This window comes from Lethenteron reissneri, chromosome 52, assembly GCF_015708825.2.
Source record: "Lethenteron reissneri isolate LAM-NWPU_2019-01 chromosome 52, ASM1570882v1, whole genome shotgun sequence".
Taxonomy (NCBI): domain Eukaryota; kingdom Metazoa; phylum Chordata; class Hyperoartia; order Petromyzontiformes; family Petromyzontidae; genus Lethenteron; species Lethenteron reissneri.
The window spans coordinates 2,013,823-2,158,001 of record NC_083830.1 but is presented as its reverse complement, the minus strand read 5'-3'; the positions used below and the strand labels follow the sequence as shown (position 1 = coordinate 2,158,001).

The following is a 144,179-nucleotide window of genomic DNA, read 5'->3' as shown; positions in this document are numbered from 1 at the left end:
GCAATGTCCTTGAAGTTGATTGGTCCTCACCAAAGACAGCTTTCCTTGGAGCCTAGTCATCTGGTCCAACCCATGTGAGACTAGGCTCTAAGGAAAGCTGTCTCGGGTGTGGACCAATCAACTTCAAGGACAGTGCATACATTATCAAAGTTGTGTTTTTTGTTTGCATTATGACTGCAGATATTGTAGTCTATGCAAACATGACTCCTTGTAAAAAAAGGTGTCAGTTTTGTTGTCAGATAGAAGGGTAAAAACAATTATCAGTCGCAAGGAGTTTGCACTCGAGATGATTTCAAAGCATCACAGCTGCCAGTGACTGGGATTCAAAGTCATTGCACTGCGCCACCATTCATCGACACCTGTGCCATGTACGGTAATGTTGAACTTCTTCCGCACCGTACGTAGGCAGCCGACCGTGCGAATCGTAGGTGCGGGGGCGGGGGGGACAACGATCTGACAGAGAAGATCCATGAAGTTCGCTCCCCCCCCCCCCCCCCACAACTCGGTCATGGATAAGGGGCCGTGCATAAATGACGTCACGCGATTTTGGACGATTCTTTACCCCCCCCCCCCCCCCATCGTCACACGGCGTCACAAAAAGTCAGACCCCCTGAAATATGACGTCACAAAGCTCTGGCCCCCCCTCCAAAAAAATAAAACATGCTTCAAATGGCTTTAAACTATTGTCATTGTAGTGTGTATTTAATGTGGCGCTGCACTCTGATGTTGTAGGAGAAAACATTTATTATAAAGCCTATTTAATTAAGTAGAACGTGTTGTCTATATTTTTTTAAAGTTGCGCATTTTGATGTGACGTCACATTTCTCAAACCCCCCCTCCCCCTCGTCACAAATGTCTGACCCCCCCCCCCCCCCCGCCAGGTGCGTGACGTCATTTATGGACGGCACCCTAAGAGGAGGTCCACCGCACTGTGAATCATATTGCAGCTCCGCAGCGAGCCGGCCCTGGCTGGCTGGCCGGCGACCGCGGTGCGGCAGGAACTCCTGAGCTCGCTCCTTCCCTCGTCAGCAGAATCAGCATTGGCGTGGTCCTTGTTAAAGCCAGGGACGACGTTCAGACTGAACAAAAAACGCAGCAGGATGCGTGCCCCTAATTGTTGCGGGGCGTCTCTTGGTCAGCCCTTGAACGTGTAGAGGGATTGCCCGGACCACAACATTGGCTCTGTGTGCCTGCTGCTGCATGTTCACTAACACGAGTGCAGTGCTAATCTCCCGCTTTGGAAATGCCACGTTCCTGTGATAGGCGAGTCGCGCCGTCAAACAACCACTGTCGTGGATTTATATACATAACAACTTAGAGCCATTTTCTTATCAGTCATTGCTTAACCATACTTCCCCGCGCTGGTCAGTGTGCACTGGTGAAGAGGGAGGTAGGGGATTGAGGGGAGGGGCAGGCAGCCCTGGACCGGTTCAGAGACGGCTTGCCACTGATGTTAGCCGCTGTTGTGAATCAAATTCAGGTCTCCAGGTTCGTAGTGCAGTGCGCTATGCCAGGCACAAACTGCAATCGAAAACTCAACGACTAAACAGTTTTTATTTTACCAGGCAAGGCTCGCTGAGCTGCTATGTAACTCTTTTCCAGAAGCCACCTGTCGATCACGAATGATAGCTCGTACGAAGTGGCCTTATCATCATCATCATGTGGACATTTCTAGCAGCAGAAGCAGCTAAATACTCTAAAGGCGTGGTGATGTTCATTCTAAATGTGGAGGGGGAAAAAGCCGGAGGACACGTAAAAAACCCACGTGACCACGGGGAGAGAGACGCCACAAACTCCAAACACAGTATAAAGGTGAGGCTTGATTTGAAGCTCTCGTGACGGCAGGAATCCATAATCTTTGGTTCTTTCGGTAAAGTCACGTAGGTATAAAATAAAATAAATCACGACGTTTCGGGCGCAACACAAGAGTGTTTCGCCCAAAACGTGATTTATTTTATTTTGCGCCCGAAACGTCGTGATTTATTTTATTTATACCTACGTGACTTTACCGAAAGAACCAAAGAGTAAAGGCGAGGCTCACTGAGCTATGCAGCACTTTTCTCTGAAGCGAACTGGCTATCAAAAATCACAGCTCAACGAAGCGGCTTTTCGCGTGGAAATTTATAGCAGCGAACTCCTCTAGACGCCACCGAACTCCTCTAGACGCCACCGTTGCGCACAGAGCCCCACACTCGACCACCCCCCACCCAAAAAAAATTCGAGATCTTAATTAATGAATTAAAAACCTCAATGTTAACACTTAATTGTTCAAAGTCGTTTGCATAAAGCGTCTCTCTCTCCGCCGCATCATTAGTATGCGCCGCAGTGATTCCGCGAGAAAGTAGAAATCGTTCGGGTTCTTTAACGACAGCGCGCGTGCGACATTAGCGGCAGTCTCGAGAGGGGAAGGAACGGGGCGTTCTTGCTGTAGAAATTGCGGAGTGGGGGGGGGCAGTGTGGGGGGGGCAGTGTGGGGGGGGCAAGTGTGGGGGGGGGCAGTGTGGGGGGGGGGCAGTGTGGGGGGGGGGCAGTGCGGGCGGGGCAGTGGGAGGGCAGTGTGTGGGGGGGGCGGTGATAGGGGGCAGTGTGGGGGGCAGATGGTTAAGGAGATGTGCTGGCTGGGATTGGGCTGGGGGTGCGATAGGCGCTCGCGAGCTTCAACAAAAAAAATCGAGTTCTGTTCCGTTCGTCTAGATCCCCTACAGGGCAGGAGACGAAGGATTAATGAAGTTGTCAAATTGGCAGACGGGGAATCGGGCAAGGTCTTAGTCGCGTCTGCACATCTGTGTCTATTGGAGCCGAGCTGTATTGGCAGGTCAATGTGTAGTGCTTGCAAGGTGTGTGCCTGCACGCGTGTGTGTGTGTCTGTGTGTCTGTCTGTGTCTGTGCGGTAGTGTAGCGGTGAGCGATACGCTGCGCTACGAACCTTGCGACCCGAGTTCGATTCCCGCTCACGGCCAACACCAGTGACGATTATATGAACCGGTACTGGGCATCCCCTAGGTCGACTCAGCCTCAAATTAGTACCTGGTGCGGTGTGTAACATCGCCACTGGGGAGACAAAGGCGGTCGGGCGTGGTGCTGGCCCACCCACCCCCTCGTGTACCGTTCTGGCCTTCATAGGTGCTCGCTAACAGCACTTGCCCCTACGGTCTGTTAAGGCTACACGGGGGATCTTTGCCTTTGTCTCTCTACCAAGGTCTCCCACCCATACCTCTCCACCCTTCCACTCACCCTTGAGCTACACCCATTTCAAACCTTCTAAAACAGTCTGCCTCAGCAGCAGACCATGCTTTACCACCTGATGCTGAACGCTTGTGTTGCGCCCGAAACGTCGTGATTTATTTGTCTACCTATGTGACTTTACGGAAAGAACCAAAGAGCATGGATTCCTGCAGTCACGAAAGTTTCACATCAATATTGTATTATTAGTATTGTCTGTCAATCACTTCAGTCAGTTGATCCATAACACCTGGGCCTGTCCCGTGCCCACCTGTCAGCGAGCCTTCGGCACGCCACATGGCCTCAAAGTGCACCTGGCCTGGCACAAGCGATCGTCTGGCCAGAGTGGACGGGTAAGCCGTCGTCACTGCTCTCTCTCTCTCGCGCGCCTTCTCGATCCACGTCCCACTGGCAGCCGTGGGCGCGAGGAAGCCACTGCATACACGTATACAACTCCTGTGGGAGATAGAGAGAGAAACAGAGAGAGACTGAGAGATAGATAGAGACTGAGAGAGACAGAGATACAGAGAGATAGATAGAGAGAAAGACAAAGACAGAGATACAGAGAGAGACAGAATGAGAGAGACACAGAAAGACAGAGAGAGACACAGAGAGACAGAATGAGAGAGACAGAGAAAGACACAGAGAGACAGAATGAGAGAGACACAGAGATACAGAATGAGAGAGACAGAGAAAGACAGAGAGAGACACAGAGATACAGAATGAGAGAGACAGAGAAAGACAGAGAGAGACACAGAGAGATATAGAATGAGAGAGAGACAGAATGAGAGAAACAGAGAAAGACAGAGAGAGACACAGAAAGAGACATAAACAGAAACAAAGAAATAGACGGAGAGAAATACAGAGATACACAGAGAGAGAGACAGAGACAGAGGGAGACAGACAGAGAGAGACAGAGACAGAAAGAGACAGAGAGAGATACAGAGAGAGACAGAATGAGAGAGACAGAAAGACACAGACAGACACAGAGAGACAGACAGAGAGAGACAGAGAGGCGTTGCCACTCGCGCATCGGTCCGCACGGCCACGCTTGAGCGTGCAGGACACGAGGCCGTCAGCAGGAGTCCTCCTCGGACACGAAGGTCAGCGGCAAAAGAACATTCATCAGCACGTCAGCGGCGACGCGTCTGTCGCAGCCACAGCAATGACGTGCAGGCCGCGTGGTGTCACAACTTGCGTGGCATCATGTCCGACAGCTGTTGTTGTTGTCATTGTTGCTTACGGTTTAAGAATTGTTTTCTTTCGTGTGTGCGTGTTGCACGAAAATCCTGGCGAATTTAATTCGATTGTTACCATTAATCATAAATAAATAATGCTTTGCCCAGCTCGTGTTGGTGTTTTTTAGATCTCAGCCGATGCCCAGGATCATCGTCGACGGCTGCCTGTCAATCAACTGCCGCACGAAAGCCCCCCCCCCACCTCCACGCTCTTTCAGTCATGCGGATCGTGTGACCATACTTCACCACGCCGGTCAGTGTTGGTTGATGAAGGCAGGGACTAGTTCAGAAATCACTCAACGCTGGCGTTAGTGACAGTCGGCCATCACACTCAGGACGATTCCATCCAACGCCCCACACCCCGTAGAGCAATAATAATGATACTATTATTCCTGTAACAAACAAATTCTGTAACAGCAATAACAATAAAATAGGTCACACTCCATAATTAATGACACTTCAAGCAGACAAAAGTGAGTGTGCCAAGGAAATGAATGAATGAACACACAAAACAGGAGAAATCGTCAATTAGGGTCTAAATAAATTTTCGTCCTCATTTGGACCGTGGAGCCCAGAAAGCCCTCCTCGTTGCGAGCCTCGTGCGAGACATTTCAGCGCACCGAACACGGCCACGCGCGTGCAGAGGACCTCCAAACCGCACCACGTGGCGAATTTTTGGGGGGGAGAAATCGGTGAGCCGCATATACTGTCCATGCAGCGCGAAATCGCACAAAGCGAACCCGCATAGAGCGGGGCCAAAGCTGTAATCAAGACTTCATTGACTTCAAAAACAAAGTTTTTAAATCCTTTATTCACAGATGTCCAGTGGCTGCCCTGCCACGCGCGGACAATGAAGTCTTGATTACAGCTTTGGCCCCGCTCTATGCGGGTTCGCTTTGTCCTTTATATGAGTGGCATCGGTTTTATTTTATTATTCATTTCTGTTTTTCTTGAGTAAGAGTTTCATTTTTATCACATTGGTATTTTAAATTAAATATGAAAAAAAATCCCTAAAAAGTGTAAAATTTTGGAAAACAATTTTCACGAAAATAAATTGTCACGCACATCGAGTCTGTGTGCAAGATGTCAGCTCGATTGGATCACGGGAAGTGGGTTAAAAAACGACCGAAAGATTTGCACGGTCGTAAGCAAGCAAGCAAGTGAACTTAATATAAAGGATTTAAAAAGAGCTGTATAGCTCATCGGGTTCCTCCAGTATGAATAAATAAACGTTCTGATTATGGACGTCCTCCAAGCGAATGGATTCCCGGCGATGCGATGGCAGATGTGTGGCCCGCATGTTGAACTTCTTTCACAAAGTACCGAGCCAATCGTGCTACGTAGAGGCGCGCGTGCGGGGGGTGCGGTGAAGGCCAACAAACTAAACAAAGACAAAGATCCCCCGTATAGCCTTAACAGACTGTAGGGGCAAGTGCTGTTAGCGAGCACCTATGAAGGCCGGAACGGTACACGAACGAGGGGGTGGGTGGCCAGCACCACGCCCGACCGCCTTAGTTTCCCCAGCGGCGATGTTTACACACCGCACCAGGTACTCATTTAAGGCTGAGTCGACCTAGTGGAGGCCCAGGACGAGTTCAGATAATCGTCACTGGTGTTAGCCGTGAGCGGGAATCGAATCGCCAGGTTTATAGCGCAGCGCGCTAACCGCTACACTACCGCTCCCCTAAACACACAAACAATCAAGCGGTCGCAAAGCGATGACTTTTCAATCGAGAAGTACCGCAGCTCGCAGTGGCTGGGATTCAAAAGTCGTCGCATGGCCCACAAGTCGCCGGCCGACCACCATCGCAGCGCTCTGCTCGATCGGCCGCTCTCAATAATCGGTGACATTTTAATCCACGCGGCGCCCTCCGAGCAAAACCCTCCAGAGTGTCCCTTCCCGTAGAAATGGCACGATAAATAATTAAGACGCGCGCGTGCGTGCGCGTGCGTACGCGCGTGCGTGCGTGCGCACAAAATCGAAAATACGCGAAGGGGCCAGAACTCGCGACACGCACAACAATAAACCCCTGCAACAAATATCTTTACGACTCGCTATCATATTGCAAGCTGTGCGTCGCATCAGCAGTTTTTTTTTATGGAATGTTTATTCAGGATGGCTCGTTTGAGCCATTAATTTACTAAGAGGTGGAGGGGGGTGGAAGGTGGTGGTGGTGTTCTGCGTTGAAGAGATGCGGGTCCCCCAAGGCAGATGGTTGACTTGGCCACAAGGAGTGTGTAAGGAGTGTGTGAGTGAGGAGTGAGTAAGGAGTGTGTGAGTGAGGAGTGAGTAAGGAGTGTGCTGCTCCTCGCCGCGTGGCTTTACACGCGAGAATTTAAATACAATAGAATGTCTCACTCCTCTCGACTCCTCGGGAGCGCTGTTGTGCCCGCTTGTTTGTGTTGCTGTGTTTTTTGTTTCGTACTTGTTCGCGTCTCGCTCAGTGCGCTATTGGTAGTGGTTGTCGTAGTGGTTGTAGAAGTGGTTGTAGTAGTTGTTGTGGTAGTGGTTGTCGTAGTGGTAGTTGTTGTGGTAGTGGTTGTCGTAGTGGTAGTTGTTGTGGTAGTGGTTGTCGTAGTGGTAGTTGTTGTGGTAGTGGTTGTCGTAGTGGTTGTCGTAGTGGTAGTTGTTGTGGTAGTCGTTGTAGAAGTGGTTGTAGTAGTTGTTGTGGTAGTGATTGTCGTAGTGGTTGTCGTAGTAGATGCGTTCCAACAATGGGGAGGGGGAGGCACACAAAGCGAAACGGCACGAGGAGACACCTGCCTGCCGAGTAGCACACACAGTACACACACACAGTACACACACAGTACACACACAGTACATACACAGTACACACACACAGTACATACACAGTACATACACAGTACACACACACAGTACACACACAGTACACACACAGTACATACACAGTACACACACAGTACACACACACAGTACACACACAGTACACACACACAGTACATACACAGTACATACACAGTACACACACACAGTACACACAGTACACACACAGTACATAGTACACACACACAGTACACACACAGTACACATACAGTACACACACACAGTACACACACACAGTACATACACACAGTACACACACAGTACACACACAAAGTACATACACAGTACATACACACAGTACACACAGCACACACACAGTACACACACAGTACACACACACAGTACACACACAGTACACACACAGTACATACACAGTACATACACACAGTACACACACAGTACACACACACAGTACACACACAGTACACACACACAGTACACAGTACACACACAGTACACACACAGTACACACAGTACACACACACAGTATACACAGTACATACACAGTACACACACAGTACACACACACAGTACACACACAGTACACACAGTACATACACAGTACACACACAGTATACACAGTACACACACAGTACACACACAGTGCACACACACAGTACACACAGTACACACACACAGTACACACACAGTGCACACACAGTACACACACACAGTACACACACACAGTACACACACAGTACACACACAGTATACACAGTACACACACACAGTACACACAGTACACACACAGTACACACACACAGTACACACACACAGTACACACACAGTACACACACACACAGTATACACAGTACACACACACAGTACACACAGTACACACACAGTACACACACAGTACACACACACAGTACACACACAGTACATACACAGTACACACACAGTACACACACAGTACACACACAGTACACACACAGTACATATACAGTACACACACAGTACACATACACACAGTACACATACAGTACACACACAGTACATACACAGTACACACACAGTACACATACAGTACACACACAGTACACACACAGTACATACACAGTACACATACAGTACACACAGTACACACACAGTACACACACAGTACACACACACAGTACATACACAGTACACACACACAGTACACACACACACAGTACACACACAGTACATACACACAGTACACACACACAGTACACACACACAGTACACACACACACAGCACACACACAGTACACACACACAGGACACACACAGTACACACACACACACACAGTACACACACAGTACATACACAGTACACACCACACAGTACACACACAGTACACACACACAGTACACACACAGTACACACACAGTACACACACAGTGCACACACACAGTACACACAGTACACACACACAGTACACACACAGTGCACACACAGTACACACACACAGTACACACACACAGTACACACACAGTACACACACAGTATACACAGTACACACACACAGTACACACAGTACACACACAGTACACACACACAGTACACACACACAGTACACACACAGTAACACACACACACAGTATACACAGTACACACACAGTACACACAGTACACACACAGTACACACACAGTACACACACACAGTACACACACAGTACCAGTACACAGTACACACACAGTACACACACAGTACACACACACAGTACATACACAGTACATACACAGTACACACACACAGTACACACAGTACACACACAGTACATAGTACACACACACAATACACACACAGTACACATACAGTACACACAACAGTACACACACACAGTACATACACACAGTACACACACAGTACACACACACAGTACATACACAGTACATACACACAGTACACACAGTACACACACAGTAACACACACAGTACATACACACAGTACACACCACAGTACACACACACAGTACACACACACACACACAGCACACACACAGTACACACACACAGGACACACACAGTACACACACACACACCAGTACACACACAGTACATACACAGTACACACACACACAGTACACACACAGTACACACACACACACAGTACCACACAGTACACCACACAGTACACACACACACAGTACACACACAGTACATACACAGTACACACAGTACACACACAGTACACACACACACACAGTACACACACAGTACACACACAGTACACACACACCACAGTACACACACAGTACACACACAGTACACACACACACAGTACACACACAGTACATACAAGATCACACGTACACACACAGTACACACACACACAGTATACACACAGTACACACACAGTACACACACCACAGTACACACACAGTACATCACAGTACACACACAGTACACACACAGTACATCACCACACAGTACCACACAGTACACACACAGTACACACACACACACAGTACACACACAGTACACACACAGTACACACACAGTACACACACACAGTCACACACAGTACACACACACAGTACACACACACAGGACACACACAGTACACACACACAGTACACACACCAGTACAACACACAGTACACACCACAGTACACACACACAGTACACACACACAGTACACACACAGTACACACACACACAGTACACACACACAGTACACACCACACAGTACACCCACAGTACACACACACACACAGTACACACACACAGTACACACACACAGTACACACACACAGTACACACACACAGTACACACACAGTACACACACACACACAGTACACACACACAGTACACACACACAGTACACACACAGTACACCACACACACAGTACACACACACAGTACACACACAGTACACACACACAGTACACACACACAGTACACACCAGTACACCACACACCAGTACACACACACAGTACACACACACAGTACACACACAGTACACACACACACAGTACAGTACACACACAGTACACTACACACAGTACACACACACAGTACACACACACAGTACACACACACAGTACACCACACACACAGTACACACACACAGTACACTACACACACAGTACACACACACACACAGTACACACACACAGTACACACACACAGTACACACACCACACAGTACACACCACAGTACACACACACAGTACACACACAGTACACACACACACAGTACACACACACAGTACACACACACAGTACCACACACAGTACACACACAGTACACACACACACAGTACACCACAGTACCACACACAGTACACACACAGTACCACACCACAACAGTACACACACACAGTACACACCACAGTACACACACAGTACACACACAGTACACACACAGTACACACACAGTACACACACACACAGTACACACACACAGTACACACACAGTACACACACAGTACACACACACACACAGTACACACACACAGTACACACACAGTACACACACACAGTACACACACAGTACACACACCACACAGTACACACACACAGTACACACACACAGTACACAGTACACACACACAGTACACACACAGTACACACACACACACAGTACACACACACAGTACACACACACAGTACACACACCACAGTACACACACGTACACACACACAGTACACACACCAGTACACACACAGTACACACACACACACATACACACACAGTACACACACACAGTACACACACAGTACACACACACAGTACACACACAGTACACACACACACACAGTACATACACAGTACACACACACACACAGTACACACACACAGTACACACACACAGTACACACACACAGTACACACACACACACAGTACACACACCACAGTACACACACACAGTACAACACAGTACACACACAGTACACACACACAGTACACCACCAGTACACACACAGTACACACACAGTACACACACAGTACACACACACACAGTACACACCAGTAACACACAGTACACACACACACAGTACACACACAGTACACACAGAGTACACACACAGTACACACACACACAGTATACACACAGTACACACACACACACAGTACACACACACCACAGTACCACACACACAGTACACACACAGTATACACATAGTACACACACAGTACATACACAGTGCACACACAGTAGACACACAGTGCACACAGTACACACACAGTACCACACACACAGTACACACAGTACACACACAGTACACACACACAGTATACACACAGTACACACACACACAGTAACACACTACACACAACACAGTACACACACAGTACACACACACAATACACACACAGTACACATACAGTACACACACACAGTACACACACACAGTACACACACACACACAGTACACACACAGTACACACACACACAGTACACACACACAGTACACACACACACATACACACAGTACACACACAGTACACACACACAGTACACACCAGTACACACACACACAGTACACACACAGTACACACACACAGTACACACACACAGTACACCACACACACAGTACATACACAGTACACACACAGTACCACACACACAGTACACACACAGTACACACACACAATACACACACAGTACACATACAGTACACACACACAGTACCACACAGTACACACACACACACAGTACACACACAGTACACACACACACAGTACCACACACAGTACACACACACACACAGTACACCACAGTACACACACACACAGTACACACACACAGTACCACACACAGTACACACACAGTACACACACACACAGTACACCACACACAGTACACACAGTACACACACAGTACACACACGTACACACAGTACACACACAGTACACACAGTACACACACACAGTACCACACACAGTACACACACAGTACACACACACACAGTACACACACAGCACACACAGTACACACACACAGTACACAACAGCAACACACAGTACACACACAGTACACACACAGTACACACACAGTACACACAGAGTACACACACACAGTACACACACACACAGTACACACACAGCACAGTACACACACAGTACACACACACACAGTACACACACACACAGTACACACACAGTACACACACAGCACACACACAGTACACACACACAGTACACACACACACGTACACACACAGTACACACACACAGTACCAACAGTACACACACACAGTACACACACGTACACACACAGTACACCCACAGTACACACACACAGTACACACACAGTACACACACACAGTACACACACACAGTACACACACAGTACACACACAGTACCACACAGTACACACACACACAGTACACACCACAGTACACCACACACACACAGTACACACACAGTACATACACAGTACACACAGTACACACACAGTACACACACACACAGTACACACACAGTACACACACACACAGTAACACACAGTACACACACAGTACACACAGTACACACACAGTACACACACACACAGTACACACAGTACACACACACACACAGTACACACACACCAGTACACACACACCCAGTACACACACACACACAGTACACACACACACAGTACACACACACACAGTACACACACACAGTACACACACACACACAGTACACACACACAGTACACACACACACACAGTACACACACACAGTACACCACACACACATTACATACACACACAGTACACACACACAGTACACACAGTACACACACAGTACACACACACACAGTACACACACAGTACACACACCACAGTACACACACAGTACACACACACACGTACACACAGTACACACACACAGTACACACACAGTACACACACAGTACACACACACACAGTACACACACAGTACACACACACACCACAGTACACACACACAGTACACACACACACACAGTATACACACAGTACACACACAACACACAGTACACACAGTACACACACACACAGTACACACAGTACACACACAGTACACACACACACAGTACACACAGTACACACACAGTACACACACACACAGTACACACAGTACACACACAGTACACACACACACAGTACACACAGTACACACACAGTACACACACACACAGTACACACCCGGCAAAGTTCTCCAGCGCTGCCTCGAGCGAGCCCCCCCCCCCCCCCCCCGCTGCCGAGACACCGAGGATGTCACCGCGGCTGCCGCGTGTGCTGCTTTGTGTGCTGAAGCGATGCCGCCGAAGGCTGCAGCAGAGGTCGCAAACGGGTTTTGATTCCTTACCCGTACCCGTACCCGGCCGCACCAGGGTCGCAAATGGGTACCCGTACCCGGCTGGGTACGGGTAGCCGTTCCCTACCCGTACCCTACCCGAAATGAGTGACAAACGGTTACTCACCAGTGACTCACGGCCTACCCGTACCCGTACCCGGCCGCACCAGGGTCGCAAACGGCTACCCGTACCCGGCCGGGTACGGGTAGCCGGGTATCGGGTACCCGGTTGCGACCTCTGGGCTGCAGGCACCACGCGCAGGGGCCGTACTCGCTGAAGACGCACAACGCACAACGCGCACACCGCGATCTCGTTCAGTGCGCAAGGAGGGAGGATCAAAGGGAACGGGGTGCAGTTGTTAGCCGCTCGATTATTCCGTGACGCGCCCTCGTTGTGAGTGATGTGCAAAGCTTCAAATCTAGAATTAATACCCTCTACGGGGAGGAATTTCACCTATCTGTGAAAGTTTTTAACAGACAACGAGACAAGAAGTCACAGCTTCTCGAGACGCTGGCCTTCCTCAAGAGATGCTTGTATTTAAGAACTTGTATCTTGAAATGTTTTGCCTCACTTGATACAGTAAATCTAGCTGTGACGGTCCCACCTGATGACGGAGACTTGTGTTGCCTCCGAAACGTCGTGATTTTATTATTATTTTATTTTTATTATTACTTTTATCATTTTAATTTTATTATTTTTTTACCTACGTGACTTTACCGAAAAAACCTAAGAGAACGATGTGCCCGTGTCACGCCAGTTGTGGGCGGGAGCCAGACTTGCAAACAATACGATCGTTCCATTCTAGAACACCCAATGAGAATCACCCCGCGCCCGTGCCAAAAAAAACTAACGACTGCCCACACGACAAATCTTGACACTTGTCAGACATCTACGCGAGTGTGTCTGTGTCATCGTTCAATGTAGCCCCCCTTAAATTTAGATTTAAAGCTTTCGTGATTGCAGGAATCCATGCTCTTTGGTTCTTTCCGTAAAGTCACGTAGGTAGACAAATAAATCATGACGTTTCGGGCGCAACACAAGCGTCCAGCATCAGGTGGTAAAGCACGGTCTGCTGCTGAGGCAGACTGTTTTAGAAGGTTTGAAATGGGTGTAGCTCAAGGGTGAGTGGAAGGGTGGAGAGGTATGGGTGGGAGACCTTGGTAGAGAGACAAAGGCAAAGATCCCCCGTGTAGCCTTAACAGACCGTAGGGGCAAGTGCTGTTAGCGAGCACCTTTGAAGGCCGGAACGGTACACGTAGAAGGGAAATAATAAAATTATATAAATATAAAACAATAAAAAATTCTCATCATCACGTGTGAAATCCACAACAAGAAAATGTTCTTGCTGTTGATTTCACACCTGATGATGATTGCTTGTGTTGCAGTCGAAACGTCGTGAGAATTTAAGTTTTATATTTATATTATTTTATTATTTCCCTTCTACGTGACTACTGAAAGAACCAAAAACATAGCCCCCCCTTGTCGGTCGCACAAAGAACCCCCGTTTAGCCTACACAGGCAAGTGCTGTTAGTAAACACCTATGAAGGCTGGCCCTGCACACGAGGGGATGGGTGGGTGGCCAACACCACGCCCGGCCGCCTTTGTCTCCCAGCGCTGATGTTTATACGCCACACCGAGGCGTTCATGTGAGGCCGAGTCGCGACCTGGGGCTGAGCCAGTGGCTACAGGATGTCCCATCGTGTCAGTCAACTTACTTAGCCGTGTGACGCTTCGCTCTACAACCCACACGGCGGTTTGATGAATCGTCTTGATTTGATTCACGTAAAACCGTTTCCTGCGTAAGCGGCCGCGATGATGCTCGGGGGGGTTGTTGGGAGGCATTAATCATCCAGCAGTGGATTGATCACGGCTGTCATCGACGAGAGCAGTAAACTGAACCAAAAAAAGACCGATTTCGGATGACGCCCTCCACGACCTACCGGGACATCAACAACAAAAACTCAACTTTTGCCCGGGTCCTCGGTGCGGCAAAAAAACAACAACTCAAAAGCGCGAACCGCAGAGCGCGAAGAAGAAAAAGAAACACAAAAAAATATATAAAAAATAGTGGCTCGTCGGCTGTCGCGGAACACGGCGGCCGGGTAAGGTGGCGACGAGCGATTGGAATTGACGAGAGAGCGCGCGGCGAATCTAGGAGCAGATGAGCGCACGCGCGCGCATCGCCACTTGGGAATGAATACACAGAGCACCACACACAACATTGTCTGCCAAAAAAAGCCGCCCACAATTAAGCCGGCTAAAAGGCATCAGCGGCGGCTTCAAAAAAAAAAAAATAACTCGATGGTGTAAAATACAAAATGCAGCTTGACTTCAACCGGAACTGACTATTGAAAGCTATCAATTAAAGTAAACGTGTTTTAATGCGTAAATGTGTATTGAATGGAATTGCACGTCGTTAAATCAGACGTACAAACTCGGGTGGAGAGCGCGTGTTTATCTTGGGGTTATTCACAGTCGCGTCGCATGCCGGCAATCGTTCAATGTCTTGCGAACAGTCCCGCCAGCCACCGCGGTGTGTAGGGGTCAACAGCACGCTAGACTTACGATCCAGAGGGGTAAAGTGTGGGTACTTCCACCTCTTCCAAGGTGTCTGGTCACCTTGAAGGAGTCGTGGAAAAAAAACACTCTTTAGAGGGACTCTGCAGAGCGCGGTCGTAAATATGATTTTGGCCGCGGACATTAGTGGTACCACCACAAGCCTGGGATGACAGAGAATTGTTGCGTAAGCAATTGGATGCGACTGGGAGGAGAACGCATTGCCAAGTTGTTGAGCGAATATCACGGAGAGAGCCAGAGGGAGGGGAAGCCATGTTCGCCGAGATCGTTTAAACAGGACACGACACGTAGAGAGAGAATCCCCAAACGTAGTTGTTGTTGTTGTGTATTGTATCGTGACATCGTCAGATATGGCAGGGGCTCGGGGAGGCCTTCCCCTAGCAGTGGATCGATCGTGGCTGACAAACGGCACGTTCACTTAAATCAACCACGGAATTCGAATTCTCTCGGTTAAAAACCCCAAACCCAAAAAACGAAATGGCAGAAAAGATTTGGCAGCAGCGACAGAGAGGAAAAAAATTGGAATTAATTTAAGAAGCCTTTTTTTCTTTTTGGTAATCACCAATTGATTTGCCCAGGCAGCATGTTTTACATAATCGGAACACTTGGCGAGATTAATAATACTCAACGTCGCCGTTAAACGCACTTCCAATTTGCTGCCGGAATTACCCGCAACGAGCTGGACTCAACGTAGCTCACAAAGTACAAAGTGGAACATTTTAGCATCGAGATTATTTTTGGCTTATCATTTTGTACGATTCACTTAGATTGTTGATGCAAATTAGCTTAACATCTGCGCTGGCGCGAATCGACGCAAACTTTGCCAATGAGCGGCTCATCTGCGAACAAGCCGTATACAGCCCCATAAAAAACACGGCTCATGATTTCGGGATTATCGCGTAAAACTGCCACATTACGGATGAGCGACAGCATTGAGTTTTCGCGATATATGGCCATCGTCGCGAGATCAGTTTCCCGTAACTCTGCAGTGCAAATGGCATCACTTTTGTCACCTGCTACACTTTTAGTTCAAATGCAGACGAACCCACCCAAACTTGGACATTTGTGAAAGAGCTTCATGGGCTCATCGGATTTCTCCAGAATATAAAAAGATTCTGATGACGTTGAACGGTTTTCAACTGCACTTTATTTCCACACAAGCCAGCCAACAGTCTTTCTAATCGCCGCGATCTCGAACACTTATGAAGGCAAACGACGCCAGTGACGCTGCGACCAAGACACCGGGGGGAGGTCCGTCTGCGCATCCGCCGTCGCCACCAGCCGCGCCGACTGCCGTCACGGCATCTTCGGTCCGTGCGTTCGTCCCCCTCCAGTCAGCCGCCCTTGCTGCCGCCGCCGCCACACACTCGCCGCGTCAGCGCAACGCAGGAACGATCGCATCGTTGCAGTGGCTCCACGAGCCCCACCGGTCGCCAGTACCGCAAGACGATCGATCGCGAGTCGCGAGCTCTCATCGACGAGCGTTTACATCAATCCGCACCGTCCTGCCCGGCCGATGCGTGTGTGTGTGTACGCGGTACCAGTTACCATGCCTACGGCAGTTTCCATCGACTGTGGTCGGCAGTACAAGGTAAACAAAGCATCAACACGAGATATCAAGATACGGCGCGCCCCGGCCTATCTACTCACTCACTCACCCGCTCACTCGCTCGCCCGCCCACCCGCCCAATTATCGGTGTTCGGCTTGTAGGGGGTTTCCCACCTGCGGGAAGCAATGACCAGGCGGCTTCCATTGGCTCCACAAGTGACGTAAAGAAGAGAAGCTGATTTGACACAACGTTGAGTCGATTAAATCGTCGTGATAATCATCTCGGATCTAGGGCTGATCGGTCTACGAACCAGCTGGCTGCTTAAAAAAAAAAAAGTCGTTAACAATTTTGTAGGATGTACCATTAAAAGCAGTACAGTAATACAGTGCAAGCATATCAGTAGTGGTTCAAAGTGCAAACTTCTCATGGTCATATTGTCAGAAATATTCTGACTTGGCTCCGGGAAAAGCTGCTAAATCTTATATAGAGCCTTCAGCAAATCGGACTGTAGGTCTGAATGTGGCGAGGACATCTGTCGCATGAAGTTCTCCACGGAGTTGCGTCGTCTCCCCTGAATAAATACACGACACGGAAACCCGCACACACGCGCACACCTGTCAGTAAATTACAATCGCTCATATATTTATAGTTCACAAACAAAAGGGGGGGGGAGGGCAGTGTTGCAGCAGATGATGATGTTGCACCAGATGATGATGATGTTGCACCAGATGTCACACCTGAAGAGTTAATGACCACCCCAACAGTTACGCAGGGTGCACACCTGGGGGAGAAGTTGCGCAACAACAATGCGCAACTTTCAGCCACCTTTTGTTGCAGAGACGACCGCATAGAAACCATTCAGTTGCATGCAACCAAAGTGTGCAAAAACGGATGCTCAGGTCTGGACATGCGTTTAGAAAGAAGTAAAATCTGTTGCACCGGAGGGAATACCTGTGGGCACTGTCAAAGAAGTGGGAAACGGCCGTTGAAACCAAATCACCTTGCCAAAGTTAGTCCATGGGCCAGAGCAGAATTTCCTATAACACGATGTAGCAAAATAACAAATACAATAATTTCAAGTTGCAAAGCACCGCAAAGTGTTGGCTCGCTCTCCAAGAGGGAGAACGGCTCATAGAGGCGCAGCAGGGAACCACAGTGAGCTTGTGAGAGCAATTGCCTAAGCTCTACGTTCCTCTATATATATGAAGATGTTTACAGCCAATTAGTGAGTTTTTTACATGTGGGAGGAAACTGCAGCACCTGGAGAAGACCAACACGTGCAAAGGGGGAAACACTAATACCATGCAGATGGAACAGATGGGACTCCACAATTGCTGTGCCGCCCTCTTCTGGCAAGCCAGGGATTGGCACCTCCTCGACACCCAAGGGATAGGGAGTCGCAACATTGGTGCGGGAAGCCACCAACGCCTCGCTGCCTCGACAGTGCTGTATTAAAGGCGTGGTGCCACCACCGGCTTGCAAAACTTCAGTGGTTCCAATTGATTTAAATGCCTAATAGGCGTGAATTGTATGCTACTTGATAACCCCGCTAATTTAAAATGGTTCTCACATAATACACCATTATTGGCCACGTAAAGAATACGGAACCGCTAAAGTGATGTCACGCCAAGTGGTAGCCACAAGCGAAATATCTGCCCTGGGCCCATAGAATAAATTTCACCTGTTTGCAAGGGGGAAAAAATGTATATACCTCGATTGTGGACCGATTCCTCATTAATTCTGTTAAAAAAAGAAAGACAAAACTGACTTGAAGAATTACAGACTCCTGTCACAAAACAGTTAATGATAAAAATTAATTGTGTAATTTTTTTATATTGAATGTTTAACGCACCTTGACACGAATTACTTTGGGAACCAAAAAAAATCCTGTTTGTAAATGAATCATCGACTCATTCTATCAATAAAATGGTAAAAAAAATTACATAATCATACAATTAGCAACCAATATTTCCCACAGGATTTAGGCTTTTCTGTTGTTGCACTTTCAAAGTAATGCGCAATAAAACTCGACTTAATAAAAAAATATTACCTCTAAGTAGTTGCTTCCTCGACCGCTCAAAGGCAGACTGAGTTTATTGCCACACGGAGTAAACTCTCCCTCTCTCTCGCACGGAAAGGAATAATGCCTTCACCAGCGGCACAAAGCGCGCACACAGCGGTGAGCACGCAGCGAGACTACATCTTAACGCAAGTGGCCGCGCAGTTTGGAAGTCGGCAAGCTGACCACTTAAGCCACTGTTGAGTGTCAACAGTTAGGATTCCAGTTCAACACGTCGGCTTAACACGTAAGTTAGATTCCACTTAAAAAGTAGGTTGTTTTTGCCACAGCCAGTACAATGTTCCGTATTTGTGCGTAGGCCCTCATCCAGCAGTGGATTGTCAGAAGGGCCGATGCATGTGCAAAGAGAAATATTCCCTTGTATAGTCTTAACAAGACTGTTAGGGCAAGTGCTGTTAGTGAGCACCTCACACACATGCACATGACACACGTGTGCACATGACGCACGTGCACGTGTTTCATGTGCACGTGTGTACAGGCACACGCAGCTACACGACGACATTTAACAACGGGTGCTCGATTTTACGATCTCTCAGCCCAAGAATATATTTACCGCGTCCGGTATATAGTTCTCGGAACGGCCCGCGAGCCCTGTTACAAGTGTGTACAAATACGTCACAAACAAATTAAGCGTGCAACGTTAAAAGGTTTCTCCCCCCCCCGCCCTGCCATAAACAACCAACCCATAAACCAGACGGCGTAGAGGAGCCAGCGACCGCTGGCGTGAGATCCGTGCGAGGCGCCGATTCCTGGCCGCCCTCTCTCCACCTGCTGGGGCTAGCAAACACGCGAAGGCCGCGTGCAGCGGTGCGTCCAGACCAACCAGCTCAAAAGAACGGAAACGTGGTTGTCCGACTTGTCCCACGGGTTTTGAAACCACTCCCTCACCTGCTCGGGAGCATCGTGCTGTCGAGGGGTGTCGCACACGCAGCAGCGGGCGGCTCTGGGCTGGTTGAGCAGCGTGCAGGCCGAACACGACCACTCGGCCGTCGTGTCCTGAACGCACGTTCACGGCGAGAGCAACGCGCGCGCTCAAACCCCGCTGGATTTTGCACCCCTCCCCCCCCCCCCCCCCCGTTGTGCTCCCGTTTGCAAGGTCCCAAAAAGGGGTTCACCAAATGGAACGCGATAGCGAGAAAAAACGGCCGTAGAATTGCTCTCGCAGTCAGATTCCATCAGAATATTTATTTAGACTGGAACCCGATGAGCTATGAAGCTCTTTTTCGCAGATGTTCCAGTTCGGGTTGGGGGGTCAGCAAGTTACCAAAAACAGTGTCAAATAGAGAAAAGGTAAACAAGTCACAAAAATTACCATGTGCAGGCCGGCCAAATGGCGCACGAGCAAGTGTTCGGATCAGTTGGGTTCTTTCGTTATCAAGAATGATCTTTGCGTCGTTATTTAATTATTTAAAGTTACCCTCTGGCTTACCCCGAATTCTGGCTTCTTAAAGTCTGGCTCGGAGGGGTTTTTAATGGACAACCAAACACACCCGTCCACTGACCAACGTGCCGCTTTAGTTCGTTGGGGATCTACAAAAGGAAGTTGACAAATGAACGAACAGTTCAAATGACACTCACGGCGGCTATTGCTGGCGGATTGGATAGGAGAGGAGCCGGGTCCATTGAGCCCAGCTGGTCGGTTATCACGTGAAGGATGTCCTGTAGACTCATCTTGTTGGCTCGTGCCCTTTCACCGCCACCCAACCGTTCTCCTGTCACAGCAACAACAAAACAAGAGACAACCAGAGCCAACAGAGAGTTTTCGATGTCATTTTGTTATTAAAAAATATACGGTCTAAACTAAACTGTAATGCACCCGCTTTTCTATCGTTTGACTCCCACGTTCTACTCTTCTCGCAAAACTTCGGGCAAGCTGAAGGCTCCCGTCTGCCGGCGTGACCTCTCTTCCGGCGTTGTGGGGGGATCGCGCTCCCGTACCTGCGTTGTGTCTCTCTGCGACATCGCTGCTGGAAGACGGCACCTTCAGGAGGTAGAGGAAGACGTAGTCTCCATCTGTCCTGATGCCGTAGAAGTGAAGCGAGTGACAGTCCATGGCCAGTCGGCCCCCAAACACCCACCGCTGCAGCAATGGGTGGAAGCCGTACTTGTGGAAAACCTAACACAGCAGGGGGGAGGGAAAAATATGTAATGGGACAGGGACAATTAGGGATGCAGGGGTGGTGCGATGGTCGACACATGGATAATTAAACATTGTATCTTTTTTTTTTTATATATATAAAGCGTCCTTAAACAATAATTCTAAGGGCGCTGATATTGCAATGCAGAGGTCGCGGTTCGATCTCCAGGCGAGGCGGTGAAAACAACGCGGCAAGCTTTCTAAACAGCCACCACCTCTGTACACCCAGCGGTGAAAGCGGGCGCCCCACAGTTGGCCCATCGGTAAGGTCGCGCGTGGTGGGGTAAAGCGTGGGTTTTCTTCCGCCGTTCAAGATTTACAATGATAATAATAACGCGGCTTTGTATGGCCAGCGTGGACAAATATCCACTATAAAGCTTTCTCTACTGGAGGCACTTGTGCCGGCAGTGGCATGAGAGAGCAATCGAAGGGCTGCGCAATCACCATTTAATTTTTCTTAGTCAGACTGCAAAGTGGATGAAGTTTTTGTTGGAACTCACGACACGCCAGCGGCAGGTCGCGAGTCCACGTCCCCGTCGGGTCTCCACTTAGCCAGTCGTCATCCAGACTGGGTTGATAAAACAATGTAAAGTTATTATTCTGAGACTTGGGCCAGCACATGCCTACCTCACTCTTCAGGTGTGCCACTGTCCAATGTGAATGAACGGTCAGAGCGATGGGCCCCACTGTGGTCTGGGCATCTTCAAAGCGCACCTGAATCCTGCACACGGCGACACGTCACGCACAGCCACCGTGGTTGATGTTTTGACAGGGTGCACTTTTCCTCCCAAATGCTAATTGCTCTGTCAAAGAGCAGCGATGACCTCCTTCCCACTAACACATGGATTAGGCCCACGATCTTCTTGTGTCCGGTTGCTGACCGGATACATTATAGGGTCTCACCCATTACACACAAAGGTGCTTGCCACAAATGAACTACAATAGCTTGCCGATCTCGTCAAGAGCATAAACCATCACGCGAACTCCGGTCACCCTCACAGCAGCGGCTCTTGGCTGGCCATCGAACAAAGACGGTCAATGCATCGCGCGCTTTCAGATGCGCTTTTTGCGGCCGTCTGGAATGCTCTGTCTTCCGATGTTAGGAAGCCACTGGAGCTACGCACTTTTAAATTTAGATTGAAAATAATTTCTCTAAAAATGCTTTTTGTGTTTAGTTTGTCCTCCCCCCACAACTCCAATTAGCACGCTTGGCTACATACGGTATGAAAGTTCAAAATACATACATATAACATATATACAACATACAAACGTACATTGCGAGAATGCTCACAGTCGTGCGATGTTCTACGAGTACACCTACAGCCCATGTTTGTCAACACGCTGCTGGATGAGGGCCTCTCCAAACATTGCTGGGCCATACTTCCCCACCACCACCACCACGCTGGTAACTGAACTTCACCAACCCACAATGACCAGTGTGATGATGTGTGTGGTCCAATACAACGCCCATGACATGGCCTGGAGAAGCCTTCATCCAGCAGTGGATTGACAGTGGACTGTCAAGTATTATTTATTCAGATTATTATTTACAATACACAGTCGGGGTGGAGTGGTAGTGCAATGGTTAACATTGTGCACTATAAAACTGGCCGTGGCTAACATCAGTGGCGAGCTAAACCATTTTTTTTACTGTTTTCTATTTCACCAGTTAAGGCCCACTGAACTATGTCGCTCTTTTTACAGAAGCGACCTGGCCACAAATGAAAGGTCAACGAAGTGGCTTATCATCATGTGGAAATTTACAGGAGCTAAATACTGTAAACGCACGTTGATTCTAAATGTGGGTGGCGAAACCAGAGAGAAGTCCACACGACCACGGGGAGACAGAGAGAACATGCAAACTTGAAAAATACAGCAGCAGGCGTCAGGGTCGGGATCGAACCCACGACCTCCTGCATACCTGGCAAGGTAGCTGATAACTGAACCGGTCCTGTCCCCCCCCCCACCCCCTCACAACACTCTGACCAGCGTGGTGAAGCAAGGCCAAACAACTCTCACGAGCGACAGGGCGCAGTGAAGGCCTTCGACCCCGCAGTCGAATGATGAACAAAGGCCTACACATTTATTGTCATTGTTAGTTGTGTCGTAACCGACAGGCTGATTCAAAGACGGACAAATAAAGTTCCTTCTAAATCAGATCCTCAAACAACTACTACTGTAAACACATCCAAGACTTAAAATCGGGAAGTATCTAAAAAAGGTATGGCCAATGAATAATACATTATGACCTACGATTCAAAATCATCGCTGCAGTTTTTAAACAAAAAAAAACACGCCCACGATTTGGATTGGAAGGAACCAATTTAATTTAAGTTTTTTTTGATCTGATTAACCAATTTTTTTTTCAATGTCCTCCAAACTTCCCATGAACGTATTCCATTGTTGCGTAATGGCTTTTAGATTTCAGAGCCTCTCTCACACTTGGACAATCACACGGACTTAACTTTTAATTTATATTCTTTGTTGCAGAGTCAGCCGCAGGCAGGACTTTCCTGATGATCACGGTGATGTAGCCGCCAAGACCCAATGGCCGTTTCATTAATTTTTCTCCCTCCACATTCAGCCAATTTATTAATATTCCGGTGTAAAAAATATATATTATCATCGAATGACACAAAGGCTCAAAGTTCACCTATAGCTTAATGAAACCCTCAAACTGGTGAAATCTATGCGTCTATTCTCAGCCGAGGATGACAGAAATTATGGCTTTTGAGGAATTCAGATAAGAGGTCTGACGCTGTTCATTATCGTACAAGCACACGGATTCCTGCTGCCACTGCACGAGTCCAGACGATCTGCGCTACGAGTTGTTTCTTCCTGCCCCCCCCCCCGCCACTCGCTTGGGTAATTCAGTGGGGATTTTCTATCAGTTCAATTTATCTCATTCGGTTTGTCACATTCATTTTGTCGTAAATAAGCTCAAGGCACACTCACTTTGTTCCACCGATATGTAACCCCACCCCAACGTAACGCGCAAGCGTGACCCCTACCCCCCCCGCCCGCTTTGCCTTAACCCACGTGGTGGTGGGGGGCGTCTGGATTAAACCGGAGCGTTCGCCACTGAACCCGTCCACTGGGCAATGACAGTTCGATTCCTGCCACTGATTGGACTTGTTGGAGGATATCGCTAAAGCACACTGTCTGCAGAAAAGTACGGCACTTTACTTTTAAAGACAATCTTTTTTTTTTGCGCACAAGCAGCCCATTGTGTGCTCAAGTCAGAGACCCAGATTTCAAAATATTTAATGGGGATAAAACTATATTGTAAAGAAGACAAGATGTACAATAAATGTGAAACTTTTGCTATTACATGTATCCAGTCGAGCTATAATAATTCACAGATTAAAAATCTAACATGGCACGCAATAATCAATTATTTTAAATTCACAAGTGTCTATACCACGGTACATTGTAGACATTAATACCACTGTGGATCCTACACACTGCGGCTGAGAGAAGGACCGCTATTGAGATTGAGCGGAGGCGAGGTCAGTTAATTCGCGGAACTAAGATGGACTGTGGCATCGCAGGAGGCAGCGGGGAATAGGTACGGCGTGGGAAAGCCTTCAACCAGCAGTGAATAGACAACGACGATGATGATGAAAATGATTGATTCTACATCTTTCGCAACAGAAACAATCGAATAACCAATTAAATATTGACCCAGAATCGTGATGAATCATGGATGGCTACATCCATATTATTATTATCCAGATCTTGATAATTTGGGGGATTCGTGTGTTGAACGTCGCCACTGATTTTCAAAACATTTACAACAATAACGATGCCATTTTATATCCATAAGAGACTCGCTGAGCCTCCGGAATTTAGACTCTCTGAGGACTCCTGCATTGGATGAATCATTATCAGCAGTAGCAGCCGTGATCAATACATGGTTAGAAACACAGCACATGGCACGGGTTCAAAATCTTCCTCGACCCGCGGACTTCACCACGCTGGTCAGTGTGCGTTGGTGAAGGTGGGGAGCATGGAAGTATGATACAACAACAGCCTTTGCTGCACCGCCCTATGCTAACCATCCCCTAGCAAAGCTCAGCTGCTGCCTGTGACGATTTGGTGTGCGTGGTGGTCACTCATACACCGTCAAATATTTTCCATGGACCACCTTGCAGTAAAAAAATATGGTGTTTTGTGGAATAAAAAAAAACTATCTGCACCAGTTTCCTCATGGCCTTGCACAACACCAGTAGCCCACAGACCGCAGCTTGGACAACCACCGGCATACAGAAATGCGTCGCCAAGGCTTGCTATAACTGCAGCCTTGCAGCGACGCTCACACAGTGGACAATGGGCAACAAGCGGACAAAGGCTGATCCGGCGTTCACCTGATCTCCTGTGCCGGGTAGACGCTGTCTTGCGGGCGAATCTCCAGCGGGGTGTTGGAACGTGCCAGGAGAGCTGCCAGCGTCATGGCCTCCACCTTGTTTCCGGCACTCACAGCTTTGGCCAGCTCCACAATTTGAGGGCCTGAATCAAGCGGTGCCGTGGACAGACAATGCGGGCATGAAGGGGGCGTGGGGGACCTCTGTGTTGACGAGACGCACACAGCTCTGCGGTCTGTGTTTTTTCTGGCTGTGTGTGCCGTGCGTCATTTAGCACGCGCTGGGGGCGGCTGCAGGGAAGTGAATTGTTAAGAGAAAGTAAATTCAGTTACTGGAGATGCTCCCGGCACGTGGAGTGATGACCACTATTGACCTCCGTATTGCAAGTTCAGTGTGGTACCCCTTACACCACTGCAGTGTGCCAATAAACAAGGAGAAATCTTCAAGTCTTGAGATGAAGGCTTTCCGGGGGAAAAGGATGAAAATTGTCATGATTATATAATTATTACTTGCAAGTTTAAGAGAAGACTGGTGACCTGGCGTTGGCGTACACTTACGGAGTCTTTCAAAATCCGCATCCATCCCTGCGGCCGATCTGCATTCACAGAGAAAGAAACGGCCATCAGTCATCGTCAAGTGTAATGAAACTGGCACAGTAACAATATTCCATTAACCCCTGTGGGTGGCACCAAAAAACGCTGTCATGTGCGTGACGGCTTCTTGTTTAAAGCAGGTGCCTCTTGTGGCACTGCCAAAATGTTTCAGATCACAATTTGGATCCGTCATCTTCATCGCCACTAGCAGTCACCATCAATTCACTACCGGGTGAAAGCCCCACCATGCCGTCATCACCACCTCTCACAATCCCGCCGTGTGACAATCCACCGAACATCAGCGGCCGTGTTTCTCTGTGCGATTGATAAAATTGTTAAGGGTCTTTGCCAGAAAAAAATCATGCGGGAGTCCCTATCTCTGTTGACAGCACTGATCCCCGGTGGTGGACATTCCACATTTCTATGATGGGGACAAGTCTCTCCGTTGAACAACCACTCTTACCCCAAAGGGATAATGGGAAAGGCTGACCCCTGGCTGGGATATTGAGCACCAATAAACACTTTCTCTTCGTATGGGGACACACTTTGGCCGTTTAGTAAATACATGCCATGCATATATAAGCAAGATGTGGACAAGAAACTCTTACCAATGTGTCGGACATAACACTTAAAAAAAACTTGGGAAAATGTATTTGAAATAGAAATCACAAATACTTTACATAATGTATTTAAAATAGAAAATATGTACTTAAAATTATTTTTTACACAAACTACCAAATTAACAGTGTAGAGAGTGGTGCCGCAGTGGTTTGCGAACCGCGCTCTGTATCAATCGACCTGAATTACATTTCCAAACATATTCAACAACCTCCAGATTTGGTTAATTTCAAATAATAAAAGTACATTATAATCAAGTACATCCCTTTGCCAACCACTGCTGAACAAAGGCCCCCCCCACCCCCGATGCCCCGTCGGCCATGGCATACATTTTGACCATACTTCACCAGGCTGGTCAGTGTGGGTTTGCACAGGGGAGGGTACCCAGGAACGGTTTGGGATGTCAATCGCCGTTAGCCGTGGCAAACTCAGGTCGTCGTGTTCATATCGCAGCCTGCTACCCGTTGCGCCACCACTTCACAACCCCCCCCGCCCCATCAAACTACCACATACGAGCGTTTGCACGCATCTGAAATACTGCTCACTTCAGTGGATAATAATCTCGTGCAACGTAAAAAAACAACACAAGTTAAAAAGCGAGTACGAGCGCGTAAATTTTAAATAAAATATACTCTAATTAGACAAGACGAATTCACCTTATCAACAAAACAGCCTTTTTACATTCCTAATGCGTCCAAGGACTTAAATCATGGTGCACGTATTTGAATGCGGTAATCCCAAACGGTCCGCTCGTTGGGAGCTGTTTTTAAATTAGAATTTCCGCCCTGGCACGGGCGCCCCAAGATTTATTTGTGGGGTTTGGCGCACAAGGGCGGTGGGATTTGTCGCCGTTATGCCTCTTGGCGCCGGGCCGGCGAGCGTCCTTGCGCTAGCGCGCTGCCGCTGGCCAAGAGTTGACGCGCGTGGGGACGCACATTAATGCACCTTGCCGCACGCGGCAAGTCCGCGCGCCCCGCGGCATGACCTACGCCGGATTCGCACCGATGGCCAAATCTCGCCGAATGCGCCGCGACCTCCCCTGCCTCCCGAAGGTGGGAAACCGCCCCCCTCCCCCCGCCATAAGCCGCGCCCATTGCGGTGACATCACCAAGGCTCGCCCGTCACCTCCCGTCCAGCGGCACGCGTGAAAGGAGAGGCGAGATTTTTTTTTTCCCCCCAACAATTTCTGTGTTGTCCGATGAGTTGAGTAATCGAACCCATCATAGGTTGCTTTAATGATCGGGAAGGCCCGCCTCTTGTCGTTTCATTGACTCTGTGGTGAGGCTGATGGACTGAACAATCCCAAATGCAGCAGCAAAAAAACCCCTTCATGGAAACGGACCGAGCGGTGAATGAGCTGTCTGCCCGTCTACCCCAGTGGTTAACTTCACTTACCTGTTGAGTAACTGGACCGATAACGGTGAGGGTAATTGATTACTTAAGTGATTGGACAGCCCAGCTCTACATGCCCTGACAATAAAGAATTACGTACGATACCAAGTGCTATAAATTTAGGAAGCGCCTAAGTTCAAAGTGTGTCTCAATACACTGTACAAAGCAAGCATGTAAACTAACTAGTGCGCAGACAAAACGGTGGGTTAAAGGGACAAAATGTAAACAAAGCCGCGTTGGGCAGAGAGCAGTGACGAGGAACGTGCTGCAACGTGAATTAATGAAATAAAAATTTATCAACACATTCGTCAAGAGCAATGCTCTGTTGGGAACATATAAAAAATAGGAAATGGCCCTATGTGATGCCGCCGCCGCGAAGCCGTTCGGCAGGCACCAAATCCCCGACCTCGCCACCACCAAGCAACGGAGCCGACCCCGCGTCCCCCTCACCTCACCTCACATGAACACACCCGCACTCATTTCCCCCCCCCCCCCCATAGAGCTCCGAGGGGAGGTCGCCTGGCCGACCGGTTTTTATCCGAGAGACCCTTATCGGGATTAATTCTCACGGTTTCCGGCGATCAGGGAATTGGATGACCTCCCCCGTGCTACGTGGCACCGCGGTGCTGCGGCCGGCCTTAATATGGTGTGGTCGCGGCGTGGGGCATTCGGCCACCGCGGTTGAGGCGCATTTCCCCCCACACACACCCCCACGAGTCGACGGGGCAAGCAGGGGAGGCACGGGACAGCATGAATAGCGGGATCACAGGGGCTGTTGCGCATAGTCATGGAGGGTTGGGATAATTGCGCTTGAGCGCGCAGGCCCCATTGTTAGGGAGGGTAAGGGATTAATTAGGATTTACGCCTTGCACGCAGCACACTGATTAGCATATCAACAGCGCCCAGAACCGCCGTGCGCGTGCCAGAGGATCGCGAGCCCATTGTTTAGCGCAGCATCCCCTTTGAGGTAGGGAGGATAAATAGAGGGGCGCAGAGGGGAAATAGCTCTCTTCTCTCCAGGCCAGCAGACCAACAGCAGCTCCAGCCAGCGACCCGGACGTCCGTGAGACGCATCGAGGTACGTTGTTAGCGCAGGGAGCAGCGAACCTCCGTGGGCGCCAAACAGTGAGTGGGGAGGTGAAGTAGGATAATAGTCGATAAATAGGGAATAGGTGCCGGTTTAGTGGAATAGGCCAGCCTCGTCGACTCACTGATTGAACATTAGTCACCAGGTAATAAATCATTAATAGCGAAGCGTGGTCTCGCGTGATCTTGTCGTGCAGTGTGAGCGTGTGGGAACGCGTGTGGTACTGTGTGTGCGTAAGCTCGCGGCGTGCGTAATCGGCGTACCCCAGGTGCGCGATCATAACGTAAGCGGCCAGCAGACGGCGAGCGCTGCGCAGAGCGGCGCAAGAGTGGGTATCGCGTGTGGAGCTGTATGCGCGTGTGCGCGCACGTTCACTACGTGTATAATACAGGTGCGCGATCCTAACGTGAGTGGTCTGTATTGAGTGAGTGCCGCGCAGAGCTGTGTGTGGGTGTGCGCGTACGTAATTAACCATGCCTATTACGCGGACCCGCGGGGGAGGGGAATCCTCGAGCGACGGCTCTCACCCCATGGGCGAAGAACCCAACAGCGGTTCGCCTAGTAGCGAGGGGGCGAGTAATGAGGTTAATAATGAGGTTAACCCGGCCGTTAGCGGTACAGAGTGAGGGATCTCGGGGGCCAGCGACCCCCACACCTTCTTCACAGCACACAGATAAAGTATGTGTATTTATTATAATGGGTGACGTTTCAGGCAATGGGCCTTCATCATAGTACTGTACAGATGAAGGATATTGGCCCAAATGTTACCTCTTGTATATTTTTCCTGTTTATTTAACTAACTTTGAGATTTTGTTTTTCTCCCTGTCAATTGGTTATTGAAAACGGTTCCGGGTTTTTACTCTCCAAGCACACGGGGCGTGGTGTACTGAACTAGTCACCGATTGGCACGTTTCGTTTACGTGACAACCCTTACTCATTTGGCTGTGTCGGCTGGTAGCGGGGTTTAACGACACATTCATATTTACGTGATATCACCCAACAAAAACAAAACCCCTCTCTTATGGATATGAGCGATACACATCCGTCGTTTGTTGACGATGCCACTCTCTGTTCTTTGGCCATGAGAAGTGCAGGGAGGGAGGGGCCGTGATTGCTATCGATGACCAGGCCTGGGGCAATCTTTGTCGTGATATTCGGCCGTCGATTTGTTGACGTCAGTTGTTGTTGTGCTTTCAATGCGGTACTATATATTACACATTTATTCAGTGATGTATGTATGTATGCTGAACTTCTTTTGCGGCAGCGTACGTAGCCACAGCCCTGCTGATACGGAGATGCGGGGAACGGAAGGATACGTGGTGTCTTCACATCTATCCCTCTCAGGAACGAAACAGGAGGATATCTCCACAAATCTGGCTGTCGCCTGATGAAGCTGGTTGTAATTACTGGCGAAACGTCGAACTCAGATTGTAAATATTGCGGCTTTGCTCTCCAACACACCGGTGTGCTGTACTAGTGTACTACACTATACACTACACTATACACTACACACTAGTGCTGTACTAGTGACGAATTGGCATGTTCTGTTTACGTGACAAACCTTACTAGTTGGCTGTGTCGGGGGGGTGGCTGGTTTAACGACACATTTATATTTACGCAATCTAACAAACAAAAAACATATAGATATTGGTTGCGAAAGCTAACGTGTTAAACACGCAAAAAGCAGTTCTCAATAAATAAGTTTTCAATCTAAACTCGCAACTTTGATTATCACCTAAGTGATGCTAGCCCAGGTGAGAGTAACCCGGGTGGTGGTAACCCATGTGATGGTAACCCAGGTGATGGTAACCCAGGTAATGGTAACCCAAGTGATGGTAACCCATGTGATGGCAACCCAGGTGATGGCAACCCAGGTGATGGTAACCCAGGTGATGGTAGCCCAGGTGATGCTAGCCCAGGTGATGCTAGCCCAGGTGATGCTAGCCCAGGTGATGGTAACCCAGGTGATGGTAACCGAGGTGATGGTAATCCAGGTGATGGTAACCCAGGTGATGGTAACCCAGGTGATGGTAACCCATGTGATGCTAGCCCAGGTGATGGTAACCCAGGTGATGGTAACCCAGGCGATGACCTGCGAGCCTCACATGCACCGTCAAAGCCAACATTGTGGGCGACTTTATCGTTCGGCACTGTGCGTACAGTACAGCCATGAGGAAGTTCCCCTTCATGAAACTAACTTTAGACGCCAGTCCCACGACAAAGGCCAATGGTATAAGTCTCACAACAACAACAATGCAGACCTCTGTCAAATACACTACTAGAAGAATGCCTACACTCCGCCTTGTCATCAAAAGCGGGGGGCTGTTTTGACCATACTTCACCATCGCTGATCAATACGAGTTGAGTGAAGGGTGGTTGGTGGTGGTGAAGGGATATGGAGGCGTTTAAAGGCCTATTCGAGACATCGCTGCTCACCACCACCACCACCACCCCCACCACCACCCCCAGGCTGTTAGCCGCGTGACCGGGAGTCGAACTGGGGCTGTCCGCAGTGTCCCGCACCGGTTGCTCCAACCCAAGTCCCCGTATCGAAGGCCCTCGATTTGTGAACGTGGCACGCGGTACAATTACACCAACAACAAATATAGGTTGTTGTTTTTTAGGGTTAGATCGCGTGCATATAAATGTGTCGTTAAACCCGCCATAGCCAATTAGTAAGGTTTGTCACGTAAACAGAAAATGCCAATTCGTTACTAGTGCAGCATATCGGTTTGTTGGAGAGCAAATCCACAACATTTACAATGAGTACTCCAACACACCGGTGTGCTGTACTAGTAACGAAATGTCACGTTCTGTTGACTTGGCACACCTTACTAACTTAGCTGTGTCGGCGGGTTCAAGTTCAAGTTCATTTATTAGGTTTAGCCCCGTGAGCCATTCGGCTCTTGAATCGGGTGCAACCGCAACAAACAAAAACATGAACAAGAAAACATCTTAAAGTGACTAAGTGGTGGCGGGTTTAACGACGCATTTATAATCACGCGATCTAACCTCAACAACAACACAACCCCTATGTTATAAACAACAAAGAACCCGACACTTACCACACAGCTCAACCCCGTAGTAGCTGGCGTTAGTCAACTTGCGCTTTGCCTATATATACAAGGACTGTTTTCTTGGAATTTCTCTCACTTGATACAGCTATCGTGCTGTGACGGTTCCACCAAAGACGGAAGCTTGTGTTGCCTCCGAAACGTCGTGATTTTATTTTATTAATTTTATTTTTTACCTACGTGACTTTAGCGATAAAACAACTAAGAATATGAATCCTTGGCAGTCACGAAAGCTTCAAATCTAGAATTGCGCTTTGCGGCCTACTCGACTCGGCTGCACAACAAACTGCACTCGCAAGTGGCTCGTGTGCCGCGTGTGTGTCCGACGGCGCTTTAGTCACCTTGAGCCGCGTGCTCTCTCACACTGTCTCTCTCTCTCTCTCGTCGCCACTTGGGGTTCAACCCGGGGCCTCCTCTCTCAACAAAACAGCGCGATGCGACTCGTGCGAGACACGGGCACACGAAGACCGCCGCCAGCTTTGGCCGCTCTCAGCTGTTCAAGGACCCCACGTGGGTGGGGGCCACGTGGGTGGGGGGGGCCGCTTAGGTGGCCAAGTCACCGCCCCTGCCTGTGCAAGCCGCCACAAGAGACTCGTCACCCCAACGCTTGAAATAAAACAGTGAAATGTTTGAGCACTTCTGAGAATTTGCAACAAAACCACGAGGAGACATGTGCCACCCGGGCTCTGTAGACCACCTGGGAGATGCGCTGACAACGATGGCGAACAAGTGAAGACTCTTTGACTTTTTGAAGCTGTTAACGTTACATTTGTTATAATGTTACAGTGTAGTATTATCCGTTCTTTTTTCCACTAAAAACGATAGTCCCGTAAAAGTATCACAGGGTGCTTCAAAACAAATCTACCGAATCTACGTTCTCATAGCGCCCTCTCTCGCCTCTTGCTTGAACCGATGTGGTCAAGGTCGAGGATTCAATTCGCCGGCGGTGTTCCTCATTGCAAGGCCCGTGGGTCACTGGTTTCCTCTGGGGGCCTTTAGTGCGGCCCCTGGGGGCCTGACGATACACAAACAGCGAAAGCAAACACTCCCATCATCATCATCAACACCATCATGATGGTCGTGGTGGTGGTGGCGCTGCTGTCAAACCCAATGTTGGTTCCAAATGTGTGGCAGTCCTCACGCTGATGATGTCTTCTCGGCCAAAGTGACCCCCACCTCTGAACATTAGTGAAGAACGCTGCAATCCAGCAAGAGTATGCGGCTCTCTGTCAGTCCGCCGCTGCTGGCTGGGGGGAGCAGGGGGGGGGGGTTGTTTCGCCATACTTCACCACGCTGGGCAGTGGGGGTTTGGTGACGTTGGGGTGGGTGGGGTGGGGTCCCCAGGACCGGTGCAAATGTCACTCGGCAGAGATGCTGGCCGTGGCCTGGAATCGAACTCAGGTCGGGCCGGTTCACAGTTTCAAGTAGAATTTTAGTGAACCAGGTGACAAGGGGGGAGAGACCAGGGTGGGTCTCAAATGCAAGAGTGACCTGGGGACTTGGCCTGGCAGTGGTGGGTGTTTAATGCCGCCGGATATAAACCCAATTGGATACATACTCTTAGTTCTTTCGGTAAAGTCCCGTAGGTAAAAAATGAAATTAAAATTAATAAAAATAAAATAAAAATCACGACGTTTCGGAGGCAACACAAGTCTCCATTATCAGGCGGGCCCGTCACAGCCAGATTTGCTGCATCAAGTGAGACAGGGATTCAAGATGCAAGCCCTTAAATACAAGTTAAGGGGGGAGGAGAGGGGGGGGGGCTTATCAGAATGTGGTAGCCAATGAATGGAACGTATTCCCCTTCTTTCGGTAAAGTCACGCAGAAGGGAACATACTATTTATATTATATATTTATATTATTTTCCCTTCTACGTGACTTTACCGAAAGAACTAAGAGTATGAATCCTTGCAGTCACGAAAGCTTCAAATCTAGACCCAATTGGATAGTCTGCGGTGTCATTTTCGAATTGTGGCAAATTTGGACTCGGATGCCGGCACACAGTGGCACTACTCTTGCGAACGACGCCAGGGGGTCTTTAACGTCCACTGTGAGCGAAGCAGGTGGCGCGTAGCATCGTCACGGTTGTTACCGCAGCAATAAGTAGGGTGCCACAGCAGCGATACGTTAACTCCCTCGTCTGGCATGCAGGAGGTCGTGGGTTCGATCGTGACCCCTGACGCCTGCTGCTGTATATTTGGAGTTTGCGTGTCTCTCTCTCTCCCCGTGGTCGCGTGGATTTTTCTCCAGGTCCTCCGGTTTTTTTCCCCTCTACGTTTACAAACATGCGTTTAGGGTATTCGGCTGCTAGAAATTTCCACAAAAGCCACTTCGTTGTGCTATCATTTGCATAGCCGTCAACCCACACGGTTTACCCATATTATTGTACAGAGAAATTGAGTTTTCAGGTCCATACGGCGTAGAGCCGTTTCAATACGAGCAAAAAATATATATTTGTTTGCGTTTCTCCCTTGTGATGGAACTATGTAGGATGAACGTTTGAGATGTATAAGGGCACGGGGGTGACCAATAAGGTCTGAATTGGTCTGTAATAAGGCAGGCACTGAGTGGTTGACAGGTATGAATGTCGCCAGGTCGCGTCTGTAAAAAAAATATCTATATAGCTCTGTGGGACTTAGCTGGTAAAACAAAGTTTAATCGTTTTGGTTTAGGGCGGCCGCTGAATTCGAACCGGGAACCTCTGACACGAGAGGGGAGCGAGTTACAGTCAGGGGCCGTCACCGGTCCACTGCGCCACCCTTCCCTTTGTGGTGTTCACAGCACTTTTGAAAAGCGAACATTTCATCGAGACAAACAAAGCAGTACCATTTTCCCCAAATACCGCTATTTTTTATTAACTTTGACGTTTGCCAGTATAAATGTGCATATAGTAACGATACGCAGCAGTGTAACGGATATTACACTGCAGACGCGGTGTCGTGTACGATATGTTAAAAGTTAGATTGTCTTCACCCCGTGCCCTTATAAATCTCAAATACATAACTGTTAAACACACACTCTGCGTATATTTACTTGGAAGCAGTCATCCGAATAAAACTCATTGAATTCTGTCAATCCATCGCTGGATAATGGAGGTCTCAGCCACGCAATTCTGATCACCGTATTTCACCGCACTGGTCAATTTGGTTGACAACAAGGCACGGTCAGAATGTGCTTCAGTCATCGCTGGCCACCGACGATGGCCATAGCCTGGAATTCAAGTCACATCTCCTATTACCCCCCCCCCCTATAATCGCACGCCATTATTCCAGCGACATCATGTAGTTCAATTATAGTGGCAGTCACTTTCCCTCGTTAATCATTCAGATCATTCTAAATTGGGAGAAAGAAAAAATAAAACTTTGACTCTAAATCACTGTGCAGCACCCTGCTGCATTAATGAATGCTAATGCATCGTTAGACATCAAAGTTTACACTGTCAACAAAGCATTTCCAGGTCGTTGTCATTAGAGCACATTTTTAATGGTGACATTGACATCTCTGTAACTCGGTAATTATGCCTTCGCTGCGTTACTTATTCATTAAAATCAGGGATGCTGTCAATCACTGGTGCTCAACCCTTGCAAGCAGCCGTCGTATTTTCTCACTTTTTATTAATGCTTCGCAACTATGACCGAAAGTGTTTGTGCATTATATCTGATCGTCCATCTGCCTGCCTGCCTGCCAGTCCGTCCGTCCATAACGTGGGATCACGGCAAACTCACGTCAACATGTCTAATTTGAAATTAACTCTCCACGTAAATTTATGCTGCCCTTCAGCAACTTACTCGATTGAGGCCGACCATATTGATCAAAGGTGCTGCCCATAAACTTGGAGACACAAACCAACGCGTAAGTTGCCCTTCGTGGCAGCGCCGCTGCCTCACCGCAGCCAACACACGGTGCTGCCTCCTTGTTTTGCCTGGCGTCAAGGTTGCCGTTATCGTCGCTAATTAATTACTCGCAAGGACAAACCACGAGTTTGACACCGTTTCCAGAATCCACGCACTCGCGTGGTTTTCTTTCTTCCTTGCTTTACTTGGATTCCATCGTGAATTACACAGGGCGATCCATTTGCAGACACCCCATTCGTCAACAATAAAATATAATGGGAAGAAATTATACGACGATCGTGATTTGAGGGCTGCGATGGCACGGCATCCCATATCAGCGCAAACACATTCTCCCCAAATTCTCGCTTGTTGGTCCGTCTCCCTCCGATATCTTGAATCGAACCCACGTCACGGAATTGGCGACACGATCTGCGAATGGTCCTCCTGCGGCGTTGGCGCGTGCCCGCCCCACGTTCCTCGCGAGGGAGCCGCCGTGCCCACCCGTGCCCACCCGTGCCCACGCGGCCCTTGGTGAATCTCCATCCGTGCCGCCACCCTCCGGCTCCGCGCCCCCCCACCACCCTGTCCGACGTGAAGCGGTCGCTTTCACGATACTCAATCACCTGCTGAGAAGAAAGAAGGCAATTTTAATAAATATAGTGGGGGTATGTGAATTGATCGATTATTGTACACAAATTATTGGATAACGCAGCTGTACCCTAAATTGAACCCAGGGTTTCATCTTTATTGGCTCGGCCACTTCGACACCGGCATTAGCCCCCCCCCCCACCACCACCCACGAGGCCAACCCAACCACATCTTTGTGGTATCCGTTACTTCCTGAGCTGTGAATGTGAACCATTGCATCAGCCTCCCAGAGGAACCTCGCCTCCCGTCAATCATCACCTCCCAGCCACGGTTCATCGACCTTCTGTGTGGCACTGTTACGCCGCCGTTGCCAAGCGGGGCCTATCGATGCACGCAAAGCCAGGATTTGGCTGCCCTAGAGGACGGCCCCTACTCTTTAAAGGGCCAGAGATATTGACGTGAATCTCACTGTCGGCCAAGAATAAAACACTGGTGGAGACCGGCGGACAGCTCATTCACCGCTCGGTCAGTTTCCGTGAATTTTTCAGGAGGGATCGTTCAGCCCATCGGCATCTCCGGGGTCAATAAAAACGGCAAGCGCTGGGCTCTCCCGATTATTTAAGCAATCGGTTACTCAACCAATCGGACAGCACAACAATAGTTGGGAAAACAGTCTCGCCACGTGTGCCACTGGACGGGAGGTGATGGGCAGGGCTCGGTGACATGATCAGCATCGTCAGCCGTGGCGTCACGCTGGTCGTGGCTCTTAGAGGCTTCTCTGCCCTCAGGGGGGGGGGGGCAGAATGTAGTGGGTGGCCACCATTTTAAAAGTGTCCCTTAGTAATCAGCCACAAAGAAAGTCGGTTACAATGTTTATTCAACGATTCACCTTCATCTGACTCACTGTCCAAATCTAAAGATGAGCGCCACTTTGTGAGATGGCTACAGCAGTCATCCTACCCCCTGACATACGAGTGTAGAATGTCCATCATTGACTCAAGGCCACCGATGAAGATGAGCACCACCTCGGCTGTGCTGACATTTGACCTTAAACCACAAACCTAGCCAGCTGATGGTGATGTGAAACAAACACTGCAGAGTGTGCAAAAACGAGTGGAGAGTCACAGCGAGACAGAGAGAACCACGTGGATTCGAGAACATGCGCATGGGTAAACACAAAACCCAAACGGGAAAAAAAATATATCAAGTGGGCTCAGGCACGACACGACTCTTGAAGGGGTGATGGCTGATGGTCAAGAACATTATAGTGGCAGCTAAGATATACAAACTATAAACAGCTTTTTATTATACCAGGTAAAGCCCACTGAGCTATTTAGCTCTTTTCAGAAGCGACCTAGCCACACGTAATTATAGCTCAACGAAGTGGCTTATTATCATGTAGAAATGTATAGCAGCCAAATACTCTAAAACGCACGATTCTAAATGTGGAGGGGAAAACCGGAGGACCCAGAGAAAATACAAACTCAAAATATACAGCAGCAGCAGCAGGCGCCAGGGTCGGGATCGAACCCACGACCTCCTGCAGACCACGGCGAGGTCGTTAACATCTCGCCACGGAGAGAGAGACACAAACTCAAAATACACAGCAGCAGGCGCCAGGGTCGGGATCGAACCCACGACCTCCTGTATACCACGGTGAGGTCGTTAACATCTCCTAGCCACCGCAGCCAAGAGATGGAACGTATCCGGAGCAATGACACTGGCTCGTGTGGTGGGTGCTAGGTGCATCGTTGCGTCGCGGGATCATGAAAGATCCTGCGACAACTTGGGGAAGCTTTAATCCAGCAGTGGATTGATCATGGCTGACGATGACAACGATGATGATTCCTGCGATGTGGATGCACAAAGCCTGTATCGTTACTCGCGAGCCTAGGCCACTGTGTACTCATGTCGCAGGGAACACATCCCAAGCATGAGATTTACCCACAAATTGGTTACCCAGAGGACCTCTTGGCACAGAGATAATGAACCTCAAAGGGCCTCAGTGCTATTAAAATGAAGCCCTCCGAGTCAGCACAGCCATATTCACACAGAACTTCCTTGGTTTTAAGATTTCACTGGTTTTCCTTACCTGTTGTTGTTATTGTTGTTATTGCTATCAGCACACCATGTCCTCTAATTGCCCCACTCAAGTAAATTAAGTTCGCATCGATGGCGCATTACGCTAAAGTGCAACCTATTCATTTCTTTATTCATTCATCATCTGCATGCCAATTACTGCCTCACAATAATCGGTGAATTTTCTCTGCTCGCAATAGATGCTTATTATCGCAACATGCGAGGCATATACAAATGAAGGCCCGTTGTTTTGTATTTTACGTTGCAATATACAATTCGGGAATTGCAGAACTGAAGCATTGCTCAACAGCGATGTTAATTATTCACCGACAGCATGAACAAGACGATGGAACGAAAAAGCTATAAAGCGCACAAAGAAGCGCGGAGAGGTGCACGCTTGGGATTGCATCGAGAGACATGAGAGATCGCACACAGGATAAAGTCATTGACCAAGGGTGGAGGGTTGTCCGTGAGTCCAGAGGAATTTGTTTTTTGTGCGTGCCTAGTTTGTCGTCCTTCCCCCGCGCACCTCCGATTAGCACGGTTGGCTACGTATGGTGTGAAAGAAGTTCAACATACACACGCGTAGATACAGCCCATGGTGGTGGACGCTGGTAACATTGACCACCCCGAGTGCTACCGACCAACTCGCGTGGCTTATGGGTTACAAGACAGCAAACGAGACGGTCGCTGCATCGCGCGCTTGCAGATGCGCTGCTTCTGCGGCCGTGTGGAATGCTCTTCCTTCCGATATTAGAAAGGTACTGGAGGTTCCGCACTTTTCAATAATTTAGATTAACAAACACATTTCTTTAGAACTGCTTTTTGTGCTTTGTTTCTTGTCCTTCCCTCGCACCTCCGGTGAGCACGTTTGGCTACGTACGGTGTGAAAGGAATTCAACATCCACATACACACATACCTACGCTGCATCTGATCCGGCCAGAGTAGCAACAACTACAACTACGGCCGCCATTCGCCACGAAGCAACGGACACATCACCAAAGCGCTTGGTGCCAGGCTAGGTGCACTTTGAGGCCGCGTCAAACGTCAACGGCTCTCTGGCAAACGCACGTGCAAAGCAACAAAACGAAACCGAACGAACGAATCCAGTGAACGACACTCTTAGCACGGGGTCTTCTTCAACGTCCGCTGGAGGGCACGCGGGGAGCTCTGTGCAGGTTTTACGCTGAGACGAGGTGGATGAGGGGGGTGCGAGGAGACAGTCCCTTGCAAGCTGCCGCTTCGCCAGCAGTAGAACAATTTGGGCTCGAGGCTCTTAAAAATGCAGCGTTTCCTTCTGATGTATATTTGATATTAATTGGACATCGCACAATTAATGCTTAATAATTCAAGAGCATTAATTTTTTTTTTGTGTTTGCCGTGTCTGGAGAATTCATTAATGATGCGTCAGCAGCCCACAGTAACAAGTTACTACTGTGCCTCGATGCAAACAGCAACTCCCCACGTGACCACTACAGTTATGGATTAAAAAATACACGTGATAGATTTTGTATCCAAAGGAAAAAAGTGCCAGACTCTTAGAGAGCAAAAGTGAATGCGCCACGAGGTGCACATTCACTCTGAGTTTTACTTCAGATCTGAGTCCCAAGTCGCCTAAAAGTCGACCAAAAACCGGGGAGTGCGGAGGGGGAGGAAAAGAGAGATGCACGCTTGGAATTGCATTAAGAGGAACACACGGATTGGAGAACAAACGCAGGTACATGACAACATTCAAACGCTTAACAAAATAAAGTAGGCTTGGAACAGAACACGCCGTGGCTGGCATTGCACTGAGAGACGGAGAGAAGAAGGTGCGGCTTACAGAACGTGAAACTAAACTAACACTATAAACTATTTTTATTTTACCTGGTAAGACCCACTGAAATATATAGCTCTTTTTTTAGAAGCGACCTGGCCACAAATGATAGTTCAATGAAGTGGCTTATCACGTGGAAATTCATAGCAGCCAAATACTCTAAATGCACGTTTCGAAATGTGGAGAGAAAAAACGGAGGACCCGGAGAAAATTTAATGCGACTGTGGGGAGAGAGAGAGAGACACGCAAACTTCAAATATACAGCAGCAGGCGTCAGGGCCGGGATCGAACCCACGACCTCCTGTACACCAGGCGAGGTAGTTAACATCTGCTAGCCACCGTGGCTCTCTTTCTTAGGTTCATCACCGAATTTAAACTGTAAAGAAAAACAAGCGGGTTCAGGCAGGGACGCGTCATAGCCTCAGGGGGAAGATGGTCCGACAGTCCTGAATAACGACGGAGTGACCCCCAGCTCATGAAACGCGTCCCAAGGGACATTCGCGCGGGTAGATGGAGCGACGGAAATCAGCCCGTGTGCAGGCGCTGCGCTGACGAGATGTTAACTACACCGCCTGGTATACAAGGAGGTCGTGGGTTTGATCCCCACTCTGACGCCTGCTGCTGTATATTTGGAGTTTGCGTGTCTCTCTCCCTGTGGCGCGTGGATTTTTCTCAGGGTCCTCGGTTTTTTCCCCCGACGTGCATTTAGAGTATTTGGCTGCTATAAATTTCCGCGCGATAAGCCACTTCGTTGAGCGATCATTTATGATAGCCAGGTGACTTTAGAAAAGAAAAGAAAAAGCTACACATCTCAGTCGGCCTCACCCGGTAAAATAAAAAATAGTCAAGTAGTATAGAATTGTTGTACTGCAAAACCGTGGAGGATGGAAATGACACTGTGGGGCCTTCATCCAGCAGCGGATAGGTCACGGTGGCGGATGGTTCATCGTAAAGTTCAAATAAGTGTCCGGCACTGCTCGACTCCGCTAACCTTGAGCCGGAAATGGAAACTCCACCGTTCTATGGCAGGGACAAGTCTATCCACAGCACAACTACTGTTGACGTCTCGCAGAGCGGTGCCCCGTGTTGCCAACCCCAGAGGAATGAAGGGCCAAGTTTGCTGCCTGGCGCTGTTAAGACTGTGGCAGAGACGGGCAAAATCCATTCAAAATTATAAATTGCTCTCGTAATGTCATGTAGATTTTTAAAAAACAAGCAATTAACAGTGTCTCATGTGATTTCGATGAAAATTACCAATTACGTTTGCAAGTGTGTAATTTAATTATCAATTACCAATTATAAATGCGGTGAAATTACAGATTTAATTTGCATGTAATTTAAGAGCCTGGAGACGATTTATATACTTAAAAGGTAAAGCTGCAGCCCTTGCAATTGCTTCTTCACGCCACCACTGGCAGAAAGGCCAGCACTAGAGGGAGCCCTGAAGCAGCCTCTTAGATTCTGGTGAGAAGAGCTCGGTGGAAGTACACCCACACTTTGCCGCACCGCACATAACCTGCCAATGGGCCGTGGTGAACCCATTTTATACGACTGCGTGGATAGGGCAGCTGGGGGGGGGTGGTTTATGAAAACGTGCGCCGTTGTGCCGATTCTCACTGCAGCCTCGCTCGGACGGCGATCGCGGCATCTGCTCAGCACGGTAAGCGCTGACCGTCAGCAGCAGCGGCGGCAGCAGCAGCGGCAGCAGCAGCAGCGGCAGTAGCGGCAGCAGTAGCAGCAGCAGCGGCAGCAGCAGCAGCAGCAGTAGCGACAGCAGCAGCGGCAGCAGCAGCGGCAGCAGCGGCAGCAGCGGCAGCGGCGGTTTGCGGCTAACCATCGAACAAAGACGGTCACCGGCATCGCTGCGCATTTGGATGCGGCCGTCTGGAGCGCTCTCTTCCTTCCGATATTCGGAAGCCACTGAAGCCCGGTGCAGATCACAAACCATGATGTGGGTGGCTGGGGGGGGGGTGGGTACAGAAACTCCACGGACAGAAGTCCAAAACGCAGTGCTCCTGAGTTTAGAGGAGGGGGCAGATTGGGCTCGCTGCTGCCCCACCAAGTGGGGACCGCGAGAGCAGATAGCGCGTGTACTTTAATATCGGAAAGAAAGTGGAGGGAGCAGGGGGAGAGGCGGGGAGGGGGGAGAGAGGAAGAGGGGGAAGGAGCTATGCACTTTTAAATCTAAATTGATAACCTCATTTCTTTAGAACTGCTTTTTGCGTTGGGTTTGGCGTCCTCCCCCCATCCACCCGCACCTCGGATCAGCACGGTCGCTACGTTCGGTGTGAACGAGGTTCAACGTACATTACCATGGCCTGAAAAGATACCAGCAGTAGTGCGTGGCGAAAGCCAGGAAGAAGAAATGCTCAAAAAACGTGGCCTATCCGGAACACATGTGCGTACGTACGTATGTTGAACTTCTTTCGCACCGTACGTAGCCAAATGCGCTAATCGGAGGTGCGGGACAACGCCACTCGGAGAGTGCGAGGCAGGGGGGTGGGGGGGGCTGTGGTTGCGTACCCGGAGGTCAGGGGGGTCGCCGAGCCGCGACCGGGAAAGCACGGACGCTCCTCAGAGCCGCGACGGGCACCCGCCCGCCACCACCAGCGTCTCGCCCGTCATGTAGGCCGAGTCCTCGGAGCAGAGGAAGGCCACGGTGCCCGCGCACTCCTCTGGCTCGCCGATACTGCGGGCAGAGGGGAGGACAAGCGCCGTCAACGCGCCAGCTCGCCGGAGGGGAGGAGGGGGGAGTGGGGGGCAGCGTCAACGCCGTCGACGAAATTCACGCTACTCTACTCTGGCATACGATGGCGGTGTGGCTCAGGAGCGTTGCGGTTCAGGATTGTTTAGCTCCTGAACAACATCGCCATCGCATGCGAGGTCTGCTGCCCACGATGAGAGGGCTTCAAGAGAGAGAGTGTAGTTTTACTGGTAGGAACACAGGGGATTATGTCCGTCCGTCCGTCGTGCAGGGAGGGGCTGGGTGGAGAGGGAGGGGCTGGGTGGAGAGGGAGGGGCTGGGTGGGGAGGGTGGGGCTGGGTGGGGAGGGGCTGGGTGGGGGGTAGGAGGGGTGGGGTTGGGTGGGGAGGGGCTGGTCACCCCGTGGTGCCCTTATAAAACTCAACGTTTAACCTACTCACGCCGGCTTGTGCCCGCCCTCACAGTCGGGCATATGTGCGGAATACACCACGCCGCCGTTGACCCTGGCCATTGACCAAGCAACCCAACGTTCCTACCAGCTCCCTCCGCAGGAATGTGTTTCTGTTCCTCCTACTCCTCCGTTGAAGAATCGCAGACCACAGTGGCTTTATTACATTTGAAGTATTGGAAATGACGGCAGGAACTTCTTGACGGGTAACACACTTTTATTAAATCTTGACGTGTCACAATACAACGTGTGGTCTCTATTCTTCTGACTATACACTCCACTTAACTCGTGTAGACGCTATGCCTCTGGCTACACACAATGCACTTGACTCGTGTAGACCCTATGCCTCTGGCTACACACAATGCACTTGACTCGTGTAGACCCTATGCCTCTGGCTACACACAATGCACTTGACTCGTGTAGACCCTATGCCTCTGGCTACACACCATGCATTCGACTCGTGTAGACCCTATGCCTATGGCTACACACAATGCATTCGCCTCTGGGTTACACAGAGTCCCGGTCCCGTTAGGACAGCGGGACTAGGTACCGCAGGGCCCTATCTCTTCATCCCCGTCTTCATTCTTCGCTGGTTACATACTGCCCTTACGCCTGTGTGCATCCCCTTTTATAGCCCCTGCTCACGGGAGACGGAGCTGATGCGGACGTCGACGTGAGCATCGCTCCTTAGTTAACCAATGACGACGCGCTATCTCTACGATCCGTTTTCCCCAGCGCGTGTTAACACTACTCAACCAATCACACCGCGCTGCCACCCGATCACTCCCTCTCAGCGCGTCACCGGCACACAGCCAATCAGCACCACGTAACCCACGACCCCGCGCTGACCCCTGATCCTCCACCGTCAGCGCGCGTCACCACATACACAGCCAATCACTACGCGCTGGCACACGATCCCTACCCCAGCGCGTATCACCACTACACATTGGTCTAATAGTTTGCATTGCATGGCCAGTCGCACTAATGGGGCTTGCGTCAGTAACCTTCCATGCATATATTACGTTGAACTTCTTTCACACCGTACATAGCCAACCGTACTAATCGGAGGTGTGGGGGGGGGGGGGAAGGACCACAAACTCAACACGAAAAAAATGAGATTCGCACATCAGCCTGTTAATGGTCCGATGCAGTCGCTGGTTACAGCAGTGTTGTTGAGGGGGGATTTGTCACAGAGCCATTTGTGCTAATCACAGCCGCACACAGACACATTAAAGCTCGAAGAACCCCGAGCCGGGAAGCTTTCGTTCACAGGTGTCCAAGCCCAAGCTGGGGGTGGCAACGGTGGAAAATTACAGAGGGGAAGTTGCATCGCAGTGAATGTCATTGGTGTTGCTGCAGCTCACTATCGCTCTCTACAGCCGTTGCGCAGGCAGTAACGAGACTTCAGTGGGCTGAACATTCGGACAATAGCAAAAATGTGGCACCGTCAGGCACAAGACGTAGACTAACGGCATTTGAAGACGTGGTTCAATGCACGTGGCCAAAACCCCACAATTGAACCGCGGACCTCAGCGGAGATTTACGAAATTTGTGATATAAAAAGAATTCGTAAAACGTTTGCATTTTTTTGTTGCGCTATGCCGATCTAGCTGCCGAAGCACGGCATCATGGCTGGAACACAGAAGTCCGACCAGTGGAGGTCGGCTGCAGAGGTTTTGTGGCAACATCTACAACCAGACTGCTTAGAGACCTGGGAATTAAGGGCCAGAGCCAGCGTTCGGCAATCAAAGCTGTATCGGAGGCGGCAGAAGGCAGCAGTCAGTGGCTCTGGATGAAGAGGAAAGACCCCAGCTGGGCCCCAAAGTGAGAGGGCCAGGAGGTATGCAGTCAACAATGCTTGACTCAGGGAGGAGGACGCCCCTGCCATGCATAGTCCCATGGGATGTTGGCTACCAACAACAAGGCAACTCCTATGACCAATTGGGAATGGGACGCAAGCGTAGGATTGATCACCCTGTCGCTGGCCGCCTTTGGGGAGGGTGTATAGTATGAAAGGCCGAAACACCCTAGGAACCAAAGGGTCACTACTGACGATGCGCTCCCCAAATTTCACCAGGCTCACTGTTCATGAACTCTTGGAAGTGCTTGCACAAAGGATAGTAACATCTCATCCTGTGTTCTTTGGAATCTTAGTCAGCAGTTGCAGTGAGTGGATGAAGATCATCATCCAATGTGGAGCAAACGCCATGACGACACCAAACGGATTCACGCCGTTCGAAACAGCGGTGCACCGAGGAAGACCAAACATGGTCATTTTTTGTTAGATATTTTTATTATTTTATTATTTCCCTTCTACGTGACTTTACCGAAAGAACCAAGAATATGGTCATTGCTCTTGAGGTACAGTACGTGGACACGGAGAGATTTGAGCAAGTTCACCGATTGGCGCTGCCCATCCAGCGGCAAAATCTGGCAAAGCACACTTTGCCGGTCGGCAGGTCATGTGTTGGTGGTGAGGGTCACGTGTGGGTACTCCGACCTCTTTCGAGACAACTTGCCGGCATGGAAGAGAAGGCCAAAATACCCTCGTAGGCAAACTCTCGAGGCACTTCGGCCAGTAATTGCAGCGATGCCCGTTCACATTTCATATTATGAAGGCGATTCCCCCTGGAGGCCAGCTCATTATAGAGTCAAAAGTCATCATATTCCGAATGAGAATCTGTATTTACCCTTGGAGAAATCTGATGAGCTATGAAGCTAATTTTCACAGATGTGCAGTAGGGGTGGGTCAGAAGGTTTACAACAACAAACAGTACAAAAACACGATAAGAGTGCAAAGCATAGCAAAGGTAAAAAAAATCACAAAAAACAAACATGTAAAACAGATAAAGTGAATAAGTTAAAGTTGCATAAGTCCCCCCACTGCTCAAATGAGCAATGCAGTGGCGGTAAATAATGTGAAAGGCGTCCGGCCAGTTAAGATAAAAAAACACCCTCCAGAGAGGCTCTCCAGAGCTCCCTCTAGTGGAGGGGCACCTTCCACCGGCAGTAATGTGAGCGAGCAATTGCAGGGCTGCGCCCTTACCCCTTTACCCCAACGGCCAACACAGCACAACACTTGGCTCGGGTCTTACCGTCCCATGGGGATGTGTTTCACAAACTCGCCGAGCATGTCCTTGTTCTCCCAGAGCTACGGAAACCACACGGTGCGTGCGACGGGGAGGGGGGTGGGGAGAAAAATGTCAAAAACTCAGCAAATTCTGGAGTGGAGCGAGCAAAGCGCCTGGTGTCATTGAAGCGTCACGTTACAACGGTGGCCGTGTGTGCGTGCGTGTTTGTGTTTTTCCCCGTTACGCTGCTTTACACAAAACACTTGAGCTGCTTGCGTTCGCAACTCAGCCGATGCGCTGGCAGGGCCGGCGTAAAACTAATTACGTCGCGCGCACGGTGCTGCAGCGTCTGCTGGAAAAAAAAAAATGTGCCAGCCTGCATAAAATGAAAAAGGGAATGTATGCGGTGACTCGGCAAACATTTAAATGTTGTATTTTTTACAAAAGTTAACGAATAAGACTTTCAAACACCTTTGGCAGGCTACATTTTTCCTCACAACTCGAGCAGTGACACAAGCGACCGAGCACGCTAAGATTTGAAACACGACGCCGCCAGCCCAAATGCATTCCCCTCTAGCTCGCAGTGACGGATAAAGTGGCACCAGGCCTCACCCCAGATGATTTAAAGGTGCAATAGCTCCAGTGGCATCCTAATATCGGCAAGGAAGAGCGTTTTTCCGGACGGCCGCAGTAGGGCGTGCGCAAGCGCCGTGAGATGCGGCAACCACCGTCTTCGTTCGACGGCCGGCACAAAGGTGGCCGTGGGGCCGTACGAAACGAAGTCGCCGGGCCGGTTAACGTCCACCCGCAGGGCCGCGGGTATCTCGGCCCGTGGCCGTTCGGAGCGAGCGAGCGTGGCGCGTGGAGCGACGCTGGCGGAGGGGAAACACACTGTGGCACTTACGAAGGAGCTGAAGCGCGTCTTGATGATGCCCGGTGCCAGGCAGTTGATGCGGATGTTCATGGGGGCGAGCCGTGGAGCGAGAGTCTTGGTGAGGCCCAGCAGGGCCGTCTTGCTCACGTTGTACGGGCCCAGCTCCTGCCACGGCAGCCGAATGATCATTAGAGAGCCCGGAGATGATACGGATACTTAAAGATGAAGGGGCAGCCCTGCGTTTTCCTGTTCATCATGGGATGACTGCAGCGTGATTTCACAGTGCAAGTGCAATTCACTAAAGCGCTGAACACTTCAAGAACGCATCTACCATGTTAAATGAGCGATTACTGTTAAGCACCTCCTGTAAATCCATGAGAGGTTTTTTTTGGGGAGGTTAGATCACGAAAATGTGTCGTTAAACCCGCCACCACCCGCCACAGCCAATTAGTAAGGTTTGTCACGTAAACAGAACGTGCCAATTCGTTACTAGTACAGCGCACCGGTAATTAGAACCAGATTCATCATTACCAGCGAAACGTCGTGTTCAAATTGTAAATGTTGCGGGTTTACTCTCCAACAAACCTGCAGTCACGAAAACTTCAAAACTAGATTAAACTGGTGTGCTGCATTGGTAACGAATTTGCACGTTCTGTTTACGTGACAAACCTTACTAATTGGCCGTGTCGGGTGGTGGCGGGTTTAACGACGCATTTATATTCACGCGATCCAACCCAAAAAAAAAACCCCTCTATTATGGATGATATTGGTCGAGAAATCCTACTACTACTCCATTTTGAAGAGACCTCCTCCTGTAGACTGGACACCTGTTCTGTGTGGCGCTGCAGCTCGAAGCTGTTATCGGCTTTCACACTCAGCTCGCACGAGAGGGAGAGAGAGAGAGGTGCTCCGACTTGGCAAATCGGTTCGCATGAATAAAACAGGTCTGTCCTTAGACGTGCATTAAACATTAAGCTGCCCTTCCGCTGTCTGAAACTGAGATTGCACTGCCGGCTGCATAAGACAAATGGCTCCGTACGGCCTCCCGCAACTTTGTGCGGAGCCGACAGAAAACTTCACGCCGGTTCGGCAAGTGCTCTTACAACAAAGCTGCGAGCACAGTATCTACACATGCACACGTTATTTGTATTCACTGCATATCTTCATCTCTTCCACAACCCACTGGTGGTTGAAGGCCTCCCCGTGCCGTGTCAGTCATGGGGTCAGTGCGGGTTTGAAGGTGGGGGGGGGAGCACCTGGGATCGGTTTAAATATCGCTCGTCACCGATGTTAGCCACGGCCGACAATCAAACTCGGGCTTCTGGGTTCATAGGCTCGGGTGGCCCACCTCCCCTGACCGCTATAATTATCAGGCAGTTTCACGAGGGCGTCGTGCAACGCGTGAGATCTGCTGATGGGGCATCAGCTTTCTGTCCGATCACCAACGGGGTCAGGCAGGGGCGTGTTCTCGTCTCTTCTTCTTTCGTACGGGCTGCTCATGTGGATGCAGAGCAACGGCTACAATTTTGACATTCACGTGGCCAAGCCCAGATAACCGCGTCAGGATCAGCGGAGTGTATCATCGCGGCGATGTCTCCTTCGTACGCGTGGATCGGGCGTTGCGTCGCTCTACATTGTACGGTCTCCGTTCTGGATGACCACAGTTGCACACTACTACTGCAGAGTTTTAAATGTTTCTGTTTGTACATCCTCAGGTGCCCACATTTGCTGCCACGGTTTGTGCAGTGGATGCGTGTCCTCGCCCCTGGACTGGCATCACTGGGACAACTCCCGTGAACGTGCGAGGAGCAGCCTTACGCTGAACGGCTGGTAGCCCGCGATGGAGGCCACGAGCACGACGGAGCCTCCGCTGTCGAACACAGGAGAGTAAGAGAAGTCAATCGTTAAGCACGAACACAAGGGCGGAGGTTTACGCGGCTGCGCTTTCACGTCTGTTCACAAAGCACACTGCGTGGTGGGGGCCATTGCGAGCGAAGACGACGCACCAGTGCACGCCACAAACATCTCACCCTCTGGTCTTCATGTGTGGGACGACCTCCTTGGTTATCATAAACATGCACTTGACATTTATGTCCAGGATCTGCAAACGAGTCCGACAGCAGAAATGTGTCGGCAGTTAACGCTCGACTCCCCCGGCCGCTCGTATCTTCCCACCGATCTGTGTCAACGCCTCACCGACACAACCCCCACTCCAACACCCCCACCTCTGTCCCACTCCCCCCCCCCAGCACACATAGCTCTGTTAGCAGCATGATGCTACATTTTATAGATAGATACAAATTTTAATATTTTTGTAGGAACAGTACGTCACGTGTGTGTATGTTGAACTTCTTTCGCGCCGTACTTAACCAACTTTGCTAATCTGACGCACTCGGGAATAAACGGAGGAATAGGTGAAAAGGCCCGATTTGTAAATATCCATAGAACATGGCAGAACGAGCACAAATACTGCACTGTGTGCGAGCGGTTAATTGTTTCAGGGTGGATATGTAATAGTGGGATATGTGGCGTTAAGGGTGTTTCATCGCTGATCTTGCCCCACAAAACTGCACCGTTCTGGGCAATGCCCCACAAAACCTTAACCCTGATTAGCACGGTCGGCTATGTACAGTACGAAGAAAGTTCAACATACACACGAACGTAGCAATCGATTCACAGATTTTCCATAGTGACTGTGAAAACACGTGGAGTGTCTACGGACCAACGGGCGGGCGGGAGTGGACACATCGAACTCGTAGCGTTCGCGGAAACGTGGGGCAAAAACGGTTCTCTTCGCAACAAAAAACTGAACTCGTTTCAAATCCTTGTCAACAAAACGCGGTACCTTATCCCACACTTCTTCAGTCGAGTCCAGAATGTCTCCAGCAAAAGGATTCACGGCAGCGTTCGAGACCAGGATGTCAATCCCTCCAAATTCTTTGATTGTCTGCTCCGGAAACAAAGACAACGATCCCCCCGTATAGCGTTAGCGCACAGTTGGGGCAAGTGCTGTTGGCGAGCACCTATGAAGATAGGTACACTGTGGCACACGAGGGGGTGGGTGGCCAGCACCACGCCCGGCCGCCTTTGTCTCCTGAGTGGCGATGCTTACACACCGCACCAGGTACTCATTTGAGGCCGAGTCGGCCTAGGGGAGGCCCAGGACCGGTTCAGATAACGATACACACACACGTGCACAAAATTAAATGCAATCGCACTTCCATTTATGTGCACGTAGGGACCTTTTGGCGATCCACTGCTGGATGATGGCTTTCCCACACCGTGTGGGTCGTGGAGCCTATTTGACCATACTTCACCATGATAGTCAGCGCAGGTTGGTGAAGACGAGAAGCATAATACAGTAAGACTGTACTAGGATAGCACAGTACGACCGGATTAAATGTCTAATTGGTGTTTGAAAATCGTAAAACCTGTATTAATGCCAGAAAGAGCAAATAATGTTCTTCTTTATCATCTTGATACTGGCAAAAAGGGCTCCGTAGGAAATCCCAATGTGTGTATGTTAAACTTCTTTCGCACCGTACCTAGCCAACCCTGCCTATCAGAGGCGCAAGGAAAGACAACAAACTAAACACAACTCCACAAATTAGTTTTCAATCTAGATTTAAAAATGCACAGCCTCAGTGGCTTCGTAATATTGGAAGAGCTTTCCAGACGGCAACAGAAGCGCATCCGAAAGCGCGCGATGCGGTGCCCACCGTCTTTGTTCGACGGCCGAGCCAAGAGCCGGGAGTGTGCGTGATGGTGGTTCACGCACGGGGAGAGGGAAGCAGCGGAAGAGACAAAAGTGTTTTTTGACCCGCTCCATTACGTGCAGAATTACTCAAAGCAAGTTCGATGCGAGAGCTCTAATAGCAAGCATGACCTTCCGGTAATGTGCAGTGCAGAATGCAACAGCGTCCATGGCACTGCAGCACAATGCGCTGCTCTTTTTACGTGACATTAGCCAGGCGCTTTCTGCTGCCGCTGTTGCTGCACAGAGGTCATTGGAGCTGGGTTAGGGTACGGACAGTGAACCTTGGAATTAATAAACAACTATGTTTACCCTTTCACTTACCCGGGCCATATATGCGTACGATGTTTGTTTTTATGATGTGAGCGTTGTGGTAACTGCACTGCCTGTTTATTTTGTGTCCTCTCGTCTTAAATTGTTGTTGTTGTTGTTGTCATTTCCACACCCCCCCCCCAACTCCATCCCGCGATCGTGCTGTCGGCATCACGTCACGAGACAAAGGATTCCAATCGGGAACTCTCACGGGGCAGTGCAGCCATTTGTGATATGAGAACAACCTGCAGAAGTGGCTATCACCGAGCTACCTCCGAGATCCCTTCCAGTGACGTCTGGCCCGCACAGCGTCACGTCTCTCGTCTTGCACGACAATCAAAACGACATTTTTAATTCTCACAACAGGAATTTGGTCAGACGAAGAACGGAACCAAAATTTTATGCGATTACTCTATCGTGTCCATTTCTCACTCGACGAAACGGAAATCACCAAGATAGTTGGAATAAAAAAAAGTCTCACGTTGGGTGCCCACGCGTGTCGCTGCACGGAATGCGTTGGGCGGAGCCTGGTAACATCATCAGCCGCGTCACAATGGGTGTGGCTGCGGAGGGGGGGGGTTTCCCACCTTCAGGAGGCTTTATAAAGGTGCCCACGAGCAGTAAACCGCAAAAATAGTCGATTACGATTTTTTTTTTCCCTTTAATTAATCGTCTACATCGATCAATGGTTCTCCCCCGCACCCCCCCACCCGACTCTGAAGGCCTGCCGAGGACGCGTTCACCTTGGCGATGAGCTGCGAGCGGTGCTCAACCTTGCCGACGTGGCACACCGTGCCGGACACGAGCAAGCCCTGAGCGCGCAGGCGGCCCAGCGCGTGATCCACGTTGTCCGCCTTGCGGCTGCTGATCATCACCTGCGCTCCCTCGCGCCCCAGCCGCTCCGCGATGCTGTAGCCGATGCTGTTGACCCGTCACGGCGGTGGGTCCAGAATCAGAATATTAATTTGTATTAGAGGAGGAATCCGATGAGCTATAAAAACAACTCTTTTGTTAACAGGTGTCCAGTCGGGGCACGGGGTCAGAACGTTACGTCAACACATAATACAAAAACACGGCAGGAGTGCAAATTATAGGCAAGGCAAAGAATCACTTCGACCCTGGCCTTCACAAATGATAGCTCAACAAAGTGGCTCCTCGTCATCATGTGGAAGTCCACAGCAGCAAAATCATCTAAGTGACCTGGACGCAATGTTTCCAAATGTGGAGGGAAGAACCGGAGGACCCGGAGAGATCAAAAAGATCATCCACGCCTCGCCGGCGCGCATGTGAGGTGGGGGACGGCGGGCACAGGCGAACGCCGAAACGTCGCTCTCTCGCGAGCACCCAACGAGAGATGCGGCAACGGCTCCCCCGGCACGTTTTGTCAGGTTGTGCCGCGTGCAGTTCGGTGCGATTGTCCGACGTTTCGCTCCACGTGCCGCCGGGTGCCTGAAGGAGCGCCTGATGAGGCCTCCGAAGAAATGTCTCCGCTTCGTTCAACAGCTGTTGGGCCGTACTAAGCTTCTGAAATATGACGAGGTCAGGCGGACAGCGGGTGATTTGGATATAAGTTTGACTTTCTCACAGTATGCGTTTGCAAAGTGATGTTATTGTTATACAGCAGAGCAAATGACATGAGCCATCGGGAGGGAGCTCATCGTCATTTGTGGCACTCAACCAGTGGTGGACACCTCACAATGCCATGGTGGACTTGAGTGTCTGTGTAGGACGATCACTGCTGAACCAAAGTTTGCTGCTTTCATCATATTGACCTTGGAGAGATGTAGATGATAACGTGCTCGACCCATCCCCCAGCATATCCCAGATTAGAACTCTCAACCTTTGCACTTTGAGCGCATCGCTTTAACCACAGCTACACCCAGCCGTACTCCATCATCATCATCGTCGTCGTCGGCCATGATCAATCCACTGCTACGACATGACAACCCACATAACACCTGCACACCAGCTGATTCCATCGCTCCATGTCCGCGGTTGGGTGGTTATTGCAACACCGCATCTATGTTTAAACGCAAGACACAACAAACGGATAACTCCTATATTTTACTTTGAAAACGCTCCATTAACAAACAAAAAAACTCCAAAAAAATAAAAAAAACTCGTCGACAACGCTGTGACCTTAAAATAAACAAATATATAATCGGCGACGTGTCAGGCGATGGCCCTTCTTATATTCCGTTGAGTTTGATTTGTTATGTATTGTGCTTTTGCACCACTGCAAATGCAGCAAGTGCGACATCTGGTAATAAATTAGAGTGACAATTAATCATCCACGGTCCTTTTCTCAATCCACTGCTAGATGAAGGCCTCCGCCATGCAGCGTCATGGGGGGCGAGGGTTTGTTTGACCATACTTCACCACGCTGGTCGCTGTGGATTTCAGGGAGAACACGGCCGAGGCTCGGGGTCAAATCTCTCGCCACTGATGTTAGCCGTGGTCTGTTGGGCCGGGTTCGTGGCGCGTTACGAGAGAAAAATCACTGCACCACCACCACGACAGCCCCCGCGGTCGTTCTATGATCTGGCTACCATCAACCATCATCCCTCTGTGGTCGGTAAACGAGTACAAGTACCCACTTTGTGGGAAACCAGCAGTCGTGCCCTTGTAGACTGAACTCCTGAATACATCCTTGCGCAAGAGTGCACTGGCGTCCCGTCATGGTAACGTGGAATTTCCACCGATGGCTGAGCATCCGAGCCCCGCACGAACGTTCAGTACGCAGTTGTCATGAATGTCAGTTTATTTTGAGTTTGCCAAGCGAAAGTTAACATCACAAAATAAACAGATAAACAGGCACACAGAGAGAAAGACAATCACACAGACACAGATAGACAAGGACCTCCCATATAGCCGGCACGGCACACGAGGGGGTGGGTGTTTACACACCGCTACACCAGGTACTAATTTGAGGCTGAGTCGACCTAGAGGAGACCCAGGACCAGTTCAGATAATTGTCACCGGGGTTGGCCGTGAGCAGGGATCGAACTCGGGTGGCCGGGTTCGTAGCGCAGCGCGTTAACCGCTATCCCACCGCTCTCACACGAGAGACAGACACACGGACACACAGACTAACATAGACACACATGTCACACACATGTAGACACAAACACGGACACACAGACAGACACACGCACACCACACACATGTAGACACACATGTAGACAGACACACACACGGACACACAAGTAGACAGACAGACACAGACACACGGACACACACAGATACACAGACACACGGACACAGATACACAGACACACGGGGACAACAACAACAACCGCCATTCGCCACTAAGTTGCGGTGACGTCACCACGACACTTGTGCCAGGCCACGTGCACCTTGAGGCTACCACGTGAAGTGTCGAACGCCCGCTGGCAGGAGGTCACGGGGCGGACCCAGCAGGTGCCACGGGTCGACTGACTTAGATGACACGGGGACACACACAGACACACGCACACACGCACCCGTCTGTCGACGCGGTCACAATCGCCACTTTGCCCGCAAGTCTCCCTCCACCACCGCCCTCCTTGCCCCGAGATGCCGCCGCCGTCGCCATCCCTGCAGCGTGGAGACGAGTCCACCCCGCGCTTGCCGGCACGGAGACCCCCCGAGCTAAGAGCATCGCCGAGAGAGATAAGAGGCTCGGGGTCACGGGCGAGAGCGCGAACTTTAGCCGAGTTGGCAGGGCGGAACTTTTACGTCGAGCGGTACTCGTTATGCCCGGAACGAAACTCTGCGGGCGCTGGTTTCCAGCCCGGACGAAATCGCGCGGCGCTCACTTTGTTTTTTTATTATTCGGTAGGGGGTGGGAGCGGACGATTGACGCCACGACGTTCCGGCGACGTTGAGGCGACGTTGGGTGACAGTCACGGCCTGAGCCACGCCCCTTAGCAACGCCCTGAGCCACGCCCCTACGGTCTGTGAGTGGGCCAGATGGCGGAGCTGCCGATGAACCCCGACTGCACGCTTCGGGAAAAATATCGAGGTAGGATTGTAATTAATGAGTGGTTCTGAGTGTTAGAAAGTTCCACTTTAAAAAAAACGCAGTTGTTTGTGGAGTGTAATAATACGAGTTGATATGTCATTTATAAGAAAAATGGTTGATACACTTAGACATTTAATAATTACATCATTGGAACCTCCTTTACCAGTAGCAAAATATTATAATTGGTTTTTACCCTTTAATCTGGCAACAAAACTGACGCCTTTTCTTTTACAAGGAGTCATGTTTGCATTGACCACATTACCTGCGGTCGGAATGCAAACAAAAAACACAACTCTGATAATGTATGCACTGTCCTTGAAATTGATTGGTCCACACCCGAGACAGCTTTTCTTAGGGCCTAGTCTAAAAAAAATGTGTCAGTTTTGTTGCCAGATAAAAGGCTAAAAAAACTATTATCATATTGTGCTACTGCCAAAGGAGGTTCCAATGGTGTAAATGCTTACCCCGAGCTCTCATACTCTGATGGTGCATTGTCTTTGAGTTGTGCGCCTTTTGGCGTCATCTGGTCCAACACCATGTGAGACTAGGCTCTAGGAAAAGCTGTCTCGGGTGTGGACCAATCAATTTCAAGGACAGTGCATATCATCAGAGTTGTGTTTTTTGTTTGCATTCCGACCGCAGGTATTGTGGTCAATGCAAACATGACTCCTTGTAAAAAAAAAAAGGTGTCAGTTTTGTTGCCAGATGAAAGGGTAAAAAATTAACCCGTAAAAACAAAGTTTTTCACTATAAATCCTTTATATGCGTGGCATCGGTTTTATTTTATTATTCATTTCTGTTTTTCTTGAGTAAGAGTTTCATTTTTTATCACATTGGTATTTTAAATTAAATATGAAAAAAAAATTCCTAAAAAGTGGGAAATTTTGGGAAAATTTTTTTCACGAAAATAAATTGTCACGCACAACGAGTCTGTGTGCAAAATGTCAGCTCGATTGGATCACGGGAAGTGGGTTAAAAAACGACCGAAAGATTTGCACGGTCGTAAGCGCGCAAGCAAGTGAACTTAATATAAAGGATTTAAAAAACAATTATCAATAACGACATGTTTATATCGCTTTTCATAAAGGATCTCGAAGCGATGTACAGGGCACGGCAGCAGAAGCATCCAACATAGTATATATTTGTAATAAATACATTTTATGCAGTATACTGTATTCCACTGTTTACAAAAAGCATGCCGGTCCTCATGTAGTACACTACTGTATATGTATCTTATTTTTTACAAAATATCTGAGATTACAATACTACATTCTGACTTCGTGTAATTAAAACGTGTGTTCATGTTCTTTTCCTAACAGAAGTCGACTTAATGTAAGTTAAACACACATTTGCAACTCTTCTGAACATTGCAATTATTATTAATTCAGAGTCGCTTAATTAGAAACCTAAGTTGAAATACCATATGCAAGCAATATTAACATTTCCATTGCATATATGTTGTAAACGTGGTAACCTGGAGACAACATTCAACTCTACTGTACTCTTGTGTGTATGGACTAAGAGCTCTTTAGTTGAGAATTGGCCCATCTGATGAGCATTTGAAGCAGTCTGAATAGAAAGTCAATTGCCCAGTCTCTCTCTTCTGAAGAAGGGCATGTTTTAATATCTTAGTACATCAGATTGTGTACACAGTACTGTATTTCAGTGTAAAATTTTCAATGTAAGTTTTGTTTACGCATTATACTTCACGAGGCACTGTTTGCACTAAGTTAACAGCGCGATGAGGTTTCGTTATTTCTAGATTTGAAGCTTTCGTGACTGCAAGGATTCATATTCTTAGGTTTTTTCGGTAAAGTCACGTAGGTAAAAAATTCAAATTTATTAATTTTAATTTTTTACCTACGTGACTTTACCGAAAAAACCTAAGAATAGATTTCGTTATAACACGAAAAACAAGTCCTTAACGCGAATTGTGCCACACGCCCAACGAAATCAATCGTAGAATGGCTCTGGTGGCAGAGGAATGCAACAAGCCAACTCCAAGCAGAAGCATGATGCTGAGCAGATGTCAAGTCGGGATTGAGCTGGTTGACAACCTCATCGAGGCTGATCATTCTCCAGGACGAAGAGTGAGTACACCGTGGGTTTTTTTCTTCTTATTTACAGATTTCCAAATAGCATGACCCCGCTACCCTTCGTCGATTGAACACATGCCACTCCATTGAGGATGTTTAAAACATGGTTTTAAAAACACACACACACACTTGCACATTTTTATTCTTTTGTCTTTTAACAATAACATCGACAAGGCATGGAGCCAAGCTGGGGGCTGCTCGAAAGCCTGACCCAGACAGACAGAGGCCTTCAGGTGTTGCTTGAAAGTCAGAGTGCATTTGATGTTGAGGTGGTGCAAAGGGGTAGAGAGTTCCACACCGAGGGGGCGACAGCAGAGAGCCGAGGTGAGGCTGCAACAGTTCCAGACCACCACATGGTGTCTGATGCAGATTTTGAGTGACGCTGCTGCGTTCTACCGTGAGCTTCAGTGCAAGACGAGAGGAGTGTTTTGTTTGAACGCCGTCACCGGTGTCATATCGTTATTGTAACCCATGCCCACCGTGTCTTCGTCTTCTGGCCGTGACCGAGAACCACAGGGGTGGTTATACTGGTAGGAACCTCCTGGTTACACCAGCCCACGGGATTATTGTGTCCGTCGTGCAGGGAGGGGCTGGGTGGGGAGGGAGGGGCTGGGTGGGGAGGGGAGGGTGGGGAGGGGCTGGGTGGGGAGGGTGGGGCTGGGTGGGGAGGGAGGGGCTGGGTGGGGGTGTGAGGGGTGGGGCTGGGTGGGGAGGGGCTGGTCACCCCGTGGTGCCCTTATAAAACTTAACGTTTAACCTACTCACGCCGGCTTGTGCCCGCCCTCACAGTCGGGCATATTTGCGGAATACACCACGCCGCCGTTGACCCTGGCCATTGACCGAGCAACCCAACGTTCCTACCAGCTCGCTCCGCAGGAATGTGTTCAAATTGACCTTGACACCTCTGTTGCAACGCTTCTTCTGTGCGGCAGTATTCTTTCAGTGGGTTTGGCACAAGCTGTGGTTGAGCCTGCATGGCTGTTTTAATATTTCAAGCCGTATATCTTTATAAATACTCATCGAAATGGCAGGCGAATATGACGTTAGGCTATCGGCAAACAATTTTCATCCGATACTGCTCTTGTAAAATACGGCAATTTTAAACCGGGGACTTTTAATCAGAGGCACGTCAGTCATTCGGTTGAGGCTCCGTCCCTAAACTAAAAATGATGTTCGCTTTGGGTAACATTTTTTTTTCCCTGGCAAGCACTGGACGTATTATTCAAGTGGAGGTAATGATTGATTGAATCCCACATCCTCACTTATGTCCGTATTAACCAGTAGGTGAGTATACGACACAATGTGGGCATGTTGCCCATCACCTGCTCCAGAAGGTTTGAATAGACCCATTAAGCTCCATGCACGCAGTAACCACACACACAAGTGACGAGCCTTCGGCAAGTGCTAATTTGAATCGGCAATCACCCTTTTTCAGTTCCATGAACATTTCGCATTGAGTAGGGCTTTTTATTTTATTGTAGCAGCATGATTGAGACCAGCATTGAACAAAGTGTCAATCCGTATTCCTCTCACCTTCAGTAATCCTGTATTGAATTAGAATTTAAAAGTACCGTATGAAGCATTTAACGTGAAACGCTAATACCGTACCACTTTATTTTACTTGTCTCCTTCAGACGTCCCTGGTTGTTTTGAAACAATTCTTAAAACACATTCTCACTATTACGTCAGCGAAGAAAGATAATCTCGACAAAAGTAAGCCGTGCGCAAAGCAAGACATCTCAAAACAAACAAGTGCAGGTAATATTTTTTTTACAAAAACATGCAATTTGGGCAATGAAGTAAAAAAAAAAATCTGCATCCGTTGTACGTATTGTCATTGATAGCTGTTGACTTATTTAGAAGGACTGGATTCATAAATAAAGTTAAACAAGTCTGGAACTATACATGACCTTACAGACACTGACTGCTTTTCCCTGCCATAGACATGTGGAACTTCCACCAGGACTGCCAGACCGAATATTTCACTTGTCAGTACCACCTGAGGTTGCACAGATATAGTCGTTGCAATCTTCTTCTTTATGCAGCCAATAACATTTGAATTTATGTGATAACAATTTTTTAAGTGAGTGGGTTGTCCATTAATTCACTCGTATTCGCACCTAATGTAGATTGGCTGCAGCAGATTAGGTCGATGAACTGATGTTTTTCTTTTTGTGAAATAAAAGGAAGATAGCTTTGCTGCCTTAGGTGGTATCAAATTGCTGCTCGACGCCCATGGACTAAGGGCGCTTGTTCTGTCTAGACGCTGATTCCAGGCGGCAGGCTATCGAAGGCATGGCCATACAGCAGAAGACCATCTCCTTCGAAAACATTTCGGGGCTAAACGAAGCCAAACAGATCCTACGAGAAGCCATCACTTTCCCCGATCTTTACCCACATTTCTTTAAAGGTCAGGATTTTATTTAACAATACATTTTTCAGAAGCACTGTGTGAATCGATTTTTTTACAGGCTCACAAACATAATGAGAATATATTACAACGTGTGGAATAATCGGCAATGCGGTACAATGCATGATAAAGGAATAGGGCTGCAGTGCTCCAATGTAAGGCAGCAGAGGGCAGTGAAATACATTCCTGCATTGTGGAGCTGCAACGTCTACGACTCCCTGCCTGCCCCGACCCTGCGCTGACCAGCGTGGTGAAGTATGGTCAAGTTACCTCTGTGACCCACAAGGTGTGGAGTACGCTCTAAAGCTAGCAGTGGACGTGTACAGTATGTGCAAATCTGAATTGGATTGATTTTACTAAAGTTAAATGTGCCTTTATCTTTTTTGGAGGAAAGAAACCCAGCAGATTAGATCGGTGAACTGATGGGGTTTTTTTGGGGGGGGGAAATGAAAGGAAGATAGGTTTTATGACTGCAAAGTTATCTTGACAATGTTTCAGTAATAATTACAATGAGTCTGTAAAGTCATGTGTGGCATTTATTATTGCTGAACCAGACTAAAAAATTAAAAAAATGTGGGGAAATGGTCGAGGAATGAAATTCGGCATCGTGCCTGTGCACGATAACCATGACGCCCCCACGCATCGCCGTAGACCAGGGGTGGCCAACCTGTAACAGAGCCAGATCAAAAAAGTACCCGTGAGTTCTGCAAAGAGCCGAGTGTACGTATGTAGGTGTGTGTTTTTATTGACAGTTTTCGGCACAGCACGGGAGACTTTGATAGTAGCGCGTTCCACGTTGTGCCCCTTTCGATAGAGCCGCGTGTGGTGGATTAAAGAGCCACCTCTTTGGTTTTTTCGGTAAAGTCACGTAGGTAAAAAATAATAAAAATTAAAACAACTAAATTAAATCACAAATTAAATGAATAAAATAATTTTGCTGTGGCGGTTCCACCCGAAGACGGAGGCTTGTGTTGCTTCCGAAACATCGTGATTAAATTTAGTTGTTTTAATTTTTAATAAAAAATTTAACTTTATTTATTTAATTTGTGATTTAATTTAGTTTTTTTAATTTTTATAAATTTTTTACCTACGTGACTTTACCGAAAAAACCAAAGCGTATGGACCCTTGCAGTCACAAAAACTTCTAATCTAGAATTAAAGAGAAGTAATAAAATAATAAAAATAAAACATAATAAAATAAAATATTTTATTTTAAAATATAATATTTTATTATGTTTTATTTTTATTATTTTATTACTTCCCTTCTACGTGACTTTACCGAAAGAACCAAGAAGATGAATCCCTGCAGTCACGAAAGCTTTAAATCGAAATAGAATTAAAGAGCCACCGTGTGCGGCTCGGGAGAGGCACGCGATGGCCACCGCTGCCCTATAGAGCAGGCCACCACCAGGCGGTGGCCACACGGCACGCAGGCTGCTCACCGCTCTTCTACATCAACATTAGCCATACGAGGAAGAAGAGGAACCATGTTCCATAAAGGCTTAACGACTCGTAGACATACAAGTGGGAAACGTACTCAATGTACAGCGTACACAAAAATGTACACAACCTACAGATAGACTCACTACTCTACAGTGCTCGCGTGATATATTCTAAGATCAGTTTTGCGTCGCAGGTGGTGACCTTTAAAGCCCCATCCTAATGTTTACCTTCATCTTTCCTTTGCATTTCAGACGGTCTGAAACCTTGGAGATGCATTTTACTTTATGGTCCTCCTGGGACAGGTTTGTCTGCAATGAATGTATTATTTGGTCTTCGCAAAGCCGTGCCTTTTAGAAGTTTTTCGCATATGCCAGGAGACCAATTGTACCATTTCTTATCAAATGGCCCTAATCAGAGCATTGGGGAATTGTGCACAAAATATGTTTAGAATTTTGAATACGAATTTTTTTTTCCAACCAAGGTTGAACCATTTATACATTAGCTCCATCGGTCTTTCTGTCTTCCTGTCTGTTTTGCATGTTCATGTGATTCCTTTGAGAAGACGTAATTGGTGAATTCGTGAATGAGCCTACACCGTTAAATACTGAACTTTTCCTAAATACCAGGCTGGGTGGAGAACCCATTTCTTCCTGGGAGCTGAATTAGATCCTCAAATAACTTTGGTGGGTCACACATGAACCAACACTTTCGTCACCTATCATTGCAAGAGGCCCTTGCGAAGGCAAGCTATTGAGTGTGCTAAAATTAGCATCGCAGGGTTGCCAGCTCAGCAATATTCCCCCTCTTGTAACCGATTGACGTGGCTAAGATGCCAGCGGTGGCGATGGGTGATTAGAAGTGGCGGTGGGACGCGTGAAATAAAGTCGCGGCTCACATCGGGCCTGTGGGCCATAGGTTCCCTACCCAAGGCCTAATGCCTCCCACACACTGGTGGTGTTACTGACACGCCGGGCAATTGTTTCGGGCTGGCCACATAACGATGTTGGCTCCCTTATGTGCTGCACCCTCTAGGGAAGACGTGTCTTGCCCTCGCGATTGCCCTGGAGATTAAGGTGAAGTTTTACTCTGTCTCCAGCTCAGACCTCGTCTCCAGCTTGTTTGGGGAAACGGAAAAGTAAGTTCTGCGCCACTTGGTTTTCAACAATATGTCGCCTTGCGAGTTGATGTCACGGGTGTATTGATGCATCAAACGATTTGCTGATATTTTTTAACTTTGTGATGCATTGGAAAATCAAATCACGCTTACAAAAGATTTAAATTAAGTGAGGGGGAAAAAAACTAATTTTGTGGACGGCTTTTTTCGTGCCACACCGTGGTGGCCGGGCTGAGACCACGACGTACGTTTTTAGGACCCAGTTTTACTTGTTGGGAGCTTGTCCAGATTCGAACGCAGGATCTCAGCTGTACCAGCTCAGAGCTGTAACCTCTGAACCACCCCCAGCCACTCAGCCACCCCCCCTGCCACCCCCCCCCCGCCACCCAGCCAGCCCCCTCCCACTGCTACCCAGATCAATAGCTGGGTACTATCACTTTAGTTGCCATTGTAGAGTAAGCATTACGTTGCTACGATTGTTTATCGCTTTTTTCTTTTTATCGAGCGGTGGTGGCGCACGCCTCTAATCCAGCACTGTGGAGACCATGGGTTTGTGGATCGCACAGATGCTGTCAAATTCCCTTGCCGTGGGCGTCTGGGTTGCCGTACACCTGCAACGTACCTGTCAACCCTTATCAGTTCCCTACCTTATTAAAAACCAATTCAGACTTTATTGGTCACCCTGTGCCCTTATAAATCTCAACGATCATCCTACAAAGTCTCATCACAAGGGAAAAACACAAACAAAGAGACAATTTTTTTTTGCCCATATTGAAACGACTGTACGCCACATGGACCTGAAAACTCAATGTCCTTGTACAAGAATACGGGGTCAACTGTATGGGTTGACGCGGTATGTGTGTACAGTCCTTGTGGGATTGAGTGTTTTCCCATCGCGTGTGTGGGTTTCCTCCCATGCGAGCGCTCGTGAATTGGGCGATCACCCGTTAGTAAATAGAGGACAGCAGAGCTTGGGAAATTGTTGGCCCCCGGTAATCATGTGGCCACCTTCCTGCTTATTTGTGGTTCCTCGCGCCTCTGAATTCTTCTCTCTCTTCGAGAGTGAGTGGAATACTGTATGCGTTATAAGTAGAAATAATTATTATTACTTTGACCATAATAAATGTATCATCCAAATGGAAAGCAGTATAAGTTGTAGCATTACATGCGTTGTTAAAAGCCAAACATACAAATCTGTTTGTTGTAGTTATTTGGTAGTCTTAACATTCAATTAAAATGTTCTTTTCATTGCCTTGCAATAAAAAAAAAAATCACGTGATTCTTGTTTCACCCAGGATGATCAAGGCGCTATTTCAACAAGCCAGGAGCCAGCAGGGAAAATGTGTGAGTGCATCACAGCACGTGCACTCGCCGCGCTCACAATGTCTGTACCGTTCCTAGCATTCCGCTTCGCGATTCTAATCAAGAAACCGATGAGAAAAATGTGTTAACATTGCGGTGAATCTAACTATTTAATTTACCAGGTACAAGCCCATTGAGCTATTAGTGCTTTTTCAGAGTCGATCTGGCCATAAATGATAGCTCATCAAAGTGGCTTTACCATCATCAGACATGATCACTTATAGCAGCAGCCAAATGCATCTCAATGCATGTGTCTAAATTTGGAGGGCAAAACTTGGAAGAACCTGGAGCACGCAGACTCCAAATATACAACAGGCGTTATCAGGGTCCGGGATCGAACCCACGACCTATTGCCCAGCAGGCGAGGGAGGTAACATCTACGCCACCGCGATACCCCACAACGGTTCGTAGTGGCTGGGAGGGGTCTCACACACACACACACGCACGAACGCGTGGAACGAACCAACCCCGCAGGTGCTGTTCATCGACGAGGTGGACAGCCTGTGCCGCAAGCGCAAGAGCAGCGAGGAGGAGCACGTGCGGCGCATCAAGACGGAGCTGCTGCGCCAGATGGAGGGCGACTGCACGCACGCAGTGGGCGATCGCGACAAGCTCTTCCTCATCTGCGCCACCAACTGCCCCTGGGACTTGGACACGGCATTTGTCCGCCGCTTCCAGCGCAGGATTTGCATCCCGCTGCCCAACAGGTCTGGCCCGACACGGACCACAGCATTCGTGTTATTTACGCTTTTCATATGACATGTTGGGTAACCGCAGTGGCGAAATGTTATCTGTCTCACCTAGTATGCAGTAGGTTCTGGGTTCAATCCCGACCCTGACGCCTGCTGCTGTATATTTGGAGTTTGCGTGTCTCTCTCCCCGTGGTCGCGTGGATTTTTCTCCGGGTCCTCTTGCTTTTCACTCCACATTTAGAATCAACGTCCGTTTGCAGTATCTGGCTGCTATAATTTTCAACCTGATGAGTCACTTTGTTGAACTACCATTTGTGATAGCCAGGTCGCTTCTGAAAAATAAGTGAATGCCTCAGTGGGCTTTACCTGATAAGATAACAAAATAGTTCAGTTGTATTTGTATATTTTTTAAGTGATTTGTTTATTTTTCCTAAACTGTACTTTGCACTCCTATCGTGTTTATGTACTGTTTGTATGAAAAAATATTCTGATTTTGTACTTCACAGATAAGTATTCTGCAGTAATTTTACGGTAGGTAGGTGGGGGGGGGGGGGGGGGGGGCGATGTTGCAATGTGGCTTCACATAATTAGGATAAATTGCGGGTAATCTTATAATTTTTTTAATTTGGGACTTGACACTGGCACACGCATGGCCCACCCTTTGTTGAATAACATCACCAAGATCTTTGTTGAATAACATGACCAAGATCCTTGTTGAATAACATCACCAAGATCCTTGTTGAATAACATCACCAAGATCTTGAACTTCCACTGTGAAGCAGGCGGTACGTTTTTACGTTTGGTTAATCCTCCCGCAGCATTAACTGGAGTGGCCGCCCAGCACTCGAACCGCGAACCTTTGCATCGAGCGGCAAAAACGCGCTGCCGCCCCTTTGCCCTTAACCAGATTGGCGCGACGAGACATCATCGGCAAGTGCATAGGCTCGCAGGAAGTGAACCTGTCCCACACGTTCATGGAGACCTTGGTGAACCTGACGGAGGGCTTCAGCGGGAGCGACATTTGCAACGCCGTGTCCGACGCACTCTTCCAGCCCATACGCCACACGGAAAAGGCAACCGCCTGGGTTTCTTTGCCCGGTAAAACATTTTTTTTTTTACCGGGGTTATTATGCAAATGTCACGGTGTTTGGCATTACCATTGCACATAAAGTGCACTCATTACACACACAGAGTGTTTGCCACAAATTAACCACAATACTTTTGATTTAAAGCTTTCGTGACTGCAGGGATTCATCTTCTTGGTTCTTTCGGTAAAGTCACGTAGAAGGGAAATAATAAAATAATAAAAATAAAACATTATCAAATACAATTCTCACGACAGCGTCTTTCCGATAGCCCTGTTCTTCACCTGAGGACGGCTGCTTGCGTTGTGGCTGAAACGTCGTGAGAATTGTATTTTATTATGTTTTATTTTTATTATTTTATTACTTCCCTTCTACGTGACTTTACCGAAAGAACCAAGAAGATAACCACAATACCTTGCTAATCTCGTGAAGGAGCATAAATCATCGCACGAGTTCCGGTCATCCTTGCAGCGAATTTTGCTTGGCCATCAAACAAAGATGGTAACTGCATCGCACGCTTTCAGATGCACTTCTGCAGTCGTCTGGAATGCTCTTCCTTACGATATTTGGAAGCCACTGGAGCTATGCGCTTTTAAATCTCGATTTAAAACTCATTTCTTTAGAACTGCTTTTTGTGTTTAGTTTGTTGTCCTTCCCCCGCACCTCCGATTAGCTCGGTTGGGTACGTACGGTGCGAAAGAAGTTCAACATACATACAATATGCATATAAAATGTTTGAGGGGATGCAAGTGGATCTCCGCCGCGTTGGTCCAATGCTCCGACACGGACTTTAGTCCGCTGTGTAACCCACTTCTACCCCTCTTCTACCCCTCCCTTTTACCCTGGATAAATAATCAAGAGTTGATGCAAACTAATTGAGTGCCACCAATTTGGTTAAATAATTTAAGTAAAATGAGATCGAAATGAATTTCAAGTTGTAAGATCTACTTTTCTTTTTTAAACATTTTTGTCAAAATTGCCACACTAAATGTTGGTGTAGCTCATACAAATAGGCCTAGTTTCATATTTATCACCTGTAGCCAGCCATTTTTCGATCAATGACTGGATCAGAGAGGGTTGTGGGGGTTAAATATCCATACTTCACCAGAGAAACTCACTAGGGGTTGGTGAAGGTGGGGCGCAAAGACATGGGAGTTTATAAATGTAATATTCTGCATTAAGATAAGCGAAACACTTTACATGTACATTGTATTTTATGAGCAGTTGGCAATGTATTTGGAAAAGCCACAACGTACATTTGTCACACAGATGCATTTAGGTTGTTACATAATGCTAGAAGCGGCGTTATAACGGTAGCGCATTAATGACGGTGTCACATTTGGTCGCGTTAATCTCCAGGTGGAAAAGTGACCCCATGCAGCCCAGACACACACGGCGCAAAAAAGGCAACGCTGCGCGATATTCCTCCCGAGAAGGTGAGTTCAGTCGTCATCCGTGGTGTCGAACGTAAGGGATCAGTTTATAAAGAACTCCCTTATCGAGGGTTTTTTTGGATTAGATTACATAAATGTGTCGTTAAACCCGCCACCACCCGACACAGCCAATTAGTAAGGGTTGTCACGTAAACAGAACGTGCCAATTCGTTACTAGTGTAGTATTCTTGAATGAGACAGAGACTTCGTAGAGGCCACACGCTTTTATTCCAATAACACTAGTCCTCCGGACTCACTGGGGGAACAGTCCCACCACACACAACCTAGGGAGGTACAGCCTCCGGCTCTATTCTAATTTCTCTCCTTCCCTAGCCTACAGCTACTCTGTCACTCTCCTGCCTTAGCCTACAGCTACTCAGTCACTCTCCTTCCTTAGCCTACAGCTACTCTGTCACTCTCCTGCCTTAGCCTACAGCTACTCAGTCACTCTCCTTCCTTAGCCTACAGCTACTCTGTCACTCTCCTGCCTTAGCCTACAGCTACTCAGTCACTCTCCTTCCCTAGCCTATAGCTACTCTGTCACTCTCCTGCCTTAGCCTACAGCTACTCAGTCACTCTCCTTCCTTAGCCTACAGCTACTCTGTCACTCTCCTGCCTTAGCCTACAGCTACTCAGTCACTCTCCTTCCTTAGCCTACAGCTACTCAGTCTACTCAGTCCCAGCGGGGCGGCATCCTCGAGGCTTCGGGGTCCAGGATCTCCGGCCGCACCTCCTTCAGCTTCTCCTCAGATCGACCCCTCCCGCTCTCCGGGAGCCGTCTTATATCCCCTCTCTCTGAGGGGCGGGGGTGTCTCGGGGCCCTGGCTCTCGCCAGCCCCCTCCCCTCAGAGCGGTTCCAACCACCTCTCGTCCCTGCCGGTCCGGACCGGTCCAGACCGGTACGTACCTCTCCCCTAGCTTGTGTGACCTGTGTGACCTGTGTCAACCTTGACCACCACATCACCCCCCCCTATACAGCACGCAGCCGTCCCGGCTGCATCACTATCCACATCCCAACCCTAACTCGCGAACCAGGAATTCTGAACACGACAAGAACAATGCGTGAGTCTCAACACAACAATAACAACAACAGAACAACAACAAACACAACTATCCCCAATAATTTACCCCAACCCCCCTGTACACAAGAACACCGCGGACACACCACACCCACGAACAAGGTGACTCGAACACCCAGGCCCCGCGAGGAGGCAGTGTATCTGCGACAGGTCTCAGGAGAACCTGAGACCCTTCGAACGAGTCCGTGTGGCGGGTCCATCGCCAGAGGCCAGCGTTCCTTGCGGAAGGTCAGGAGGGGCCAGATGCCAGGCGTCCGGCACGTCCCGAGGCCCCGGGGACAAAGCCCACGAGCCGTCTTCCTGATGGACAGGCGGCCGGCTCGCTTCCCGCTCCTCTGGTGAGACCACCCTAGGTGGACTCACACCTGCAGCATCCGAAAGAGTGGCAGGGGGTTTCGGAACAACAAGGGGGTCACGAGGCCCCTCCCCCAACTTGCCGGACACGTCACGCGGCCGGCCCCTGCGAGATGAAGGTGTGTGAGTGCGTGGTACGACATAGGGCTTCAGGCGCGAGGGGTGCACGTACCAAGAACGCCGTCCGCACGCGACCCTAACACACTGGTCCCGAACGATCCGAACAATGTCGACCGGCCCCCGCCAGGGCCGCAGCAATTTCGATGACGTTGACAGCGGCACCTGCGGGCAGTGCAGCCACGCCTTATCCCCTACCGCCCATTTATACACCGTAACCCGGCGATCATACAGACGCTCATTGGCCTGTTGCCTTGCCCTGGAATTTTCCTGCGCGGCCACCCTCGCCTCGACCAACTTCCGAATATTGAACTGAGCGTGTTCGGACAGTTTCGAGCGAGACGCCGTAGACTGGACCCGCAATTGCACCTCCATGGGGGGGTCGACATCCCTGCCGTACATTAAGTAGAAGGGCGAATAGCCCGTGGCCGCGTGAGGCGCCAACCTATATGCGGCCAGAACTCCGGGAATCCTCAGGTCCCAATCCAACTGTGTGTCGTCTACCTGATGACACAACATAGAGGTAATGGTCCGGTGTAGACGTTCGACCATACCATCGGTCTGTGGGTGGTAGGGGGAAGTCCGGACCTTCTGCGTGCACAAAAGGTCACAAACCTCCCGCAGAAGATTGGACGAAAAGTTCTTTCCCTGGTCGGTTAGCAGCCGTTCCGGGGCGCCCTTATCCAGGACGTAGCCCTGGAGAAACGCCTCCGCAATGGCTGCCACCGACTGGTTGGGGAGGGGCCAGGCCATAGGCCAACGGGTGAAATATTCAACCCCAACCAGCAGGTACTTATTTCCCCGAGCGGTGACAGGGAAGGGACCCAGAATGTCAAGAGCCACCAACTCATTAACCCGGGACACCTGAATGGACTGAAGGGGTGGGCAAGCTGCCCTAGCCGGGTGTTTCCGCCGCGCACACTGCGTGCAACTATTCAAAAGGTCGGCGACATCGCGTGCCATTCCCGGCCAAAAAAAATCCAATTGCAGTGTAGCGAGCGTTTTGTGAATACCCAAATGCAGGATGCGTTCGTGCGCCGCCCACACGGCCCTGCCCCGCAGAGCGGTGGGGACGACGATTTTGTAACGCCCCGAGCTGGCGTCCCATGACATGAGGAGCCCCTCCCGCAACCTGACAGTACCTACCCTTTCCTGACAATCTCCCCCTCTCTCCGCACGACGGCGTAACCTGAGGAGGGAATTGTTTTCCATCTGGAACCGTCCCCATTCGTCCAGAGGCAGATCGAGGAGCGAGTCGCGAGCGACCAACACCTGCGAGTCCCCCTCGGCGACAGGTTCCCTATCGACCACCCCTGCTGCCGCCGCCAAGGGAGAAGTCGGAGCGGTACTCGTGGCCGACTTGCATCTCCCCGAGCCCATAAAACACGCGCACCCGTCACCCGGAGGAAGGCGTGACAAGCCATCCGCGTTTAAATGTTGTGTCCCCTTCCGGTACACCACCGTGAACGTGTAGTCCTGTAGGACCTCAAGCCAACGTGACAGCTGGCCGGACGGCTGGTCTATTTTCAACGCATACTGTAGCGCGGCGTGATCGGAACGAAACGTAAAATGCCTACCGTACAGGTACGGTCGATATTGTTGAACAAACACGACAATAGCGAGCAGTTCACGGCGGGTGACGCAATAATGTTGTTCTGCCGGAGACAGGACTCTACTGCCGTAAGCAACGACCCGTTCGACCCCGTTGACAACCTGCGAAAGCACCGCGCCGATGCCGGTATTGCTGGCATCGGTGTCCAGGATGAAGGGCAACGTGAAATCGGGATAGCATAAGGGTGGAGCTCGGACAAGGGCATCGCGAAGCGCCCTGAACGCCCTGTCTTCCCCTTCCCCCCAATGGAATTTAGCCCCCTTAGCCGTCAGAGCATGAAGGGGTTTGGCGATCGTCGCAAACCCCTCAACAAACCGGCGGTAATAGGACGCAAAGCCTATAAAGCTGCGGACTTCCCCCACAGACGTGGGCGTGGGCCACGTTCTTACACAGTCAGTTTTAGCAGGATCGGTGGCTATACCCGTAGAACTGACAACGTGGCCGAGGAATCTCACCGATTCACGCAACAGGAAACATTTCTGAGGCTTAAATTAAAGGTTAGCCGATCGCACTCTGAGAAATACCGCCCGCAGTCTGTCCAGATGTTCCTCAAACGTACGGCTGAAAATAATCACGTCGTCCAGATATATAAGACAAGAGTCCCACTGCAGGCCAGCGAGGACCAGTTCCATCAATCTCTGGAACGTCGCTGGAGCTGAGTGCAATCCCATGGGCAACCGATTGAACTGATAAAGGCCCTGTGGCGTACGGAACGCGGTCTTAGGTTTGGAAGCGTCATCCAAGGGCAGTTGCCAAACCCCCGATAAAAGGTCCAATGTTGAAAAATACCGTGCCCCCGCCAAGGCATCGAGCAACTCGTCCATGCGAGGGAGCGGATACGCGTCCGCCAGCGAAACCTTGTTAAGCTTCCGAAAATCCACACAAAACCTCAAACTGCCATCATGTTTTTTAACAAGCACAATCGGCGCACCCCATGGGCTGTTGGAGGGAGCCACAATGTCTGCGGCAAGCATGTCATTCACTGCCAACCGGACATGTTCCTTCTCTGCCGGACTCAATCGGAACGGATTTTGCCGAATGGGAGCGGAATCCCCCGTATCAATGTGGTGTTTCAATAGATTAGTGCACCCAACATCGAATTTGTGTTTGCTAAAAACATCGGGAAATTCACAAAGCAACATGCGCAGCTTTAATCTTTGTGACTCTGAAAGATTTTCAGCCCCTGAACAGAGAGAATCCATCCATGCCTCATCGACACCCACCTGCGTCCCGAACGCCGGCACCTCACCGACATGAGCCGCGACGGAGTCAGTGTGCAGCGGCAGTGACGCATGTGCAATGACAGCCCCTCGGTGCACGACCTTCGTCCGCAACCCCGCATTCAGCACCTGAATGAAGGGCTGTCCATCTCCAGACACAAGCGTTTGTGCACCCACCAGGTCCAACCCTCGCTCGGTCGTATTGGAAGGAGACAACAAAACCCCCGACGTGGCGTCTGCCTCCAGTGGTTTGCGTAACTGAAGCGGTATGAGCATCTGTGCACCCAGCGGAATCCGCACGGTTTCAGACGCCATAGCCGGAACAGTCGTGCAAGCTGTGCGCAGCCGGTTTGGTGAGGGCAGAAATGCCATCCGGCGGCCCGAAGGAAGCTCGATGCAGCCTTTGTCAATTAAAATTTTGATGGGCATCCTCCCCAAGAAGTCCGTACCCAACAAACAGGGAACGGCCAAGGCATCGGAAACCAAAACGGGACCAGATAATTTAATGTCGCCAATACAAATTTGTGCAGTTATTTGGCCAATAATACCCAGGGAACCCCCATTCGCCGCAAAGCAAGGGACGGAGAACGGGGTGAGTGCCTGACATCTCTTTGGTAACACGTTGTATATGAGGTCGGAAATTATAGTAGCCGAAGCCCCCGTATCGACCAACAATCGAAATTGAATTCCCTCAATATCCCCGAGAATAACCGACGAGCCCGTCGCCGCGGCCACGACCCTGTGGGCCAACTCGGACCACTGAACCGCGCGAAGTGGCCCCCGAACATCAGCCCCGTTCCGCTCCCCACCCCTCAACGCAACGCGATTTAGTGGCGCGCCGATTCGCGGTGTATGCGGTGTATGTGGTGTATGAGATGCGGGCAGGGACCGTGTGCGTGAGGTGTCGCGACATGCCTGGGGTTCTTGTGTAGCGGCCGGCGGACGGGCGGACGATGGTGGACGACCCGGAGCCCGGCGCCGGGGTGCTGGGCAACCCGATGCCAGGTGACCCAGCTGGCCACAGTTGTAGCACGTGACGCGAGCCCACGCCTGCGGGGATCTGTGTCTCCCCCGGGTTTCCCCTTGGCGAGGCCGGTCGGCCCCCCTCCAACTGTCGGCCCGCTGCGACGCGAAGGCCTGGGTATCCGGGACCTCGTCAACCCTTGCAGCAGCGCACGCAGCCACCTGCCCATCCCGCTGGAGGAGCAACTCCGTGTGCAGGTAATGTGCCGCCCCCAGCGAGGAAAGGTTAGCTTCGTCTTTGACGTGGACGGCAATCCTCAGTTCCCGAGCCAGCAGCAGCAACTTCTCAAGCACGATGGAGTCCAGGCCCACATCGTCCATTCGAGGATAGGCCGCTTGAGCCAACGCCATCAGTGCACTCTGATAGGCAAGGGGTGTCTCGTCTGCCTCCCTCCTCCGACTGGCGAAACGATGTCTTGTTTCGGATGGAGGTCCATACACTAAGGCCATCCGATTGAGGGCCTCCTGCAAAGTGGAGCGCTCCCTCCGTGGAATAAGGAGGAACGTGGCCAAGGCCACGTCGTCCAAGGCGGAAGGCAGGGCTCGGAGAGCTATGTCAGCAGACCACCCAGCCGTCTCGGCATTTGCCACGAAACGGCGTGAAAAAGCAGCCCAGTCCCCCCCTTTGCCGCGAAAACCTGCAGCGAAGGGAAGCGCTGTTGCAGCGCCGGGATGTAGTCCCCCCTTGAAGACAGCAGCGTCCCAAGTGCAGTATATGAAGCATCTTCCGGCGGCAGAATACCAGACCGAATCGGCGGGCACCTACCCGAAAACTCTGCTTCTCCCGATGTAAGGCCGCCGATGCCGGATGTGACGTGGCCCACCTGTGCCCCCTGACCTCCTGGGCGGTTGACGTCATTTCCCCCGGAAGCGGTGACCCCCCCGGCGGAAGTGACGTCATCTCCGGCGGCCGCATTCCCGGCGGAAGTGACGTCTCCCCCTCCGGAGGTGACGTCAAGTTCTTGCGCGGGAATGGCGCGTTTCTCGGCAGGAACCCGTCCCATCCTCCGGCCTGGGCCTCCATCCGGTGCTCCCGCTCCCCCCAGCGTGAGCTCGTCGAGGATGGAGGCAGCGGCATGGAGGAGATCGGCCAGCCGGGCATGGGCCGACTGGATCGCCCATCCCGACGTCGGCAGACTCCTGGAGGGCCCCGGAGAACCCGAGCCCGCCCCTGCAGACCCTGTCCCCCGGAAATGGCGCTCCCGCCTCCGGCTCAGCGTCTCCCTCGACGTCCTTCTCCTGGCCCCTGGTGAGCGCTTTCTGTCTTGTTTCCATGTTGGCGAGGTTCTTTGGCCGCTTCTAACACCAGTTGTAGTATTCTTGAATGAGACAGAGACTTCGTAGACGCCACACGCTTTAATTCCAATAACACTAGTCCTCCGGACTCACTGGGGGAACAGTCCAACCACACAACCTAGGGAGGTACAGCCTCCGGCTCTATTCTAATTTCTCTCCTTCCCTTAGCCTACAGCTACTCTGTCACTCTCCTGCCTTAGCCTACAGCTACTCAGTCACTCTCCTTCCTTAGCCTACAGCTACTCTGTCACTCTCCTGCCTTAGCCTACAGCTACTCAGTCACTCTCCTTCCTTAGCCTACAGCTACTCAGTCCACTCAGTCCCAGCGGGGCGGCATCCTCGAGGCTTCGGGGTCCAGGATCTCCGGCCGCACCTCCTTCAGCTTCTCCTCAGATCGACCCCTCCCGCTCTCCGGGAGCCGTCTTATATCCCCTCTCTCTGAGGGGCGGGGGTGTCTCGGGGCCCTGGCTCTCGCCAGCCCCCTCCCCTCAGAGCGGTTCCAACCACCTCTCGTCCCTGCCGGTCCGGACCGGTCCAGACCGGTACGTACCTCTCCCCTAGCTTGTGTGACCTGTGTGACCTGTGTCAACCTTGGTGTCAACCTTGACCACCACACTAGTACAGCACAACAGTGTGTCGGGCGAATTTGCTTTGGGCGAATTGCCCGATGATGCTGGATGTAATTACCAGCGAAACGTCATACTCAAAAATTGTAAATGTTGTGGATTCACTCTTCAACACACCGGTGAGCTAAAGTAGTGAACTATTTGTCTTTTGTAAACGTGACGCTTTTTTGCTGATTGGCCGTGTCGGGTGGTGGAGGGTTACGACACATTTATAATTAACGCGATCTAAACCCAAAAACGTTTATTATGAATAATATTGGTCGCGAAAGCCTGCTACGTGTTAAACTGATGGATGATATTGGTGGCGAAAGCCGACATGTTAAAGGATGATGATGATGATGTCATTAATCATATTCTGTAACCGAGTTGTTTCTGTTGCCCTTTGGAACCCTGTGCAGGTGCAGCTCCCTAAGCTCACCTTCATGGACTTAAGGTCCGCGCTGATGAAGGCGCATGCGACGGTGACCAAAGAAGAAGTAAATCAATTCAACAAGTTTACCGCCGAGTTCGGCAGTTGTGGCAGCTGAGGGAAAGCTGCATGGCACGGACAAAGTTGTTTCCGTTTGGGATAGAATAAGTGCGTTGGTAAAAATCAGTTTCACGATTACCCAAAGCGGTGGAAATGTTTCTGTAATGTTACCTGTGATAGTTCCTTCCACCTCTTTCAAGATGTCCTTAGTGTGGAAAAGTAGGCCAAAGTTCCCTCTAGATAAGTTTTCTAGACCTCTCGTGAAGGCCCTTCTGCCAGCAGTGGCGAGAGGATGCACTTGCGGGGATGTGCCTTTACCTCGTACAAGTTGTAATAGTTGCCTTGTTATTGTGACCACGTGAGCTTGCATGGAGGGATGTCAACAGCCTCCCTCTCATTAATCACATTTGAAGTTGTTGCAGCCTGAATGCTTTCTTTCAATGTGTAAGTGTAATTTATTAAACGGATTGCAACACACCTATTACATCCATGAAGGCCGTCACTGGACAGAGCTAGGGGTGTGTGCTTGTAGAGACCGATGTAATTTCAGAAAAATGTTGATGGGCTCTCCCAACAGTGTTGTTGCTGCATGGCGTTTCCAAACGCCTCTGTGCAGCTTGCTTTGACTTATTCTGAAATGTTGACGAGGTTTGTTAATTGCGCCACTGGTAACGCAGCATTAGATTAAATACAGCTCTACAATTACTGTTAAGTTTTGATTTAAAGCTTTCGTGACTGCAGGGATTCATATTATTGGTTCTTTCGGTAAAGTCACGAGGACTGGGAAATAATACAATAATAAAAATATTAAACAATGAAATTCTCACGACGTTTCTACTGCAACACAAGCAATCATCAAAATATCTTGCTGTGGATTTCACACCTGATGATGATTGCTTGTGTTGCAGTCGAAACGTCGTGATAATTGTATTGGTTTATATTTTTATTACTTTATTATTTCCCTTCTACGTGACTTTACCAAAAGAACGAAGGATACTGTTAAGTTCTTCCTTGATAGAAAAAAAACACTGGATGGTCACTTGGCATTATTTCCTGAATGTATGCGACATTTAATGCAGGGTACAAATTGCTTGTGCTGGAAGTTCGACTGTTCCCAAAGCACTTCAAACCTACTCTTTATGATAATAATTTAGTTGTATAGTGTCATTCATGCTAACTGCATCCCACAATGCTGCACATTAATTATATATAAGGGGCCGTCCATAAATGACGTCACGCACCTAGGGGGGGGGGGGTCAGACATTTGTGATGATGTGTGACGAGGGGGGGAGTTGAGAAATGTGACATCACATCAAAATGCGCAACTTTAAATAAATATAATAGACAACACGTTCTACTTAATTAAATAGACTTTCGATTTAAAGCTTTCGTGACTGCAAGGATTCATCTTCTTGGTTCTTTCGGTAAAGTCACTTAGAAGGGAAATAATAAAATAATACAAATAAAACTAAATATTTCTCACGACAGACGGTGTCTTTCTGACAGACCTGTTCTTCACCTGAGGACGGCTGCGTTGTGGCCGAAACGTGAGAAATATTTTATTATGTTTGATTTTTATTATTTTATTATTTCCCTTCTACGTGACTTTACCGAAAGTACCAAGAAGATGAATCCCTGCAGTCACGAAAGCTTTAAATCGAAATTTAGACGTCCTTCCCGTTTTGTTTTTAAATACAGTCGTGTACGTGCAGTGATTTATTTCAGCCGGAGTTGCCTGGGGCTGGGCTCTGGAAAATAATTCGTGTTGGATGTTGTTGTGGTGCTGATATATTGCACGAGTAATTTGAGCCCATGCCGTAACGCATATAATTAGCCGCGCAATTAACTCCAACCAATCAGCAGAGACCGTTCGGGTGTTTTTAAAGTTTGTCTGCTTTCGAGTCAGAAAGCGCCACGATCGTAGGAATCGATTCCAACTCCCTTAACTTTACAACACATTTTTAAACGTGTCCATTATTCTATTGTACTTTGTAACAAATCGATACAACAAAAAATAATCTCCCAACAACTGAATGATAATCGCTCAGCCTTCAATCGTCGTTGATCACAACTATTTTACAAAAAGCTTTCGTGACTGCAGTAATTTATATTCTACGTGGCTCTACCGAAAGACCCAAATAATATATAATTCCTACTTTGTTGAACACGTAGTAGGCTTTCGCGACAAATGTCCACAAAGGTGTTTTGGTTAGGGGCCGTCCATAAATGACGTCACGCGATTTTAGACGATTTTTGACCCCCCCCCCCTCGTCACGCGCGGCGTCACAAAAAGTCAGATCCCCCCCCCTCAAATATGACGTCACAAAGCTCTGCCCCCCCCCCCAAAAAAATAAAAGATGCTTCAAATCGCTTTAAACTATTGTCATTGTAGTGCGTATTTAATGTGGCGCAGCACTCTTGAGGAGAAAACATTTATTAAAAAGTATATTTAATAAAGTAGAACGTGTCTATATTTCAAGTTGCGCATTTTGATGTGACGTCACATTTCTCACCCCCCCTCGTCACAAATGTCTGACCCCCCCTAGGTGCGTGACGTCATTTATGGACGGCCCCTTAGATCTGTATAAAGATAAACCTGCCACCACCCGATAGCCAATTAGTACGGTTTGTTACGTTAACAAAACGTGCCAATTCGTTACTACTTCAGCACAAAGGTGTGTTGGAGAGTAATTGCAAATGTGGTGGGTTTCAAAATTTGGAAACTGGAGGAATCCGATGAGATATAAAGCTCTTTTTTACAGATGTCGAGTAGTGTGTTTATACTGGTAGGAACGAAGTGGACCAGACACCAATAGATTATATCGTCCGTCCGTCCGTGTATCATCATCGCCCCCTACTGCAAACACTTGGCATGACCCTACAAAAACCTTTAGACTCAAGTGACGCTATCCTGGCTAAACAAGTGTAACATTCCCTTATAATTCCCTCAGATAGCTTTTAATTACAATGTTACATTCCCTGATGTTTTTAAATAGCAACATTTACATTTAAAGCTTTTACATAAATAATTAAAACATTTATATTAACAATTAACTCACGGCGGCCTAAGGCCTACAGCTAGGCCTAAAGCTCTCCCTTCGTATAGTTCCCCCGTGTGTGTGGAAGGGAGTAAATGTTTAACAATGTTGCATTCCCTGATGTTTTTTAATAGAAAATTTAAAGCTTTTACATTAAAAACAACTCCCTACCCCCCCCCCCCCTCGTCGGCGACTCTCAGGCCGAGCCAGGCCTGGGAATCTCTCCCCGCTCGGGGTGTATTGGGCGGGGCTACAGCGGCAGGGGGCGGGGCTACGCGGGGCTGGGCGGGGACACCGAGATGGGGCGGGGCCACGGGTGGCCGGGGCGGGGTTACGCGGGTGGAGGGCGGGGCCACGGGGGCGGAGCGGGGCCACGGGGGAGCGGGGCGGGGTGAAGCGGTGTGAGGCGGAGCTTAGCGCGATGGAGGGAGGGGCCGTTGGCGAAAAGGGGCGGAGTCTACAGTCGAGAATACAGTACCGGGGGCGAGAAGGCGGGGCTAATAGTGATAGGGGCGTGGCCGACGGCGCTGCATATCGAGCATATTGTTACTACTCACTGTGTCTGCTCCAAGCTGCACTCAGTTAGGTACATACTTGTGCAATACTATTATTTTTTTGCACTTATTGGCGCCCATTTTTTGCCATTTCATTTTATCATAGCCATTCAATTGTTCGGTCCTACCAGCCCACCCCACAGGGACCTGTTAACGTTACACCAAGAAACCAAAAAAAACAAACTCCAACAGCTGTGTGCTTAAGTCACTAATTTGGCTCGTTTTGTTTACGTGACGCAGCTCACTGATTGGTTGTCAGGTGGCGGCGGGGCGGGGGCACGACGCAACGTCTCGGCGAATCCACGCTCAGCGCGCGCGACCCCGTGGCCTGCCCCACACGCCTCGCCATTGGCTCGATCGAATTTCGCAGGCGACCAATCGGCGCCGCTGTTTACGCCGCGAACAGCAAGTGGAGGTAGTGGGGAGGGGGTGTTTGGTGGGGGAGGGGTTGGTGTGGGGTGTTCGGTGGGGGGGGTGTGTTTGGTGGGAGGGGGGCTTTGGTGGGGGGGGGGGGGTTGGTGGGGGGGGTGTTTGGTGGGGGGGTGTTTGGTGGGGGGGTGTTTGGTGGGAGGAGGGGTTGGTGGGGGGGGGTGGTGGGGGAGGGGTTGGTGGGGGGTGTTTAGTGGGGGGTTTGGTGGGAGAGGGTGTTTTGGTGGGGGGGGTTGTTTGGTGGTGGAGGGGTTGTTTGGTGGGGGGGGGGGGTGTTTGGTGGGGGGGGGGGTTTGGTGGGGGGGTGCTTGTTGTGGGGGGTGTGTTTGGTGGAAGGAGGGTTTGGTGGGGGGGGTTGTTTGGTGGGGGGGGGGGTGTTTGGTGAGGGGGGGGTTGGTGGGGGGGTGTTTGGTGGGGGGGTGTTTGGTGGGAGGAGGGGTTGGTGGGGGGGGTTGTTTGGTGGGGGAGGGGTTGTTTGGTGGGGGGGGGGTTGTTTGGTGGGGGGGTGTTTGGTGGGGGGGTGTTTGGTGGGGGGGTGTTTGGTGGAAGGAGGGTTTGGTGGGGGGGGGTTGTTTGGTGGGGGAGGGGTTGGTGGGGGGTGTTTAGTTGGGGGGGGTGTTTGGTGGGGGGGGGGTTGTTTGGTGGGGGAGGGGTTGGTGGGGGGTGTTTAGTGGGATGGGGGTTTGTTGGGGGGGGGGTGTGTGTTTGGTGGGGGGGAGGATTGGTGGGGGGGGGGGTTGTTTGGTGGGCGGGGTGTTTTGTGGTGGGGGGGGGGACGCACACCGCCGCGCGTGCGCGCTACCAAGTCTCCACAGGGCTCGTCAAGGTTCGAGACGCGGCGTTGCGCAGCAGTTAAATTGAAAACATTGGCAGCGACGTCTCTCTTCAAACTTCCGCGATTTTCCTTCGCCACGACACCCGCCACTATACGATCGATTTGCCTACCGTCTAGCCAGCTCGGTTTAAACGCGTGAGTAAATCGCCGTTACGGAGTTTTTTTTATTTTATTCTTTTAAAACTCAAGAATCCACCACACAAGGCCGCTGTGATGATGATGCCCCGGGCCGATTGCCAGAGCGGCGCGACCCCGAGGCCCGGGCCTAGCGGATTCAGTTTTCGAAGAGCGACTCGGAGTCGTTCGCCGTCGCCAACGCAATTAAACGCTTAAAGAAACCTTAAACACTTTAAACGTTCGTTACACATTTTTTTTTTGCATTCATAAATTTGCATTTATTGTAGGATTTTGTGATTTCGGGATTTGTTGCTGTATTCTCCCCAACGTCGTCTGTCCTCGTAGCCCCCCCCCTTACCCTCCTACCGCCCTACCGTCTGAGAGGCGACTTTCCCCGCGAGGAATCCAGGCAAGACCGGCGCCTCGCTCGGTCTCGGGCTAAAGCAGCAAATTTAATTGCGGATTGTTGTGGCTCTTGGCAAAGGCGGCTAGAGGAGTCGGATCTTGTCGTTTTAAGTCTCGCCTCGGCCTAAAGGGTTTATCCGTGACCAGTAACGACAGGTGGCGATTAGTGGCACGAAACTTCCAGTGGCGTGCGTCGAACGAGGAAGATTTGAACTGCGAAGTTGCTCCGTTGGGTTTCTGCTTCTTCTTCTGCTGCTGCTGTTGTTGTTGCTGCTGGGAGACGTCACCCGCGACGATGAAGCTCCTCGAGAACGAGAAGTTTGAAGCCATCAACTCGCGGCTCACCATCGAGACGGGCGACTGCCGCATCATTGGCAGGTGTGTGTGGTGTGTATGTGATGTGTATGTGCGCCTTTGTGGTGTGTATGTATGTCCGCCTTTGTGTATGTATGTGTCTTTGTAGTGTATATTTTTGTGTCTGTGGTGTGTATTGTCTGTGTGGTATGTATGTGTGTATATGTGTCTGTGTGTGGTGTGTGTGCCTGTGTATTGTGTGTGGTATGTATTGTCTGTGTGGTGTGTATGTATGTGTGTCTTTGTGTGGTGTGTATATGTGTCCGTGGGATGTATTGTGTGTGTATGTGTCTTTGTGTGGTGTGTATGTATATGTGTCTGTGTCGTGTGTATATGTGTCTGTGTGTATATGTGTATGTGGTAGGTATGTGTGTGGTGTGTGTGTGTATATGGCGTGCCGTAGCGGTTAGCGCGCTGCGCTACGAACCAGGCGGCCTGAGCTCGATTCCTCGTGCGGTTTATTATAAACATCGCCAGCACTGGGGAGACAAAGGCGGCCGGGCGTGGTGCCGGCCACCCACCCCCCTCGTGTGCCGTGCCGGCCTTCATAGGTGCTGCTCGCTAACAGCACTTGCCCCTACAGTCCTTGGTGTTGGACTTAAGCTGCTGCTGGGCAGTCGCAGCGGGAGGGCAGAGGAGCGACGCTCACAACAACGAACGGAGCGCCGGGCGGATAAAACGAGGGCCCCGTCGCCTTTCAGCAAGCCTTACGCACTTGACGCGGCCTCAAGGTGCACCTAGCCTGGCTACAAGCGTTGTGGGCTACGTCACTGAGTGATGAGTGGCGGCTGCTGTTGTTTGGGTCCGCGCGCTTGAGCTGTGAACCTGGGGGTCACATCTGTCGTGAATCTGGGGGTTTCACAGCTTAACGGCGGTGGCATTTAGCAAGTGTGATGATGCACACTTGTGGTGGTGCATTGTGTTCAGATTTGTAAACGCGTTCGTTGCGAGCTGGTTATTGCCACGGCGTGAGGCTAATCTGGAGATGTGTGCATTGAATGTGATTAAAGTCGTGTATCTAGGATGTTTTTACTCGAGTAAAGGTGCTTCGTTGTACTTGGGTGTACTTTTAAAGGACCACGTCAACACCTCCAATACATCCGTAGTTTGCCGCCCCCTTTCAACACTCCACTGCTGGATGAAGGCCAACCTGCGTCGTTTTCGGTGGTGGATTTGTTTAACTAACTTGCTTCGCAATGGGCAAGTGCTTGTTTGGTGAAGGCAGAGAAGTCTAGAGTATGGCCACATCTCTCATCACCGTCGCGGAAGGTAAAATCGCTGTCAGGTGGCAACGGTATTTGCCCAGTGCGCGAACCGTTGCGCCACCCCTCCACTCCCATGTAAACACACACCGCGTGCAATGCATGTGGCCCTTAACACACCTTAAATAGTGAACTGCTGTTTAGACGTGTCGGCTTATCCGCATGGAGCCTTGGTGCAGTGCGAAAAACCACGGTTACATCTGTCGGTAAGTTCACACTCCTCGCATTTCCTGGAAAATGTAGAACCCCTATTTAAAATGCATGCTGCAGCACGAGTATTTAAACGTGGATTGCAATAAATACATGGATGCCATATTTCCAATGAAAAGGCAAGGTAGATTTGACACTGATCGGCGATTTCTTGCAAGCAAATCCAAATCGTGATGTACGCACGCGGTAGAACAATGAGCACAACCCAAAATAATCTCCACGTGCATACCATACCAACAGATAATACTATAACACGAGAATAATGGGAATGCAAAACCAAACAATCGCAAAAACAAACAATCTAAACGCTGAGTGAAACAGCAAAAAAATAACCAAAAATAATATTGCAACAAAACCAATAGCCCCACAAAGCAAAGGAAAACCATGATTTTTTAATCCAACATTCAAAATATGTATTTGATCTCTAAGTGTATAGGGCGACTCGTTAAATATACATCCTCGTACCAAGTGTCGTATTTGCATAGTGTTCCCCTGCGTTTGGACAATTCTATTTATATCATTTCTGTTGACTCGCTAGGTAGAACTAGAGAAACCCCACATGTAGCCAGAGTTGAAAGAGCAAATGATTAAATCTTTCTTGATTTGAAGCTCTCGTGACTGCAGGAATCCATACTCTTTGGTTCTTTCGGTAAAGTCACGTAGGTAGAAAATAAAATAAATCACGACGTTTCAGGCGCAACACAAGCGTCCATCATCAGGTGGGAAAGCATGGTCTGCTGCTGAGGCAGACTGTTTTAAAAGGTTTGAAATGGGTGTAGCCCAAAGCTAGTGATGTTAATGTGAGAAATTAGCATGTAACTGTAAGATAGGAGGAGAGCGGCCTCCTCGATGAAGGAATGCAACCCAACGGGTGTAATACGAAGGGCCTGTGAGTATGAGAGTGCAATCCAAAAGACGTGAGCATGACAGTGCAATTCGAAGGCATGAGAGTGCAATGCAACGGACATGTGAGCATGAGAGATCTAAGAGAGAGGCATAGAGAGAGAGACAGAGAGTTGAAATAACAGCTGACATAGGCAGGTTGGATGGAAACATCACAGTCAGTTAAGACTTTACCTGGTTAATAACGTCCTTCCAATGATTGCTCAGTTTGTACCCATCCTCTCGGTTGAAGGTGTGCCGGTTTATTTATCTGGATGGCTTCATGAACAAATCTCTGAAGGTAGCCGGTAGGTTTGCAGAGTACCTCCGTCTTGGAAAAATCAATTTCGTGTGAGCCCACAGTGTTGAAACAATGATCGGCAACGGCAGAGGTATTGGTCCTAACGTGTTTCAGATCTGCCTTGTGTTCGCGGACGCGGTCCGAGACATGTCGTTTGATTTCCCCAATGTAACTGCTGCCACAACCACAACTCGGTTTGTAGACACCAGGGTATTGCATGTCAGGAATCACATCTTTTACAGATGGGATTAAATCACAGATTTTGTGTACTGTATTGAAACTAACCTGGATCTTGTGTTTGTTTAAGATTTTGTAAATCTTTTTGGTAATCCCAGATATGTAAGGTAAAGTGATGGTTTTGGTTGGATCCTCAGAAGATTGTCTCCGCATAGCTGGGGAGACAGCTTTGTGGATTGTACGGTCCGAGTATCCGTTCATCCTGAGGGCTTGGTGTACGTGCTCTAACTGACTGGCTAGGTGGTGCTGGTCGGAGATGCAAGGGGCCCTATGGTGTAGTGTTTTGATGAGGGAATTCTTCTGGGCTGGATGGTGGTGGGAATCAGGCTTTAGATAGGCATCCGTGTGGGTGGTTTTCCTGTAGACCGAATGTCCCAAAGAGCCATCCGGTCTCTTCTCGATCAAAACATCCAGGAATGGTAGCTTGCCATTAAATATATCATACCCATACTACGCTGTGCATCAATCTTCAGTTCAGCCATAGGCTGCTTGGCAGCCTATGGCTGAACTAGCATACAGAACAAATAATACAAAATACTGATACAGTAAAACAAATATCAACACTCAAAGGTGTTCAAATCAGGAATCGCATTTTACAGGACACGGAAAACAACAAGAAATACGTAATAAACATATCGAGTTAAGTAGAGCATGCAATCTTGCTGGTAGGTGCTTGTATGGGTTTCAAAAATGTTAAAGAATATTAATGGCTAGAGTAAGCATTGGACATTAGCAAGGACAGTGTTTCTGTTTGGGTTTCAAACAAATGCTAGTTGTGCAAGTTCACATGCTTATTTATAACCTTTTAAGACTGAGAGACTTTTTTCAAAAAAGAACTTGCTTCAAGAGTAGGTTACTGCAACAGAGCAAATGGCAAATGTATATCAACAAACCTAGCAGACCGCACATCCAGCTGAGATTTGTTTTCCTTGGTTAGGCTACGCATTGAACATTTCTCTTAAGTGTTGAGCATTCAAGAAATGCTAGCAATTTTCACACAGAAAACAAACGTCATTATGTATATCGCAAACATTTGCGCTCATCATTTTCAAATATTAGCTCTTCTAGCGCATTGAAACACACATGAGGAAGAATACTTAATGCAGGCTTGTAAATAGTGGGGAATAACTTGTGGGGGTAGTTCATATTGTTTTTGCTCCTCACCCTGTTTAGGAAATGGACCCGAATTAAAATTGAGGGCTTACATTTAGGGTGGCGATGCGGCCCGGAGGTAACGCGTTCGCTGCTTGTTTGCAGAGGTTTTCTGTTGGTATTTGGCAGGCCACCCGAGTTAAGACTGATTTTGTATCAACATGCCTTCACAATCGATGTTAAGCATCCCGTAAAGTTATTTTGATAAGACTGGGCCATTGTGTGCTGGTGTAACGGTCCAAATTTGACAAACTTAAAATGAGACCTACGACTTACTCTTTATCGGGATCATACGCGGCAATCCGTGCCCCCAACTGGCAGACTGATGCCCACTTGCAGGCCGGCTCTGAGTTGCCTTGTGCCATACAGGGACCCCTTCAAATTTTTGAGATGAGATGTGTAAGGGCCCTCGAGTTGCTGAGGCCTTTACGTGCCATATACTGTCCTCGCAAAGGTTATTATTAGGAAGTTTAGCAGCGACGGGAAAGGCTGCAATTTTAAGAACCAAGTAGATACATGTTATTGTTGTTGTCCCTTGGAATCTAATTTTGGCTCCGCCGTAGGCGGGAGAGTCGGGCAGCAGGAAATTTGACAGCAGCACTGAGAGTGACTATTTTCTCTTACGACCTTCAGAGAGGTTACCCAGCCAGCAGATCCACACCCAGGACTGTCCAAACGAGGGTGGAAGCCTCCAGGGAAACCTCTGCACTGCCCTGACTACTGGAATATCACAGTGCAAGTAATCGGCTTCGGCATAACGGAGGGTGGGCAAAACATTTAAATGCGCTGGGACGATTAATCAACTGAAAATTGTAATCGGCTAACTTTATAATGGCCGATTACCTGGACTTAAATTTAGATTTAAAGCTTTCGTGACTGCAGGGATTAATATTCTTGGTTCTTTCGGTAAAGTCACGTAGAAGGGAAATAATAAAATAATACAAATATTAAACAATAAAAATTCTCACGACGTTTCGACTGCAACACAAAGCAATCATCATCAGGTGTGAAATCCACAGCAATAATATTTTTTTTGGACTTGTTAAAAATGGCAGCCGTCCCAACATTGTTTCGCGAAGGTGGGAAACCCCATACAAGCCACGCCCAGCATCACGCGGCTGGTGATGCTAATGTTGACAACAAATTCCCTGCCCATCACCTCCCGTTCAGTATCACATGTGGATTATTTTTTTCCCCCAATAATGTTCGTGGTATATAGCTGAATAAATTAAGGAGATTTAACACGTAGGCTTACGCGATCAGTATTATTCATAAAGGTTTTTGGGGTTATATCGCGTTATTATAAATGTGTTGCAACCTTCCACCACCCAACATGGCCAATCAATAAAAAATGTGTATGACATTTCGCTGGTAATTACATCCAGCATCTTCTGGCGATTTGAAAATTCTGAATGTTGTGGATTCACTCTTCAAACACACCGGTGGGCTGAAGAAGTAACTAATTGGCGTTTTGTTAACGTGACACATTTTTTACTGATTGGCCGTATCGGGTGGTGGAGGGTTGCGACACATTTATAATAACGCGATCTAACCCAAAAACCTTTATTATAAAATTAAGCAGATTATTGATAGAGCAATCGATCACTTAAATAACTGGATATCTCAGTACTAATGGAAATGCATCTAACATGCAGGGTGTCCCTGAAGGTATCATAATTAAATCGTCATGGTATGACAGAGTTTTGGTCACGGTTAATAAAAGTATACACCGGGTGGTGTGAAAATGTCGCGAGAGCCTCATCCCTCTAAACCTCCACGTGTGTCACTGTGGCGTTGGCGACGCGCGTCGTATTGAGCCTACATGTCAAACTGTTGTATTGAGATTTAAGGGAGTCCCGGGTGTTCACCCAACACCTCGGTCGTAATTGTTGAAACGCAGTTGTGGTGTGCCGGTGAAGATGGCTCGAAGATTAAAAATAAAACATCGGTGTATAAGTGACATGTTGCTGACATTTCAACAACGCAGCTCAAACTGCTGTCTATTTTTAGACTGGATGGTATCTTTATGGACACCATATGTTTCGTTCTGCGGGTCGTCTTTATATCACCAACCAGTTAATTGTACCTGTTTCATCAGCTTGTAAAGTTGCGAGTTTGATTTCCTATTCAGAGGGGATGGCGCAACCTGTTGTTCGTCGGGGAGGCGATGAGGCAAGTGCTGCTTAGTGGTGGTCATCACGTGCATTGGACTAGTTCCCCCCATCTCAGGAATGTCGAGTTTACACCGGCGGTTTCCGGAGGCGCGCACCGCCCGTGGCTTGTTGGAACGGTGCTGTTTGTGAAATCGATGGGTTCCGTTGGAAAGGAAAAAATACGTCATCACGATTACTCTCCGCACCAAGGGCAGTGCTGTAGAGGGATGTTTTGTCACGTGGGATGTGCTGCAATTTAATTTGGTCAAGTGATATGACGACGGTTAGTTTGTGCTGGCTGGAGCAACTTGTATCCAGATCACGGGGTCCTTGAGTACAGTGCAACGTCGGCAGTGTTAGCAAAGTGCAAAAAAACACGCCTGTCCTTCTTGTCTCCTGCACCTCAGGGGTTACCTAAATATATCATCGTCCTGCCCAGGGAGCTCCTTTTATAATGTGACTAACAACAACTGAAAACATTTGACACAGTGGTACTTCTTCTTGGTTCTTTCGGTAAAGTCACGTGACTTTACCGAAAGAACCAAGAAGATGAATCCCTGCAGTCACGAAAGCTTTAAATCACAGTGGTACTTGTGTGTAGAGGTTGTGAGTTGAAATTCCAATTGTCGGTGAGTGCTATGCACCTCGTGTTTCTTTTATTGCACTCGTCCCAATGAACGCCGAACAGATAGATCTGGGTGGCGCGTGTGTGGCTTAGTGGTTAACGTGCAGCACTGAACCCATTAAAACAATAAACTATTAAAAACTTTTTTTTATTTTACCAGGTAAGGCCCATTGAGCTATACGGCTCTTTTTCAGAAGCGACATGGCCACAAATGATAGCTCAAGGAAGTGGCTTATGAAGTGGAAATTAAAAACAGCCGAGTACTTTAAATGCATCTTTCTAAATGTAGAGGGAAAAACCGGAGGACCCGGAGAAAAATCCACACGACCACGGGGAGAGCGACATGCAAACTTCAAATATACAGGCATCAGGGTTGGGATCGAACCCACGACCTCTTTGTATAACCAGGCGAGGTAGTTAACATCTCGCCAACATGGCGCCCCCGGGCAATAACTAACACCGGTGCTGTGTGATACCTGGTCCTGGTGCCGCTCCCTCCAGCAACCCGCACTGACCATCTCTTGAAATATGGCGTTCAAACAACCCTCGTAAAACAACGCGTTGTGGGGAGGCCTTCATGCGGCAGTGGATTCGACAAAAGCCATAGTGGTGGGGGCCTCGTTGGCCACCGTGTGGCACGCTCCAATAGCAAGAGACACATGCACACATGTCCGTCAAATCTAAAACGAATTTCATAGTTTTTCTCCCAAGTCATTATCGATATCATGTAAACAAAAAACAAATTTACTACCCTTCAATAGATGCTTTACAGCGTGTCGATCCGTGTCGTTTTGTTGTCGCGGTCAATCAGAATCGAGAGCTACTCCTGCAAAATGGCCGGTGACGACAAGCACATGTTCAAGCAGTTCTGCGCCGAGGGGGAACCGCACCTCCTGCAGGCGCTCTCCCCTCCACAGACGTCCGGAATCAGCCCCAACAAGTAAGGGGGGGATCGCAGGCCGTGTGTCGGTCCTCGAGAGCCACATTCAGCAACGTTCAGAGTCTGACCCTGCCGACGACACCTTCGGTTGATCGGCAGGTCGCGTGTGGTGGGGTTCATTGTGGGGCACTTGTCTAAGTTGTCTGGTGGTCAGCATCAAAAAGCAGGCCAAGATTATTCTCTAGAGGGGCTCTCTGGAGCTCATTCTGGTAGAGGTCCTTGCAAGCGAGTAGCTGCAGGCTGCGCCTTTATCTCTCGGTACTAGCCTGAGACTGCCTGACACGCGTCGGTGTTTCCAAGCAGCGTGGCGACGCCGATACCAACAAGTTGGCCTTGTTTTTGCACCGCAATGTGATTTTTTACTTGTGAAAAAATTACATACATTTGGAAGTGACCCCCCCCCGCCCACAAAGACCTCATTATATGCAGAACGCGTTAGATATATCCACACACGCTAATTTCGAGGACGCGCTGTAAGCAACGTTGTCGTCGTCGTTACGCGCAGGCTGAGCAAGAGCCAGAGCGGGGACGAGGGTGAGCACCCGCTGTGCGACACGTGCTGCCGCAAGACCCTCTTCTACCTGATCGCCACGCTCAACGCCTCCTTCAAGCCCGACTACGACTTCAGCCGTGCCAAGAGTCACGACTTCAGCAAGGAGCCCAGCCTCAGCTGGGTACGGTTCACTACCTCCCCCCTCCATCTCTCCATCCCCCCATGATTGTGATTCTGCTTTACACAAATGAACCACGATTCCGTGCTGATCTCATCAAGGAGCATAAACCACCACGCGATCTCCGGTCATCCTCCGTAGCAGTGGCGGCTTTTGGCTAACCATCGAACAAAGACGGTCACGGCATCGCGCGCTTTCAGATGCGCTTCTGCGGCCGTCTGGAATGCTCTTCCAATATTCGAAAGCCACTGTGAAGCTATGCACTTTTAAATCATCTAGATTGTAAACGCATTTTTTTTATAAAACTGCTTTTTGTGTTTAGTTTGTTGTCCTTCCGCCGCATTTCCGAGTAGCACGGTTAGTTACGTTCGGTGCTAAAGAAGTTCAGCGTGCGTGCACACAAGGTGGCAAAGTGGAAATGTCAATCTGCTGAGACGCATCCGGCTGGGTGACGCAGTGGCAGAGCGCTTCACTCGCACTTGGAAGGTCATGAGGGCAAACCTCGGGTCGGTGTCAATTGAATTAGAACCGCAGGTCAACAGCGGTTGTTGTTACAAGACCACTGTGTTAATGCAACAACTTAACCAGACTGCTAGACTCAAACAGCAAGTGTATTTATTTTATAGAGAGGCAGTCGGTCATCGGCAGATGTCAAAAAGGAAGGTCTTGGACGGTGACAGGGAGTCAACAGCACAAGGTTAAAAGAGCAACCTCCCACTGCCTAGGTGGGAGGTTGCAGAAAGCCTTGGTAGCTGGAGGGGAGGGCTTGTGAGGGGGGGGAGGGGTTGTTGATGGGGTGTGGGCCAGTCGAGAGCCCGTTCAGCTGTCACTCGTCACCGATGTTAACCATGGCCTGGAATGAAACTCAGGTAGCTGGGTTTGTGCGTGGCGCGCCAACCGAGAGCGTCACTCGCTGATGGGGTTTTTTTGCCATTGTCTCCCGTGCTGTAGGTCACGAATGCCGTCAACAGCAGCCTCTCGTCGGCAGCTGGAGGAGAATTTGGCGATTTGAAGCCGTTGCTGTGGAAAGCCATCGATGACGAGATTGGCATGAGCGAGTGCGACATCTACAGGTCAGTGTCGACGGCGAGTGTGGACGACGCACGGGAGATCCGCTCCCGAGAGAAATGATTTCCATTTTGAAGCGGCTTACAGTGCGTTGAACCAACACGGTGTTTTTGTGCGTTTGTGTGTATGTTGTTTGTAAGTTGCATGTATGCATGTCGAACTTATTTTGCACCGTATGTAGATAAACGTGCTAATCGAAGGTGCGGGGGAAGGACAACAGCCTAAACACAAAAAGCAGTTCTCAAGAAATTAGTTTTCAATCTAGATTTAAGAGTGCATAGCTCCAGTGGCTTCCTAGATCGAGCATTGCAGACGGCCGCAGAGGCGCATCTGAAAGCGCCGCGCGATGCGGTGACCGTCTTTGTTCGATGGCCAGCCAAAAGCCGCCGCTGCTTCGAGGACGACCGGAGTTTGTGTGATGGTCTCCTTGACGAGATCGGCGAGGTATCGTGACATTTTGAGGGCACGAATGAAGTTCACGATCCCGCGAAACGACGACCTGGAATGAACCTCCCACGGGCGCAATGGACCGCGCTAAACCTGATCCGCGCAGGCCACGCTGACACCGCATGCATAGATGGAAACCCCAAGGATCCTCTTACCCGCGATTGTGGCCACCATGACCAGACAGCAGAAGCTCACGGCGACACGCTTCCCTGGACAAGAATAGAATGGGGACTCACTGGTGCTACAAGGGCGCTCAGGGTGACACAATTCAGGGGCTAACCAACCTCAAATTGAACGTCTCAATTTGTTGCTCTGTACCAGCCGTACGCTTTAAGGCGACGGCGGAGATTCTGTGTTTGAGATTCATCTACTCGCTATTAAACCAGGTTCTCAAGTGCACCGAGTTGATAGCTGATGAGATGTGTAAACAAATACTTATTACGTGGAGGGACAGGTACGTGTCATAGGTGAATTGTCTGCTATTTATTTTGTTTCTCGAATTCTCAGATGATGCTCACCGTTGTTTTTTTATTTAGTCAGCCTGGTCACCAATGAGTACGAAGAGAAAAAGAAAATGTCTATTTCCCCCCCCCCCTTTATTTTGGCAGATGCCAACTCTGAGGATTAAATATGTCGGTGTACCATGTAACAAGCTGTCTGCTTACAAAGTGGTTGGATGTTAGAGGGCTCTTGAACTAACGTCATTGCTGGCTAAATTGGCCGACGGACAGGCGTTTATAATTGGTGAAACGAAACCAAGTGTCGCTTTGTAAACGAACCCAATAAGCTTGGCACGTGGGCAGACAACTTGAGTGTCGTTGAACTGAGTTGGTAAAGAAGAGAGACTGGTATATTTTATGGCATTTTAGTACCAGCGAGTTGCTGGCCACCCCAATCATGTGGTGTGCCAGCCCTAATAATTGCTCGCCACCAACGCTTGGGCCCAGCGGTTTACGAGGCCATGTGGGGGAATTTTTGACGTTTTTTTTGTGGGTGTGTGCCCTGCAATGAACACGAGGCTGTGTAGGTGTGCGTAGGTTTATGGCCACGTGAATTGTTTTCACGGCCGGGCATCTTCGGTCACAATTAGAGCACGTCAACAGCTTTCGTGCCAGGGGCGAACCACGCAGCCGTTAATTTACCCTCGACATTTGTGTCCTCCTGTGTCTCCCCCTGCATGACCCCGTAGCTACAACCCGGACCTGGACTCTGACCCGTATGGCGAGGAAGGCAGCCTGTGGTCCTTCAACTACTTCTTCTACAACAAGAAGCTCAAGCGCATTGTGTTTTTCACCTGTCGCTCGGTCAGGTGGGTGTGCCCCCCTTTTGTCGGCGACGACCGCTCGCCAGGCTGAGATGGAGGAGCGGGCGCTGCTCTTACGTTGCCCCTCCTGAGCCGTTGCGGGACAGTTTTGTGTTTCCGTGTTCGCAACGTCATCGTCGCGCAATGCTGCGCACCAGTACCACCCCCCCGCCCGCCACAGGCCAGTAAAAAGTAAAGCACGCTTTATTGTGAACAACAACAGCAGGCGAGTCTATAGGAGTAGCGGCTTCTTTACCACACACAGACAGAAATCCCCCTGTGGAGCATTCACAGATTGTTGGGGCAAGTGCTGGCAGTGAGCACCTCCTAAAGGTGAGCACGGCACACGAGGGGGGTGGTGTGGTCAGAACCACGCCCGTCCACCCTTGCCTCCCCAGTGCTGATGCACCAGGTACTTACTTGAGGCTGAGCTGCCTAGGGGAGGCCCACGACCAGTTTAGATATTCACAGCTCATGTTTTTACCGTGGCTGGAAATAAACGCCCATGTCACTGAAGCCGTAGCACCACCACTGGACTTCCACACACAAGTGCCACGCGTTACACGTGTGTGCGTTGGAGCCAAAACCTACTCTGCGATGCACACACAGCCGTACAATACTAACTATTTTTGTTTTACCAGGTAAGGCCCACGGAGCTACGTAGCTCTTTTTCAGACCTGGCCACACATATGATAGCTCAACGAAGTGGCTTATCACGTGGAAATTTCTCGCAGCCAAATGCTCTAAACTCACTTTACTAAATGTGGAGGTAAAAACCGGTGGATCCAGAGAAAAGTCTACGCGACCAAGGGGAGAACACGCAAACTTCATAAAACATGCGTCAAGAGTTGTGATCGAACCTCATAACCACCAGTATAGCAGGCGAGGCAGTTAACATCTCGCCTACCACGGCAAACGCAGGCATGCCCAGTCAAAGCCGCCCGCGCGCACACAGCCACCGTTGTGTGTGGAGGTGAATGCTGATGGTGTTGTGGGGGCCGTTGGCCCCCGGGGTCCCTCCCGCCTGCATCCCCTATTCCGTTTACGTTACCCCACCTCCCTATTACTCGCTACGGTTTCGCCGGCATTCAAACGCGACGCCCCTACTGTTACAGCCTCGCGCCGCGCTCCCACGCTGCGAGCATACGTGCGCACATCATCGTCAATCAAACGCCGTGCTCGCAGTATAGCCCTGTGCGGCACGTTACCAATGCGCATCCGTATCCGACACGTAACGAACGTATGCACACACACACACACCGCTCCGTACACTCCAACTCCACACCGACTACGCAAGTTATGATCGCGCACCTGTATCACACACGGAGTGAACACACGCGACACCCACTCTCGCACCGCTCTGCGCAGCGCTCCTCCTAGGCGAGCCGCAGCGCTACAGAATCACTGCGTACACTCGCGCACTCACACGCTCACACTGCACGACAAGATCACGCGAGACCACGCTTCGCTATTAATGATTTATTATCCGCTACCTGGAACTAGATGTTAAATCAGTGAGTCGACGAGGCTGGCCTACGCTGATTCCTCTATACCTATTCCCGATTTATCTGCTATTCTACTTCCCCTCCCCACTCACTGTTTGGTGCCCACGGAGGTTCGCTGCTCTCTGCGCTAACAGCGTACCTCGATGCGTCGCACGGACGTTCGGGTCGCTGGCTGGAGCTGCTGCTGGTCCGCTGGCCTGGAGAGAAGAGAGCTATTTCCCCTCTGCGCCCCTCTATTTATCCTCCCTACCTCAAAGGGGATGCTGCGCTAAACAATGGGCTCGCGATCCTCTGGCACGCGCACGGCGGTTCTGGGCGCTGTTGATTTGCTAATCAGTGTGCTGCGTGCAAGGCGTAAATCCTAATTAATCCCTTACCCTCCCTAACAATGGGGCCTGCGCGCTCAAGCGCAATTATCCCAACCCTCCATGACTATGCGCAACAGCCCCTGTGATCCCGCTATTCATGCTGTCCCGTGCCTCCCCTGCTTGCCCCGTCGACTCGTGGGGGTGTGTGTGGGGGGAAATGCGCCTCAACCGCGGTGGCCGAATGCCCCACGCCGCGACCACACCATATTAAGGCCGGCCGCAGCGCCGCGGTGCCACGTAGCACGGGGGAGGTCATCCAATTCCCTGATCGCCGGAAACCGTGAGAATTAATCCCGATAAGGGTCTCTCGGATAAAAACCGGTCGGCCAGGCGACCTCCCCTTGGAGCTCTATGGGGGGGGGGGAAATGAGTGCGGGTGTGTTCATGTGAGGTGAGGTGAGGGGGACGCGGGGTCGGCTCCGTTGCTTGGTGGTGGCGAGGTCGGGGATTTGGTGCCTGCCGAACGGCTTCGCGGCGGCGGCATCACAGTGTCTCCGCTGCGTGTGGTGCACAGTGCGTACTCGCTGCTGAGAGACTCCGGACTCGCCAGCGAATTTGACATGGAGCTGGACGAGGAGGATGGAGGGTCAGACGACTGCGAGGATGAAGAGGCGGGGTAAATAAACGACGCTATCATCATCAGCAGCAGCAGCAAGGGGTTCTGCATGGTCAGAACATGACAAGAAAGTAACATTGCATTAAATTCCTGGCATGGCTTGATGGCTACGCGTTAACCCCCATCAGTGTTTACATTCACGATTGCTCACCACTGTCAGTGTGGTGATCATTGGTGAGGCATTTTAAACGTGAAAACAATTGCTAGGTGAGTGGCGGAGAGAGGTTATACCAGGCTTAAAGTCCAACATGGAAGGGGGGTAGGCCTTGCAATAGGTGTCTACTTGATGTTTTGAACATCTTAACACCTGTTCTTGCCAGAAAGGATAAAAGTCTTACCTTTTTTTTTATTTCATAATCTTGATCCGGGCAAAAAGGGTCCCCTCGATACAAATACCCCAATTATATATAAATATAAGGGGGCTCTCTAAAGCTCTGCCGCTGCAAGTGGCGTGAGCAAGCCGTTTCAGGGCTGCACCTCTTCTTCACATTGCTGTTGAGGTCGGTGTGAAGTCAGGGGAGACTTCACTCGCTGTCTTCATGCAGCCGGGCAGAGGGGGTTCCGCTCTGTTGGCCCGTGGAGCCTTGCGTTCGTAAGCGAGCCCCTGCCTGCAGCTTCTGTTTCGGCGCTGGGGCTTTACCACGTGCACGGATTGTCTTTCCCACAGGCGACGTTAGACCCCCGATCACTGTGATCTGAAACTGCAAGGCAACAGCCCAAAGAGTGCAGAGATAGCCAGTGGGTCTGTCTCGCCTTGCGCTTGTATATCGCGACAGCTCGTGGCATCCGTGTTAACGTAATCGGCATTTTCGTCTCGTTTTGGTCTTGGTCCGATTGCTGGACAGCCTTGCGGGGTTTTCAACCGGGTCTTAGTCTGTGGCTTTAATTTAGTCATTACATTCTAAGTTAACATTGCATAAAACTTAAAAATAAGCCGTCAAAGGAGTGTTGTTATTCCCAGAAGCATTTTTGTTATGTCCTGGTATCATTTGGAGTGGTTAGAGCTTCACTGAATCGCATAAAAAATTTATTAAAAGCTTTGCCTTGTTTAAACAATTCCTGCTTGCATTGTTGCAGACGTCCATTGGGATACAAATGAAATGTCGGCTTTGGCCATTAAACAACCATGCCGCCTTTATAATTATTCACATTGTACTGAGGCTGCGCATGTTTTAAAAGCCCAAAAAGCGATGTTTTGTGAAGAACATGAAGGTCGTGATCATTTATACCACTAACATTTTTTATGTTTATGTTTGAATTTCAGATGTGGGATGGACTGAGACCTCTGCTGGCTGTTGAAGATTGTATCTCTTAGCAGAATCCTCTGAGCCCCATGCAGAGATTTGCAAGTTTGATTCTCTGCTTGGCAAACTCCCTGCTAGCTCAGCCCCATGTTTTGTCGCATCAAAGCATCTTACATTCCTTTACAGGCAAAGCACTTCACTTTTTTCCTAAGCAGCAGAGATTAAAATGTAAAAATCCATGTAAGCAAACCTTGCAAATTAAATGAGAAAAAAAGGATTAACTGTGTTCAGAGCAGTTTCCAAGCCATCAAGAAAATATTTCGGCTAAATAATACTCTCGTATACAACGTCGCATAAACGCCACGACCAATTACCCGCCCCACATCCATTCGCAGTATTTGTGCACAGCGTCACTGCCGTTTTCTCATAGATGTTCACAAATCTCACATGCATCCGCTCACTTATGAGGCACAAGTGAAGCTCTTCCCCAAGTTTTAATTAGTTTGCATTTTACTTCGTTCCAGTAACCCATTTGGACATGGTAGTACAACTGTCATATTCTATAGATGTACACATATCAAACCGTCTCACATATCCGCCTACAACTCAGTCTACAATGAGTCTTTTACGTGACGTACCGTATTATAATTTATCTGGCAGAGTTTCGCTGAGTCTCAGGACTCTTTACCAGCCGAATTCTGCATTAGTATGTGAAGTCAATCTCTTACCAATTTGTAAGTGGGGGAAAAAAAATGAGTATCAAAAGAAGAAAAAAACACGCATGTCTCGATAATTCATCAACCCGCTTGCTTTACTGCCACCTTATGGCCACTCCATGGAGCAGCAGGTTGGGTGTCTCGCGATATACAATAATCTCCGCGTGAGCCACCAACTCCGCCACAGAAGCGGTGATTAATGTTTGTGTGTGCGAACGTGCCTGGACAGAGCATTTATGTTTCAAAAAGTGTCAGAAATACGGAACGGGGTTCACGCTTAGAAATGTAAGGACCGGCCTTCCAGCATGTCCACCAGATGTACGTGCTTACGAACAGGGAGGAGGCATGCCTACGATTAATTACATGGATCTCGTCACATTCTGCAGTAACCACCCTGCATAAAAAAACTGTTGTAGCTGGTACGACAGTGCAACAACATACATCATTGCACGCTCCAGCCACGTTCCTCACCTTCAACCTTGCATTGGGAAGTGTGGTCAACGCATTCCCATGACCAACACGATGTGGGGAGGCCGTCGTACAGCAGTGAATTGACAAAAGGGCCGTACGTGGCCAAGTCTCCTCAAGTTTGTGTCGCCAGGAGATTATAACCCCATGGGATGCGTGAAACGGCATGCGGCCTTGGGATACATCGCAACATTTCGAGTGGGCGGAATATTTTTTGTTCAAACGTTAACATTTTTTAACAAATCTAGACTAAATCTGACAATTTTTATCAAAACATTTGAGCGAGGCTAAGTGTAGAAGGCGAATTGCACTTTTAAGTTTGAAATCTACAAGAACTATGACATTCTGGAGAGGAATCTGTGTAGGCAAATAGAGGAAATGCAGAAAATAGTTGGCTACAGCAGGAGGTTTGTAGCACGGATTCGTCGCATTCTCCAACTCTTCTCTATCTATGCACGTGACCCACAGTCGTGTAAACACGGCCGCCCCTGTTTTACATTGCAAATACATTCTGAAAACCAGCTGAAATTGATAACTCGGCACAATGCTCCTCCACGTAACTTGTTGGGGCAACTTTCTATTTTTTTAATAGGAATCATTTTCATTCGCACACTCGCCGGATGTCCCCAGAGTTTTAACTTTTACAGATAAGTAGCATCGTTCAGAGCTCATTCAGCATCACCACCAGCTTTTATTCTGCCAAAGAGAAATGCTGAATACGTTTAGGGGTAACTTTTTTCTTTCTGCTTGTGGGGAAGGCCGTTCAAGGCTGCTCAAGGCTGCTCTGAAAGTGCAGAAGCCGTGTACAGCCGTGTACATAAAAGATTTGACACCGTCCCATGTTTATGTTGCGACCACGAGTCTGCAACCACTGCTGCAAGATTATGTGTGGGGCACGGCACGGCGTGTTCTGTCTGTGTACATTTACGTTTCGGGGACATTTACCTGCAGTTGAAGGACAGGTTTTTGCGGGTTTTCTGTTTTGTTTCTGTAAAAAACTAAGTGTAAACATTACTTAAAATGCAAAAAAATCCAATTCGTTTAATTGCAGAAAAGCCACAGATGGACTTTTCGCTGTGTTTATGCAGTTACATTTTTCAAAGTAACCAGTTGTGGAAATTTTAATTCATATGTTCATTCCGAGAGACGGGCATTTTCTTGGTCCGAATACAGTCATAATCGCTGCCTGAATACCACCATCACCAGCATACCACCGTAAGGTCGAGATCATAATAATACTAACAATAAGCACTGGAAAAAAATCTAACATTTGTATTTGTTAATGCCAACTTATGGTATTGTAAAGTAAACTTTTTTTATTTCATCAAGGGAGCATGTGATTAAGTGTACAATTTCCATTGCAAGTCTTTTAAATATGTGAAGATTGTTTGCCTGCCTATCTTTACAACACAATGTTTTCATGTCGGGTCCACAGTTGAGAAGGCGCCAGTAACTGCGGAAAACGGAATATCTAACCAATTGTTTGGCTTATTGGACACGGCGATGAAACGGCCCAGTTTATACACGTGACCACCCTACTTCCTGTGATATATAGCATTTAAAAAGACATGAAAACTCAAGTTGATGCTTTTGTCACTGTGTTAGGGGGGAGGGTTCCGTGTCCCGTGCTGCAATTCTGTTACAAGTGAAATTGGCAACGGACATGGTGATCCAGTTATTAGATATGCCCCACGGATTTCTAACGACCCTTTTTGACAGCTAAACAAATATTTGTGCGAGGGCCTCCAGATGTCACGGAGTAGAGTGATAACAGATGTAGTAATTGTATTATGATTGATATGTATGTAGAACTTCTTTCGCACCGTGCTAATCGGAGTGGGAGATGTTTTTAGAGACTTTGAACTAAAAACGTTGCTTTCTATTTTTTTCCCCCCACCCTATTATTTATTTTAGTGGGCATCTATAAATGGACCACCGTATATTAACAAACCCCTTCCTGCACCTGGAATAAACTAAAAAAAAAACTTTAATTTTATTTCAACGCAACAGTCCACGAGCATGCCCGGTCAATGTTAAAAAAAAAACCTGTGAAAGTGTGTGGATAACAGTTTTGCGTGCTTCTGCTGTAATCGTCGCCCGCTTTGAGTGACAACTTAGGGTCGCACCAGCCATTCCCACCGCTGTTTTGAGAGCCTGGCCGGTTTTCATTTGCCTGCTGCCTCGTCTTCACAGTAGACATCCTCGTGATCAGACCCCAGTGTATTTTACGAAGTGTTAACCCCTTTATTCTGAATCGCTTAGACTGTAAAATAGTCACTTTTAATTTCATCGTTTAGATTGTTTTTTTTGTGCGCACATTGTTGACATTTAAAGATTTAACTACTGTTGTACGAACATGCCTTTATTTTTTGTTTGTTAATAACCGTGTAGTGTTTGAGCATACAGTTATGTAAAGCTTGGTTTTTATATATCCGAAATCTTAATAATTTTAATTAAACTGTTATTTGAAGTTTTTTTATACGTTTTACCGCATTTTTTGTGTGTCTGGATGCGCGCACCTCTGTGTGTATGTATAATAAACACGATCCGTATATTAGTAACGTGTACGGTAAGGGGAGCGCTAGGCACAAGCAAATGCTTCGGGTCCCAAGTCGTCGAAAGAGTCCAGGATTTATTAAAACTAAATATGGGCTGCATCAAATGGTACTCGACTCCCAGTAAAATGAGCAAGACCAGCAAAAGGCATTTCATCTTTATATGCACATATCTTGCGTTGTAGGCTTTCGCGACCAATAGTATTCATAATGGAGGTCTTTGGGTTAAATCGCGTAAATATAAATGCGTCGTAAAACCCGCCACCACCCGACACGGCCAATTAGTAAGGTTTGTCACGTAAACACAGAACGTGCCAATTCGTTACTAGTTCTGAAGTTCAGCACACCGGGTGTGTTGGAGAGTAAGCCCACAACATTAACAATCCGAGTTCGACGTTTCGCCAGTAATCCCTATTGTCTACATTTGTGATTCTAGATTTGAAGCTTTCGTAACTGCAAGGATTCATACTCTTAGTTCTTTCGGTAAAGTCACGTAGGTAAAAAATGCAATTTAAATTAATAAAAAATAATTTTAATTTCATTTTTTACCTACGTGACTTTACCGAAAGAACTAAGAGTATACATTTGTGATACTGGTAGGAACCTCCTGGTTACACCAGCCCACAGGATTATTGTGTCCGTCCGTCGTGCAGGGAGGGGTGGGGCTGGGTGGGGAGGGGCTGGTCACCCCGTGGTGCCCTTATAAAACTCAACGTTTAACCTACTCACGCCGGCTTGTGCCCGCCCGCACAGTCGGGCATATTTTCCGAATACACCACGCCGCCGTTGACCCTGCAGGCCATTGACCGAGCAACCCAACGTTCCTACCAGCTCCCTCCGCAGGAATGTGTTATCTCGCTTAGCTCGTGGCTGTCACGCGTGCGTGCGTAGCCCGTCGCGTTTCTCAAGTCTCAAAATTTTCAGTCTTTAATACAAAAAACAACTTTAGTAACATTTCACTTGATAAAGAACATTCGGAGGTTCGGGATAATAAATCAACGGGAGGGGGTGTAGGTGGGGGGGGGGGGTTTAGGGGAGGTCAGGGGGTTTAGGGGGGGTGTAGGTGAGGGGGGGTGTAGGTGAGAGGGGGTGTAGGTGGGGGGGTGTAGGTGGGGGGGTGTAGGTGAGGGGGGGTGTAGGTGGGGGGTGTAGGTGAGAGGGGCTGTAGGTGGGGGGGTGTAGGTGAGGGGTGTAGGTGAGGGGGGGTGTAGGTGGGGGGTGTAGGTGAGAGGGGGTGTAGGTGGGGGGTGTAGGTGAGAGGGGGTGTAGGTGGGGGGTGTAGGTGAGGGGTGTAGGTGAGGGGGGGTGTAGGTGAGGGGGGGTGTAGGTGAGGGGGGGTGTAGGTGAGAAGGGGTGTAGGTGAGGGGTGTAGGTGAGGGGGGGTGTAGGTGAGGGGGGGTGTAGGTGAGAGGGGGTGTAGGTGGGGGGGTGTAGGTGAGGGGGGGTGTAGGTGAGAGGGGGTGTAGGTGGGGGGGTTGGGGGGGGTGTAGGTGAGAGGGGGTGTAGGTGAGAGGGGGTGTAGGTGGGGGGGTGTAGGTGGGGGGGTGTAGGTGAGGGGGGGTGTAGGTGTAGGGGTTGGGGGGGGGGTGTAGGTGAGAAGGGGGGTTGGGGGGGGTGTAGGTGAGAGGGGGTGTAGGTGGGGGGGTTGGGGGGGGTGTAGGTGAGAGGGGGTGTAGGTGGGGGGGTTGGGGGGGTGTAGGTGAGAGGGGGTGTAGGTGGGGGGGTTTAGGGGGGGTGTAGGTGAGAGGGGGTGTAGATGGGGTTGGGGGGGGTGTAGGTGAGAGGGGGTGTAGGTGAGAGGGGGTGTAGGTGGGGGGGTGTAGGTGGGGGGTGTAGGTGAGAAGGGGTGTAGGTGGGGGGGTGTAAGTGGGGGGGGGGTGTAAGTGGGGGGGGGGAGGGGTGTAGGTGGGGGAGGTGTAGGTGGGGGGGGGTGTAGGAAAGGTGGGGGGTTTAGGGGGGGTGTAGGAGGGGGGGTGTAGGAGGGGGGGTGTAGGTGGGGTGTTTGGGAGGGGGGTGTAGGTGATGAATTTTTATTTTATTTCGCTGCTATAAATTTCCACATGACGAGCCACTTTGCTGAGGCTATAATTTGTGGCCAGGTCGCTTATGAAAAACAAGTTCACACCTCAGTGGGCTTTGCGTGGCAGGACGGGGATGGTTGGTGTGTATTTGTTCACGTGTTTGGGTGCTTTGTTTACCTTTCTTGTACTCCTAGCGTGTTTTTGCAACTTTATTGTTGTGACGTTCCTACGCACCCCTACTGGACAATCTTGCGAAAAAGAGCTTTACAGCTTATCGGATTCATCCAGTACACAGACTCCTCGACTTACGAACACCCCCTTCTACCCGGAACCAAAAGCGGCGGCGGTCGCGGTTTCCCACGGAGCGCGTCGCCCGCGGAACCTAACGGACGTCTTCGGTTGTCCCTGCCGAGCGCGCTGTTCGTGGCCTGCAGCGCCACGCGGAGTCGCTCCCCCGTCCCCCTCGACGCCTGCCGCTGCGCCCCGACCGCTTCTCTCTCTGCACGCGCGACAACAAACAACGGCCTCGTCCCTCTCATACAAATCCCGAGACATCGAGCGAGACTTGCCGCGGTCAATTGGGTTTCCCAGTCTGCTTACGCGACCTCGCCCTGTCGCCGTCTCCCATTGGCCGGCAATCGAAGACGTCGTAAGTAACGCGCCACGCCATTGGTCCGATCGGTGTCGGCCATCGAACCTCCGCCAATGAGCGTCGTTCCCGTGCGACCGCGCTCTTATGCGAACTAGCAAATCCAGCGGCCATTCATTGCTTGAAGCCTTTTTATTTCTACACTAAATTAAATAAATGTTGATGCTTTTTAAAGTCCATTTTTTTTTTCTAAACCGTTCTAAATGTAGCATGATTTTCCCGTAATGCGACCTTCTAATATCCTGCGTGTTCACGTCACGTCAATACTCTTCCTCTAGCCAATTCAACTCGTCGTTTGTGCAACGCAGCAGCAGCAGCATTTGTACTTGCTAACATGCCGACCGGCCCCTGTCACAGTAACGTGGAATGTCCACCACCGTGGCTCGTGTCTACTGCGAGCGAGAAACGAGTGCCGCTCAAATCGTCGCTCACTCAGGAAGTCGCTCATTGATCCCGCTATGGCTGTTGCATTGATCTTGATGCATGGAGAAGGGGGCTGCACATTTGTGATCCGGTTCAACTTGACACAACAATGCACACGATGATGGCAGAAGCGTCCCGCAATGTGCCCGATCGTAGGTGTATGTCTGGACTTCCTTCGCACCGTACGTATCTTCCCATAGATGGCATGGTAGGAGGTCCAGCAGGGTTGAGTCTCTGTTGTGGTATCCATGAGTGACCGCCAACCATGGGTACACATCATGCAAGGGGCAGTGCAACACCGTCAGTCAATGTGTTGGCCTGCTCTTCGCGGTTCGAGGCGAGCTGCCGCCCCTGGTTAACACAGCGGGTGCGGTTTCAAGTTGTATTTATTAGGTATAGCCCTGTGAGCCATTCGGCTCTTGAATCTTGTACAACCGCAACAAACAAAATAACATGAACAAGAAAACATCTTAAAGTGAATATGTGACTAAGTGCAAACAGAAAATCCAAGAAAAGACAGCAAAATATTGCAGAAAAAGCACCGTACAACAACACTGTGTGCAAATATCCCAGTGGGATGCAAGTCAAACAACAACAACCACAAGACAACTTAGATTAAGACCATCAGTCTAACTCTGTACTACAACAAACAAACATGGCCAAACCGAAAAACTTTTCAAAAATCACCAAAATAAAGCCATAAAAGCAGGTACCCGCAGCAGTCCACGCCGTCTCCCTTGTGGACCCTAGAGATGCCGTGACATTGGTGATATCCTTGCGGCTCAGGGATTTAGCACGAATCTTTGTCATTTGCCGTTTTCCCTAGACCTGGCGGAGAACGGCACGGAAGACGCGAGTCGCCATGGGTCTCCTGTCCGACCCAGTGACGAGGAAGAAGTTCGTGGGCCTGCTCCTCCGAAACAACACCAAGCTGTGGTGGGCAACGGCATCCGCGTAGAATCCCAGCAGTGTGGCCGTAGGCTGACGTCAGAACTGGGTTCTCTGGTTACTCGAGTAATCTATTACCCCGGCTGGCTATCCACTCGTTTGCTCGCCTAGTCGGATAACGCGAAAGCAGTGGGAAAACATTCTCGCCTTTCTTCCCATGTGTGACGCTGGACGGGAGGTGATGCGCAGGGCTTAGTGACGTCAATGGCATCGTCGGCCGTGTCAGCGCTGGGCGTGGCTTGTGGGGGTTTCCTGCCTTCAGGTGGAAGGATGTGTGGGGCAGCCGCCATTTCTCAAGGGGCCCGAGTGATCGATTCGATTCCCGCTCACGGCCAACACCAGTGACGATCGCGGTACCTGGGCCTCCCCTAGGTTGACCTAGCCTAAAACGAGAACCTTGTGCGGTGTGTAAACATCGCCACTGGAGAGACGGCCGTGGCGTGTCGTGTTTGTCCACCGACCCCCCTCGTGCGCCATGCCGGCCTTCATCAGTGCTCCTCGTGAACGCCACTTTCCCCGACAGTCCGTTAAAGGCTACGCGGGCGATCTTTGTCTCTTTGCGCCCTCTCTACGCCGGCGGCGGTGGCAGCGCACTGAGCTACGTGGCGGGCGTGGCGTGGTTCCTGGCGCTGGCGTACGAGCCGCTCAACGCGCGCACCTACGTCTCGGAGAACGCCCTGCTGCCCGGCCTGGTGGACGGCCACTACTCGGACTGGCGGCGATGCCATCGCCATCGCCAGGGAGCTTGCGGCGCACAAGGCAGAGCGAGAGTGAGTGCACGCACGGAGCGCACGCACGCAGCGTGCTCGCACAGAGCGCACGCACGGAGCGCATGCACGGAGCGTGCACGCCTGACCCTGACGAGTTAAGAGAGTGCCAACTTACAATTTGAAGGTTATACGTTACGTGAAAATATGAGCAGTCTTTTTGTAATTACGGTAACTCTACGTGGTGTGCTACACACACTAGATGTTTACCTAGTAACAACAGCAGAGAGTGAAGCTCTTAAAGCCAGACTTATTGGGGTGAGTGCCAGGTTATGGGGAATCTATGGCATCCTCCAAATAATGTCATAATTAGTTACTTGATACATTTATGCCATTGTAAGATATGCCTTGGTACTCATTTTCATTTATTCTGAGTGCGACCATTCCAAATGTAGTTTGTTCAGGACTTTGCCGACTGCATCAATTGGACAAATGAAAGTAACCATGGTCTCATTCTGTCGAGCGACGGTCTTAAGTGTACCGCTGCTCGCCAACAGCACTTGCCCCAACAGGCTGTTAAGGCGACACGGCGGTGACCTTTGTCCTTTGGTGTCCATCCGGGCGTTGGCAGCGGCATGCCGGTGGAGTGGCTGGTGCGTGCGTTGGAGCAGCGCGGGCTGGAGGTGCACACCCAGACCTTCTCCCGCGTGCTGCCCTTCCCGGACGAGCTGCGAGAACGCTACGTACGTGAGAGTCGCGATCTCGCCCCGCGCTCGCCGCCTGCACGGGGCGACTGGCCCGGCGATTTGGAATGCGTGATTGCATACAGAATCGGGAATTGTGAATATTTATGACACGCTGGAGGAATCCGATGAGCTACGATTGCCCTTTGTTACAGGTGTCCGGTTGGGTACGGGTAAGAACTTTACAATAACGAACGATGCACAAAACACGATAGGAGTGCAGAGTATCAACACGCACGTCATGAAATCGGATTCCATCAGTCGATGGACTGTTGTTGTGGACGAGTGTACGTTCGCGAGCGGTGTTTTCCAAACTGTGATTGCGATCAGTTGTTGATATGGTGGCGTGTCATCAACTGAATGGACATGTATGTTATGTGTGTTGAACTTTCACACCGTACGTAGCCAACCGTGCTAATCGGAGGTGTCGGGGAAGGACAAACTAAACATGAAAGGCAGTTTGAATGGAATAGAGTTTTCAATTTAGACATGCGTCAGACCACAAGGTGTGATTCCATGTTTTCAGACCCAGTGATTGGATGACATAATGATAACAACAAAGTTGTAATCAGTGGAAATCGATATCAAAATCTGTTCTGCCCTCCCACTTCCACCAAGTCTGCATGGACCAGCGTGATGAAGTATGGCCAATGCAGGTGGGGAGGCCTTAATGCAGCGGTGCCCTGACAAAGTCCGAAGCGTTATTTTGCTTTGATCACGCAATGCGACCGGGCCGAGCGTTCGCTTGGCCCGACCTCAAACGAGCGTCGTCGTCAGTCCGCGATTGCGCAATGCTTGACCCTCGCCCGTGCCCTTGGCAGATGGTGCGCGGCACCAACGTGTACGGCATCGTGCGGGCGCCACGCGCCGCCAGCACCGAGGCGCTGGTGTTCACCGTCGCCTTCCAGCCCGGGGAGCACAACAACCAGGCGACGGGGCTCGCCCTGTCGCTCGCCGCCCACTTCCGCAGTATGCCGGCCGTGTCAGGTGTCGCGGCCACGCGCGGAGCGTGCGTGGCGGACGCGCCGTTTTGGGGGGCGGTTCCTAATGGCCGTGTCGGAGCGCTGAGACGCTCTCCATCTCTTTTCGTCGTCGGCCCGACGGCAGGCCTTTGTCTCAAACGCCACCGCCCCCCCTCTCCCCCGGTCCTGTCCGACCCAGAGCACTGTTTTTCATTTTCCTATGTGGGCCCCTTCGAGCCATCAAGCAGCGTGTAACGTCCCATGTCCTGTGTCTCTGGTTACATTTAAATTTCAAGCGTAGAAAGTTTCCAGTTCGAGCCTTGGTTGCTCGTAAAGTTTTGAAATAAATTATCGCCAGCCCATACTCTTTGCATTGGTCAGCGCAGATTCATGAAGGACGGGGGCCCAGAATGATTTGTTCACATATCACTCTCGCCATTGATGTTAGCCGTGGCCAGGAATCGAACTCCGGTTGTCGTGTTTGTAGCACAGTGGTGCTAACCACTACGCTTAGCCACCCCGCCACCACAGTGCCTGCACTACAATGACCGCTACTCTTCTAACTTCTTAGACATCTCTGTCTCTCGCTCTCTTGCCTCTCTCCTGCGTTTCCCTGCCCTTTCAAATTTCTTGCCTTTTTCATTTAGTAAAGCTCAAGATGCGATTGCATTTGTACGCAAGTACAGGGACTCCTCTACTTACGAACGAGTTAGGTTCCAGAGTTCTGTTCATCAGTCGATTTGTTCGTAAGTCAAACTTTACTCCCGTCGATTCCAAACGCGTTGTACGGCGTGTCCACTAAACACGGGGAATGGCTTTAAAAGTTGTATAATCTCCTGTAGATGTAGAGGCCACTGGTTCTTCATGTTCTGCCGATGGAGATGTCACCAACGCCATCTATTGCACAGCAGTTGAACTTACGACTCTCGTTCCGAACAGGCAACTGGACATGCGGACAGATTGTTCGTGTCTCTGACAGTTCGTCAGTCGAATGTTCAAAAGTTAAGGAGTCCCTGTGTGTTGAACTTCTTTCGCACCGTCCGTAGCTCAAGCGGTTCAAGAAGCCGTTTGTGTGCGTGCATCACAGGGCAGGTGTACTGGGCCAAGGACATCATCTTCCTCTTCAACGAACATGATCAGATCGGCATGCAGGCGTGGCTGGAGGCGTATCCACGACACCAACCTCACCGGTAAGCGGTCAACTTGCATGCGCCACCCACCACCGCACGCTTAGCCCCATGCCAATTTAGAAGGCTCCCTTTGTGAGCAAATGTGGGGAAAATGATGTAGCTTCAGATGAACGAGTGTACCGACCGTGCACGGGCCTGTGCCCACAAATAGTCGACATTGATCTGACGACCAGCCATGATTGATCATGGCTGGTGGTAGTGATGATGATGATGATAATATCAATGCAAGCCATGTGAATTTCGTCTCCCGAAACGCAGACCTGTGGTTGTTGTTGTTATTGTCGTCATTGTTTTATCGTCGTTGTCATCGTCGTCGTCGCAGGCATCTCATCGTCGGTGATGCGAGGCCGAGCGGGCTCCATCCAGGCGGCGCTCACGCTGGAGATGAGCAGCGATGTGCTCACGAGCCTCGACCTGCATCTGGAGGGCCTCAACGGGCAGCTGCCCAACCTGGACCTCGTCAACCTCGTCCACGTCATCTGCGGAAAGAAGGACATGCTGTGCACCATCCAGGGCCAGGTCAGCGCGCTCTCCGCACCGCAGCAGCGCCGACGTGGCGTTTGAACAACGCCCGCGGCAGAGGCTCGCGCAGCGATGCCCAGCAGCAGCCCCGGTTAATACCGCGGGCTTACAATGCCTAGCGACAGCCCCAGTTAATACCGCAGGTTTACAATGCCTAGCGGTAACCCCGGTTAATACCGCGGGCTTACAATGCCTAGCGGCAGCCCCGGTTAATACTGCGGGCTTACAATGCCTAGCGGTAGCCCCGGTTAATACTGCGGACTTACAATGCCTAGCGGCAGCCCCGGTTAATACTGCGGGCTTACAATGCCTAGCGGTAGCCCCGGTTAATACCGCGGGCTTAGGAGGCCTAGCGGAAGCCGCGGTTAAACGCGAATCTCTTCACGTCTTCCTCCCCTCCCCGACACCCTCCCCTCCCCCCCCCCCCCCCCCCCACTTGTGCGCAGCTGATGCACCAGGACGGCGAGTCGTGGGAGGGCTACGTGCAGAGCCTGCGCACCGTGATGCTCATGGCGCTCAACCAGGCCTCGAGCCGCCCCACGGGCGACCACAGCCTCTTCCTGCGCTACCGCATCGAGGCGCTCACGCTGCGCGGCATCAACAGCCTGCGCTCGCGCAAGATCGGCGCCACCACGGTGGGCGGGTGCGTTGCTCGCCGCCGCCGGAGGACGGCCCCCGCGTCCGCCTCCTCGTCATGCCCTTTTCCACGTCCCCCCCCACCCCCTTCGCCCTCCGAGCCACCGCCCGGGCTGAGTGTGGGCGGTGTGTATTGAACGCTTTCCCGCCGGCCATCAGACATGGCGGTCTGTCTGCCCAGCTAGAAACGTGGGGCCACGATGGCTCCCGTCAAGGTGATCTCTGGTAGGAACAAAACTAAAGTTGATAATTGGTTTTTTTACCCTTCTATCTGGCAACAAAACTGACACCTTTTTTACGAGGAGTCATGTTTGCATAGACCACAATACCTGCAGCCATAATGCAAACAAAAAAGAACTCTGATAATGTATGCACTGTCCTTGAAGTTGATTGGTCCACACCCGAGACAGCTTTCCTTAGAGCCTAGTCTCACATGGGTTGGACCAGATGACGCCAAAAGGCGCACAACTCAAAGACAATGCACCATCAGAGTATGAGAGCTCGGGGTAAGCATTTACACCATTGGAACCTCATTTGCCAGTAAAAAATATGATAATAGTTTTTTTGTACTCACACTCGTACTGCTGCTGATGTGTCGCAGGTTGCTGGAGGGCATCTTCCGCAGCCTCAACAATCTGCTCGAGCGCTTCCACCAGTCGTTCTTCTTCTACCTGCTGCCCTGCCTGCACCGCTACATCTCCATCGGGCACTACATGCCTGCCTTCGGCTTCATCATCCTCGCGCCCATGCTCAAGATATCCTGCGGCGAGAGAGAGAGAGAGGCCTCTCCGGACGGAGCGTGGTAGCGAAGGGATGTGGCCGTGTGACTCCGGGGAGGATCAGTAATAATAATAATCATGTCATGTCATGAAAAAAGAAAATTGAATCTTTCCCATCGGGTTACAGCGACTGCTCGTCAAGTTCCGCGACGCGGTTGGCAGAGATCCACCGGTCGCGAGCAGAGCCCGATCGGCGTTGGCGGAATGCATCCGTGGAACCCAGAGCTAGAATTGCACCGATTGGGGAGGTGGCAACTGTTGCTTTCCCATAAACTTTCTATTACTCACGCGGACAATTCTGACGCGCGTGTTTCGCGAGCGGATTGGATCGACAATGCGTCACCGCATGCCCGCTACGAGGCCTTCGGGCAGCTAACGTGAGTTGGCGTCGCGTCGATTTCGACGCGCGGTTTATCCCGCGTGGACGACGACGAGGACGATGGCTATTGGCGGTTTTGTCGGCGGCTGGGGGAGGACGTCGGAACGTCCCGAGTGGAGCGTAGGCGCGCGACGGCGGGCTGCGGCAGCGCGCTCGCCCGGACGCGGCAGCGCGCTCGCCCGGACTCGCATCTTTATTTCCTTGACCCCCTCCCCTGGGCACATGGTGGAGCTGTGGATCCAGCTGGGACAGGAGGAGGAAGGGTCGAACGGGACAGCGCGGCGCGCCGAGCCGGCGGTAAGAACCCCACACCGGCATCGCAACGGCACGCACGCCAACAAAGGGACACGTGGTGGGGTGAGGAGGTGCCTGACGGTTGGCGTCTGGGTGGCTCAGAGGTCACCGTGGCAGCGCCAGCACCTCTTGAGACCCTGAGTTCGAATCTACGTCTCGGTGCGCTCGTGGTTATTATACTTTACTTACATAGCTTATCGTGTTTTTGTACTGTTTGTCGTTGTAACGTTCTGACCCGCCCCGCACTGGGCATCCGTGAAAGAGCTTTATAGTTCATCGGATTCCTCCAGTACAATTAAATGTTCTGATGCTGGATTTTCAAGTGTTGCGAGCGGACGCTCCCAGTCCAGTCGGCATTGACTGCAACTGCAGTTAAAGCTTCGCCTTAAATTTGTGGCGAAGTATGCAAACATTGCCCACGTGACCAACGTGGTGTGGGGAGGCCCTCAATCAAGGATTGCGGGATGGGCCACATACGTAACTCGTACGTACACAGATGTCCCGCATGAAAAGAGGTGATTACAATCGACTGTCTCGCCTAGTGAGCTAACACTCGCTTAACTATACACGCGCACACACACACAATACGTAATCCATGCACGCACATACACCACACACACACACGCTTGCATACACACGCACACGCTTGCATACACACGCACACACACACACCGCACATGCACAACACACACAATACGTACCCCATGCACGCACATACACCACACACACACACACACTGCACATACATACACCACACATACACACACCTCATACATACACCACACACACGCTGCACGCATGCATGTACATGACACACACACCGCACGCACACCACACCACACATACACCGCACACACACAACACATACCCCATCACACGCACACCACACATACACCGCACGCACACCACACATACACACATGGCACATACGCCACACACACACACCGCACGCACACCACACCCCAGGAGAGCCAGTCGGTGCTGCTGTTCCTGGCGGCTCCCATCACCATCTGCCACGCCACGGGCCTCGCGCTGCTCTACTTGCCCACGCTCGCTCAGCACGAGGCGGCCGACTACTTCGGGGTGTCCGAGACGGAGGCCGTCACCTTCACCACGCTCGCCATTTACCTAGCCGGCATGGCCCTGCCCCACCAGACTCACCGGTACGCGTGACCTCGCGTCGCGTCTCGGTTCTTCCAGCGCGCCACCGTGGCACGGCGCGGTTCAGGAGGCGCCCGCGTTGTTTTTCCACTGCGGGAAACCGAGCCGTGCCTTTGGCGTCGCGCGTCGCGAACGAGTCGAGAGGCGCGTCGGGGATGACGGGGGTGATGCCGTGTCCTCACGCACGCGCACGGACCGGCGTTCAGTAGCGCGGCGCGCTAATCGGTGCGAGCGCGAGGACCCACGCGGAAGTTTCACTTCTCTCTGCGTGATCCCTGCCTCTGTTCGATCCCTGCCTCTGTGTGTAAGCGCAGGGTTCTGCTGGGCTCGGGGACGCGCCGAGGCTGGATGACGCTCAAGTGCGTGACCCTGATGTACCTGTCGGTGCTGCTCGCCAGCATCGCGCTTATCAACTTCTCCCTGGGCTTCCTGCTCGCCGTCGCCATGGTGCCCATCGCCACCTTCATCACGCCGTCCCGTCGCTGGTGACTTCCCTCCCGTTTCGTTTACCACCCTCGGCGCTGGTGCTGTTTTGAGTAATTAACAGCTCCTCTGTTGTGTTCTGGTTGGACTTCTTTCCCCGTACGTAGCCAACCGTGTGAAATCGCATCAGCGGAATACAGCACAACCGTAAATCCAAGTTTTGCTTGGTTTCTGTAGCATCTTCCTTTTGACCTTACCTCTCTACCCCTTCTCCCGAGTCTCTCGCTCGCTCGCTCATCGACCCTGTCACCCTCGCCCCCTCACCCTTTCACTCGTTCACCCTCTCACCAGCTCACCCGCTCATCCTCTCACCCTGTTGTCACCCTCTCACCAGCTCACCCTGTTGTCGCCCTCTCGCCGCCGTCTCAGGCTCCTGCAAGTGGCGCTCCTGCTGCTGGCGTCCCCGGCTGTGCTGCTGCTGGTGGCGCTGGCGCTCCGCTGGGAGCTGCTGGAGGTGCCGTGGCAGCCGCTGGACGCGTGGCTCGCGCTGCTGCAGGCCCTGGCCGAGGCGGTGCTGGACCACCAGCTGTACGGCGCCCTCGCGTTCCCCCTCGCCGCACTCGCCGTCTACCCCTGCTGGCTCATGCTGTGGAACGTGCTCTTCTGGACGTGCTGAGCTCGATTGCACCCATAGACCCACCCACCCCCCCCCGGACCCCTGTCCCCCAGACCCCTGTCCCCCAGACCCCCCCCCCCCTTCCCCCCCCCCGAGTCCCCATCCCCCAGGTCCCCATGCACCAGTTGTTTTGTCAGAGCGCGCAGCGAGGCGTGGAAATGCAATTTTCCAGGGTGGCGCAGTGGCGCAGACCTCTTCGATGCGCTAATATTGTGGTAAAGGAAAAGTTCTGCCGCTCGCAGTTGCTTGCACGACGCAGCTACCCCGCCGCCCACCGCTGGCGCCAGGGCGCCCGCTGGGAGGTCGCACGTTCAAGAGCGCCGATGCTGGCACCGTTGAGATCCGGCGTTCAAATCTATGTCTTGGCCGCCTGCGGTTTATAACAATAACAATAATGGTCAACTTGGGACGCGGCCCTTTGAAGGGAGAACGACTCGGGATGCGCGAGGATGCCCCAGGCAAGCAGGAAGGCGGCCACGCGCTGAGCCGGTGCCAACATTTGTCAAAGCTCTGCAGTCCTCTACATGTTAAGATGTCTTCAACCAATTAATGAGTGTTTTTGCATGTGGGAGCGAACGGGTGGCGTCCACGTTTCTTTCTGTACTGCCGTCTCCTGGCAAGACACGGCACTGCACCTCCTGGACGCCCACGCAAAGGGAGTTTTGCAACACCAACCCTCGCTGCCTTCACAGCGCTGGATTGCAGGCGACATGCAGCGGCGTAGCCACCACCACCACCACTGCTGCCACCCGGCTATCATGGCCTCGTGCTCTCAGCCAGGTGGCCTGCGGCTGCACGCACAACACCCGCCGTAAACGACGAGGCTGTGACCCGACCGGGCCATGTGAAGAGTGAAGCCGCTACACAGGAACAGCGGAGGGTTGGGCGCGGGGGGGGAGGGTGGTGAATCGGGCACACGGCTTTGCAAACTGTAAGTGAAGAGAATGTCGCCAAATACTCGACCGGAATGTCAATCGGCTGCGTTTGTGTGTCTGTGGAGAGCGGTGGCGTAGAGGTTACCGCGCTGCGCTACGAACCCGGCGACCCGGGTTCGATTCCCGCTCACGGGGTCGCAAACGGGTTTTGATTCCTTACCCGTACCCGGCCACACCAGGGTCGCAAATGGGTACCCGTACCCGACCGGGTAGCCGGGTATCGGGTAGGGTACGGGTATCGGGTACCCGATTGCGACCTCTGGCCCACGGCCAACACCAGTGACAATTATCTGAACCGGTCATGGGCCTCCCCTTAGGTTGACTCAGCCTCAAATGAGCATCAGGTGTGGTGTGTTAAAACACCAGCACTGGGGAGACAAAGGCGGCCGGCCGTGGTGCTGGCCACCCACCCCCTCTCGGTGTGCTGTTCCAGGCTTCATAGGTGCTGCTCGATAACAGTACTTGCCCCAACAGTCTGTTGCAGGCTATACGGGTGGGGGGTGATCTTTGTCTTTTGTGTGACCAACTTGAAAGAATGCTTGTGAATAACGGACAGACTTAAGAATTAAGCTTTGATGTTTTTCTATCTAATAAGGTCCCATAAAAAGCCTAAAGTCCCATTTTTTTTGTTCCCCCGTTTATATTTCTGCTGAACGGTGGAGAGCTCCTTAAACGACGGTTGTGAATGGTAATGTGTCGGTGTTTTTGCACTGAAAGTTATACAATCTGTGAGTGATTTAGATTTACAAGGCGCCCTTTAAACGGTGTATCTCGGAGCGCCATGCATTTAAAGGAGGGAAATAATTGAAGTAACCGGGGAGAGAGACTACAGAGATGAGGTAGTAATTTGAATTCGGGAAGGCGCATTTTCCTCCGTAGATCCCGATGTGGTGTGTGCTGCGGACAGGAAATAAAATACAGGGACTCATCTACTTACGAACGAGGTCTGTTTGTAAATCGATTTGTTCGTAAGTCCAACTTTCCTCCTGTCGATTCCAAACATTTTGTACGGAGGGCATGCACGATAAACACGGAGAATGTCTTTAAAAGTTGTATAATCTGTAGATATTGCCACTGGTTTTTCATGTTCTGTCGATGTAGATGCTACCACCGCCATCGATTGTGCGTCAGTTGAACTTACAACTCTCGGTCCGAACAGGCAACTCCACATACGGACCAGGGTTGTTCCTATCATTGAAAGTTCGTAAGTTGAATGTTCGTAAGTAGAGGAGTCCCTGCAATCATCTTGGATAGGATATCGAACAACCCTGCAGGGCAAACGGCGAGAGGTCAATTTAGAGAGTTGCGTTTTCAAGATAAGACTTCAATAAAAGTGACACCAACGACTCCGATAACCAAAGGCGAAGAAGAGTTCCACAGTCTGGGGAGCTGCGCTGTAAAAAAACAATCCCCCAACAGCTTCTTGAAACGGCCGGGTCTTGGCAGAGATTTCCCAAACGGAAGCATAAAAATTTTCCGTCTACTCGAGTTGAATCCAGTTTACCTTCATGCAGTCTGTGCATTGCAATGCAGAGGGGTTTTTTGTTATAAGTAAAATCATGTATTATTTTTTCTCTCCAATCAAAAAAGTCACGTCTTTATAAGTAACGGGATACGGATGAGGTGAAGGAATTTAAATAGGATCCGCGTGTGCTGCGCGTTAACGTTGAGGGTTTGTGGGATGCAATGTGTGATGGGAAATCACATTGTGCCATCTACTGTACTGTATGTAATAATTCACGTCATGTCCAGTGCATCTTACCAATATGTAGCAAATTAAACTCTTGCTGTCCGTTATGCATTTGTGCCATCGTTTATTCATTTGCAAAATATACGCCCTATTATTTATGCATGCACATTGCATTGCGGCGGCGCATTCACTTTGTGAAATTAACTTCAATCGTGTATACTAATTTCACTAATGTGCGTGGCCTATTCTTTGCTCACAAAGTTGTTGACCTCTTTAAAGAGTCGTGCAAAGGAGAGTGGTCCAGCAGTGGTTCACGAAAGGCGCGGGAAATATTCGTATCCAGCAGTTGCTCATGCACAAAGGTTGGAATCTGTCCAGCATAGATCTTACATCGTCTAAAATCTAGAGGTACATAGCGCGCCTTATTTCACTCTCTACAAATCTCGCCATAACTTTGTCACCGCGGTCAGGGCCGTCCATAGCGGGGGTGCGGCCCCCGGGGCAAATCGCACGTCCAACGAACCGGGAGTATCACATCTGACAGTGACGTCAAAGCACGCGGGATAACCCCCCCCCCCCCCCAAGCGCAGGGCCCGGGGCAGTCACCCCGATTCGTCATGCTCCCTAGGGACGGCTCTTGACCGCCAGTGTCCTGTGACTGCCGCCACCCCTGCCGACAGCCTTGGGCTGTGGTCGAACAATCGCCAGGGCCGGTTGGCTCAATGGGCCTTAACCAGCCGAAAAAAAGTTTGCGTGAAGATATTCTCACAAAAACGACAATGCCACTGGATCGCTCTCTATTTTTTTAATTGTATTTAATGGTGGGGGGGGGGTTCCATTGTAAATTAGACCTTCAAATGTTTGGCACGGAGTACACAACTAGTTAGGTGTCAATATGTACTCGTGAAAAACTGGAATATAGCATGTTGTCATTATTCTTCACCACTAAACATCGTAAAGTAAACCTACTACGCTCGTTACAGTGACCCAAACCGAGGCATGCCGAGCGAGGGTTCCATACACAACAACAAAGTATAAGGGGGCGAAGGAGACGTCGAAACGTCACGAACTGATGAAGTTAAATCCAAAGAAAAACAAAGATAATCACGTAAGCTTAAAAAGTTTAGCAGGAGAATTAGCGGGTTTGATCTGTTGCATAGCTAACAATGACAAAGTATTACACACACAGAAAAAAACTCCGCTAAATCTCAGACCAAAGTACTTAAAATAAAAAAAAATACATAACCACGTAAAAACAGCAGAGGGTTCTCAAACTCCAGTCGTTAAGCAAGCGCTTTATTTTTGTAAATCGGCAATTTGAATTAAATAATATTTACCCATGGAAAAATATTTTTTTTGGGGGGGTAGGGGGGGGAAGAGTAATGCTTGAGGATTCTGGGTAAAACGAATTCTTTAGTAATTGTAGTTTGAGTGGAGGAAAATACCAGAGTGCCCATGCACAAAACATGAATTGCAGCAGCCTATTTGCTGTACTACCACCCGCCCACTCTGCTGCCTCGTTCTCGGTTCACCACATAGCAGCTGCACCGCAGCCTAAGGACTGGAGTTGAAGAACCTGAAGCTTAGCGCATCGATACTCGTCCGTCACGTCACACACAGCTCGAGATTTCACTTGAAATTCTACATCTTAGTCCCAAACGAGCGGTATGTGTGTCTACGCAACCGATGTGACGCGCAGTTCGCCGGATGTGCAGTTGGGTGGTTTATGCCTCGACCGTTCGCACGGCCATCGTCCGTCATGAAAAATACACAGGTCACAGATGAAATGGGGCAAACGACATCTACAACTCTTCTTGTTGAACCGTTTGGATGCGAGCATTTGACGCGTTAATGTGCAGTTAGAATATTTAATTATGCCAACCGTGATGACGGTAAAGCGGACCTCGCATGCCATGCAACACGCTAGCTCGCCACCCGCCCCCCTCATCATGCCGTCCCTTCCTCCCCTCCCTTGGGCTTCCCTCTCTCCCCCGACGACTGTTCAGAATAAAACAAAATTAAACCCTGCAGAAAAGATTTGCGAACAGCGGCGGCGCCGTTTAAATCGGTAGATGTAACTCAGATATGATTTTTTTTTCCTAAATTTCCTGCCCACCGCTCTCATCCTGTTGCTTTTAACGTTTCTCTTTTCCTCCGCGTGCCCCCCCGGCTGAGCGAGCACTCGCAACGTCCGGCGCTCGGGAACGTTTCCGAGTGGCGGCTACCGGCGACGGCCGACGGCCGCGCACGCACAACGCTTCCCACCCCGTAGGCGTCTCTCGCCCGCCCCGCACCCGGACAGCGCAGACGTAACAAACACTTCCATTTACATTAACGGGTCGAGCTACGGCCGCCTGCAACATCCAGCCTTCACGGACCCAGTGGTCATCCCATGCGGAGGAGGGGCCGGAGAGCGATGAGAAATCTTCCCCGACGTCGACGTTGGAGAGCGAGAGCCACCACACGCTCCGTTTCAGCGGCGGGAGGGCACGCTGCGTCGCGGACATCTCATTTTGCTTTCTCCCAAAACGCCGTATTTACTTGCCGTAAACACAACTCGTATTTTACTTAACGTGCCCGTGCATTCGCCGGCTCTCGCCGCTTTATCGCTCCAGTTATTCACGTGTTTTTAATCTCCCCCTCTTCGCCCCCTTCCCTCCATCCTCGTCTTCTCCACCCTCCTGCTCCTCCCCGCCGTCACCCTACTACTTCTGCACGTGGAACATGAAGAGGCGCAGGTTGATGTTCTTGGCGGCGAGCAGCTTGTTGCACTCGACGGCGGAGACGATGGGCAGGGGCAGGTACTCGGTCTCGTTGCCCTCGTTGGTGAAGGTGAAGTAGTGCACGACGGGGGTGACGCGGGCGTCGTCGTACGGCCCGCGCAGCAGCAGGAAGGCGCACTCCATGGGCGAGCTCAGCTTGCTCTTGAGGTTCAGCTGGAAAGAGAGCGCTCGCTTGCACGACAGATTGGGGTTGCGCTCCGAGTCGTTGACGCGCCCCTTGAGCACCCACGTCTGGTTGAGGATGTTGAAGCGCGGCGTCTCGTAGTACAGCCTCGTGATGAAGTCGTCCGTCCGGTAGGGTCGGAACTGAACCTCTGCGAGGGAGGGGAGGGATGCGAAGGGGTGGGAGGGAGAATGCAACGAGCCAGCAGTGTTTGCTGAATGGTGTGCACACACCGAATCAAGGCAGACCACCATCGGCATCTGTGAAGGCTTAGTCTGGCAATTGAGTAGCTATGTTTAGACAGCTGATTTTGGTGATTCTTGCAACCGTGATGTAACAATACTTTTTTTTAAGTCAAGACAAAAAGGGGGAAGGGAGGGATGGGAGGCAGAGATGGACAAGAGCTTGGTCATGACGGAGGAAGGGAGAGAGGGAGTACAGTGGCGACGACAATAAAGATCTGCACACAAGCTCATAACGGGACGACCTCCGTGGTCAAGGAGGGAGCGGTGCGCGTGGATCGGAGCAACGTTACCGGTGTATCCGATCTTCTCCAGGCTCAGCAGGGTGAAGATGTCATTGAAGAGCTGCATCTCCTTCTTGTGGTTCTGGTCCATTTCGTCGAGCACACCCATGAGCTCGGAGCCGGTCTTCTTGGGGTGGCAGCACTCGGCCTCGTGAGCGCTGATCTCATGGAAAGGGCCCTGCCACGGGCACCCGATGCGCTGGTACCGACAGTTCGTCAGCCTGGGCACAGAGGGGGGGGGGGGGGGCACGGGGGTGAGCCAGTCCTGTGCCTCGTTGTTGCGTGTCACGTACAGCCCCGATAGTCCTTTCCACTGTTGGATGATTGTTGCTGCTGTCGGTGTAAGGTGTTAGCACACTGCGCTTTCAAATGTTCTATTTTTGCGTGACACCCCACTAATTTAGCTGTGTGAAAACAAATGGAGTTTGTTTATACTTCGAATCGGTACAGGCGGAGGCTTAAAATAATTGTTTTATCCGATTGCTCTATCAGCATCCTAGCATGAGCCGGAGTAGCCTTTCAGATCTCTCACGGCTTTAGTGTCCATGTCGGAGAACGGCTCACGGAAGCGAATATTGCCGAGCGACCGCTCAACAGCCCTTCAAGCGACCTCTGGGTACACACAGCGGAGTGGCAGCACTTCCCCATCCACTCTGCGTACGAGAGTGAAGATCGTCACGTGACGGTGAAACCGATTTTTTTGGTTTTCAGAGCTGGAATGTAACCAAATTGAAAGTGCAGAACCAAATATTTCAGAACCAAATATTTCAGGTGATGGTTACGTCGGCGACCAGGCTGATGCTGTCGACTCACGAGACTCGAAAACCCTCGGCGGTTAAACCGCAGGCCACCGCCCGGATTCGAACCCAGGTTTTAGCGGTGCCAGCTCAGCGCTGTGACCTCTGACCCCCTGACCCACCCGGCCACGGCTAAACCTGTAGCGGTGTTCCACGCAACAGACCTCCCACTGGGCTGTGCTCGGGTGACAGGAATCGATGCAGCCCATCGGAACAACATCCCCAATTGTTTGTTCCCCCAGCCGAGTTAGGGCATTGGTGGGCACAGTAAACTAAAACTAAACTATTTTTTTTATTTTCCACTGAGCTCTGTAGCTCTTTTTCAGAAGCGACCTGGTCACAATGATAACTCAACGAAGTGGCTTATTACGTGGAAATGTATCGCAGCTAAATATTCTAAACGCACGTTTCGAAATGTGGAGGGGAAAACCAGAGGACCCGGACAAAAATCCACGCGGCCACGGGGAGAACGTGCAAACTCCAAATATACATGCATCATATTGTCGGGATCGAACCCACGACCTCCTGCAACCCAGGCGAGGAAGTTAACATCTCGCCACCGTGGCGCCCCTTGCTATAAACACGATGGCCCGGGTTCAATCCCTCGGCCACGGTTGTTCCGAGTGGTGAGTGGCATCCGAATCGGGTCGTGGGTCCCCAACGATCTTGGCCAACCGGCACTGACCAGTGTGGTCAAAACTAAAGTGTGGTAACACAACATTCGTGCATAATAAGGGTGTTTGGGTTAGATCGCGTTATTTATAAATGTGTCGTAGCCCTCCACCACCCGACACGGCCAAACAGTGAAAAATGTGTCACATTTACAAAAGACAAAATAATTCACTTCTTTAGCCCACCGGTGTGTTGAAGAGCAAATCAGCCCGATGAAGCTGAATGTAATTACCAGCGAAACGTCGCACTACTCAAATTTTAAATGATGTTGATTTGCTCTTCAATACACCGGTGGGCTAAAGAAGTGAATTATTTTGTCCTTTGTAAACGTGACACATTTTTTACTGTTTGGCCGTGCCGGGTGGTGGAGGGTTACGACACATTTATGAATAACGCGATCTGACCCAAAAACCTTTATTACGAATAATATTGGTCGCGAAAGCCTACGTGTTAAACTGACAACATCCGTGACCGACGCTGCGTGTGGGGGCCCCTCATCCAGCAGTGGGTTGACAAAGGGTTCTACACGATCCATTTCCTCATTATTACCATATTTGGGATGGTGCTGCGGCGTAACGGTTAGCACACTGGACTTGCAATCCAGAGGTCGACGGTTCGATTCGATCTCCTGGCACGGCGGTTGAAACAATGGGCAAGTCTCTTAAATCCCCCCCGCAGCCTCTGTCCACCCATAAATAAGAAAAAAAATGGTTACACCAGAGTTAGTGGATGAGCACGTGGCGGGGGCAAAGTGCGGGTATACTCTCGCCTCCTCCGAGGCGTCTGACCAGCATGGAAGATGTTGCCAATTACCCTCCAAGGAGGGGGCTCGCTCTCTCTCCTAGAGCTCCCTCTAGTGGAGACCCCTTCCCGCAAAGCAGTAGCGTGAGCGAGCAATTGCAGGGCCATCCCTCCCCCTCGCCGTGGGGATTCTTTGACCGCACTTCACCACGCTGGTCAGTGGACGGGCGGTGAAGGCAGCGAGCAGAGTCGCGTGTGAGCAAAGTGCAGAACAACAATGGGGGTTTGCTGCGGTGCCCCCTACCGCCCACGACGGGACAGCCCCGTGCACGTGCCGCCAGGCTCGTGTCCCGCTTAGCTTCCGAGATCTGATGAGAGCCGGGAGCACTCTGGGCGATTTGGTCATGATGCGGGGATGAATATAACCCTTTGCCTTTTCAAACTGGAGCCACAGCTGCCCAGCGCACACCACTCTCAAGGCAGTTGCCTTCCCTGAAAGGTGAGTTCCAGTGGTTAGGCAGAGTCAGATTTAGCTTAGTCTCAGTTCGTGCATGTGCCCGTACAGGCCATGGACGGCACTGCTATGCACGAACAGCACAGTGTTGAAGGTTTCTCACATCGTACCCATTCATCAGTAGACCTACTACTTGCACAGGTCTACTGATTAGAAACGACCAGTCAGTTGTCAAAAGGACTGGCATTCACACCTTAAACGAAATAGGTGAAATGCACCGCCCTGGCGGGTCGCGCGACTGACGCTCGTTGCAGAGGTTCGCGGTTTGAGCCCCACAGCCACCCTGGTTAACTACTGCGGGTGCATTACTGTGGGTGGCCGTTATAAGATGCCGTGTCGTAACTCGGAAATGAGTAAGTAACGCACATCTCTTAAAATGACCGGCTCTGCCGTGCGACATTTGTGGAATTTCCACCAGCGGCTCCGGAACACCGCCGCAGTTGGGTGCCGTCACCCAACGGCTCGTTTGAGCAAATCTGACTTTAAAAAAAAGTATTTAGTGTTTCCAGGCCATCCATCGCAGGCGGTGGAGAGGCCAGGGCTTAGCCGTTCACCAGTTTGCGTTCAAACACAGCCCACGGTGTAAAGCAACTCAACGCTTTTGTCCACCAAGGTCACCACGAGCGGAGCGCACGCTGGACTCGCTCTGTGCCATGTGCTTCTGCTCCTGGCATTGTAAACAAAATGTAGTGAAATGAGATTTACTTTTTATTTTATTTAAATTAACAAATTCAACCCCAACCAAATAAACATTTCAACATTTTCACCTGCCGCCTATGCCAGCTATGGTAGCTACACAATCAAGATAACGATCCCCCAAATAGCCGACAAATGCTGTTGAGGCAAGTGCTGTTAGCAAGCACCTAAGAAGACGAGCACGAGGGGATGCTGTGGCCTTCGCTATGCCCAGTGCTGGTGTTTACACACCACATCAGATGCTCTTTACATCCGAGTCGACCTAAGACCGGTCCAAATAGAAATAGAATCGCACCCTGGTCGCCAGGGTTCGTAGCGCAGTGTGCTAACCACTCCACTACCACTCACCAAACAAAGACAAACACTCACACACGCATGCACATACCACACCACACTCTCACACAAAGATCCCCCATATAGCCTTACCATAAATTTGGCGCAAGTGCTGTTAGCGAGCACCTATGAAGGCTGGCACGGGCACCTTTGTCTCCCTAGTGGCGATGATTACGCATCGCACCAGGTCCTCATTTGAGGCCGAGTCGACCTAGGGGAGGTCCAGGACCCGTCACCGGTTTTGATGGCCGTGAGCGAGAATCGAACTCGGGTGGCCGGGTTCGTAGCACGGCGCGCTAGACCGCCACACCACCACTCCTCACACCGCACTTACACACACACACACACACGCGCATCACACCCCACGCACACACGCACACACACGTACCGGTCCTGGCAGAGCTCCTTCTGGTGGTGCTCCAGGCAGGAGCGGGGGAATTGGTGGAGGCAGAAGCCGCACTCGGCCGGCAGCTCGCTCACCGCCTTCTCCACCGCCAGGTTGCGGCAGCACAGGCTCTTGCTGATCTCGCAGCGGCAGTTGGGGCACGTGGCCTGCTCCTCCTTGAGCCGCGCGTCGGCCAGCAGGTGGATGAAGCAGCCGGCGCACATCAGGTGTCCGTTGGAGCACTGTCGGGCAGGCGGGGGGGGGGGAGACACGGGGAAGAGGGCGGTGGAGGGGATGGGGTTGCACGTTGCTGTACCGTCAATTCGACAGCGCTGCCACCGTCGTCGTCGTCGTCGGCACAGACGCTGCCCGAGCGTCATGGCGACACAGGAAGAAGTCGACGGTTCGACCGCCCGGCGCGGCAAGTTAAATAGCGGTGCAAGGTTCTTAAATTCTCCCCCACCCCCCCCCTCCCCCACACTGATCTCTCGCCTCTGTCCACCGAGCAAAGTGTGAGTGGGTGCACCACAGTGGGTAGATCGGCCGGTCATGTGTGACGGGGTCATCAAGTGTGGGTACCGTGCCCACAGGGTGCAAGAGGTTAAAATATCCTCTAGAGGGGTCTCTCGCATTGGAGGCCCCTCCGCCAACAGTGGCGTGGGCGAGAGACTGCAGGGCTGCACCTTTACCTTTTTACCGTTACTACCAAAATTTAATCGTCTCGCTGCTCAAATAAGTGGACAAGCGGCGCTCATTCCTGGGTCAGTGGCGGACATTCCAAATTACTATGGCAGGGACAAGTCCATCCATAAGCCGCTGACTACTGTCGGTTTCGCACAAAGCGGTTGTTGTTGTTATCTTATCGAGGGATGGTGGGTGGTGGTGGTGGGGTTCTGAGTTTGTCCGTAAGCCAGGGGTCTGAACCAACAGCGGTGCAGCTGCGAGCTGCGTGCCCTTAACCCCCGGCGCCGCGCCACACGTGGCAATTGAACAAAATCGTTTTCTGGAATAATTGCAGGCCGGGTGATGCGGTGCCACGCTTCTCAGTGCTCCATGGCTGTCGCCTGCAAAACAGAACAAGCATGAAATGGACACACGCTGCAACTCGGCCGTCGCCCTCGCGCGACTACAAGCAAGGCGTCCAATTGACCAATCGTTTGATCGAATGGATCGAAGGATGAACTCCGGGTCTTGGCAAATCCATCCTCAATTCCGGCTGCCTCCACGCTTGCCAAACCGACGGCCACGCGCGTCGCTCTAGCACTCCTCGCCTCGAGAGTAGCGGAGAAAGTTCAGCCCGGAGATGAAAAAATCTGAACGTGGCAGCCGCTCTCGGCTTCCAATCCTCAGCCCCTGAATGCTTTTCTCTTTATCTAATGAGGCCACAGCCGGCGTGTGCAGTTGTGGCAAGGTCCAGATAGGCAGGCCAAGACTGCCCAACCACCAAACGGTAGGTTTACAAGAGGCGGTGCAAGTAAAAGTGCGTCTCCGAAATTACTTGCTCCCGCCGGTGCTGTATATACGTACGTTGAACGCCTTTCGCACCGTACGTGGCCAACCATGCGAATCGGAAGTGCTGAAGTGAGCTCAGGAGAGCTCTTATGAAGGGTACTTTGGCCTACTCTTCCACGGTGGCCAGACGTCTTGGAAGAGGTGGCAGTACCCCACAGTGCGGCGTATACAAACGGACAAAAACCGTCGTCACGTGCGACGTTGTGTCAGCTCGCAAAGTGCAACGGTCCGGACCCTCTCCGACGTGTTTGCGGATCGTGGCCGCGTGTTTTTCCCCGCGCGACGTCCGACGTTTCGCTCCCAATGCCGGCAGCTTCTCCAGAAAGTCTCAAATGTAGTTCCCGCAGCTCCCGGCAAGCGGAGCGAAACGTCGGGGACACGGTGCCCGGAACAGCAACACGCGCCGCGGCGCGAGAAACGCATCGGAGAGCCGTGAAGCACCAACTGCGACGGCCTGCGCAGGCGTAGCCTGGGAACACTTTCGCACGAGCCCTGCCAGAGACGGCGCGGCGAGCGACGACGCTGAAACCGAATCGCGTATCGACGACGCGTCGGGTCACACCGCACCGAACGCGTCCGTGTACACAGTCTACGCTTTCACAGCGAGTCATTGTTCCCCGCAAGACCGCACCCAGGCTGCCGGCCAGATAAGACAGATAAATAAAACGTGGTGAAATAGTCTCACGCGCCGTCTCACCCGATTGAGTTCGGTCCAATTTGTTTTCGCCCGTTTACAGCGCAGTGTTTCTCCCACACAGCAATACGGGAAGGCGTCAAAAGGTCATTGTTTATGTAACTGCGGTGCCACCACAAACCGCCCTGATCCAGTAAAAGGTCAGTAAACGTTTATTCTCGCGGTGGCAATTCGGTGGCGAATCAGAACACTTGGCTCTGTCTGCACACAATGCAGGAGTGTGAAAGAGAAAGGTTCCAGAAAATGTCACAAGCGTCGACTGCTTAAATACCACAATTCCGTGCTGCATTTCGACAGCACGAGCATTACGAGGGGGGCAGAGAGTTCCAAAAATTAGGCGACCCTCTCAGGACCTCATTTCTCACAATTATCCGAATACAGCAAATTCACACGGGGTCTCGTTTTTTTCAAGTACCCGTAAGATTAATCTTTCTTGGTTCTTTCGGTAAAGTCACGTAGAAGGGAAATAATAAAATAAAAAAAATAAAACATTATAAAATACAATTGTATTTAATTATGTTTTAATTTTATTATTTTCTGTTTGTGAGAATTGTATTTTATTATGTTTTAATTTTATTATTTTATTATTTCCCTTCTACGTGACTTTACCGAAAGAACCAAGAAGATGAATCCCTGCAGTCACGAAAGCTTTAAATCGAAACCCGTAAGATTAATTTGTTTTCTTCTTCAAAGTCTTATTTGCGGGGGGGGGGGGGGGGGGGGGAACGTCCACACACACAGAGATAAGAACCAGAATGAAGCGTCACCATCCCAGCGTGGGCGAGTTAGTTCCTCTGCGCACGCACCGCCACCGCAATATTTTACGGATATTCGTCCCTTACCAAGAGTTACGGACAAAATTCTACATCAATTATGCCCCATGTAAAAAAGCCACTTCATACGTACACCGATATTTACCTGCGACATTAAACGCGCACAAAACGCACCTCGGCAATCCCACAACCTGCTCGCAGGCAGCTCTGCAACACGATCGGAGGGAATTGGGCGTTTCTTTGGTTTTGTTTCGGGAAACGTAAAACTGCCTTCCAGAAACTCGATCTGACCGTGTGACAATGTGGCAGGATGCCGTGACTCGCGATCAGAAGGTCCCCAACACACGCGGAGGCATCGGGTGTCGACTCGGCCGAGCTGACGAAATAGGTTCTCCCGTGCGAGAGGGCAACGACGGCGGTTTCTCCGTGGCGAATGTCATCCCCAAGGGCTTCGGTCAATTCACCGCCAGCGCAAAACTTCATTAACTCCTAAAGCGAATAGCTGCCAAGATCACTCGTTTCCCATTGCACGGAGCACTCTTCAAAGTGTCCTTTCGCCAAGTGAGGCTTGGTGTGACGACCGCCTGTTTTTATTACTATTTTACTACTTTTATCTTAACAGGTAAGGCCCACGGAGCTATTAAGCTCTTTTTCACAGGTGACCGGGCTATCACAAATGACAGCTCAATGAAGTGGCTTATCACGTGGACATTTATAGCAGTTAAATACTCTAAACGCACGTTGATTCTAAAACGTGGAAGGAAAAAACGGAGGGACCGGAGAAAAGTCCACGCGACCACGTGGAGAGAGACACTCAAACTCCAAATATACAGCAGCGGGCATCAGGGTCAGGATGGAACCCACGACCTCCTGCGTACCAGGCGAGGTAGTTAACATCTCCTAGCCACGGCGGCGCGTTGATGACGCTGCGGAGATGCACCACGACGCGAGCTGTCAATCACGCGAGTCGGGCAGACGAACCGTCGAATTGATGGAACGCACTGCACTATGGGGGGATTCGTGGCGTGGCTCTCCGTGAACGACTCGTCGTCCCGTCGGGATCTCCGCTACCCGACGGGGAATGTCCTCGTCGATGGTCGCAGTTTCCGTCTGCAAGGCGCTTGACATTTTGACGAATCGACTTTCTGCTTGGCGTGCGAAAACACTCGAATTCGCTGCGAAAGTGTCGCTGCCAAGGCCACTCGGCAGCGTTAACTGTCCCCTTCGCGTGTCCATTTGCTGCCCCGCACATGATGGATGACGCGTCACGCTGGGGTCACTGACCGCCGAGGAAACAAACTTTGAAGCGTGGTCTATTTAGTGGCAAATGAGTCCGCGGTATCTTTTATTTTTAGAAGTCATGGAGTTTTGCAATGGTGGTAAATTTACTTCGAAAGGTGGAAATTCCACAACAGCCTCAGGGCTGCCGATGGGCATTTGTGGAATTTGAAGGAACTATTTTTTTTAATGTACCGCGTAAAACTGCTTACGTCGAGTTGAAAATCAAACGCAAAGCATGTGCACAACCATACCATATTCACCCGGCTCCACGTCACCCCGGTTGGCATTCGAGGAAATAATCAACACGCGAAACGACGAGTCGGATAAGTTCATCACTTGACTAACCGTTGTCATCCGACTGCTCTGTTTTTGCCCATTACTTGGGCCCACTTAAAATTGGCAGCTTCCCAGATGCCTGCCTCTTGAAGGTGGGAAACCCCCACGCGCCCACGGCCAGCGTGACGCGGCTGACGATGCCTACGAAGTCTAGATTTGAAGCTTTCGTGACTGCAAGGATTCATACTGTTAGTTCTTTCGGTAAAGTCACGTAGGTAAAAAATGAAATTAATAAAAATAAAACAATAAAAATCACGTTTCAGAGGCAACACAAGTCTCCGTCATCAGGTGGGACCGTCACAGCCAGACTTGTGTTGCCTCCGAAACGTCGTGATTTTTATTGTTATTTTTATTAATTTCATTTTTTACCTACGTGACTTTACCGAAAGAACTAAGGGTATGCCTACGAAGTCGTTGGCAAGCCCCGCCCATCACCTCCCGGCCAGCGGCACACGCGGCACTGGTTGTCCCAACTATTTTCATGCCATACGACAAGCCGAAAAATGTAAACGTGACCATCGGAAAAGTGACCGATAACTTTAATAATCAGAGAGCCCAGCTGGTGCTATTATGGTATTTGGAGTTGTGGTCAAAATAAGAGGACAAAATGAGCCCTGAAACATGTTTGTGGTGGCTCAACAACTTGGCATCATCACCGTACTGTAATTGGAGACCAACGAGCGTTGAAAATGTCGTAACGAGGTTACAATTTATAATGTATCCACGTACATTATCGTTATTATACAATAAATAACTGCCCTTGGTCAATCTGCTGTTGGATGATGGCCTCCCTATACCTTGGCAGTCATGAAGACTGTTTTGACCATACTTCACCATGTTGGTCAGTGCAGGTTAGCAGGGGAAGGGGGTGGGGCCAGAGCCAGTTCAGATATCATTCGCCACCCAACTCAGCTGTGGTAAGGAATTCAAACTTTGCCGGGTTCATGGCGAAGCGTGCTACCAACATCGCCAAAAACACCGCACGGTGAACGTGAATCGAACACACAACCGAATATCACCGTACATCACGACAATCCTTACTTCTGCAATTCTCAACATTAACATATTGTGCCCGTTAATGTCAGGTGATGCTCAGCCGTGAGCGGGGAAGCGAATTCAGATCGTCAAGATAGGCACCACCCACAGCGGTGCTCCAAATAAATATATAATATGTGCTTGACATTTCAAAAGTATGCTTCAGGGCCCGTTTTTTTACTGCCACTGTAAAAATTGATAAAACCACGAATTAAATGTTTAAAATTAAACTGGGGCACATGACCCGGACGATAAACAATTTACGTAGAGATATATATATAGAAACCTACAAAAAAAGTTCTGCAGTGGTGACAAAAATAAGTGTAACTCGGCCACAAGATATTTATTTTAGAAAGGCATAAAAATGAAACCCTGTATTCACTTAGGCTGTATTACTACTAACACCTTCCTGCGGAGGGAGCTGGTAGGAACGTTGGGTTGCTCGGTCAATGGCCAGGGTCAACGGCGGCGTGGTGTATTCCGCAAATATGCCCGACTGTGAGGGCGGGCACAAGCCGGCGTGAGTAGGTTAAACGTTAGGTTTTATAAGGGCACCACGGGGTGACCAGCCCTTCCCCACCCAGCCCCTCCCCACCCACCCCCTCCCTGCACGACGGACGGACACACTAATCCCCTGTCGGCTGCTGTAACCAGAGGTTCCTACCAGTATGAGCCAAGATTGTCTGTTTGTGTGTAACGTGCGTGACGTCACTCCACATGCCGCACCCCCCTCATTAATATTCATGAGCGGGTGAATATTTACACTTACGCAGAAGGTCGAGTGGAAATATATTTTTTTCGCAAATTCGCTTTAAGTTTCACGTTTCTTTATTGAAAGTGAATCTAATAAATAATTCTACGCAGCAACAAAGTGCATTTGGTGTCTTTATTTATTTCTTCAGCACTTGAGACAAAGGGTAAGTCTAATTTATGCTTCTACATTATGGTAAAATATAAATTTCTCGGTGATTTTACAGATATTGTATCGAATTCCAATTTATTTCAACCCCAGCGACCGAAAGCAGAAGAGAATAAAGTATCAGAGCAGTGACGTGAAGTGTTTTATGACGTAGTTTTGTTCCAGATTCACTGACATTAATACAGTGCTACAATGAAATGCAGTGAAGTGTTTGATGGCGTACCGGTGTGATTGATTCACCGCCTTTAAATTTACACAAAACATAATTATAATCTGCTCAATTTTTTTCGCAAATATTACAGCTTCCGTCCTAGGACGGGAAAACAAGCGAGTTATTAATAATATAATCAACGTAAAGTGAGCCACAAATTAAATTATGTAGATGTTTTAAGTACACTCGCAGTCACAAATTACACTAACACATAAAATTCGAGGATTGTTGTGGAGGTCATGGAAGTGGTTGAGTCACGCTTCAGGACGTCACTCACCACTGGTGGTGGCTGCGGTCTGGAATCGAACTCAGAACGCCGGGTTCATAGTGCAGTGTGCGCTAACCTCTTTGCACCCGTTTGACCCGTTCAATACTTTAAAGCAGTGGTTCTTAACCTGGGGTGCACGCTGCATCCCCTGGGGTTGCGAGATGCCCTTCCTGGGGGTGTGAGCCATGCCACATTTTTTTTTTAAAGGTAAATCATCGAAAGTAAAATTAAGCACAGTCACGTAAATATAACTACACCATTGGAACCTCATTTGCCAGTAAAAAATATAATTGTTTTTTTACCCTTCTATCTGGCAACAAAACTGACACCTTTTTTTTACAAGGAGTCATGTTTGCATAGACCACAATACCTGCAGCCATAATGCAAACAAAAAACATAACTCTGATAATATATGCACTGTCCTTGAAGTTGATTGGTCCACACCCGAGACAGCTTTCCTTAGAGCCTAGTCTCACATGGGTTGGACCAGATGACGCCAAAAGGCGCACAACTCAAAGACAATGCACCATCAGAGTATGAGAGCTCGGGGTAAGCATTTACACCATTGGAACATCATTCACAGTGCATATATTATCAGAGTTATGTTTTTTGTTTGCATTATGGCTGCAGCTATTGTGGTGTATGCAAACAAGACTCCTTGTAAAAAAAAAAAGTGTCAGTTTTGTTGCCAGATAGAAGGGTAAAAAAACAATTATCGTAAATACAACTACTTTGTTTCATCAAACCTATATATTTATTAACATAAACATTTAACGATTGAGAAACCAAGGGGTGGAAGGCTGCAGTAAAGGTTAAAAACCACCGCCTTAAAGGGTTATCTTGCATACATCATTAGCGTATGACACATTACTATACTTGGGTTGTTCTTGCCAAAATAAACTACAAATTAGCAAACAATGTTTGCGAAAACAAATGTCACCGACATGAAAAAAATTATTTCTTCCCCCTTTGCAACACATTTACAAAAACAACGACACCTCTTTTGTATGGAATGGTGAGGTTTGGTGCCCAAATGCACGCCCGATATGGAGGTCGTGAAAGACCACAGCTTTTGAGCGTCAAGGGAGAGCAACGTTCCACACATTCTGAGCATTTCCACGAAGCCAGCTGTCGCCCCCGGCACCGTCGTCGTTCAAGTTGCAACGTTGTCAGAACCGAGGGCATCTCCCATCGCGGTGTGACTTGTTGGCGGTGGTTAGTTTTTTTTTGTCTCGGCACACATACGAAAATATGCATTTCCACTGGCGTACGCTTTTGCGGTTGAGCTGTATATGTCTGATGTGCTTTCGGGTTGGACCGCGCTTGCGAGGCATGGTGTCCAACGTTTCGCTCCACATGCCGCAAGCTTCTTCGAGAAGTGAATTCAGTTGCGTGGAGTGACGTGTCGGGGCATTGTGCCGAACAACACGCCAGTCAGTGTATAACCTGAAAACACATCGCCGAGCAAAATGCACTCCCAACGTCAATTCAACAACAGCAGGCAGCGAGATGTATTGTGACATAATATAGGTTTTTGGGTCAGATCGCGTTATTCATAAATGTGGTGTAACCCTCCACCACCCGACACGGCCAAACAGTAAAAAATTTGTCACGTTTTTCAAAGGACAAAATAATTCACTTCTTTAGCCCACCGGTGTGCTGAAGAGAGAATCAACAGCATTTTGAAACTTGAGTAGTACGACGTTTCGCTGATAATTACAATCAGCTTCATCGGGCAAGAATGGTGAAGCTCTCCTGTTGCTCCCGGTTCTTAAATAGAGCAGCAGCAGGGTGACGTCATCATTTAATTCAATTCAATCTGGTGCAGTGATTCGAGGAAAAGAGGGGGAGGGTATTGTAATTATATAGATTGGTAATCATTCAATTGTGTCGGGTGGTGGAGGGTTACGACAGATTTATAAATAACGTGATCTGACCCAAAAACCTATATTATGAATAATATTGGTCGCGAAAGCCTGCTACGCGTTGTATTGTGACACTACGCTTAAGCCAATGGCGGACGTTTACCAAGTTGGATTCAAAGCTGCACGACGGCTTAAGACAGTCCCTCCAGAAAAACGCGATTATGCGATCGCAAGATTCCACGCAAAATCAGCCAAAGTCCGCATATTTATGCGGGGGGCGCGTTTTTTCAAATACGCCGCACTTTCGCCGCATAAATTGCAGATTTCCGCGCGCAAAATATGCGGGCTTGCATGATTTCATAATCCCCGCATTTTCGTTGCAAAAAGTCACATATATCTTAGCAGAAAGTTGAAAAATGTTGCGTTTACTTCACACAAGCGCAGCCATTTCCCCTGTTGCCATGGGAACGTTATGAAGTGTTAGAGGCTACGTAGTTAGTTTTATTCAGGAGTTTATGCAACTTTACAGTTGTAAGATTGCACTTTTTTGTTAGTAGTATGTAAATTTACATTACTGTAAGACTGTACTGTTACTGTATTGCTTACGTTACTGTGCACTGAAAACACTTATTTTAACAGAAGATGTCTGTTTTGTATAGCTACCTCTGTAAAACAGGAAGCACACATTTTATTTTTTAATATTTTATTTATTCATTTTTACAGAAGTTGTAGCATATTCATTTTGTAAAGCTACAGAACTTGTTCGACTCAATGTTTTGTAAGTTTGAGCCATCTGTTTGTTAAGGTCTGAAATAAAACAAGATGAGAACTTAAATATTCCCAGCACTTTCTGTGATGTAGTATGCTTGCTTATCATAGGAAGTAATACGAAATGACTCTTTACATTAAAGTAGTAGCCTAGTGAATAGGGTGTTGGGGGAATCACTTTTTTTTCTCTTTTTCATCAAACCGCAGTTTTTGCAAGTTCCCGCAATTTAATCGCATAAAATTGCATAAATATCCCGCATATTCCATCGCATTTTTTAAGAAAACGTGCCGCATAATCAACGATTTTTGCCCGCAACAATCACCAAAAAACTCCGCGTTTTTCTGGAGGGACTGTTAAGAGGCCGAAAGCAAAACAACCAAGAGCAGTTTCGTCAAGGTCACGGTGGACATTTAGTCATTTCGAGATCTCCACATGCACAGCTGTTATTATGCTCAGCAACGACCCCTCCTGTTCGTGGAGATGGAGCGTGGCTATATATAGGGCACGCTTCAGATTCCACATTACGGGTTGCAGGCACACGTAGGTGATTATTCATTCACCCAACATGTGCAGCAGCGTGCGGAGGCCAATTCATTCTGTCACGGATTATCCCGCCGCTACTCGCTTTACTCGTTTCACAAACACGTGGACACGGCTCACATGGCGGGGGTGGCGGGCTCGAGAAGATTTCTTTGGTTGCATAAACATTACAAATATGATGTAACGCACACATTGCTGGCTGGAAATAACCTTCTCCTGCAGCCAGCAGGGCTCAGGGTTGTACTATTTAGTATACCAATGTTGTGGGAATTACATGCACTCATCTTGTTTTGTTAAAAATTTCCATCATGCCGCATTATAAAAAAAAATGTAACGATCGTCCCTTTCCACTCACGATGAATATAACTTTCAGCCGAACAAAATACGCATATTGTATGCCGATTTTGGGCCAGCCTTTATTTATCTCCAGCCCTTGGGTCCCATTCCAGTCCATTGAATGTTGCACGCCACCCACAGTGTGTGGCCATTCCTGATTGAGAAAACATCGAAGAGTGGACCCAAACAGAGCCCGGAGCACCGGAGTCCTGCAATGTTATGCCACGGTAAAAGGATGGGGCAACGATCATCATGGTGCCCGCGCCATTCATACAGCACCAAGGCTAGCACAAAGGGGCAATGTTTTACAGACACTGTCTTCAAGTACCGATGTTGAGATGTGTTTTCTTTATTGATTAGGTCATTTGTGGGCAAATTTTGTCATTTGCCAAACTCGGACTGGCAGGGCCCACACAGTCCAACTTGGAATTCCAATCAATTTCATGAGCTCGTAAGTTGGACAGCGGAGCATTACCCATGGCTGTTGATTGGCCAACGCGGAAAATGTTTCACTGCATTTGGCCCATAACCCCCCTATATTTCAAATCATTATCAAGGCTGTACAAGAGCTGTTACTGAATGTAGAACAGCACGTTTGCTTCATGCAAGCCCAAGACGCAGAGCCTGGGTGTGTTGCTACTAGGGAAGAGCCAATGGAAAGTGGCTCCCAGGAGCAGTCACGGTCTTGTTGCCAGCCTCAGAAACGACGGAGGACTTCTTAATGCAGCTTCTTCTCCTGTTCAGGATGCCAGCTCAAGGTCTTCTTCACCCAATCATCTGAAACGCGTCCACAACCCACTTCTCGTTTTGCCACCGGCCTCAATTTATACAAAAACCCACGACCAATAAAACAAAATAGGGGTTTGGTCAGTGGGAAGCCATGGAAATTTTGCATCATGATCGGAAGGCACAGGCAACTGATATATACGAGAATTGACAACCATGTCAATCCACTGCTGGATGGCCTCCACACACCATGTTAGTCGCGTTTGACCATACTTCACCAAGCTGGTCAGTGTGGCCGAGGAGCAGTCAGATATCACTCACCACTGACGGTAGCCATGGGTTGGGAATCAAACTCAAGTTGCCAGGGTCGTGGCCTGGAGCAAATGGCGTTTAGCGAGTCAACCTTTGAAAAATGGCGAGTAGCTTCCTGAAATGTAACCGTTAACTAAACTGATTAGATGAGGGCAGGTGTTTGTGTTGTGTCCTTTCTTTAAAGGTATTGTTCTCGGCAAGGTGTGGGAAACAGCAACAAAGCACGTTAGTGTTTTTTTTCCGACTAAGCCAAGCAAGTGCTTATGTCGCTATCAACCGGCTTGTTGTGAGCGATGGGTGACTACGACGGGGTTTCAGCAAGAGTGTAAATTGGCGACGTATTTCATGCAACCTGCACAGTCTGCCGCCGAGCCAGGGTTCACTTTACCTCTGCTCTAGCGAGTGGCGCTGCAATTTAGTATGCTGTGCGTGTATCTGGCGCGTGTGTGCATCGGTGCTGCTGCACTGCTTCAGCGGGCAGTGGTACAGCAATGGCTGCATAGAAGCCATACACACACACACAAAAACCAAGCAGGTCAAACCATTGGAAGACGAATATCTCACGAAACCCAAAGCGGGCTGAAATTACAATACATGCAAGCGCATTGTCTGGAGTTATCTCACAACTGATCTTAAAAAGTCCCCGGGGAAGGGATAATGTCCCACGAATCTGTCCCAGGACAGCTACCGTATCAAAAGGTTGGCAAACACTCGACCTCGTGCGGCGGGAGTTAATTTTAGCGGGTTGGCACCTGCCACTCGGCGACTTCGACGCTCAATGATTGCATGGCACGCTACGATAGGGCCCGTGCCCAGCCACGTCTGTATTTGTGCACTGCCCCAACCGGACCGTCCGTGGCTGGCGCTTTGCTACGAAGTGGTTTAAACTGGTCCGTGGCATTTTGTCATTGCACATCACCACCACCACCACAATCACTACCCAACCAACCAACCACAGCGAGGCTTGTGGAAGTCACGTGAACTGGCGTAGAGCCATTCTGATTTTGTTGTTGTTGTTGTTTGGAGTGGCTCGGAAGCGTATCCTGCCTGCCCTTTGGGGGATGGTGCTTGTGCTATTACAGACGCATGCATACATACATACAACACACGTGTAAAGTGTGGGCAGTTAACAGGAACAATGCATGGCATACCAATGATAACACTGTACTCTTTATTATATTTAAAACAATAATAATGGTACATTTAATTAAAGATGAAAAACAATACACAATGACTTTTTCCATTGGTACAGCACTGCATGTGTGTGCAAGACCAGCGTATGTCATACGAACAACACCCATGCAACCACCGACCGATATAGGATGTACATAATAAGGTACATTATCAGCAACACAAAGTCGTAGCATATCCAATACGTGAAATTTACGCGTGTGAGCAACAGTGGAGTGGGAGCGTGCGGATAGGTTGTGCCAATGTGTTTCAAATATATTTATCTCGGACGTTATGCATCCCAAACTTCAAGGTCAGACCGAAACAAGTTACAGCAATATTTGCGACGTGGCCACAAGTACAGTACTGCAATGTTGTGTGTGTGTGTGCGTTCGAGACCACATTAACCCATTGAAAGCGACAAACACATAGCATTTTGTGACCCAGAGGTTAGATTGTGTTCTGCTAAGTTTTTACCGGGATCTACAATGCAGCAATTGTCAGGGTGGGGAGGGAAAAAGAAACAAAGAGAGACATTGCCATCTTACAAAACGCACGCGTAATTATTATAAAGACACAAATTTGTTCATTGTGGAACGTGTGGGGGGTGGCAATTCGATGACAATGGCAAGTGACGTTGTTGAATCAGAAATCACGTTGGCAAAGGCAGCATCCTCATCCGCCACGTACATACATACACGTTGTAACAATGCGCATTCGGCGAGTTTAAAGGCGACACTTCTGGGCATGACCGACGCATAATTTGTGTTGCGTGAATATTCACGTCGCGTGCGCGCATCAGCGGGGGCATTATCACCACCACCACACCATTACCATCATCGCGACACCAGCAGCAGAAGGGCATTTGCTGATGCAGCCCGTGCATTACGATTCCATACCTGTCAACCCCCTGTATCAGTGCCCTACCTTATTACAGAACAATCCAGACCTTACTGGTCACCACGTGCCCCTTATACATCTCAACGTTCATCCGACAAAGTCCCATCACGAGGGAGAAACACAAACAGAGAGAAAACAAATTGCTCGATGTCCACGTACAAGAACACGGGCTAAACCGTATGGGTTGACAGGTACGCGATTCAAGGCAGTGCTTTGCTCTGCTTTCAATGTCAAACGGAGTTGTCGCACAGAGCCACCAAAACCACCCCACACCCACCACCCCCGTATGAACTATCGAGGCAATGGAAAGGTGGGTCGTGGTCCCACAGCTCTCGTGACCCACCGACCGTGTCGTGATGAAGACAAAACGCCGGAATGCTCGTTTCACCTTTATTCAGCTACCGGGCGGGGTTTTATTAGATTTTTGTGCGATCGTAATGGCTGGCCTTCTCCCCTTCTGTGTTGTCAACTCAACACCTTAACATATATATAACATATATGACCCAATGCTGCACACACACACACACGTCGCATGATGCATACATATCGCGTATTATAAACACACACGCGCACTCTATTGTGCACAACACACAAGGTGTATCCACTCAACATTGCAGACGGACAATGTGATAATGCCCTCTGTATGCAGTGCACGTGTGAACAGGGAGTCTAGAAAGGTGTTTTTTTTATCTGCTGCATCATGTGTGGGTGATGTTTAAACAGACAGGCAGACAATCATACAAAATACTTTCGTTCGACGGCCTATAGTATATTGGAAGTATGCTGGTGGCAATGATAGTGGTTATAAATAGGCATGGCTGTGGTGATAGTGGTTATGATCGGGGTAATGGCGATGTAGATGGAACATTACTACCGCTACATGAATATAAATACCTCCCCCCACATAGCCATAAGCAGACTTTAGGGGCAAGTGCTGTTAGTAAGCACCTATGAAGGCCGGCACAACCACTATTATTACCAACACCACCACTTTAATCACAACTACCACCATCACCACCACCACATCACGACTGCCATGATCATCACCACTACCACCGTTATTACCACCACTACCACCATCATCACGACCGTTATAACCACTATCATAACCACCAGCATATTACTATGAATACCACCATCAACGGGCACAACCAAGACGCAATAATCGCAAACACGACCCTCATTACCATAACTACCAAACATTATCACCTTCAACATAGCACCAACACCATATTCAACATCACCATCAACAACAACCGTACGACCTCCAACACACCACAATCATTAACCACCATTAATACCACCACCATCATCATCACCTGCAAGTCAACATCATCAGCAATATCTTGGAAAAAAATCATCATCACCACCAGCAAGTCAACATCATCATCAGCAGCAACACCATCTTGGAAAAAAATCATCACCACGATCATCATCATCCTCACCAACCAGTCAACATCATTAACAGCACCATCTTGGAAAGAAGAAAAACATCACCACGACCACCACCATCATCCTCACCAACCAGTCAACATCATTAGCAGCAGCACCATTTTGGAAAGAAAAAACATCACCACCATCATCATCCTCACCAACCAGTCAACATCATTAGCAGCAGCACCATTTTGGGAAAAAATCATCACCACTATCATCATCATCACTTCCACATCATCATTAACAGCACCATATTGGAAAGAAAAAAACATCACCACGACCACCACCATCATCATCATCCTCACCAACCAGTCAACATCATTAGCAGCACCATTTTGGAAGAAAAAAATCACCACCACGACCATCACCACCACCACCACCATCATCATCACAAAGGCGGGCGGGCGACCTGCCTGGAAGATGGAGGCCTTGGGCAGGTCGAGGCACACGGTGCAGCACAGCACGGAGTAGAGCCTCTCCTCCAGCTTGTTGCTGTTCGCGCCTCCAGCACCACCGCCACCACCACCACTGCCACTGCCGCCCTGTCGGCCCGCCTCGTCCAGGCGGGCCCGCTTCTTCACGGGCTCCTCCGCAGGGGCCACCCCGGGCGAGCCGGGCCCGGCCTCGGCCTCGGCGTCCCTCGCTTCAGCCTGAGCCATCATCGCTGCCCCCCCACCGCGGGTGACTGGGCTCCCCCCTTGCCTGGCTGCCTCCTCCTCTTGATTCCACCGTCTCTCCCTCGATTCCCTTGCCTGTCTGCCCCCTTGACTCTCTCTGTCTCCCTGAATGCCTGCCTGCCCCCTTGACTCTCTCTGCCTCCCTGTGTCTCCTTGTGTCTCCTTGCCTGCCTGTCTCTCTCTTGTTCTCTTTGTCTGTCTATCTGTCTGCCTGCCCCTTGGCTCTCTGTCTCCCTGTGTCTCTTAGCCTGTCTATCTCCCTGTCTGCCCCCTTGACTCTCTCTGTCTCCCTGTGTCCCCCTGTCTCCTTTCCTGTCTATCTCCCTGCCTGTCTCCCTGTCTGTCTGTCCCCTTGTCCTCCCTCTGTCTCTTTGTTTCCTTAACCCCCTGGAGATTCTGCACCAGACGCACTGTGTGTGTGGTGTACAAGCTGTACTGGTTTCTCCTGTAGTCTGTAGAACAATGTTGTAAAGAATGTGTATTCTATATACCGTGTATGTAGTGTGCGTGGAGTCAATACTCTTATGTTCTGTGTACTACAATATTACTTGCATATCGCCTATAAAGTATATTGTATTAGTATTGTATATACTGCACTGCACTCTACGCACTGTATATAAACTGTGTATACTGTAGTGTATAAGCTAAGGTGTATTGCTTGTGTACAGTCTGTTATATAACCTGCATGTCTGTGTCTATTCTAAGTGCTGTACGTACAGCACTAATCTATGTATTGCTATACTATGTGTGCTTTGTTCTCTATCGAAAACTACCTATTATTTATAGTTTAAATGCATGTGCTCGATACCGATCGTTGTACTGTCTATTCTATGTGCTGTGCTTGCAGCTGTTTTATTATATTTATGATTATTGTTACTGTACGGTGTTATCCTTAATGTTAATTACAGGAATGCATTTGTTAAAGTTATGCGTTTAACAGCACTGGAGCTGCGATATCCAGCACTGTACAACCGAAATTTGACGCCTATGTATTTATATTTTTGAGCAAATGTTATTCTCTCCCGTCAATATGTATCGGTTACTACCGTTATTATTTATATTTATGACTCGTTTGTATTCAAATGATCTTCGACTGCACTGTTTTGTGTGCGCGTGTGAGACCCGAAAACCTCCACCTCACAACCAAACCCCCCTTCTTCTTCCCGGCCTATTGAGACTCAAGTTTTTACGTTGCCCTCCCCTGTTGAGCTACGGCTAAATTGATAGACATGTTTAGAAGCGGAACGTGTACTTTATATCGGTGAGTGTTATTAGTCGTAGCAGTAAATAAGAGGTTTGTTGCGATGATGATGATGATGAGGGCTCCTGTGTTGACGTTTGTTCGCTTAATCTGCAGTGACGCAACAAGTGGGCGACACGGGGGGGGGCGGGGCAGAAAAAAGAGGCGGAGCCACGATGTGACCCCCACCCCTCGCCCTTCGGGAAGAGGCGGGGGGGGGTCACATTCACCAACCCCTTGAACCAATCGCAAGGCGCCTCGCGACCACCGCGCGCGCGCGCGACAACCAATGGGAACGCGCGCGCGCGCGACAACCAATGGGAGCACGCGCGAGGCCGGGATAATGGCCCGCCCACCTCCGCCCCCGCCCTCTCCTCCCGTTGACAACCGCCACGCATGCGCAATGCGATGTTTACGTCGAACAGCTGACTCGGGATCACGTGGCGGGGCAGCGGTGGGGAGGGGGGGTTTAAATGCTTCCGCTCAGGGTCTCGCTGCCACAAGAGAGGTTTTTTTTTTACCTCCGCCTGCGATGGGGCCTCGTTTAGGAATCGAAATGCAGTCACTTATAACGCCACTGTGGCCTTAAAAGGATAAATATATATGAATATAGTAGGCGACGTTTCGCGCAATGGCCCTTCATAGTGCAGAGCATGAGTAACCCTTCCTGGCATCGTGTGCTATTGCTCAAAACGGCGACTCACAAATATATTTATTTACCTTTTAAGGCCACAGTTTTACAAATGAAGATCAGTGTTGGCTTGCTTCGTATTTCGGGGGAAATATATATCTATTTTTAGGTCAAATTAAGCTGCGCAGGTTTTATGTTTAAGCAAAGTCAGCAGTTAGTTCCTGCTATATCTAGCTGCCCCATCAACAACCCGCACGGGCCAGATTGGTGAAGTATGGTCAAACAACACCTCCCATGCGCCAGAACGCTTGTGTGATGGTTTCGAACAATCGACGTGCAAGTCAGAGGCCGCACGGTTCGATCTCCAGGCGCGGCAGTTGAAACAACAACGGGGCGATCGGAGCAAATTAATTCCCTGCGCCTCTGTTCACCCAGCAGTCTCGAGTGAACGAGCCAAATTACGTCGGGACGGCATATTCCGTGGTGGGCTCCTGCCACCTCATCACAGCAGATGGGAGAGCCCTAGTATTCAACCACGACCAACGCACACGTGTGGAGTTGAGCTAACGTTAAATTTCGATTTAAAGCTTTCGTGACTGCAGGGATTCATCTTCTTGGTTCGTTCGGTAAAGTCACGTAGAATGGAAATAATAAAATAATAAAAATAAAACAATAAAATAATTCTCACGACGTTTCGGCCACAACGCAAGCACCCGTCCTCAGGTGGAGAGCAGGTCTGTCGAGTAGACAGTCTGAATGACTCAGACCTGCTCTCCACCTGAGGACGGCTGCTTGCGTTGTGGCCGAAACGTCGTGAGAATTATTTTATTATGTTTTATTTTTATTATTTTATTATTTCCATTCTACGTGACTTTACCGAAAGAACCAAGAAGATGAGCTAACGTTGTGATGTGGTTGAGCCAAAGTTCCACGTTTTCTCCGGCAGTCCTAGCGCTAATGCTAAATACGTGAACACGATCATGCGCCAACACGCATCAGGGCCGTGAGCTCTATCCTACAGCAGAGGATCGGCCTTCATCCAGAAGTGGAGTGAGAATGGTGCATGAGGTTACATGTCTAGAACACAGCATAGTATGCTGTGTTCACCAATCTGGCCCGTGCGGGTGTGGACTCGAGTCATGTGACTTGGACTCGAGTCAGACTCGAGTCATGAATTTGATGACTTCAGACTCGACTCGGCAAAATGTACAAAGACTTGCAACTCGACTTGGACTTGCATAACAATGACTTTGTCCCACCTCTGAGGTGTGGACTCGAGTCATGTGACTTGGACTCGAGTCAGACTCGAGTCATGAATTTGATGACTTCAGACTCGACTCGGCAAAATGTACAAAGACTTGCAACTCGACTTGGACTTGCATAACAATGACTTTGTCCCACCTCTGCAGCATACACTGCAATGGGTTTTTTCTGTGGATGTCATTGTGTTACGCACTGCACGTAACATTATTTGACGTCAACACATTAACATCTAATTTTAAACAGTACTTGTAAGTGGGTTATGTAATCATGGATGTTTCTGCCCAACAACACTGTTGTGTTATATGTAAGCTTGTTTTACTGCAAGGGATGACAATTATTGTAAACGGGTCGCACATATCGCAGTTTAACTTACGGAATATTCTACACACAACGCAGAATATATGACCTCATTTGAACACAATTACTGCATTGTATAAACATGTGCAGTACTGTACAGCAGGAGCAATTTATGCCGAATGCGGTGAGGCAGTGATTCCTGATCTGGTGGTGGTTAGCAAAGCCTTCGGAAGTGATCAGCGCAGATACTGCGGTTTATTATTGAGCAAAACGTGCATTTTACAGCACGGTTTATCGTGGTCCAAGACTTCGTCAAATTAAATGGTGGGCACCACTGTAGTAGGAGATTACATAACTAATCATATATAAACACAATTACAAAGACCCCCCGTATAGCCTTAGCAGGCTGTTAGGGTAAGTGCTGCTAGAGAGTAGCACCTTTGAAGGCCGTATACACACACACGTGCACATTTACACATTACAAAATCGTCAATAATGCCGTGGCTTTAAAAGGATAAATCTAGGTGACATTTTGGGTAATCGCCCTTGTGCATGGCACATGTGCTTTGAAGAAGGACCTTCGTCCGAAACGTCTTACATATGTTTTTCTTTTAAGATCACAGTGTCATATTTATGGACGTGTTGAGTTTATGCTAGTTGTGCATCACTAACAACACGCCATAATAATGTGTGTAATTGTATACGCTTTTGTATCGTTCTCTTGAGGTTCGTGAAATACACGTGTTTACGTTGCATTGCAAACCATAATCAGGCAATCGTCATTGTTATTACTACACGGCACAAGTATGATTCTGCAATTCTAATCGCAGGTAATTGTACTCTATTAATGTGAGAACGGGACAGCGAAGTTGTGTTCATGGAATCAATAGAACTGTCAAGCTGCAGTGTCTCATCAGAATATCTATTTATACTGGAGGAATCCGATGAGCTATTAAGCCCTTTTTCACAGATGTCCAGTAAATTATGGTCGATGGGTATTGGCAGACACCAGATTGTACTGCGTCAAGGAGATCACGGAGAGATGTTTGTAGAAACGGGAGAGGATAAATCACCCGTCCTCGGACTTTCCAAGCTCCACACGATAATGTACATGTACATCACTGCTGTACCTCAAGTGTCAATAGCTGCACTGGGCATCCCTGTCGTGCATACAATGAACACGCAGCACACTGTCGGAAGCCGAGGAAATGGAGTGGAGATGTCATGAGAAAAAAACTTGACGTGAGATGATAGGACACAATTAACTCGGAGAGTGGAGCTCCCGATAGAAGGGGAAGAGAAGCAGAGGGAGACAGCGGAAGAGGTGGCAGCAGCGATGGGACCGGGACAACAGAGTTCAGAGGTCACGACTGCAGGAGAAGAGCTACTCCCTAACACAAACGGAAGGGATGGGAAGCAAATGGGGGGAGGCCTGTGGCCAGCCGTGGGACATTAGTTGCTGACGACAGCAAGAACAGCAGCAACACTCTATAGCACGGACCAGTGTGCACGTGGCCAGTTTGAACTCGAGTGAAATTCCTCTTCATCGAATGCCACTTGCCCCTGTTAATCTCCACACCCTAGATGCAATCCACACACACGATACTAGAAACCGTGCACTGCATTCTGCATTTTCCTAGCAGCCATCACGCGCATACGCTTCCGATTGTTACAATTTTTGTTCGTTTAGTAAACGGTTTTTAAAATGTATGTTTATGCTGAGTGTCTGCTGGCGCTGTGTCCTGTACAGCGCATTGAGATCGTTGATGAAAAGCGATATAAACATGCAATCAGTATTATTATTATACGAGGACGTTACCCAGAGCTCTACCCATTCGTTATC

The 144,179-nt window shown here is 49.7% G+C and overlaps 6 protein-coding genes across 16 annotated transcripts; 3 read left to right on the top strand and 3 right to left on the bottom strand.

The window, feature by feature from the left end:
• Positions 1–17,258: 17,258 nt before the first annotated feature.
• Positions 17,259–33,539, bottom strand: SHARPIN (SHANK associated RH domain interactor). Of its 3 annotated transcripts, XM_061573396.1 has the most exons (9): positions 33,371–33,539; positions 26,823–26,860; positions 26,269–26,410; positions 22,529–22,622; positions 21,703–21,880; positions 21,343–21,476; positions 20,653–20,760; positions 19,396–19,424; positions 17,259–18,255 (listed from the first exon to the last, which is right to left on the bottom strand). In XM_061573396.1, the coding sequence occupies exons 2-8, from the start codon at positions 26,845–26,847 to the stop codon at positions 19,419–19,421; spliced, it is 687 nt and encodes a 228-aa protein (XP_061429380.1). In that variant the 5' UTR covers positions 26,848–26,860; positions 33,371–33,539; the 3' UTR covers positions 17,259–18,255; positions 19,396–19,418. The 3 variants fall into 3 exon arrangements, with proteins under 3 accessions (XP_061429380.1, XP_061429377.1, XP_061429378.1); XM_061573393.1 differs by lacking the exon at positions 19,396–19,424 and having other exon boundaries at positions 33,371–33,538; XM_061573394.1 differs by lacking the exons at positions 19,396–19,424; positions 33,371–33,539 and adding an exon at positions 33,021–33,353.
• A 2,952-nt stretch (positions 33,540–36,491) lies between these two features.
• On the bottom strand, positions 36,492–56,301 carry LOC133355744 (dehydrogenase/reductase SDR family member 4-like). Of its 2 annotated transcripts, none has more exons than XM_061573059.1 (9): positions 55,993–56,301; positions 53,254–53,431; positions 51,290–51,391; positions 50,475–50,545; positions 50,263–50,314; positions 48,475–48,609; positions 47,595–47,650; positions 43,871–44,036; positions 36,492–37,489 (listed from the first exon to the last, which is right to left on the bottom strand). In XM_061573059.1, exons 1-8 carry the CDS (start codon positions 56,148–56,150, stop codon positions 43,922–43,924), a joined length of 867 nt encoding a protein of 288 aa, XP_061429043.1. In that variant the 5' UTR covers positions 56,151–56,301; the 3' UTR covers positions 36,492–37,489; positions 43,871–43,921. The 2 variants fall into 2 exon arrangements, with proteins under 2 accessions (XP_061429043.1, XP_061429044.1); XM_061573060.1 differs by having other exon boundaries at positions 36,492–37,486.
• A 33-nt stretch (positions 56,302–56,334) lies between these two features.
• LOC133355743 (uncharacterized) lies at positions 56,335–78,364 on the top strand. 5 transcript variants are annotated; one of them, XR_009756791.1, is made up of 13 exons: positions 56,335–56,513; positions 57,833–57,845; positions 58,477–58,603; positions 60,244–60,367; positions 60,873–61,019; positions 62,714–62,764; positions 63,495–63,597; positions 64,872–64,920; positions 65,413–65,645; positions 66,538–66,728; positions 68,075–68,151; positions 74,545–74,802; positions 75,874–75,992. XR_009756791.1 is itself a non-coding variant. In XM_061573055.1 (12 exons), the coding sequence occupies exons 1-12, from the start codon at positions 56,462–56,464 to the stop codon at positions 76,000–76,002; spliced, it is 1,296 nt and encodes a 431-aa protein (XP_061429039.1). In that variant the 5' UTR covers positions 56,335–56,461; the 3' UTR covers positions 76,003–78,364. The 5 variants fall into 5 exon arrangements, 4 of the variants coding, with proteins under 4 accessions (XP_061429039.1, XP_061429040.1, XP_061429041.1 ...); XM_061573055.1 differs by lacking the exon at positions 74,545–74,802 and having other exon boundaries at positions 75,874–78,364; XM_061573056.1 differs by lacking the exons at positions 74,545–74,802; positions 75,874–75,992 and adding an exon at positions 73,463–73,919.
• Positions 78,365–80,757: 2,393 nt separating this feature from the next.
• Positions 80,758–100,319, top strand: MAF1 (MAF1 homolog, negative regulator of RNA polymerase III). 2 transcript variants are annotated; one of them, XM_061573087.1, is made up of 7 exons: positions 80,758–81,700; positions 89,310–89,438; positions 89,944–90,112; positions 91,061–91,182; positions 92,814–92,933; positions 95,315–95,416; positions 96,681–100,319. In XM_061573087.1, the coding sequence occupies exons 1-7, from the start codon at positions 81,618–81,620 to the stop codon at positions 96,694–96,696; spliced, it is 741 nt and encodes a 246-aa protein (XP_061429071.1). In that variant the 5' UTR covers positions 80,758–81,617; the 3' UTR covers positions 96,697–100,319. The 2 variants fall into 2 exon arrangements, with proteins under 2 accessions (XP_061429071.1, XP_061429072.1); XM_061573088.1 differs by lacking the exon at positions 95,315–95,416.
• Positions 100,320–102,786: 2,467 nt separating this feature from the next.
• Positions 102,787–112,961, top strand: GPAA1 (glycosylphosphatidylinositol anchor attachment 1). Its single transcript, XM_061573414.1, is given in 15 exon segments — positions 102,787–103,069; positions 104,319–104,428; positions 105,030–105,153; positions 105,155–105,210; positions 105,779–105,890; positions 106,712–106,859; positions 107,940–108,022; positions 108,024–108,042; positions 108,365–108,561; positions 109,011–109,207; positions 109,802–109,957; positions 110,583–110,655; positions 111,619–111,815; positions 112,128–112,298; positions 112,666–112,961. Coding segments are annotated over 14 exon segments (1,854 nt in total). The 5' UTR covers positions 102,787–103,069; positions 104,319–104,354; the 3' UTR covers positions 112,913–112,961.
• A 3,372-nt stretch (positions 112,962–116,333) lies between these two features.
• Positions 116,334–140,268, bottom strand: ZFTRAF1 (zinc finger TRAF-type containing 1). Of its 3 annotated transcripts, none has more exons than XM_061573434.1 (5): positions 138,642–140,268; positions 123,151–123,389; positions 121,028–121,159; positions 119,019–119,230; positions 116,334–118,634 (listed from the first exon to the last, which is right to left on the bottom strand). In XM_061573434.1, the coding sequence occupies exons 1-5, from the start codon at positions 138,888–138,890 to the stop codon at positions 118,243–118,245; spliced, it is 1,224 nt and encodes a 407-aa protein (XP_061429418.1). In that variant the 5' UTR covers positions 138,891–140,268; the 3' UTR covers positions 116,334–118,242. The 3 variants fall into 3 exon arrangements, with proteins under 3 accessions (XP_061429418.1, XP_061429421.1, XP_061429420.1); XM_061573437.1 differs by lacking the exon at positions 138,642–140,268 and adding an exon at positions 124,675–124,992; XM_061573436.1 differs by lacking the exon at positions 121,028–121,159 and having other exon boundaries at positions 138,642–140,263.
• Between the last annotated feature and the right edge of the window lie 3,911 nt (positions 140,269–144,179).

Bases quoted from the DNA above. Each gene is read 5' to 3' on its own strand.
- LOC133355744 (XM_061573059.1), bottom strand. From the start codon at position 56,150: ATGCTCTTAGCTCGGGGGGTCTCCGTGCCGGCAAGCGCGGGGTGGACT. The intron at 50,315-50,474 runs GTGAGATGTTTG...TGTGTTCGACAG, and splicing joins CCACACATGAAGACCAGAGG to CGGAGGCTCCGTCGTGCTCG. The intron at 48,610-50,262 runs GTAAGGCTGCTC...CTGCCGTGGCAG, and splicing joins CGGGCTACCAGCCGTTCAGC to GAGCTGGGCCCGTACAACGT.
- SHARPIN (XM_061573393.1), bottom strand. From the start codon at position 26,847: ATGGATGCGGATTTTGAAAGACTCC. The intron at 21,477-21,702 runs GTACGGGAGCGC...TTGCTGTGACAG, and splicing joins CGCAGAGAGACACAACGCAG to GAGAACGGTTGGGTGGCGGT. The intron at 20,761-21,342 runs GTGAGTGTCATT...ACGTGCGTTCAG, and splicing joins ATCCGCCAGCAATAGCCGCC to GACACGACGGCCGAGTGGTC.
- ZFTRAF1 (XM_061573434.1), bottom strand. From the start codon at position 138,890: ATGATGGCTCAGGCTGAAGCGAGGGACGCCGAGGCCGAGGCCGGGCCC. The intron at 123,390-138,641 runs GCAGGTCGCCCG...CCTGCCCGACAG, and splicing joins CCAAGGCCTCCATCTTCCAG to TGCTCCAACGGACACCTGAT. The intron at 119,231-121,027 runs GTAATAATGAGG...CTCTGTGCCCAG, and splicing joins GCAGCACCATCCCAAATATG to GCTGACGAACTGTCGGTACC.
- MAF1 (XM_061573087.1), top strand. From the start codon at position 81,618: ATGAAGCTCCTCGAGAACGAGAAGTTTGAAGCCATCAACTCGCGGCTC. The intron at 90,113-91,060 runs GTACGGTTCACT...CCCGTGCTGTAG, and splicing joins AGGAGCCCAGCCTCAGCTGG to GTCACGAATGCCGTCAACAG. The intron at 91,183-92,813 runs GTCAGTGTCGAC...ATGACCCCGTAG, and splicing joins AGCGAGTGCGACATCTACAG to CTACAACCCGGACCTGGACT.
- LOC133355743 (XM_061573055.1), top strand. From the start codon at position 56,462: ATGGCGGAGCTGCCGATGAACCCCGACTGCACGCTTCGGGAAAAATAT. The intron at 64,921-65,412 runs GTGAGTGCATCA...CCAACCCCGCAG, and splicing joins GGAGCCAGCAGGGAAAATGT to GTGCTGTTCATCGACGAGGT. The intron at 65,646-66,537 runs GTCTGGCCCGAC...GCCCTTAACCAG, and splicing joins TGCATCCCGCTGCCCAACAG to ATTGGCGCGACGAGACATCA.